At 28.1% G+C, this 127826-nt stretch overlaps 5 protein-coding genes across 5 annotated transcripts in view; 2 read left to right on the forward strand and 3 right to left on the reverse strand.

The window, feature by feature from the left end:
- The window catches only part of LOC100212689 (TBC domain-containing protein kinase-like protein), a 20047-nt gene extending 16806 nt beyond the window's left edge, over positions 1-3241 (reverse strand). Inside the window, exon 1 of the mRNA XM_065809806.1 lies at positions 3078-3241. The gene's annotated coding sequence lies outside the window, so the exon portion shown is untranslated. The remainder of the gene's footprint in view (positions 1-3077) is intronic.
- Positions 3242-35435: 32194 nt separating this feature from the next.
- Positions 35436-35927, reverse strand: LOC100210334 (uncharacterized). The gene has a single exon (XM_065809272.1). It carries the CDS (start codon positions 35925-35927, stop codon positions 35436-35438), a length of 492 nt encoding a protein of 163 aa, XP_065665344.1.
- A 27952-nt stretch (positions 35928-63879) lies between these two features.
- Positions 63880-74463, forward strand: LOC100206789 (ras-related protein Ral-A). The gene is made up of 2 exons (XM_065809807.1): positions 63880-64320; positions 73552-74463. Exons 1-2 carry the CDS (start codon positions 64219-64221, stop codon positions 74050-74052), a joined length of 603 nt encoding a protein of 200 aa, XP_065665879.1. The 5' UTR covers positions 63880-64218; the 3' UTR covers positions 74053-74463.
- A 5255-nt stretch (positions 74464-79718) lies between these two features.
- Positions 79719-108413, forward strand: LOC136087337 (zinc transporter ZIP4-like). The gene is made up of 10 exons (XM_065809808.1): positions 79719-80064; positions 80131-80421; positions 83196-83531; positions 95274-95436; positions 99092-99261; positions 101872-102189; positions 102485-102556; positions 102905-103178; positions 107161-107348; positions 108198-108413. Exons 1-10 carry the CDS (start codon positions 79849-79851, stop codon positions 108336-108338), a joined length of 2169 nt encoding a protein of 722 aa, XP_065665880.1. The 5' UTR covers positions 79719-79848; the 3' UTR covers positions 108339-108413.
- A 17998-nt stretch (positions 108414-126411) lies between these two features.
- On the reverse strand, positions 126412-127456 carry LOC136086783 (uncharacterized). The gene is made up of 2 exons (XM_065809273.1): positions 127363-127456; positions 126412-126905 (listed from the first exon to the last, which is right to left on the reverse strand). Exons 1-2 carry the CDS (start codon positions 127454-127456, stop codon positions 126412-126414), a joined length of 588 nt encoding a protein of 195 aa, XP_065665345.1.
- Between the last annotated feature and the right edge of the window lie 370 nt (positions 127457-127826).

Genomic DNA, 127826 nt, shown 5'->3' on the forward strand with positions numbered 1-127826 from the left:
CAATAGTTTCAATTCAGGTTTTGTTAATGAAGATAGACATAACATACCAAATATGCTGCAGAAGACTTAAATTATTCTAGAAGTAGATATAAACAATGCAATAACTCATCGTACTATTGAAAATACAACGCTGTTGGAGTAGATGGGATAAGCCCATATGTCTTAAGTAAATGACATAGTAATCTCTTTACTCCAATGATGTAAAATAATAAACATAATAAAAATCTGAATGATTTAATAAGGTTTCAAAATGATATAAATAATATAATGGTACGGTCATCTATCTGGCTCACAAAATTTAATTATGAAAAATGCAAAGTTATGCATATCAGGAGAAAAAAAATCCAAATGCTACATATATAATGACTGATATTGATTGCAATTAGAGTTTACATTATGTAACACAGAAGCTGAAGGTGATTTTGGTATAATGGTACGATCGGATCTAAAATGGCACTCACAAGTTGATTCAGTAACTAGCAAAGCAAACAGAATGTTAGTTATCAAAAAGAGAACATTTAAATATTTTGACGTAAACATAGTAAAAAAGATCTATACAACATTTATACATCCACATCTTGAGTTCTTATTATCTTATGAAGCTAGGTTAAATATTGTGCAATTAACAACACTAGAAGAATGTAGACTACATGGAGATCTTACTTAACATTTTAAAATTTAACATAGCCACGATAAAATTGGGTTACAAACAATTATCAAAATACATTTTTAAAAAGTCCGTATTTACAACAACACATATTTCAACTGAAAAAACCTTTTTGCAGAAATACCTTCAGATATCACTTTTTCCAAAATCAAGTTGTAAATGCATGGAACAACTTACCATCTGAAATAATAGAAACTGCTTCAATAAATAACTTCAAAAATAAACTAGATAAATCTGAATTTTGCAGAAACTATTTGTTAAAACATAAACAACAAACAAACTGAGCTGTTACAGTGCAATATCTATTGTTATTGCATTTTGTAACTGTTTACACCAGTTGTTACAACTAAACCTTGTTATTATATTATTGTTAAGTATGAAAGGTTTCTTTAGTTTACAGATCTAATTCCAGTTTATCAACTTTGTAGGTCACATTGGATTTATCAGCAATAATAAAAGTTTGCTTTAAAAATAACAGTGTAAAACTAGTTATCTAGTTTTGCAATATAAAAAACGGAAAACCGTTTCTTGAAATTTTCCAATATGCCAAGCCCTATTGCAAACATTATGTGTGGACATACAGTCCCATAGCAGTAAGCATCTATGTCGTTGGTGTGATGTTGACTCCTCAAAACTATTAACCTGTAGTCAGTTAGTGAAATAAAAAAACAGTACCAAAATTTCATAAGCTTTGGGGGAGACATCAGAAAGTCAAAAAACTTCAAGATATTATCTGTTTGCCATTGCTTGAGTTTCTTGACAACAAGATTGTGCTTAAAGCCATTCCACCCATGGAGCGACATTTGCTGCAACTCGTGTTTTAGGAATAATTTAGATCCTGATTTTGAAAAAAAGATTTTAATAAACTTTCTCAAACAAGCTATTTCAGTTACACTAAAGTACCTACTGTCTTTTATCATGTACCACAATTTATTGAAAGAAAATCAGCCTAGCTTTATTTAGTGAGCAAGCAACAAAGATTCTCCATTCAAATTTTAAACCACACTGGGAGGTATATAAAAAAAGACATACTTCTCATTTTGATTATTCAAAGTAGCTTCTTCATTGTGTCATTGATTTAAAAAAATACAGTTAATATTTTTGATTTCTATAATCAATTTTTGTTGTCTTTAATGTTGTTTATTATTACTGTTATTAATAAAAAACATTCGATATTTCTAATTTCTATAATAACTTTTGTTGTCATTACTATTGCTTATTGTTATTTTTATAAATATTTACATTACTCTTAATAACTACTTCTAACTATTATTACTAATAATAATAATATAATTATTATTATAATAGTTATTATTATTGTTATGATTAGCGTATTTTTGTTATAATAACAATAATTATTTTTATTACTTTCATTATTGTTGTTGTTATATTACTATTGTTATACTATTAAAGTGTAACTTTTTATAATTACTACTATTATTGATATCTATATTACACTTATTCTTGTTATTATCACTATTTTTATTATTACTGAATTTGAAAGGTGTTTACTTAATATTAGTACTCATTACGATTTGTAAATATCTTAGATGAAAGAACTTTTGTTCAGAAATATATTTGATTCGATTGATTTGATTTTGATTTGACTACAACAGCAAAAAAATTAATTTGCAACATTTGGTAGCAAAAACTGTTCATTTCACTATGTTTTTTCATTAGAATAGCATGAACTAGAAACAAAAGACTGGCTTCATTTGATTAGCTGTAGTTATTTTTTTTCCTTAACAACTATAAGGTTTCATTTAAATTCCAATAAATATTATTTTTAGATCAAGATTGTTCAGAGATTACTTGAAAAAAGTTTTTTAAGTAATGATTTGCGATGGTGCAAGCATTAGGGGCTTGGTGGGAAATGACATCATTAAACAATGAGATAACCCCTTAGATCTAAGGCTTTTCTATAGAAAGGCTCTTGAATTGAAAACTTCCAAGGAGTTATTATTATCTAAAATTTTATCTTTTGTTTTGTTGGTATTAAGTCCTAAATTTACTGAGTGTGTTTTAGATTTATAAATTTTTTTTTAACTACACTTATGGACCTTGTGCCTATTTATATTCACATGTTGTTTAAGACAAATATATCGTTAAAACAATTTTTAATATAAAGAAAAACACACACACACACACACACACACACACACACACACACACACACACACACACACACACACACACACAAAGAAAAACGTTCAGAAGAACTCTAAAGTAGAATATTTATATAATAATAGTTTATATAATAAGTAGAATAGTAAAGCGTTTTTAAACACAATGTTTGAACAAGAAATTGCAACAACAAAAAAAGAAAAGTTTTACTTCTTTAATAATAAACATTATAAGAAACTTTTTATGCAAAGTTATGAGTGTACTTTTTTTATTTTTAAATTATTACCTTTCAACTTTAATTTCCTTTTTTTAGTAACGGTATTTTTTACCGATAGAATCGCGTGTTTTTATTATTATTTTTGAATTATATCTGACCTTATAAATATGATTGCCAAAGTAAAAAATGAGAATGGTTCCAAAAAGCTATCAAGACAAAAGTAAAAATTAACATAAAAACTAAGAACTAAGAATTGCAAAAAATTATTTTTTAGTAGCTAAGCTCAAGCGTAAAATGCTTTTTTTGCCTTAAATATAAACAAAGTTTACTATCAACAGATAACGGAAACAAATATTCGTCTGCTCGTTTTAAAGACTTGGTCAAATTTTAAAGTAACCCGTTGCTTTTGTTTTAAATGTCCTTCAACAGAAACTGAACGAACTTGATAGTATCAGAATTAAACTAACTTAATCAGAACCAAACTAAATCAGAACTAACTTATCTTAATAGAAGAGGTGTTGAACAAAAATATTTACTTAAATAAAGAAGTATTGAAAAGAATCTAAAATTGCCATAAAATCTTCACACACAAATAGAAATGATCAAAATTTTGTTTTAAAGAATTTTTCCAGCATTAAAATCAAAATTCTTTATTATTTTTATTTTCTAATAAATGTTTTAAAAATCATCATTTAGATCCTTGTTAATTTTTTAAGTAAAAAAAAATTGGGTAGTATAAAAGCCCCGTTTCCTTTTTTAATAAAAGATGGCCGTTAATCTTTAAGAATCCTTATGAAATTTTAAAAGTTTTTAGATGTAAACTATTGCTTTTACTTTTACCCAAAAGACAAAAATTTTTACACCACACTGTGTAAGATTACAATAAAAAAAAGTTGTACATATTTTAGGGATATTGACAACCGTTAGAATCTTTTTAAAAATCAAAATCCTGTAGTTGAACGGACTTTCATCTGTTGAATTTTGAATCTCGTCTTTCTCAAAACGTTATCTTGTTCACACAATATTTCAAAATGATTTTTGTTTATTTTTTACCCTTTTTAATGACTCTTTTTGCTTATGCTTCATTGTGCTACTTTTTTGGTTATAGATATGTTCACAGTTTGTAAAATCAATACCGGTAAATAGTTCAATTGACGCCATTTTTATTTATCTTTCAATGCCTGAAGGTACACACACATATTAGCAAGCATCCGTGTGGAACCATGCGAAATATTTAAATGAAGAACTATATTAAATATTTGTATTTAAAATTTATTTAACGTTATTTTTTAAAAAATTACAAGTTGTATTACAACCTTCTTACGCTGCGGTTACAAAAAGATTATAGTAAGATGCTTAGAAATCAAAATTCAATGATTCAAACTCCCACGTTTTATTATCAAACTTATGTAGACTTAAAAACGCTAAACCAATTAATTATTTAAAGACTTCAGAGAATTATTCTGTTTTGCGTATAAAAGTACAAAATCATGCATTACCAACACTTGGTCAGTAAAGAATTGTTGCTAAGATCTTGTTGTTAACAATATTTTTTCAAACGTTTAAATATCCTGATTAAATAGTAATAATCTATCTTAACATTTTATTAAAGCTCGGCATAAAAATCTTATAAATAAGTTTTTATTCGCTTCAATAACTTTTTGTTTTGCAACTCCCCAAGCTCTTGTGTATTATGCGTTAGGAATTGCCGGTTACAGTATACGGTATACTAACTTTACGGTAAACTCTACCGTATATTTGATATACTAAATTTTAGTATACCATTTAGTATACCTATATACTTTTATATATGAATTATTTCTGGACTGACTTGATGATTTAATAATTATATTTTCATAATGTATTAAGTAGCTATACAATATTTATTGTATTATTATAATTAAAGTGCTTTTACCAATGCTTTTATTAACTCGTCGTCATTGTCTGTTTGTTTGTCTGTGAGCATCAAACCTTTGTCTGTTTGTTTGTCTGTGAGGATCAAATCTTGAAATCAGTTTTTGAGTCGTTTTCTGGTAATAGACTTTCTTCAAATTTTGCTTACATACTCTTGCTTGATGACAATACAATATTCAATAATTAGTTTTGTAATATTAATTTAATCAATTAATTTCATCAATTTTAATTAAGTTTATTTTTTATATGCAAAAAATAATAATTTTTTAAATAAGTATATTGATTGTAACATTTCTGACATGTGCGATTAGCATATTTAGATAAGGCATTGACTTCGTAATCTAAAGGTCTGTGGATCAAGGCCCCGCATCTTCCTCAATTTTTTTGTATTTTTACACACGCATTCAGCCAATTGTTAATAAAATAAAACAGTAATATCAGAAAAAATTAATTGCAAAGTATATATTATTAACCTTATGGGCATAAAACTGTTGCGCTGATCACTAAATCAAATAAAGATTAAAAAAACTGAAAAAATAGAATCAAATAACTTCAGAGTTACTCGAGCACAAATGAATCTCAAAAACTTAAAAATATATTTTTTTTTTATTTGAAACTTAAATAAACTTAATAACTTCGCCATACATTTAATTGCTTTTTGATTGATATTCCATATATTTGGATATGCAATGCTATATTCAGTATATTTATAACCGTTTTGAGGCAGTTTATATGTGTTACTTATTTGCTCTTAGATAATAGTTTTCATTTCTATTTATTTCAAACTTCCAAGGAAAAAAGTTCTATAGAATTTCTACAAACTTTTAAAACATATGGTCTATAGAAATTCTATAGAATTCTATAAAACTTCTACAGAATGTCTATTAATTTCTATAGAAATTGCTATAAAATTTTATTTTCTATAAAATAAAAAGTAGAAAAAAAAGTTCTATTGGAATTTCTATAGAAATTAACAGAGATTCTATAGAAATTTTATAGAATTCTATAGAATTTTTATAAAATTTCTAAAGACCATACGTTCCAAAAGTTTATAGAAATTTTATAAAACTTTTTTTCCTGGGTTGTTGTGAAGGTTTTCAGGAAATAGATTATTGTTTAATCGATACATAAAAATTAAATGCTGATAGATATTTATTTCAAAAATATCCAATATTTTCATATCATTTATTATAGGTTTAGCGTGTTCACGCTTACTTTTAGAGTAAATGATTTTGCACGCATGTTTTTGTAAGCTATAAATTTTTTTAAGTTTTGATGGTTGATTACTTGCTCATGATATATTTGCATAATTGATGAAGCAATGAATTAATCCAAAATATATTTGTTTGAGACTTTTTTTTATTAACATATGAACGAACTTGATACATCATACCAATTATATTGGTGATTTTAGATTTAATATATCTTATTTGAGGAAGCTAGAATAAATTCTCATCAGCAAAAATAAACTACTAACTCCAACAGCTTTAACAACAAAACTTTATTTAGGTGTGCGCTGCAAGATAAACAAAACTTTGTTTTAGGTGTGCGCTGCCAATAAATCATCCGATAAAAACTTTCATTTTGTCTTTGGGTCTTACCATAAAGACATTTTTTTAAGAGTCTTTTTTAAGATAAATTAATACATACATGCTGTACAGACTGTTGACTGAATTGGAAGGTCGGCACTTGGCTTCTAGGTAGACATAAAATTTGGTTCGTTCTGTTTATAACGATACCAACTATTGATATTTTTAATTATTTTTAGCTGATGATGCAACATGAAACATTGTTGCGAGTAAGGCCTTTTTCATTCTTTTTAAATTATTGCCATTTTGCATAACAGCAATTCCATAGCAGTTTTAAGACGGTCAATCATAATATGTTTTTAATTGCCTTCAATTCCTTTAAATGTTTTTTCCAGGATTCGTATCTACTATCAACACTTTTCTTTTTTATTGCTGTACACAATTTTAGTTTAAAACAGAGGACCTTGAAGCGTTTCCATGACTAAAACAACAATGATTTGGGAGGATTAGCTTCAGTTATGAGTTTTTTTATACTTTAAACTAAGATTCGTACATAAAATCTGCAAAGTTATTGCATATAACAAACCAAGTTGTTGAGTACGGTACCAAATAAAATCAATACGATTATTACATACATGTTCATCTGTCACTATATTTATTTACTTTGTGCTTGGCGTTTTTTCTTAATCAGCATAATATTTATTAAGAAAATTGGGCTTGACATTTCAATAACAAAAACTGTGTTTGAACCTTAATGGCATAGAAAGTTTTAAGTTAAAATGCTTCTTTCAAGTTAAGTTGATTCAATTGATCTGAACATTGGAGGTTCAACACTCTGTTTAATCTGTTGTTTTAAAGTTGTTGTTTTTTTGTTTTTTTTATTATTTCAGTTTACAAAGTCAGTCGTTATACAATAGAATAAAATATTAAAATATTTTGACAAATATATAAATATAGCAGACTAACAATATAAACTAGGTTTCCGAAAGAAGATCACAAGGATCTTGTCATCGGGACCTTATAAAATATAATAAAATATATAGTTTTTTACATCTTTTTTAATATTTTTTTATTTACAATAATTGTGAAGTGCAAGGTATTATGAAGAATACATATAAATTGATCTTTTACACGAGTTAAACTATAAATAATATAAACTAGCAAAATATTGTAAACAATATAAAATACAAAACGTGAGAAAAAATTAAAAAAAAGTTCACAAGTTAAGTTAAAATAACAAGAAATTAAATTTTTTCAAGTGATATTATTTTTTGTAGTAATATTGTAAAATGTTATTTTGAGAAAGAATAAAATTTTTTGCGTTGTTTTTAAAAAGATGAAGAGAATTAGTTAGATCAAAATCAAAATTTGGCAAAACAAGTTTATTCCACAGGTGTGGCGCACGATAGGCAAGATAGAATTGATTAAAATTTGTTTGACAAAAAGGTTTTTTTTAAAAATTTATATTTCTAAGTTTGTATTTCTTGGTTGGTTTTAAATTGAAGAGATCTTTAAAGACTGGAGGAGACAGATTGTTTTTCCACATGTAAACAAAACATAAAATTTTCAAGACGTTGAGTTCATATATTTTTAAAATTCTCATTTCAATAAAGTGAGGTTTACAATGAGAAAAACGATCAGCAAAGTTAATTATGTGAATTGCCCGTTTCTGACAGCGATAAAGACGTTGTAGTTTACTTTTTTCAGTACTTCCCCAGGCAATATTTGCATAGTTTAAGTAACAATGAATAAATGAGATATAGAGTTGTCTTAAATTTATCTTATTGAGATAATTTCGATCTTTGTATAAAACTTTAATGTTTTTAGAGACTTTAGAGCATATATAATTAATGTGTTAACTCCAAGTAATGTTCTGATCGAGATAAACACCTAGAAATTTGGTGACTGGATCTCTTTTAATTTCAATATTGTCAATAAAGATTTGAGGCAAGTTTGAGGGTAAGGAATTTTTTTTCTTAAGCGAATGAAAAAGTGTCCATTTAGTTTTTTCGGTGTTTAGTGTTAGTTTATTAGATTTGAACCAGTGGGATAAATGTTCAAGTTCTTTATTTGCTGTAGCAAAAAGTTCGTTAATATCATTCTTAGAGACAAATAAATTAGTATCATCTGCGAACATGATGCTCATCAGATTAGTTGCTTGATTTAGATCGTTTATATAGATTAAAAAAAGGAGTGGTCCAAGGATGGAACCTTGTGGAACCCCGGATGTTATATTTAGACAATTGTTTTGATAGCTGTCATTACCAATAACAAATTATTTTCTATTCGATAAGTAACTTTTGAACCACCTTAACACTTGTTTATTTATTCCATAGTATTTTAACTTTTCAATTAAAATGTGATGGTTGGCCGTATCGAAGGCTTTCGATAGGTCAATAAAAATACCTAAAGTATATTTTGATTGTTCAAAAGATTTTGAGATTTTATTTACAAACTGGATGATGGCATGCTCCGTTGAGATATCCTTTTTAAAACCAAACTGATTAGCGTATATTAAGTTATTTTTGACAATATGTTTGTATACTCTGTTACACATAATTCTTTCTAAAACTTTCGAAAATATAAAAAGCACAGAGATGGGGCGATAGTTTGTTATTTTAGATTGATCGCCCTCTTTATAAATAGGAGTACTTTAGCAATTTTTAATTGCTCTGGAAAAATTCCTTGTTTAATTGATTGATTTTTTTTTTTTTCTTTATAAAATAAATAAAATAGCAAATTTACTAAATATGGCAGTTACCATCGTAAAAATAAAAATTTGATCAAGGATATGCAGATGAATTTGAAAAAAAAAATGGAAGCGATAATGAAAAAACAAGAAATAAATTTTGTAAATATAAAGGCAATGGTAGTTCCGATATCTCAAATTATAGATCTATATCCGTATCATCCGTTTTCTCTAAAATATTTGAACACGTTATGTATAATATAGTTTATGACCATTTTGCAAAAAACAAACAGTTTGGTTTCCACAAAATTACTTTAACAGAGCATGCAATTGTAGAGTTGGCTGACGAAATAACCAACGGCTTAAAAAAATCAGTTCACACTTTGAATATTTATAGATTTGTCAAAAACATTTGACACAGTAGAGTACTCCATACTTTTAGAAAGGTTAAATTACTATGGTGTATCAAACAAAACATTAAGTTTTGTTTGAAACACCATAATAGTTTGACAATATTTATAATAGTTTATTATAAATATTTAGCTATATTTATAATAGTGAGAGTTTGAAATAGAATAGTGATATTAAAAATAATTTTAATCTGAGAAAAAGTTAAGAAAGAGCAAGTATTGGTAATAAACCAGCATTGAAATGAAGAAAGTAGTAAAAAAGAATTTTAAAAAAGATCAAGTTCTATAAACCAGCATTGAAGCAAATAGAGTCAAGATGGATGGTAGATAGTTGGAAGTAGGGTAGCATAGGAATTAGGAAGAATACTTGTTTAATAAAAAATTAAATAGACTGTTTTTTAATTTGGAAAATTTAGGGAGCTCTGAAAATGTATGTTCTGATATTTAATAGATTCATGGCCATAATAAATAGTTCTATGTTTAGGTACAAATAATTTGAAGCTTTAGCTGGTTGAAGTTGGTAACGAGTACTTTTTTTATCAGTAAAAAAATCAGTAAATGGAGGAGGTAAGGTTTTATGTTGCTATTTCCAAACAAACAAACAGTTGGTGTGTTGAATAACAATAAGGTCTTTTAACTTAAGTATCTTTGACATGTAGTAGAGGGTATTAGGCTCAGAGTTAAAATGCTGGAAATAGATTATTTTTAGGGCTTTATTTTGGAGGTGAGATAATCTTTTAAGTGATAGGGATTGGGCTAATCCCCATATTACAAGCATATCAAAGATGAGACTCAAAAACAACATGATATATGTTAAGAAGCGTTTCAAGATTAAGATAATGTTGAACTTTGGCCATCATACCGTTGGACCTGCTTAGTTTCAGTGCTAAGTCTTGAAGATGGGATGCAAAACTAAAGTTGGAATCAATTTTGAACCAAGATACTTGATAAAATTCACAGAATTCTTTGACCACTTAATCTGAAATTCAGGTGCTTTTTATTTTTTGTTTGACTGATTTGATTTAAAGGTAATAATTTCAGTTTTTTTGGAATTAAGTTATTGGATAGAAGCCACTGGAGTAGATTCGTTAAGTCATGGTTAATAATTTTGTTTATCTTTTTATGGGATTTGTTTATTAAAAGCAGATTGGTGTCATCAGCGAATTAGTAAGCAATGGAAAAGCAATGGTTTTAATACAGAGCCTTGTGGGAGACCATTTGTTAATTTAATTAATTCAGATTCCATCCCATTAATAGAAAGAAATTGTGTTCTATTTTGAAGATAAGAAGAAAACCATTGAAGTGTTGTGCCTCTGATACCGTAGTACTCCATCTTTCTCATTAGAATGAAATAATCAACTGTATCAAAGGCTTTCTGGAGATCAACAAAAACACAACATGTAAACAATTTATTTTCCCAAGCTGTTCTAATTTTTTCAGTTATATCAATTAGTGCATGAGTTGTTGAATGGTTGTTGCTAAACCCATACTGATTTTTTTAGAATTTCTCCTGAAAGTTGTAGAGCCTATTGTGCATAGTTTTCTCAAATGGTTTGCTTATATTTGAGAGAAGAGAGATTGGGCGATAATTAGAGTAATCAATTAGAGAACCTTTTTTATGTATTAGTGTCACTTTAGCTATCTTAAGGAGATCTGGGAAAATTCCATTTTAAATGAGTTATTCATCATTATAGATAGTGGCTTTGAGATTATGTTTGGAATAAGCTTAAGAATAAATGTGGGAAGGCTGTTTGGGCCCAGACTTTTTTTTTTTGAAGTTTCATTACGAGACTCGACGCCTCAACTTCAGTCACTGGCTCAAAGAAGAAAGAACTTTCATTAAGATTTTTAATTGGATTGTTTAAGTAAGCTGCTTCTTTTATTTCTATATAACTTATATTTATCAAAGAGTAAATTTCTTGTATTAATATTGTTTGATTTAACAAATTTTTTATAATTGACATTTTTGGTTGAGATGGATTTAAGAATACCAGAGGTTATCATTGGTTGAGATTTAAGTTTAAATTTTTTTTTTTGTTAAAACTTTGTAGGGAGCATGTCTGTCTAGAACATAATGTTTGGAGATAATTAGAAACAATAGAAGATTCTCTATAACTAATTAAGTCCATGTTGAAATCACCCATTAATATAATGTTGTTTTTTTCATAACTTAATTTCTCAAGTAAAGGAGTTGAATGGTTTGCGATAAATTTTCTTGGATTTAAAGTTGGGTGACAATATACACAGCCAATTAAAGTATTGGTTTTATTAGAGTTAATAGCTTCAATAAAAACTAATTTGAAAAATTTCGAGGCATAGATTCTAAGACCATCACGAACTACATAATAAGATTATAGCTTAGATACAGAAGAGCCCCACCTTTTTTTGACTCAGTCGGGAATTGTTCAGTGTTAAATCCATTTATGGTAATATCAGCTGTATTTGAGTCTCTCATATATATAAATTTGATTCAGTAAATCCTATCACCATAGGGAAAGAGTTAAGGGTACCAATAAGGCTACGGAGATCCTTGATATGTTGTGGTGAGGAAGCAATAATGAGATGAAGATATATCAGTATCAGGAATTAAAGAATTAATGAATTCAGTAATATCAAGATATTTACAATTAATAGTTGGATTATATACATTATTCATATCTCTATATAGACTTTTTAGGTGAGCAGGAGATTCAAGAGATTTTAATAACTTTAGTTGAAGATTCTTGCATGAAAGTGTAGCTTAAGTTCTTGATTGGAAAGGCTACTAAATGGTATATTTTTGGAAATACAGGCAGAGCAATACCATTCTAAAGAGTCATTCGAGATAATGTATGCTTATTGATTAGATTGCACTTTGTGTGAATTCAAAAAGAGTAGCAGTCACATTGGATGACTCTATGGTTTATGGAAACATTTTTTTTTTGCATAGTTTGTAGGAGTGTTTTAATATTATAAATAATATTTATAATATTAAAACACTCATATTTTATAAATTAATATTAACACACATATTTTATAAATTAATATTTATGGTTTACAAGTCTACTAGAAGTTTCTAAGCATATAGAGATTATGCAAACAAAATGATAAAGCAACAAATTGAAATGATAAAGCTAAACTGAAATTTTAAAGCAAAACGATATGATAAACCATAGGATTTAATGAACTAGGTTTGTAGTTGTAAGTCAATATATTTGTGTAATATACTATTAATGTATATAGTATGTAAAAATAATATCTTTTTATACGATCATTTTAAACAAAGTTATAAAGAGAAACGTTATATTATAGTCATAACTGAAAAATATAAGTTCAGATAACTAAGTAATTTTTTTTTTTTAAGTATATAGGGGTAATTAATCAATATAACAATAAAATATAAATTAACAATAAGAAATTTTATGATATTGATAAATACACTAATATTATTAAGTAATAATTTGTAAACTTTAAGTATAAGACTATCGAAACTTAGTAAACTTTAAGTATAACACAAAACAATAACTATTCTCTAAGATATAATGAAAGGTTCACATAGGCACTTCCTCAGTTAACTAAATGTAATGAGTACAGCATGATATACCGAGGGCCTAAGATATGAAACAGCTTTTAAAATAACCATTTTAATATGGTGAAATCAGTAAATTAATTTAAGTTTTACATAAAAAGAGAAATTTTGAAGTCAAAAAAAAGTTTTGAAAGTCGATATACAAACCTTTTTGATAAACTTTTTGTTAAACTTTATTTCTTATATTATCTTTTATTTTTCTATTTAACTTAATTTAGATTTATTCGAGATTATTCTATTGTCTTTTACTCTGCATATATAACGGAGAGGCTTGTTTTTTTATATTTTAACGGAGATTAATATAATTTTAAAACAATTTTATTTTACTTTAAGAATTATTATTAAATATTTCGCCAATAAAATAAAAAAAAGTTTAAATTAAACAGTACAAATATATAAGTACATGGCTGGGGCAAGAAGGAGACGCGTTTGGTCTTATCGCCAAGCCCCTTAAAAAGCCCCTGAAGTTATTAAGCCCCTGAAGTTATTAATGAAAAGAAACAGCAAATCAGCACTTCTGCCTACCATCGGACAGCAGAAGATATAAGGTCATTTCCAAAAGCGGGTGAAAGGGTGGCAAAGAGAATAAGTGCATAAAGAATATGTTCTAGGTCTCTGGTATTGACTGACACACCAACAAGAAATGAACTAGTTGAAAGTTTATCAGAATGTAAAAGAAAAAAAGAAGATAAAGATAAGAAAAAGAAAAAAAGTTACCCCCTCAGACATCAACGTAATTTTGACTCAATTTAAACATCAAGCAACCTGTTGAACCAAGTTACAAATGCATTTAGAATGGTATTTTATTTTTGTTAAACATAAATAAATTTTGTGTATTGTTATGTTTTATAAGGAGTAGAATAAACAATAAAAAAATGCCTAAAATTATTTGTTTCTATTTTTGTCCCATTTCACCCCAACCATTGTCCCATTTCACCCCAACATGGGGTGACATGGGACAAACAGTGTCACTTTAAAAAACCAAGCCCTTGAAATTAATTTGATGATTAAATAATGGGTTTTGCAATAATTTAACAAGACAATTCATTGGACTATAATTTTAAACCGATTTGTATGGTTTTTGTAGAAAATTTAAAGCGCAGCACGCAAGCAAATTTTTTTGTCCCATCTCACCCCGTTCTCCCCTACAATCTCTCTAATTCGAATCTCCTTAATTCGAAAACCTCTATAATTCGACTAAATGTAAAGTCACCGCGAAATGCGTTTCAGAAACTTTTTTGTTTAACTTTCTATAATTCGAACCTCTATTATTCGAAAACCTCTACAATTAGAATGGATTTTTCAGACCTGTCAGTAAGATTCTCTCTGTCAATCGAACTTTTTAAATTTTTGTCGTCTAAAAAGCTCGTTAACCATCGAACTCTTTTTTCAAATTTCGAATGTTTTGATTTTTTGTTAAACAATTAGCGTGACCTATTTCCTTCTGTTTAAAAAAAATCGTGGTATCAAAAAGATTGCATAAAGAAAACAATTTAACGCTGAAATACGAAGCTCTACTGGAATTGGAGAAAAGAAAAACAAATAAAGAGGTTTCGAAAATCTTTGATATTCCACCAAAAACTCTTTCAACCTGGAAAAAGAATAAAGATAAAATCCTTGACGCTTTTCGTCAAGGAAATTTGGCTAAACAGGTGAAAGTTGATACGTATTATCAAGTCAACAAAGCTGTACTTAAATGGTTTAAACGAATGAGAGCTGATAATGTCCCAATCAGTGATTTGCTGATAAACGAAAAAGTTTTATATTTTGCGAAAGAGTTAAGCTTCGAAAACTTTTAAGCTTCGGATGGATGGTTAGACAAATTTAAGAAAAAGTAAATTAATTTCTTATTTTATTCTCTCCAATTTTTATGATTAATGACTTTACAATATATGATTATTTTACAACTTTTTCGTTAATTGCTTTAAAAAATAAAGTAAATATTTTCCAGAATTAGACATTCTGGAAACTTGCAAAGACCTCGAAGTTAAATTCAAACGATGTATTACACGTATAAGTTACGTCAAAGCAATTATAATTTTTTTTTGTAGATATGGTATATCTTTTAAAACCATTTCTGGAGAGGCAAAGTCTGTTAACGATCAGATGATCACTCCATGGCTTGAAACCAAACTGTCTTCAATTCTCTCTCGATACCCTCTTGAAAATATTTTTAATGCCGATGAATTCGGTCTTTTCTACCAATGTTTGCCTGACAAAAGTTTACATTTAAAAAACGAAAAGTGCATAGGAGGCAAGCATAGTAAAGTTTGCCTGACTGGGATGGCCGCAGGTAATGTTAAAGGAGAAAGACTTTCAATGTTTGTAATTGGAAAATTGAAGTCTCCTAGATGTTTTAAAGGTGTGAAAAATATTCCTTGTCGCTATCGGGCCCAACCAAAAAGTTGGATGTTGGCAGAATTATTTAAGGAGCAGGTTAAAAAAATTGACCTAAAGTTTAGTTTTCAGAAAAGGAAAATTGCTTTAATTATAGATAATTGTTCTACCCATCCTAACGTACAGAAACTTGATTGGGTGGAGCTTATCTTTCTTCCACCGAATACATCTTCGATCACCTAACCTATAGATCAATCAGTTATCCAATCTCTTAAAGCCAAATATCGCTTACTTGCAGTGAAAAAGCAAATTGCTTTGAAAAAGAGAACAAGATGCTTAAGTTTTCTATCTTAACTGCTATGTTTATGCTAACAAAAGCGTGAAATTCCATTCCTGATCAAACCTTTATAAATTGTTTCAAAAAATCAGGATTATCATTAGAAGCAGTGGAAAAGCATGTAAATGATGATAACGACCTTTTCTGTGGCTTAGATGTAGACGAGACTGTAATGGAAAACTTAATAGATGATCTCGAATTGTTAGAAACAAAATTCGATTCAGATTTTAACTTCACGGCCGACGAGTTAGCAGACATAGATTTCGATGATTGCATTGCCAACAAATCATCAGATGAGGACATCATTGCAGAAGTTTCTGAACATGATGCTATTGAAACTGAAGAGGAATCCTATGATGAGTGCGTTGGTGTTTCTGACAATGTTACAAAACCAAGTCTGAACGAAGCGATGCATGCTGTCACTGTACTCGAGAATTACAGTCTTTATTCTAACTTTGGAGATGATTTGACGAAGGCTCTTAAAGATATAAATCGTGTCATTGAAATGTATTTAAAAGCCTCAAAAAGACAATCTACAATTACTGACTTTTTTTTGAAAATGTAAAAGTTTAAATGACATAATATATATTGCATTTAGGCCTAAGAATCACTATTTGTTTGTTTCATTTCTATTCGTTACTTTGACCAGAATATTTGAAAAAAGTGAACTTTCTATAATTCGAAAATCTCTCTAATTCGAACTTTTTTTTTTCCCCATTAAGTTCGAATGAGAGAGATTGTACTGTATTTTGATTAACTCGATGTTCACGTAATGAAATAGAGTAGGAATGCTTTTGTGTGACATAAATAAACTAGTGTCATCGGCAAACATAATTCATTAATATAAATAAGCAAAAGAAGAGGTCCTAATATGGATCCTTAAGGAACTCCACATGTAATATTTAACAAATTTGATGAAAATATTTCATCGGCGCAAACAAATTGTTTACAATTAGTTAGTTTACTTTTCAAACATTTTAAAGCATTGTCTGTTATACCATAATATTATAATAATTATTAGCAAGAGTTTTATGATCAATGATATCAAACGCTTTCGCTAAATCAATAAATATTCCCAATGTGAATTTAGAATTGTTAAATTCTAAATTCACATTGGTGAATTTAGAATTTAACAGTCAGGTCTGATATACTTCTTATAAGCTGAATAATAGCATGTTGTGTTAAATTATTATTTTTAAATCCATATTGCATGTTTTATAATAATTTGTTTGATAAAAGGTGATTGTATATTTTATTATACAAAATTTTTTCTAAAATTTTCTTAAAATTTGTATTAATAATGCTATTTTTAAATCATCAGGAAAAACTCCTTGATTAATAGAGCATTTAAAAATTTGGAAAAGTATGTCTTTTAAAACGTCAAAACAACAAATAATAAAATTCCCATTGACATCATCTGGACCAACTGCTTTATTTGACTTTAACAATTTAAAAGCACTTTCAAACTCTTCAAAAGACAAATCAAAAAAATTTAGATACGAGGTTAGAGGGTCATATGTTGCCTTTATTAATTTTTTAGGGTTTAAAATTTTTTGGCTAGGTTTGGTCCTACAGATACAAATTATTTATTAAGTTCGAAAACAAATATTTTTTTATCGAGAAAGAGATTATCATCTACTCTGGGGAAAAAGTTGCGACATTGTTACCAGTAGTTTCGTTTATTAGTTGCCAAGCGCGTTTTAAGTTTAATTTCTACTTTTTAAATTAATTAGTGTTGCCAATGCCTACTGTAATTATATGGCCTGATTTGTTGCATTTTCCGTAAAAAATTGAGGCCAGTTTTTTTACGGCTTATTTGTAAATTTTAAATTATGTATAAAAGGTTTTAACAACAACTACAATAACTATATATTTACCAGTGAATATTATACAAAGGTGTTGAATAAAATATTGAATTATAATATTGTAACAATTACTATATAAATATTTGCTTGCATGCATTGGTTTATGCTTTTATAGTCATTTAATATGTAATGTATTCTGAACTGATTAATATGTGAATGTATTCTGACTGATTGCCAGTTTCATTATATTCCATTAGAGAGTGGAATAATGAAAAAGACACACAGACAGTCTATTATTATTACTGTATATAGTCGAACTGCTTTTTTATGAGATGTTATTTAAGTGGAGATAATTCCAATAATAAATGTAAGTGAACTTTATATTTAAAAATAACTGTGTTACATTTTTTGATTTGTTTTAGTAATAAAATGGTTAATAAATGTGTTGTTACAAACTGTAAAACTGGTTACTCTAATGGTCCAAAAAAGTCAACATTTCATTTTCCTGAAGAACTTGATTTGCAAGAACGATGGATATACTTTGTTAATAGAAAAGAATGGGTTCCATCAAAATATTCAGCTATTTGCGTGAATCATATGATGACAAATTTATTAATTACGGAAAGATATGCACCTTTAAATGGAATCTTCTTCCAGTTCCAACTATTTAAACCAATGAAATAAGTGGATCATCGACTCTAAGGTTCCAAAGTTGCCCCGAATAACATTCTGCAGAGAATAACATTCTCTGCCAGGCTTTACATTTAAAAAAATTCATGATAGTGTGGTTTATTATAAACTATGTTTTGATGAAAAATCTGGCATACCAACTGTTTTTGAGTCAATAACTGTAAATAAAGATCTTTATGTTTCATTGTCATATAAAGGCTATCATATTTCTTTATCTGAATGGTTTCGTAGTGGTCATAATTGCAAATTAACAAACTGTAGTATGTTAGAAAATTTTCCTGTCTATGTTAGAAATAAAGCCAATGATATGAATTCAATTTTGACAGAGTTAAATGAAATTAGATACTATTCTCCTCAAGGCAGACCTCCATATTCTGCATTCCTTAACGCTATGCACTAGTTTTACGTCACACTTCAGCACAGTCTAATAAGTTATTGTTAGAACAACTACCTTTACCATCTTTTAGTTTATTTAGAAAAATCTAAAGTGATATAAATGCATATAAATGATATAAAGTGATATAAATGATATAATGTGATATAAATGATATAAAGTGATATAAAGTAATATAAAGTGATATAAATGCATATAAATGCATATAGATAATATAAAGTGATATAAATGCATATAAAGCTATAACAGTTTTGTTACAAAAACATTGTGTATCAAGTGATTGTGAGCTTCTTGTGGATGAAATGTATCTGCAAATAGCAGCCCAATATCAAAGTGGGAAATAAATTGGTGAAGATACAGAAAGTAGTCTTTATAAAGGTGTCGTTGTTTTTATGATTGTAGGGCTTCAAAAAGCTATTCCTTATATTGTGAGATCATCACCTGAAGTTTGCACAATAGGATCATGGTTGAAAAAAGAAATTTATGAGTGCATTACCTCATTCCTCACAATCAGGTTTTAAAGTCAGAGCTATTGTTACAGATAATCATTCTACCAATGTTAATGCATTTTCAGAGTTACATAAATCCTATACTGGAGGTGGAAAACTATTTATTTATCATCCAGCTTTTAATGAAGTTTTAAAAACATATCTATTATATGATATAATCCATTGAATAAAAAATGTTAGAAATAACTTGGAAAACATTATGCAAGATATTGCATTGTTGTCTTAGAGTGTCAGCTTTCTGAAGATAGCATGGAAGTTGCTGTTACTATAGCAGGCTACATTGCTGAAAAAATTGAAAAAAAGATTTAAATGTCTATCTTGTGGTCAAAAAATGATTTCTACAGACCAAGATGTTCTTAATAACGAATATCTGAAAATATTATCCAGAGGTGGACTTATATGTCCAAGTTAATCCTTGTCTGATTTTATTTGTCATCTTTTTAGTATTCTAGATATTATTTCTCCTATTCTAATCAAACATTGCAGTTATTCTTTATCACTTAAAAGTTTTGCAGAACAAATTTTTAAGATTTATTATAGCAGTGTTGATTTCACATGCGAGTATCACCAAGAATGGGGAATTAAATATGGATCTCGAATCGTTATTAATATTTTTTATAATAATTTACAAAAAGAAACTACAGATTCTGTAAGAAAAGATCAGGTAAAAGAGTTTAAAAAAAGATAAAGAACTGATAGCTAATGCTAATAAAAACAATTTTCTCAAATCCTTAATACATATAAAATTACAAACCTTTGTTTTTATTTCCTGATAAGAGTTGTAAGTAGTCTTTGCAATATGTAAGTTTGTTTTAGTAGCGTTTTGATACATAGCTATTTGAAAGCCTATTTCAGTATTTCATATGTTATTTTCATATATATATATGTTATTTTTTCGGAAAATGCAACAAATCAGGCGGTATAATAACAGTAGGCCATGGTGTTGCATTTTTTTTTTTGAATTTTTCCTTAGGCGTGCAAATAATCTTACGCAATTTTTATAAATGGTTTTACTCTCAGTTGTTTTTGATTTTAAATATTGAATAAAAAGTCTTTGTTTAATTTGAGAAGATTTTAGAATACACTTAGTTATCGATGGCGGTTTAATTTTTTTATGTTTGTAATTTACTTCTACTATGGGAAAACTGATGTCTAAATTTCATAAAAAATTAAAAAAAAAGATTTGTATATTAAATTAATGTATTCAGAAAAGTTAACAATGTCCCAATTAACTAAAAATAGTTAATAAGGTAAGTATGGGTATTAAGGCCCACCTAAAAAAATGAAAATGTAAAGAAATGCTGATTTTTTTTTGCTGCCAGTGATAAAACCAGATAACTCTAATATTTTAATGTCGAAAAAAAGTTTCACAATTTATTTTTTCCCTAAGTTTGGATTAGTGGGCCTATTACCCGCCGGGCCTTAATACCCACACTTACCTTATTTAAAAGATTCGAGGTTTTTTTTATGAAAAATCCGTCTTTTAAATGATTTTTTTTCATTACATAAAGTTTTCGCATAAATATCTATTGAAAAGAAAATAGGGAAAGGATCAGTTATGTCATTTTTAATAATGCCTTTTTTAAGCGAATTATTAAAAATATCGTTGGTTATAATGTTATCAATTAACAAAGTTGTTGTTTGAGTAATTCTATTTGGTTTATTTATTAGAGAAACTGCTTCATTTTCAAATAGGCCATTATAAAACCCATTAATGTCTTTTTCTTACTCAAAGCAATTTAAATTCAGATCACCTAATATGTAAAGTAATTTCTTTTCTTGGTTGCTTTTATTTATAACATCATCATGTAAAAATGTACTTAAAGTTTTTATTTCGCCAGTAGGTGGGCGATAACAACAGCTAATCACAATGTTTTTAGTTTTATTGATCAATATTTCAATCGTTAAAACCTCTTTATTGACGTTAAAAATTCTCATGTCATGACTAATACCGTAGGTTTTCTTTTACATAAATAATTTACCTCCGCCGCGTTTTTATTTGTTTTCCGTCCTAATGAAATCAAATTATGGCCCGGTATTATAAAATTATTATTTAAATCTGAGTCATCAGAACTACCCCAAGTTTCAGTTAAGCATATAACACTAAAAGTAGTTAGATTTTCCTCACAACGATTGCAAAGATTTTCAAACGTTTTTTTAAACTTCTTATATTTAAATGAATTGCGTTAAGGTGGTTCACCAGGAAATAAAGTTGATATTTTTAAAATTTTCCAAATTTTCAGTTTAAATTGTTTCAGGACAATTAATTAGCACTGAGTTCGTTTCTGAAATCTGTTTTTTAGTATATTAAACACAAAAGGTTTAATTTAAGACATATTTCGCATAGCAACGGCCCCTAACAACATACTTTTCTCTTCTGTTTTGGGCTTTGTATACTTCGGATATTTTTCAAAAACTTGAATTAAAGTATGATAGCCAAGTCTGTTTAATACCGTAGTTTGAAATAAAATAAGCAAGCTACTTTTACTTTTAGTGTTATATAAGAAACAAATAAGTGATAGAACTTTATATGTGAATATATCTTTATAAATGAAGGTCTTAATGGATTTTAGTTGTTTATTTATTCAATTTTAGCTAATTTAAAAAGTAACGGGATATGAAAAGAATCATGTAAGAAAAGTTAAGAAGTTTTTTGGGAACAAGTTCCAAAAAGCATGTGATATCGAAATGGTAGAAACAAATTTACTAAAAAAGCCATGTAGTGCTAAGAAGCTTAGCAAATTTAAATTGAATGAAAAATAGATTTCAGATGATTTTAATATGATTATGTATTTTCTTATTCTCAAAGAAATTTTGATGCAAGTTGGTAGCTGCCCAGATCGTCAAAATGGAGTAACTATAAAAAATGACGATTCAAAGGGAATGGGGTTTTCACATAGTTTGAAAATCAAATGTACATCTTGTTCTTATGAGCGGTGCACTTTTAGAAGTAATACTGCGGACAAAAACACACAAAATAAAGGCAGGAGTGCATTTGACATTAACTTAAGAATGATTGTTGCTTTTCGCGAGATTGGTCAAGAGCATGAACCGATGAGTCGTTTCGCTTATATAGCAAATATTAGTTACATGAATGAAAATGCTTTTCAACATAATCATAAATTGATCAAAGTTGCCTATGATTCTGCTAAAGTTTATATGAAGTTTGCTGCAAATGAAATTAAATCAAATTCTGTTGAGATATCCCCTACCGGTGTTACATCAGTTCAAGTTTCTATTGATGGTACTTGGCAGAAGTGAGGATATTCTTCTCTTAATAGTGTAGTTACTGCTATAAGTGGAAGCTGATGTGTTGATGCAAATGTATTAAGTAGGTATTTCAGAGGGTGTCATATTTGATTAAACAGAAAACAACATCCAGGTTATGAAAACTGGAAAACAAATCGCAATTGTTTTTTAAATCACACTAATTTATCAGGAGCTATGGAAAATATTGGTGCACTAAATATTTTTCAGCGTTCTTTGGAATTATATGGTTTTATATATAAATACTATTTTGGAGATGGGGACTCATCTTCTTTTAATTATATAGTAGAAATTGATCCTTATGCTGAGTATAATATCAAGCCAGAAAAGTTAGAGTGCATTGGGTACATTCAGAAGAGAATTGGGACCTGCCTCTATAATCGACGGAAAGAGAAACATGGAGGACTAAAATTAACCAGAAAAAACAATCTGACAGAAAGGGCAGTGAACTTAATCCAAAACTATTTTGGAATCGCCAAACTGCTAAAAATGGCAAGTTAGACGATGCACAAAAAGTATACCAGATGAAAAAGAACATCAAAGCAGTACTTTTTCATTGTACCAATTTCAACAGTTAATCGCGTCGTCATGGGTTATGTCCTATAGGATCTGAAAGTTGGTGTAAGTGGAAAAAAATGGAAGGTGACTAGGGAAATGACAACTATAAACCAAAAGTTAATCTACCGATATGGGTCCATGATATTATTTTAAGTGATTTCAACGATTTAAGCAATGACCAGTTATTGAAATAGTGTGTTCATGAAGAAACGCAATATTGTAATGAAGGGATCAATAATGTTATTTGGTCTATATGTCCTAAAAATGTATTTGTGAAGAAAGATACCCTCGAAATTGGAGTATATTCAGCTATATTGAGTTTTAGCGAAGGAACATCTGGTCTTAAACGTGTTTTTGAATATCTTAATATTGAACACAGTGGTAAGACTGTAACCGGTTCATCGAAAAAGGACATCCGTCGATGTAGTAATATGGAGAGAAAAGATAAAACTATCAATAAAAAAAGAAGAACTCAATTAAGAGGGTTTTATAAAGACTGGTTTGATAAAGAACGAGAACTTGAAGCTAAAAAATTATATGCTTCTGAAAGTTTTTAGACCATTTTTTATTTTTTAAATGCTATTTTCTCAATTTGTCATTTTCCACTATTTATGTTTACGTGGAACAAAATATTTTTACATTGGTTTGAGATACTGTGCTGAAATTTTCAGTACTTGCAGTAATCAATTTGATCTAGAGAATCAACTAAAATCAAGACATAAGGTGCTATATTTACAGTGTTATTGCTCATTGTTCATTATATTTTCATGCATACCCCCCGAAAAGTACTAATAGTGATAGTAAAATTTAAATTTTGACCTTTTTACCCAAGCAATGAGCTTCATTTTAGTTCAAGAACTAGATAATATTATCAAAAATACTTTCGCAAAGTTTTGTAGAAAAATATATTTTATCTTTGAGTTTTCTCGTTTCATCTATGTGTACCGTTTTTTTAGCTAAAATTTGATGTTTTTTAGAAAAAAAATTAAAGCTTCCTGTTTTTTTGATAACTAGTAACTAAAATTTTTTATTAAATTTAAAAAAAAAAAAATTAATTTAACAAAAAAATTTATTTCCTGGTGAACCACCTTAAATATATCACTGTTAAGAAATTCTTTTCTTGAGCGTTATAAATTTCAAATTTATAAAAATAGCGTTAGTTGCTTTGTGAAGCATCTGTTTCACTAAAACAACTTTAATCTGGATCGGACTCTTTGTTAAGTATAAAATCATTGAATTGAAAAATATCAAAATTCTTTGAGTGATTTGAATCCATTTTAGTATTTAAAAACAATAAAAATTAAAAAAAGTAATAATAAGATAAAAGAATTTCTTAAAAGTCGCGCGTTACAAGTTTATTTTATTCAACTTTTGCATATTTACCTTTGGCTCTCAAAAATCATTTGCTTCTTTAAATAACTGTTTTTGCAATTCCAAAGTCCTTTTGCTGTAGTCTTCGTTTACGTAAAATCTTTTGCTTCTTTAAATAACTGTTTACGCAATTCCGAAGTTCTTTCGCTGTAGTCTTCGTTTACGTAAAATAAAACGTTCCACAATTTTGACTGAACATTGTTATCTGAATTTTAACTGAACATAGTTTAAAAATTTAACTATTAAGGTTCTGTTGCACTTTTTTCCATCGCTACTTTTTGGAATATATTGATTTGATATACATTTAATGCTTTTAAAAGTGGCTTAGCATACGAGAGTCTATCCTTATGAAAAACTATTCTTGCAGCATGTTTTTGTTTTCGATATAGTGTGGTTAGTTTGGATTTATGAGTACTCGCCCATGCAACATTAGCGTATATGTAGTAGCTTTGTATGATTGAGAAGTATAGGAACTTTAAATTATCAGGAGACAGTATAGAACTATCTTTGTAGAGGATACCAATGTTTTTTGATATTTTATTATTTAATATATCTTTATGTGATTTCCATGAGAAGTTCTCATCAATAAGTATCCCTAGAAATTTAGTTGCTTCGGTTCTCTCTATTTCTTTAGTATCTATATTTAGCGAAAGGAAATTGGGTGGTATTTTTTTAAGGTTAGAATGAAAAAGAATGTATTTGGTTTTTTCAGTGTTTTTTACTTGTTAGATTTTAAGCAACTGTTTATTTTTCCAAATTTTTTTTTTTTTGTAGTTTCATAAAGTTCTGTAATTGATGAGGATGCATAAAATAAATTAGTGTCGTCTGCGAATATTATGACATCCAATTTACTTGAGGCTTTAGGAAGATCGTGTATGTATATTAAAAACAAAAGAGGTGCAAGAATGAAACCTTGGGGGACACCGGATTTTATTTTGAGTAATTTTGAAAATTTCTTTTCGTGAGCAATAACGCATTGTTTTCTGTCTAGTAAAAAATTTTTGAACCAGTTTAGTGCAACACCTTTTATTCCATACTTTTCTATTTTCCTAATTAAGATAACGTGATCTACTGTGTCAAACGCCTTAGATATATCAACAAAGACTCCAAGGATGTATTTTTTGTTTTCTAAGGAGTCTTATATTATTTATAAGATCAAGAATTGCTTGTTCGGTTGAATGTTGCTTTTGGAAACCAAACTGTTTTTCATTTAGGATTTTGTTATTTGTTAGATATTTATACAGTTTATTGTATATTACTCTCTCCAAAAGTTTTGAAAATACAGGAAGAACTGAGATAGGTCTGTAGTTATTTAATGAATCTCCGGTTTTTAATATTGGTATTACCTTAGCTATTTTTAATTTATTCGGTACAGATTCTGTAATAATTGAAGATTTATATATTTCATAGATTGGTTGTTTTATCACCGAAAACACATTTGCAACTATATAACTACAAATGTCGTCTATCCCAGGGGCCTTATTTGTCTTAAGCGAGTTTTTTGCAATTTCTAGTTCTTCATGGTTTAGTCCAGAGAAAATATTTATACAGAAATGTTGGTTTGTGATACAGGTTTCAAAGGAGATATCAGGGCATTGAATTTTTGAAGCCATGTTAGGGCCTATGTTTGCAAAAAAACTACTGAAGTTTTCAGCGATAGAAATTTTGTCGATATATTCAATTTCGTTAACGATAATTTTATCGGGTTAATTATTTGATTTTGTATGGTTTTTACCTATTATTTCTTTCAATATGTTCCAGGTTTTTTTAATATCACTTTTGCTTTTTTGTAGTTGTTTTGAGTGATATATTTTTTTTGAATTCTTTCTAATTTTTTCAAATAGATTTTTGTATTCTATGTATGTAGTTAAGTTAGTTTCGTTTCTGTTTTTTAAATACCAGATATTGAGTTTTTGCTTTGTTTTTGATGATTTTCTAATCCCCTTAGTTATCCATGGGCAGTTTAAATATTTTAGCTTTATTTCTTTCTCTACTACAGGGAAATGTTTATTGGAGATCTAGAAAAATGTTTATAAATAAACTGTATGCCGAATTTGTGTGACCAAGGTTACATTCTTGATATACTCCATCCCAATTTACTACCGATGGCGAGTCTTTAAAATTTTTAATAGAGAACTGATTTTTCTTTTATAAATTTTGGTTTTAGGATTGTTATAGGTTCTTAAATCTTGAGATAATGAAAAATAAATAGGAAAATGATCTGATATATCGGTTTTGATAATTCCTGCTTTTAAAGAGGTTTTTAGAAATGTATTTGTTAATATATTGTCTATAGCAGAGACGGAGGTTGGGGTTACTCAAGTAGGTTTGTTGATGATTGGAAGGATACACAATTGAAATAGATTATCAAAAAAGAGTTTTGTAACCGCATTTTCTTTGTGGTTTAGATTGTTAATATTTAAATTCCCTATTAAGAAAATATTTTTTCCCTCGTCAATTATTTTGAGAAAGATTTCATTTAAAAAATTTGAAAATTTAATTATATCGCCCTCTGGTGGTCTATGGCAAGTGGAAATTATAATATTTTTTGATTTATTACCCGTTATCTCAATAGAAAAGACTTCGCTATCAGTGTCAGAGATGGAGAGGTCTTGTCTTACTTTAAACACTTGATTATCTCGGATATACGTTGCGATCCTTATTTTTTAAAGTTTTAAGTTCAATTTTAAAAGTTTCTGTTTCAAAGTATTTCGAATTAAAATTATTTCTGTAAAAAATTTGCGCATCAGAATCGTAAAAACTATTTAGTAAAATATCATTAGCAGTTTCAAAATCTTTTTTTTGTTGTTTTTGTTTCGTTAGTCATTATGTAAAGTGCGGTTAATTAAAACGTGCTAGCATAATGAAAAATGTACAGAACTATTTCACAAATCTCGATTATGAACTTTGTTAAAATTAAAATTATTTACGAAAATCTCTGACGTATATTTTATCATATTTGATAATAGCAAACTTACCTTCCTTTCGAAATCTTTTAACATCTTCCCACAGCTTTTTTCTTATTTCCATCGTTTCGTTCGCGTAGTCTTCGTTAATGAATATTCCAGTTCCTTTGAGTTTTTTTGATAGCGTTAAGATTTTATTTTTATTTTGAAAGTCTAGTAGTTTAATAATTATTGATCTTGGAGATTTGTCTTTTTCCCAATGCGGTCAGCTCTTTCAATTATTACGTCTTCATAGATTCCCAGTTTGTTTCTAAATAGATCAATAACTTTATTTGCACAGTCTTTCCAAGATTCCATGCGCAGCTCAGTTAAGCCATCAATCTATAAGTTATTACGGCGTGAACGATTTTCAAGGTCAACATTTTTTTTTTAAATTGTTAATTTCCCTCAGACTGTTAGTTTTCGATATTTTTTTAAGTTTTATTTCCTGGAAGTTGATACTTTCTTTTACATCGTTGATGTCTTTTTCAATTATTATAACCTTCGATTTGCTTTTATTGAACTCGTTTTCAAGTTTGTCAACCCGATCTGTTATTATTTTTAGATTTGCACTTATGATATCGCTAAATATTTTTTCCTGTTTTTTCAAAAGGTTGATAGCTTCACTAAGAATACCTTTTTTTGTTTTTCCAGTTTGGTGGTTATTAGTTTTTCAATATTTATCATTGTAACTTCCATATTGTAAAACATTATTTGATAAACACGTCTTGCTCTTACAATGCCGCAGAGAGTTGAATTCTCGTCTTCTTAAATTCCCGTAAAGCTTAGGTTATTTCTTCTACTCCTGTCTTCCAACTCAACTAGTTTGTCTTTGACAACAACGTTTGTTATATCATTTTGGTTTGATGTTGAGTTTGGCTTTTTTTTATTTCAGACAGTTCTTGAACAATTGATTCATACTTCTCGCTAAGAAACTCCGCCAATATTCGTAATTCATTAGTTTCTTTTTTTAGTTTTGTATTCTTCTTGAAGATTTTATAGCATAATTTCCGTTTTATCAAACTTCTCTTTAAATTTTTTTAATAAAGTATTCTCATGAACATCTAATTGGTTTTTAATTTGAGAAATGGTAAATTTAGTCATTTTTAATTTAGTTTACAAAAGCACGACCGTTCATGTCAAAAGTTTTTGCGTAAATAGGATGTATAGCATAATATAATGTATAGCATGCCGGCAAATATTCATACTCCTGAAGCGTTTCTTTTACACCAGCTTATACCTTGAAATATCTGCCGAATTTTTACAAATTATAAGATTTATAAAAAAAACAATAGCAAGTGACATGATCCTTTCTAAGATCGCTAAGCCGACAATGACAAACCTCCAATTGTTGGGTAAGTTTATCAGTAAAAACTATTATTACTTCAGAAAAAGTTGAGCGCTATGTCATTCATCAGTAGTTTTTGCCTCAATTAGGTCTTGAACTCATTAAGCGTTTCAATTATTTTAAGTTCATTTGTTAATATTTTAATCCATAATTTTGGTTCTCAAGTAGAATTTAAAAAATTAGTCACCGCATAATAACTTTTGGATTGAATGTAACTGTTTTTTGAGAATCTGATTAGATATTTGATCTGATTTATTTTGAATTGCGGGTAAAATATTTCAGTATATATTTTATTAATATTGAACATAAATATAAGATGATAGATATTTATTTGCTAGGCATTCATAATATTTAACTTAACAGATAATGCTTGGAAATGTGTAATACTTTAAATAAAATAGGCGCATAATATCTATAGATTACTTTTAGATTACTCAATTCAGAATTTTAGATTACTCAATTCAGAACTCTGTTTATCGCTTGAAACGTTTCATGAAGTTGCCATTGATCAATACTAAAGTCTTTAGCATCCATGGTACGTGACAAATTTTGATTAGTTAAAAACTGACAATTGGTATTCAAGTCAAACTTCTAAAATAACTTTTGATTAGAGCACTAAATAAATTTAGCACACTTATAGATTCATGTAGGATCTTCAAGTGGGATAAATCTAGCCGATCCGAAGATGTCATGAAGGTAACTAATTCGTAAGTAGTAATCACACAAAGCAGGGCAGAGATTTATTGAAAAGAAGTTTGAGAAGTCGAAAAACACCATCAATATAGTGAGTGTTTAAACTCGTGCCTTAATATTTGATAGTAACAAATTAACAATTTGTATACTAAAGTGGTGCAAAGTTTATTTAAACATTTTGAATGTCTTGTGATGTTTTATCATGTCTCAGGTATAGAATCGTTCCTAGGAGGCACCTTAAACATAACTTCTTAGATAAATCGCATTTTTAACAGAGCACTTCTGATAACAATGATCAACTAAAGCACCATCTGACTGATTAAATTTCAAGAAAGAAGAAAAAATCCAATGCAGGGCCGAGACAAGTAGGTGTGAAATGGGGGGTGTCTGAGGGTTTTTACTGATAAAAAAAAAAACTTATTACCCAACTCAAATTTTGCCGACTGAATCTAAAAAAAAGTTACTATTTGCCGACTAAAGATACAAAAAATTCGACTAAAGGTATAAAAATGCATTAAAATAGAAGGGAGAGGTATTACACCCGCCCCAATCTTTCCTCGCGCCAGCTTTGGCAGCATTTTAATAAATAGCACTCACAGATAACAAAACTCAAAGTTGATAATTTTTTTTATATTAAAATCAATTTTTCGTTCTAAAATTTTCACTATCGATATTCACTTTTATATATTTTTTGTTAATCTTCTCTATATCACATTATACATCTTGTATAAAGAAACAAATGTTCAAATAAAATTAAAGAATTAAAACTTTTCATACTAAAATTAAATCAAAATTTCCTCACATTATTTTGAGAAAAATACTTACATATGTATATACATGTATGTATATATGTATATGTATATATGTATATATGTATATGTATATATATATATATATATATATTAGGGATATGACTTTTTTGCAACCTACTAGGCCTGTATCGTAATTCAATGAACTTTTATGTAAAAAGAACGAATAGATGTTTCATTTTGACATATTTTGAAAAAAGGTCACCCCAAAACCAAAAAATCGATTTTTCAATAGGTACACTTTTGTACAGTAAATGAATATTAAAGGCTGAAGATGTTGTAAGAGTCATACTCCTGTTGTTATTTTATTTATTTATGCAACATGTACTGTGATATAACAAAAAACATTATGTGATATATAATTATACAAGTATTACAAAATTAACAGTATCAAAGCGTCTAGTACAACAATATACATAACTGTCTGTGTCTATAGGCCTACTGTGTTTAGTACATGGGTCACATGATGCTCACGTCTCATAAAGAGTCTAGCGCTTATTACTTAGAATGAATCGAAGTTGCAGTTTGTCTTTCTTTCTGCAGGAAGCATACAGGTCTTGCATCACCTTGATTGCACGTTCAGCTATCTGATTACTTCGTGGTATGTCGATGACGGATGGCTCTTTCTTCCAGTGATTTTTGAATGACTGCAATGCCTTTTTGTAAGGCTTCAATACATCAGATAAATTCTTGAAGTCATTGTCATTGTACTTTTGACTACTAAACCAATGTTCTGCCCACTCATATGAAATGAACCTGCAAACCTTCTCCAAATTCTTTCTCGCTTCAGGCATAAGAATGAACGCCAGAATGGCGAGAATGGCTCTTGAGTTCCATCTGGCATTGCTCATATTAGGAATGTTCTGAAAGTGAATCAGAGGGAAGTTTCTTTGTTCTTCATAGAACCTAAACACTCTTGTTAAATGGTACAAAAACTTCATATCGTCTCTCCACCCTGATTTATCAAGAATTTCTACAGTTCCATTCACAAACTTATCCTTCAGTTCATCATACTTATTCAACAGTTCAGACACAAATGGGTATTCAATGTTTGGAGATTTGGTATCACCCCCAAGTTCTTCGTCCATCACCAGACGGAGAATCCTGTCTAGTACGTGATGCTGACAACCGATAAATTGTGGTATTGTGACACCCTTTAATTTAAACATACGTTGCAACTTCACAACAACTCCATTTCTCTTCCCAGTATTGACGTTTGTTGTATCAGTAATGATCATCTTAATTGAATTCCACAAATTGTATTCATCAATAAGTTTGGCAATTTTTTCAGCAACAGTTTCAGCTTTGCCATCTTTTAAACGCAGTGCATCAAGTTTCACGTCAGTTCTTTCATTCTGAAGTACAACTACCTGATATTCCTTATCATCTATTCGTTTGCCATCAAAGTGTAAGGACCACTGTTCCATTTTAAGTTGTTGTATCATTTCTTTTTTTAATTTACCTGCCTCTTTGAATATGGACTTGTAAATTGCTGATTGACTTGGAGTTGGAATATCAATACCTTGTTGTGATAATACATTGCATATTTTAGCAGCTTTCTTTGTGGAAACTCCACTTGATGTAACCATACTTACAGCAAATTTACTTTTGTAGTGCTTTCTAGTTTTTTTCTGAGTGTCCTCATCATCGTCTTTATCACCGTCGTCGTCTTCATCATCTTCACTCTTACTTTTGCAGTTTTCAGATTCAGTACCACTGTCTGTGGTAGACAGGACTTGTGATGTGGAAGGTATTGCTGTTCCAGACTGGACTTTCCTTCTCTTGAAAGGGTGAATGGTTTCTTTACTTGCCACTTGTCCTGTTGAGTACCCCACACCTGTCCTTTACTTTCTTTTTGTAGGTGGTATAGACGTTTATCTTCCGAGGATAACCACTGGCCATTCACTTTCGTGATGTCAAATAATGCATTGAGAACATCATATTTTCCACGCTTGACACATTCATCATAGACCTTCAGCACCTTCATAAGCTTTGCTCTTATCACTTGATCAGACACACGTGGAAAATTCAGTTTATTGTCCCACAATTTTGTAATTTCCTTAGAAATTTGGTCTATTCGTTCTTTTCTTCCTTTAACATATGCTCCGAGAAACTGGTATCTTCCTACGATCTGCAATTGAAGTGGTATTCTGGATTTTTCATCGAGTGAATGTTCTTCTACAGCCACGCTTCCTCTTCTTCTGTGTGACTCTTGAAATCTCACCAAATTTTTAGTCCAAGTCTTCTTGTTCTTTGTTACTGTGGTATGACTTTTCTTGTGAGACATCATATAATATTGTTACGACTTTACGGATAGCTGAGCGTAAATATCCGTTTAATAAAGTCGTTTAATTAATAAAATACTTTAACTGTATAGTAATCCAATTATAGTTCGATAATCCAGTCAATGTTGATAACAGTTCGATAATCCAGTCCGTATCCTAACGATAATGCTACAACTACTTATACTTCGTACACTTACAGCGTCTTTAGTTCGCTACAGTAGTTCCTTATTAGCTCAGTTACACGCAGAGTACTTCATAGAACTATTCACATTATCAACACTGAGCTCTGACAGCAGCTCGCTTATATAATTATTTAGAGCTTCCAGAATGTTCTACTAAGTTCTATAATCTTCTACAGTCTGTTACAGTCATCTATATCACCGTGGTAACACAATGACGTCATCACATAACAATTCCAAGTATTTGCCGGCACACGGCCGTTTCGTTGCCATGGTAACGTGTGGCGTTATATTTATAAATTCATAACAAAATAATGAAATAAATAGAATTAAGCTGAGAATTAAGCTTAAGATTAAAACATCGGTCAAAAATGAATGTATAAAAATGGTAAATCAAATTTTTATTTTGGGGGTGACCTTTTTTTGTTGCAGAAAGCTATTTGGGCCTTTTTTCATGATTTTAGGTAAAAGTTCATCGATTTATGATACAGGAAACATTTTATTTGAAAAAAAATTAAAAAGTCATATCCCTAATATATATATATATATATATATATATATATATATATATATATATATATATATATATATATATATATATATATATATATATATATATATATGTAATATAAATTAGTAGAAAATCACTTAAGAAAATTTTTCTTTCAACACTCATTTTCAAAAATTTTGTATATACACATATATACACACACACACACACACACACACACACACACACACACAGATATATATATATATATATATATATATATATATATATATATATATATATATATATATATATATATATATATATATATATATATATATATATATATATATATATATATATATATATACACATATATAACACAGGCCAACCAAAAAAAAAATTTTTTTCTGGTGCCAAGCAAACAATTTGTTTTTTGTATAGCATTTCTTATTTTGATTTCAAATATGCAACTCTTTTTTACCATCACGTCAAGTTGTAAAGATATTTAGGTTCAAATCTCAAGTATTTAGGGTAAAGCCCCTAATATTGTCGGAAAAAAATTATTCAAAAGTATGTCAACCTGGGTCTCAAAAGAAGCGTATTTTCATAGAGATTTTAGAAAACATAAATATTTTTCCTTAAAATTTATTGACAAAATAAATTATGTAAAAAACTGCTTAAGACTCTTAGAAAAATTTCAACAGAATGTTATTCAGCAATAATACAAAAAATACTTATTTTTATTACAAATGAATAACATTTTAAATTTTTTTGTTGACCTGTGTAATATACACACATATATAACAGAAATATAGGTTTGCAAACTATCAAAGAATTATATACTTTCTTCTTTAATAAGTATAATCCATTTACTTTAATAAAATTTCCTAGGTGATTAAAAAGAAAATAATGGAAAAGTAAGAAGAGCAGTCAAATTTTTACTTTTTTTTCAAGGGTATAAATGGATTTTTGAGGTTTTTTTTTAAAAGATAAAATATCCTTGAGAAAAAAGGTTCCCACTCCTCCTTAAAAAGTTTTCACAAAAAGTATATCAACTTCAAAATAGCCAGAACTTTATAAAGATTTTAATTTTTTTTATTAATAAAATTAATGCTATAAAGTTTCATTAAAAAATGCCAGTTTCAATTTTTGTTCAAAAAGGCTATTTTTAACTGTATAAAACTTATTTAGTTTTTCGTTAATTTCGAAAGGAGGTGAGTGACTTCTTTCAAAAAAGTGAATAAATACAATGAATTTTCAGTTACTTTCAAAACAATTTTTTTTAATACACTTTTTTACAGTCAAGAGTATTTTAAATATTGTGATTTACTCAATATATGACATACTGAGAAAAGGCTTCAGTACATATATCAACCAATTACCTAGATGGAACATACGATTGAGTGTTATTGCATCGACATAAAATTTGGGTTGGGGCAGCAACTTTCTATTCATTAATCTTTTGTTATTTTTTCCTTTTTACAAAAAAACAATGTGTATTTAAGTCAGAAAAAAAGTCAGCAAATGTATACTTATATATACTAAAAAGTGTGTGTGTGTGCATATGTGTGTGTATATATATATATATATATATATATATATATATATATATATATATATATATATGAATATATATATATATATATATATATATATATATATATGAATATATATATACTATATATATATATATATATATATATATATATATATATATATATATATATATATATCTATATATATATATATATATATATATATATATATATATATATATATATATATATATATATATATATATATATATATGAATATATATATATACATATATATATATATATATATATATATATATATATATAAAATATATATATATATATATATATATATATATATATATATATATATATATATATATATATATATATATATATACAGTTATACATGACATCATATTCAATTTTAGTCTTAATTCAGTAATAACTTTTAATCTTGTAAAGCAAAAGCTCAATAGTGATAAAAACAACAATTAAATTAAATATCCATATTTACAAAGACATAATGGTAAATAATGTGTGATAACAGCTTTATTAGTATATCTTTTAAAAGTTGTTTGATTAACATGCATAACAATTTATCCATCACAGTATATTAGAAAGTACATGTGTGTGTGTATATATATATATATATATATATATATATATATATATATATATATATATATATATATATATATATATATATATATATATATATATATATATATATATTTCAAAATTTCATGCTAACTTATATTTCTATTCATCTAATATGTGATTATTTCCACTACCACTACCACTGCCATAACTATTTGTGTATTGGTTGGCTTGTGTGTGAGTTACATTGTTATATTGCATTAACCTATCTAAAGGAACAAATTCAAGCATTCTCTGATGAGTTGCGGATAGGTTTAGTGGTGGTGCACACCCATTTTCCATTGCTTCTTTCCACCTTAATGCACACAAGCACCAACAGTTACCAGCAATTAATCCTGGAAAATTATAGTCAGGATTTGGTGTCGACAAATCATTGCCAACAGATTTTGAAAATTGCAAAAATCGATCAGTTACTGTTGCACAAACTACATGTTTTCCATGGTCTGAAGGACCAGTTGAACAGTACCCATTTCGATAAAAACCAGTTACAGGATCAGTGCAGCAAATTTCTAAAGAATTACCAAATACATTTTTATCATTTGAAGACGAAACACTTGCGACACTGACAACGCATAATGTTAAAATAACCAGCATTATTTTGATAAGTAAATTAGTTAAACTAAAGTAGTTGATATTAATGCAGTAATGACTTAACGCGAATAACAGACACCTTAAAATTATCAAAATATAACGCAACTAACCATGAAATTACATAACTTTATTTTATGTTATGTAATATTAAACCGAAATCAATACCGGTATAGCAGTCTAAAGTTAATCCCGTCAATAAACACTCCCGGAGTATTTATTTCCTAGGAAATATGTACTCCGGAAGTATTTTTATCCTAGGGGTCGTCCATAAAGTACGTACGCCAAAAATTTTGAAATTTGACCCCCCCTCCCCCCTGTTGCCATGCGTACTTTTATGTCCCCACCCCCCCTTAAAAGTACGTACGTTTCTCAAATACCCCCCCCCCCTCAAATATCCCCCCCCCATCCCTCCTGTTTTTTTTTTCTTAATTAAAAAGTTTAATTAAAAAAAATAAAGACGGAGGGTACCTTAGATACTTTATACTACCCCAAAGCTTTTTGCTTACGCATTTAAAAAACGTCTTTAAGTATAAATGCAAATAATAATTTAAATAAATTTAAATTTTGCACATGCAAGTGTGTATTTGGGCGAAAGGTTTATGCGGCGGCAATAGTCGTCGGAGATCGAGGTTCGATTCTCGGTGATATCTAGGAAAACTTTTTTTGTTTTTTTAACGAATCAAATGTAAATAAACTATACTTAAGGTGGACGTTTTTTTCAGGCACCCCTCTTTAGTAAGTAAAAAACGAGTCTAAGGTGAGATCAGTAATATTGAAAACAAAGGGTAAAACCCAGTGGGAGGGAGCAACAGCAAATTTTGTGCCCTTTTGCTATTTTAAGAAACTTTTTATTTTAGCAAAACCTAGCGGTCTTTGAGACGCCATTGACACGTTTTTTTTGGGGTGACTCCGTCCCATCAACCACGGCCCTCAGGTCTTACTCAGGGCCAGTAGATAAGGGCGGGCATGTGTGCATGGGCCCCCTCAGGATTTTTTGATGTTTTGATTTTTGATGATAGAACACTTTCACACAACGTGCAAACTTAAGTTTGTTAATATGCCAAATGAGGTGGCCTTGCAAAAAATTTGGATGGCGGAGGCCATCCAAATTTTTTTCCAAATCTAAAAGTTATAACCATGCAAAATTTACACCCCTCTCATTTTGGGGGTCGGGAGGGTAAGCGTTTTAAGGCTTTTTGTTCACAGGCCTCCGCCATCCCGATATTTTGCAAGGCCTCCTCATTTGGCATAGGTATAAACAAACTTAAGTTATGAGTTTGCACGATGTGTGAAAGTGTCCTATCTGGAACATCAAAAAATTCTGAGGGCGCCCATACATGTGTGTGCATAGAGGAAAACTATACCCTCTACTTCATATACCATACATCTTTTTATGTTGGCAAACTAGAATCTTTAGTCAGAATGTAACTTTTCTATTGATTAGCTGGTTAATTGTGATAAATTAGAAAATCGAAGTACGTACTTTTAAATTGAACCCCCCCCCCCCTCCCATACGCTTTCGTACGCTTTTTGAAGACCCCCCCCTCCCCCCTATGAGCGTACGTACTTTATGGACGACCCCCTAGGAAAAAATTACTCACGGGAGTAATTATTTCCTAGGATATAAATACTCCCTCAGGATATAAGTACTCCCTTAAAGTTGAATTTTGAAATATATAAATATAACACTGAATTTGAGGTGGCGCGTCGCATCTCTCTGATGCGTACTGATTAAATAATTTTAAGCGTAACAACATTGGTTAAAAAACAGATGTTTTTTACAGTATTTTTACATTGAAAAGAGGTTTCATCTTTTGTTATGTTACTTCCTTTAAAGTTTTCAAAAATATTACAAAAATACCGTGGCACCTCCAAATTTTATCAAGAGGATATTTTTTCTTTCTACTTGTACCGTTTTTTTTGGTAATCGGCTTTAAACGGCATTTTATTGGGTTTCCCATAGTTAATTTTTTATTTTTATTTTAAACACTTATATCTTGTAGTATTTAGAATCCTTGTGATTCCTAGGGATTATAATGAGAAAATCCCATATTAAAAATTTCTTCATAATATTTCTTTTCTTAAGAAATGCTAATACTGGAACCCAGAACTATTTTTGGCCTGCGGTTTTGGTACAAAAAAATAATCAATAGATAAAAGTAATTATTTACAGTTTATAAAGTTTTACAGTTGTAATTATTGTGTTTGAATACAATATTTATAAACAAAAATTTTTTTTTTAAGGGAAAGGTAAAAGATGCTGAGACTTTAAACATGATAACAAGTGTCCCCGCATTTTCAATACATCAAAGTTCGTTTCCATAGGTGATTTACCTGCTAATAATTCGGCTGCAAAGGCAACAGCAAACAACCCAAAACTAAAATCATCTGTTTGTTTTTGTACAGACAGAAAAGTTATAAGTAAGTCTTCATAACTATTAACATTGTTTTTATATAAAGACTGAACACATTTCAAAGAAACAGGATTCAGTGAATCATAAAGACTATTACAAATATTGACTCTTCCATTAAAACAAAATGTAAGAAACCAATTGCATGAACCATTATGCATAATTTGAATATGTTCAGTATTGACTGGCTGGTATGGATTATTTGAACATTTTCGAGAATTTAGTACAGATTGGAATTCTGCATTTGCCTAGCTGTTTACAAATAACCATTTGGGCAGCATCCATGATGTTGTCATTTAGCCACGAATTATGAGACAACAAAATCTGTTTATCTTCATTTTTAAGATGATAAAGATTTTGAAAATTTAACCATAGTTTTTGAGGTTTTAAAGCCTTTTTTGAGTCAACTGAATTGATTACTTGATGTGATTTCCAAAATGTTTGTTCAACTGTAAACCATGAATGTTTTTTTGCAAAAATGATAATCCATGCAGATTTCCATTTTTTATAATTGACAATATTGTTCAAGCAAGCTGCAACTCCACTAAAGGATCCAAATATTTTTAATAATTTTTGAATACTTACTTTTATTTTATTGTTCCGTTGCATTAAACTTGAGAGTTCGTTATCTTGAAATTTAAGGAAAATACGCGGAAGGACTTTTTTTTGTTGCAAATGTTTTTAAATCTCTTACAGGTATGATACAACAATTGATATGTTTCCGTAACAATAATGGATGTTTTCACTGCACTAATCAATATCATTTCAACAACTTCGTCAGGTAACATGCACCATAAACTTGTAACTTTTTCTTCAGTTTCAACACAAGAACTCAACATATCATTATATAATGACTTTTTATTTTTATCAATGTATGGCTTAAGTAAAGTAACGTTGTATTTTTTCTTTAGAGTAGTATTTTTTTGGTTAACCAAAGTGGACAATTTGTTTTTAGAAATTGAATGTACTGTATATGGACCAAGCCATTTAAATGAAAATTTTCCTCCTTTTCTATCTATCCTTTTTTGATTTTTTAAAAGAACTTTATCATTAATTCCAATCAAATGAGGTGCTTGATGGCGTTTATTATAATCTTTCTGCTGTTTATTTTGAGCAGTTTGAATGTTTTTGAATGCGGTATGGTAAACTTTTTCTCGTAAAGAAATAAAAGAAGTAAGAACTGCATCAAAAGTTTCTCTGTCAAAACTTTTAATGTCATGCTTTTTAATATCAACCATTCCGTATTTAACATCTACTAGTAAAGTAGGTTCTCGATTATATAATAAAAAAATGGTGAATATTTTGTTAAAGTGTGCTTGCTAACACGATGTGCAAATAATATTCCTTCAATAATGTAGGGCCATTCCACAGCTTTTTCATCAAGAACTTTAACTAATGCTTCTTTTATAGTTCTATTCTGGCGCTCACATAAGCCATTAGATTGGGGATGGTAAGCAGAAGTTACCCTTTGCTCAGTTCCTGTCATTGCATGCAATTTTTCGCTGACTTCATTTACAAACTCTCTTCCTTGATCATTAGTTTGTATTTTAATGCACCCGTGTCGACAGGTTACTTCATATAAAAAGAGTGCAATTGAATCAGCAGTTTTGTTTTTAAGAGGTTTAGCTTCTGGCCATTTTGTAAAATAGTCTATACAGACAACTAAATGTTTAAAACCATCAACCTCTGGCAAATTAAAAACATCAATTTCAACTTGTTCCATTACTTTACTTACAATTGGAATGGAATGCAGTTCTGTTGAAGAACTTATTATTCTACCATGTTTTTGACATTGATCACACTTTTGAATAAACTCTTCTACGTCGAATTTAATATTGTGCCAGTAAAACCTGCTAAAGACTTTGTGATGAGTTGCATTTCTTCCACGGTGCAAGGCCATTGCTTTTGCTTTAAAATTTTCACTAAGACCAAAATGAATGTCAGATATTATCTTTTGCTGTTGATCTTTAAAGCAACGACTAACTTTTTGCTACGGTATAATAATTGTCCAGATAAAATGCGAAAATTTTTGCAAGCTTTTCGAAAATTAGATTTCTTTCCTTTATCAGCTTTAATTTCTAGAGGATAAACTTTTTCTTTAAGGTACTTTTCAATTGCTACAAAATCAACATGTCTCGCCATTTTTTATTTTAAGAATGTGGAAAATTTACTTTCGATATTGAAGGAACAATTTTACGACAAGCGATGCATCGCGATGTCTTCAAATCCTTTTCAATGTCTTGAGCCTTGATATACTACTGAGTTCACTTGGTTTTTAATAAGTTTAAGAACTTAACTATAGCATAATACTGCTCAATTTACCACAAAACAGAATTTACAAATGTAAAATCAATCGTCATTACAAGATTGCTTTTCGAATTTAATTTAAATGGTAATAAGTACTCTCATTGGGAGTACTTATTTACTAAAGGGAGTATTTATTTACTAGCCTAAAATGACTGAGGGAGTACTTTTTGACTAGGAAATAAGTACTCCGGGAGTATTTATTTACAGGAAGTTATTTTAAGCTGCTACACCGGTGTTGTTTAAGATTTTTAGTCCCGGGCTTTTTTTTTTACTCTCCAGTAAAAATCTCATGTTAAATTTTTACTCCCCAGTAAAAATCGCCCAGTATAAATCTTATATTAAAATTTTACTCCCATAATGATATTTTTACTCCCATAAAATATTTAGCGGCAAAATGTATTTTACAACTTTGATGTATTTTGACAAAATTTTTAACGTTTTAAAGGTTGTTTTGAACAATCGTTGAAAAGCAGAAAAGAAGCAATTCTGTTTAATATGAACATATTTAAACTTTTATTGACAAAATCAATTGACAAAATGTTGTTTTAAATTGACAATTTTTTTGACAATTTAAATTGACATTTTTTTTGACAATTTAAATTGACAATTTTTTTGACAATTTTTTTTAACAAAATCAATTGACAAAATGTTATTTTAAAATGTTTGTTTTAAAATTCATAGAACTTATATATATAAACAAATATAACAAAACTATATAAACGGCTTCTTCAGACCAGTCTATTTTATCAAACTGGCAATAAAGATGAACACAAGTCAGTTTTGCTGAAATTCTCTAGGTGAGAGGGGAGCACATTAGGACACTTTTTTAAAAAGATATTACAGATTTCGTACAGCTTGACAAAAAAATTAATTTTTTGCTGAAAAAGGTAATTTAGGTATTCGTTCTTCAAAAAAAAGCAAAGTCGAGCTAGTTCAAATAAATTATGGTTGTTTTTTTTTCTTAAAATTGAAGCTACCAATAGTCCAAAACTACCCCACAAGAGGGGGTAGTTTAGGACAGTATTGGGGCAGTTTAGGAAATATAATAAAAAGACAAGAAATGTTTTTTAAAACCTAATTTTTTCGTTTAGCAGTAATTATTAAGAATAACAGAATCAACAGAATTATTAGGAGTAACATAATTATTCTTATTAAGATCTTAAACCGTTAATGAGTTTTTTTGTATATTCAAATAAACTAAAATGAAAATGCTATTCAATCACATATCACTCTTGTTAATAAAAAGATAATAAAAAAAACAAAAAGTTTCAATATAAAATGGATGTAGATAAACATAAAAATTTTCTTTTTGTTTGAATTGAGAGAATTCATAACATTCAACCAAGTTTAAATGTAGAAAAATCAAATTTGAATATAATACTAGAACCTCTTGAAAAGCTTCCTGCATTGTTTGGCATCGGAAGTTTTGCTAAGACTTCTGCAATTGGCACCGACCACTTATTTTGTATATCAGGAAAGTAAAATATATTAAATCCTACTTTTTTATTCAACAAATTAACAACCAAAATGTTTCCATTTATTTCTTCAATTCTGCAAACAAAAGCTAACGCTGGATTGTTAACTGTTGAAGCACATTGGACTAAACAAAAATCTCCATGATTTAATACTTCTGTTTTCAATTTTTCTGTGTATACAACAGGCTCATCTTTAAAATTTAAACTTGTTTTATTTTGCAAACAAGAATTACTTTTATTGTGCATACAGGTAGAGCTAAAGACTGTTGCATTAATTTTTTTTTTTTTTTTGGGGGGGGGGGGGGTTGATATGCTTGTTAAATATTTTCTGATTTGTGTAAGTTATAGATTCTGTTTTTGGTGGTCTTTCTGGCGTGTCTGTTAAAATTCTTGATCTTCATTTTTTTCTGCCTCTTCATGTTTTCTTTCTTGGAGGTGCTTTTGGGTATTGTCAAATCATTTCAGGAGATAAAACTGGTGCAGATGGCTGTGACGGCTCATCAGTTGAGTTTTTATATGCATTAAGTGACTCATTTTTTGGCACAGTAGCTTCAAATGTTTTTACTATAGAATGATCACTAACATTTAAAATTTTAAAATCTATGTAGCTTTTTTATTATTGTCATTATTACTAGATTGATAAGAGATGTAATTAAGGTTTTGGTTTGTTACCTCTGAACAGTCGAAATCTTCATTTGTGAATGCATTTCTTGAAAAAGGAAAAATACCACATTTTTTGAACCCTGCAGTAATATTATTTGGTGTAAATGAGCTATTATATGCAGGGGTTACTATACTGGCTAAATCATAAATTGTTATAGTTCTTCCTGGGTGATTTAACAACCAGTCATTTTGAGATACAGAAAGTTTTTGTTTAAAAGGACCCAATACTGAAACATCAAGAGGTTGAAGTCTATGTGTACAATGTGAAGGGTAGGAGCAACTTTTGATAGTAATCTTCCCAGTGATGTTGATATCGTTAAAGTAAACTGAATGTGAGCTCAACTTTAAGGCGATCCAAGGTTATTATGCAATATGATTTTAATATTACACTTTTTTTTAAATTTTCACTTAGTTACATAATGGTTCGTTACATTATGCATTTTACATTGTTACGTTATTGCAAAAAATAATATTTCTTTAACTTTCTTTGAGAGGGTCCTCTTAGTTCCTTAATCCAAACTTGATGTAAAACAATTTGTTGCAATTTGCAGACCTTACTAAGAAATTCCAAAACAAATTTTAAATATTGTAAAGAAATGTTTCTGTATTCTTTCTCTATTGTGCTATAATGTACTATTACTCGATTTTTCAATTTTATCTTCTAAAAGTAATTTATTTCTAGTGTGTTGATGTATTTAATGAAATTAACGGCCTTTGGAAATTTGAGTCCTAGTAACAAGTTGATCAAGATCCATTTTCACCACAGTTAGTGGAACAATTAAATATACGAAGCAGATACATAATCAGTTTATGCATTTTTGGATGGCATTTGTGAATATGGGGTAATTTCTTTTTTGTGTGTTATTTTTATTTACAATTTCTCTAAGAAGGCCATTGTATTACATTTTACATTGAATTATATTTTAGGCTGGATGGACTAACAATATTGTATCAACTAACTAACGCTTGAACCGATCGAAATATTGTTAACAATATGTTCGATCGATACAAGCGTATGCATAATGCAATATCATTTATGTCTAAATCTGTTTTTATTGATTGGTTTTTTAGATAGGCTTCTCACATGAGAATTGACTTTCGAGAGCAATGTACTATCTGCTGAAATAGTAATCATGTTTTAGCATGTGACGCAACAAAACCTGAAATTGGGTTTAAACAAACGTTTGAAAAAACTTTAGAAACTCCTGAGATTGAAAAAACTCCTGAAACAACATTCCGCAGGTTTGACCGTTGCTTTATTACTAACATCATAGAGAAAGACCCTAAAGATTTTGCAAAGAAAGTTATCCGCACTATTTATGAAATGACAAAGAATTGTAGTGATTGTCATAATGTATTATCTTTAGCAAATTCTATAGACTTTTTTTTTCCTCTCTATGCCAAGATTTTAACAGGATGATTATTGGGAAAGAGTGTTCTCAGCAAGAAAGAAGAGCACTAGCAGATTTCTTTTTGTTACTTGGTGCATCAACTGATGCATCAATGGATTCCTTATTTCCGTTTTGATTCTGTTTAGATTTATCATCTTTTATGATGTTGGTGCTGGAAAACACAGTTTCAATTTAGGAGCTGAATAGTTTTGTATTATATTACTGTCCATTATTGTCATACCTTGAGCTTACTTTTTTTAATAATATGTCTAACATAAAGCCACATTATGATGTAGGCATGCTCGTTGACTATAAAATTACAAAACTCTAAACAATTTAGTTTGCCTTAATATATCAAGTTTCTTTCAAATTACGCAAACTAAAATGTAAACTCGATGTCCGATGTCATTGCTTTATCGCGACTAAAATGCAGCAGCAGCTTGTAAAATTGCTCTTAGAAAAATTCACCGTCACTTTGTCGTTTGGAGAGTGAAATTAACGTCATAAATAGATAGAATTGATTCTTTACTAAAAGAGCGTATATTTTTATGTAGGTGTCTCATAACCGACAAGGACAATTTTTGATTAAGAAAATGTAAAAATAAAGAAAAATTATTAAAAAAATTTTAAGCAGATAATTAAATTTAAAAAGTTTTCTTGCCATATTAAAGAAGGACATAATTTTACATATTCTTATTTGTAGATTTATGAGAAAAATTTTAAAAGTATTATATTTTTAAAAGGATTTAAGGTTTATAAATAAATTTTATATTTGGACCGTAGAACTGTAAAAAGCGTGCAATTGGACAGAGGCAACAGAGTTTAACTTATTTTAATTAATTAATTATTAAGTTTAGCCTATCTTCTTGACTTGTTCTCATGACTACTAAACTAAAATTAAAAAGAAGTAGATAAACCAAAGTAGACAAACCAAAGTAGATATATATTCAATTTATAGTTAGTCAATGTATATTTTTGTGTAAGCCCTAAAATAAGGAGAAAAAATTTATAAAACACAATTTCTAAAAAATTAATTTTATAAAAAGCAGTATTTGATTATATTTATGTATTTTTTTCAACTCAATCTGGCCACCATTAAAATCTAAATGAAAAAATAAAAAATAAAAACTTTTTTATTAATGGATAAACAGAAGAAAAAAATAAAATAAAAGGGAAAAACAAAAAAAGGAAGACCTCTCACTTATTAAGACACTATCAGTAATTCACTGAAAAAAAAGTCTCATTACCTTACCTCTCACCATTTATTATTGGAAAGAGGAAATAAACTCATAGATACTTGATTATTTATAAATGGTCAATAATTAACAAAATAAGCGGGATATTACCATGTATAAGTTTATGTTGAACAACTTCCTTATTTTTTTAACATATTAAATAAAAGACCATTAGATTCAGAATAAAAAACTTAATTAGAAATTATTTTTAATTTGTTAAAAACTAGTTTATAATTTTAAGATAAATTTAATTTAGTATTTTTTTCAAGTTTTTTACCATCAAAAAGATGTCAAAAAAAATTTTCTTAACAGGTTTTGATAAAGAAAACTCTGTTTTACTTTATGAAATTTCTCAACATCTAAACAACACCAAAACAACAAAAAATTGAATGTAATATCTAGTACAAACAAATTTTGTAAAAAACTTAACTCATAAGCTTTAAAATAATTAATAGTCAAAAATAAATAAAAAGGATATAATATTTGAATAAATTATTAAAAAAAAAAAAAAAGAATCAAATATTATATATTATTTAAATATATTTTTGGGAAATATAATTAGTAAAAAAAAGTATGTTTTTTTTTTCACTAATTATATTTATCAAAGGAAGTTAAATAATATAAAATTTACTCAAAAAAATTATAAAAAAAAAATTTACTGAAAAATACTAATAAAAAACAAACTAAAATAAATTTACTAAATTAAATTTGCATTAAAAAATTTAACTTTAACTAATTAATAATTAAATTTACTTATAAATAAAGAGCTCCCACGCATAACCAGACAAATCCATATTTATTTTTATATTTTTAATTCTTTGATTTCTGTTGGCATTATTCTAACATAGAATACATTGTTGGCATTATTCTAACATAGAATACATTGACAAGGGTCATGCTTTACAGAACATAGAAAGTTTCCTTAGAAAAACTTTATTAGAGGTTTTTTATGAAGGGGTAAAATATACAGCATTGTTTACTATTGATATCACCATGTATTTAATTTTATTTCACCGCAGTGTACTTTTGACTATAATGACTGCTTATTGTTGTTGCACCAAGTCCACACCACTATATTAAACTTTTGTCAAACACACGCCACATCATCTTCGGTACACCAATTGTATTCATTTCAATTAGAGTATTTTGTATATATTTTTTGTCAATAATTTATATAATTTTACAATAAACTTTAAAAAAATATATATATTCTTTAAATTCTGACAGGAGCAAGACAATACATCTTATCAACTTGCTCCTTAAATAGCGAAATAGTTTACTTTAATTCCACCTTTAAATTTATAAAATATATAAGTATATTATTAGTTCTTACATATTTAAGAGTTAAACATTTACATATATATTAGTTAATATATAACAAGATAAATAAACACATAACAAAACGAGTTAAAAATACAAAAATTTAATTAAAAGTAAGTAACCTACTTATAAATAGAAAAAATGTTGGTATACTTTGTTTAACGTAAAATATGTTTATATACATAATGTCGGTAATTAATTCATAAATGTCCATCATATTCATGCTTTTCAATAAAGATTTATTTTTGTTTTGGTTTTTGCTGTAAATAAATATACAAACATGTCTCAGCCGGCATTTGGTCTGAAAAAAACGTCTTATGGACGTTCAAAAAATATTTAAAAGACGACTTTTTCAGACCAAATACCGGCTGGGAGAAACAAACTCCGACATAGAATCACCTGCCTTTGGGCTCTTGACTTAGTAAATGCTAGAAATGGTGTCTCAATAAAAATACTCATCTTGGGCAGATGTTAACTGCATCCAGTTCCTGTCTTATAGAAGGCCTCCTAAGCAAAGACTTTAGTTAGCTGGTTTAGTTAGCATCTGTTAGGCTGGCGTAGATGTAAACCTGTGTTACATTGTTTCCTGCCAACGATAATGAATGCTAAATCTTTTTGACTCTGATTTTTGCTTGTGATTCCTTGATAGTGGCTATGCAACTCTTCCAGTTATATCCTAATAAGGGTACAGCTCTAAAACTCAGTTTTATGGTTTTGAGGCCAGCTGTTCGTACGGTTTCCCAAACTCTGTGGTAGCTCTCAGAGAGGCTGATTCCATCAATAGCCGCAAAATATTAGAGTATTAACAGTGCCATGTTGCGCATGGATGGTGTTCCTGTTAATGCTTTTGTTGCGCGTTGTCGTGGCTACATAAGGAGCTATATGTCACAACTTAGGGTTAATTAACAAGACTATGAAAACTGCATAGCTCATTGCTTAGGAGGCTGTACTCTATTTATGAATGAGTCAAGTTCTCTTTAAACTTAAATCATGTTAAAAGTTACCCAAAGTATTAAACCTAAAAAACTATCCCACCATCTAACTGTTTTAAAATATCTTTTACTAATATTAGTTTTGTGAAGCAATCTTCCATCAGTTAAATCTTACGTCTTTCAAAATTTACCAGACTTGTTTGCTCTTAGTGAGACAATTTCTGCTATTCCTTTTTCTAATTTTAGTGTTGATGGGTACTATTCTTTAATTCACAAAGACTCGAATAGTCACATGCTTAGCTTGGGGTATACATACGCATCAATTCACCTTTCTTGACGTGAAATCAGGTTTAAATCTTTTTACCGTTCATTTATCGTTCTCCTTCTTCCTCTGGCTGCAATCTTTTAGATGCAATTTTTGATCAAATTGACCATGCCCTCTCTCTTAACCCCTATGCCAATATTGTTGTTATTGGTGCTTTAATGCTCATCACACTGAATGGCTTTAACGCCACTGACACTGCTGGCACTAAAGCTTATAACCTCTGCATTTCTCAATCTCTTACTCAGATAGTTAACTTAATGACTTGTTTTCATGACAGCCCTAATCATTTACCTTCGCTTCTTGATTTATGCCTGGTCTCTGATCCTTGTTTATGTTCAGTTTCTTCTTTTTTTCCCTTAGGTGGTTCTGACCATGCAATGATCTTGTTAAATCTCTCATTTCGTACTTCATTTTCGGACTCACCCTATCATCGTACTACTTACTACTGTTCTAAAGCTGATTGGGACTCTTTTTGTGATTTTCTTTGTGTCGGTCCTTGGGCTGATGTCTTTTCCTTCTCAGCTGAAAAATGCGCCTCCTACGTAACCTCCTGGATTCAAGCAGTAATGGAAGCTTTTATTCCTTCTCGTCGGTTCCAAGTCAATTCATTCTACTCTATGGTTTTCACTCTCTTGTGGAGCTGTTTTATCTAATCGTAATTATTTTTTTCTTCATTCTTAAAAGAACAACTCTCTTGAGAACAAACACCTATTTTTATTATTGCAAGAAATTGATGTAAAAAGGTGCTGTCAGATGATAAGCTTTACTCAGATGATAATTTTTGAGTCGTATAGCTATAGTTAAAAACTAAATTGACAGACCTTATTTTATTTTTGTTGAAAAATGTGAAATGAAATACCTTATTTTTGCTTTTTAATTTTAAAATGTGAATTAAAATTTAAAAATGTGAATTGAAATACCTTATTTTATTGATATTGAAAAAAAAATCTATTGACTTAGAGAATCGCTCGAGTCGAAACAACTTACGTATCGATGGCATAAAAGAAACCCCTGAAGAAAACTAAAGTGATTGTGAGAAGGCTGTAAAAGATATTTTAAAACAAAACTAAATATATTAAGTGTAGTAGTTGTGGAACGAGCGCACTGAGTCGGCGCAGTTAAAGATAAAAAAAACACCAAGATCAATCGTTTTCAAGCTTTTGAATTATCAAGATAAAAATAAAATATTAGGCTCAGTAAATAATCTCAAAGGAACCGGGATTTATATTAACTAGCAGCAAGCAACCCGTAATGCGGGTTATTAGTAATTAAATCATTAATAACAATAAAAATGCATTAATAACTTAATATAATATTTAAAAAAAAAAAATTAAATACAAATTTATCTATAAATAATATTTTAAATTCGGCTCTCTATCACCAATGTCATTGCTTACAGTTAACGACATAAAAAGTTTAACATCAGTTAAGTTCTTTTTAAAATCTATTAAAACACAGCAGGTACCAGAAAAGGAAAGTCAAGTAAAGCCTGCCAATGCCTTAAAAAAGAAATGAAAAAAAAATTACAGTTTTAATTACAAATGTATTATTTGCATTTTGTTGTCAGTAGAATTAGGATAATAAGGTAACAGAAAATATAAAGAATAAAAAAAAGCTACAACAGCTTAGCCCTATCAAACAAACACAGTAACAATAGCGTGTAGCGTATTTGTAAGAACACATTATAGGCATTACTGTGTGTGTCTCCAGAATAATTCAAAAAAAAAAGGTTAATAAAAAGGCTAGACAACACAACATAATAACATAAGCAATGAAACACCACAACTTAAAAAGATTTTTTATTAATTGAAATACTTGAACTAAAAAGATTTTATTTATTACAGTATTTGAACAATTGAGGGACAATTATATTTAAACAATTTGAACAATTATATCATAAAATAGCAAGCAACTCGTAAATATTTTTCTTATAGATGGTCATTATCAATTGTGGTATTAAGAAATACGTAAGAACTTGGTAATTACATAAGTTTTATTAATGCTCCCTGTACTTATTCTCGATTAACTCTCATCTAAGAAAGAGAGGGAGAAAAAGAAAATGTTTCCAAAGCAGCATATTAAAAAAAGAAAAAAAACACGCAATAAATAATAGTAAATGGTTTTATTATGTTACCAGTAAACAAAAATATTTTTACGTTTATTATGTAAAGTTCCAGCTTCTCTCTAACTGTTGACTAATGATTAATAGAGTAAAATTCACATCATATAAATTTACAAAGTTTAAACCATGTTTAACAGTTAGCAAACTAATTTAATGATGACAAAGGCAACTAAAAAAAAAGAACATAACAACTATGTTTGAATTTATAAAAAAATTTAATATCATTTAAATTTAAAACTGTTATTAATTGTTACTATAAATAGTAAAATTCATGCTTTGCTTTGTTATAAAGCGTCTTAAGTAAAATCAAATTAACCGACATAAACACTGTTGTTCGACGCATTTAAAAGCCATTTTGTTTTAATGTTTTTATTACTTATCAACAACCTCAACGTTTTTACAAAAAATTGTTCGCTATATATAGCATTTAAAAATACAACTTGTGAGCCAATCAATGTCGGTACCAATATGGGTAACCCGTTACTATCCCTGATGCAAATTTGGTTCAAATGGTAAAATTAAATATAATCCGGGATATTTACATGATTTAACCGTAAGATGCGTACATATAGATAAAAAACAATAGATTAAGCAGATTTTTTAATTGTTGTTTAAAAAAAATCAATAATAACATTACATAAATTTGACACTGTGTAACAAAAAAAGCATTCAACTCAGGTGAATTTTTGTTGTTGTTGTTATTCACCTCCTCACGGTTGGGGAGGCCACTACAGGTGAGGAGGCTATTTAATAGTGGTTATAGCTCTCTCTCAACTCTATAACTCCGAAACTCCGAAACTCCGAAATCTTGATGAACACGGCCGCTGTGCGGAGAAGTAAGTTGAGCGCGGTACTACTAGGGACGTGGTGGTGATCGAACTTGGAACCTCTCGCTTAAGCAGATTGAAATCGGCTGTCGTTTCCATGATCCAATGATTTCAAATACCATGACAAAACCTCCATTTCTAATTCGTTTTCAATTAGACCTTTGACAGCAAAATTTTCAAACTATTGATACCTTTAGGTTAATTATAATAAACGACCTAAAATTACATACAATTTGAAAGCATTCAACTTAAATCTAAATACATTCCCCTTATACTGGATGTACTATTGAGTTCCTTCGCAATTAAATAAATGAACAGAATTACAATAACAAATACTTAACTATACTTGCCTCTTTGGACTTTTCTGATTAAGATACAACTATATATAAATAATATAATGAAATAATAATTTACAATTTCATATATATATATTTTTATTCTCATTCACTCCTAACAAGGCTGCAAGCAACCACTATTAAGTTGAGAGTTACTAGAAAAAAAGAATAGAGTTATAGAGCAACGAAATGGCTGACAAAAGACTTTAAAAGTTATATAAGTCAGGAAAACGTGAAGATGGGAGAGAGCCTGTTCTAAGACTTTTTAGCAAGGTTGAAGTATAAAGTTGAGTTATCAGCAAAAAGAGCTACTATAGATGTATGGTTGATCATTAATGTAGATAAGAAACAAAATAGGATCAACGAATAAACTTCATGGGGTACTTGAGGTACCCCAGAAGTTACTAGATATAAAGAAGACTGTTGGCCTTCGAGAACGACTTTAATAAAGCAGTTAAAAAGAAACAATTTGATAATCTCAAAAACTTTCCCAGATACACCATATGAAACAAGCTTATGGAGACGACCAGCATGCCAAACTTTGTCAAAAGCTTTAGATATGTAAAGAACAATAGCCCTGGCAACTCTCCGCTTTCATCTAATGCACGATAAAATCTTTCAGTTACAGCATTTAGCAAGTCAGCCATAGAGTGAGAGGATCAAAAACTGTATTGATTGTCTGACAGCAAGTTATTTGATTCAAGATGAGACGTGAGAAATTTATAGATCAAAGACTCAAAAACCTTGTTAATAACAGAAAGAAGATTGATTGGACATTAATTGGAGGGTTCAGAATGTTTGCCAGAGTTTTTGAAAACTGGAAAAACAGATGCTATTTTCCAGCACGCAGGAAAACAAGATTCAGTCAATTACCTACAAAATAGTTTAGAGAAAGTTGAAGAGAGTTCTGGAAAACAATTTTGTAATACTGTTACAGGCATGTTTTTCGGACCACAAGCCGTAGAAAATTTTTATCGAAATATAACTTTAGCAACGGAAGATGGAGTGATTTGAATGTCTAACAATGGGTTAAGCTGTTTAATTGGAATGAAAGATAGAAAATGGTCATAAGGGGTTTAATTTTTTAAATGCAAACACACACGAAGCCAAATTTGGGGCAAATATAACAAAAATACAATTACAAAAAAAATTTTCCAAAAATATTGGCATTTACCTTGTGCTCAAGCGTCAAAATACCTTCAAAAAAGCCCCAAATAGTTCCCAAGTAACTTGGCTTTGAGTTTAAATTAAAAAAAGAACTTGCAAAAAAATACGCAAAATTATTATTTTTAACGTGCATTTAACTAAAGAATGCATAATAATTCTACACTTGTATGACTTATATATAATCACATTGTTCGACGTCTCAAAAAGAAATTTCTTTTTATTTTAATCTTTTTAGAAAATTTTTTAAAGCTGAATGAAACTTTTTTTATTTTTTGTAAATTATATCTTGTTTCGATTAATACTAAAATTCAATTTATCTTCTGTATTTTGGAGCATATGCTAAGTAATCCATCTTCTTTTCTTGCACAATACTTACTTAATTATTTTCTTGGTTGATAACAATTTGCTGTCTGATGCCTTAAGAATTGAAAGAACTTTGTCCACAGCAATAAGTCTATTTTGTGTTTCCTCATCATCTCTGTAGCGGTGAACAAAATGTTGCATCATTCCAATTGTCCTCTCAACGTGGTCATTTACACAAACAATACTTTTTGCAAAGTTTGGAAATGATCTATATGGAGATTGCGTGTGCCAATGCTGAGGTGGCAAGGTCAGCCAGTCTTCAATTCGTTGTTCATCTATTCCAATCATCTCAAAAATTAACCAGGATAATTCATCGACCAAAGAAGCTAAGCTAGGAGGTTGTTGATAAATGTTTAGTTTAAGTGTTAACACTTTTTAAAATCTTTATTCTGTTTATTTTTTGTTTTAAAACAGCATGAAGCTGGTTTTGGATATGATAATATTGCAGCAGCAATTTTTTTTTCCTCTTCTAGTGCAACGCCATCATCCTGTAAGGCTAAAGGAATCAAAGTTAGATCTAGATACCATGTATATTTGAATAAAGAATATAACACAGCATCTACGGCATCTGGTTTTGCACATTCTACTTTATCCTGATGCATTTGATAATGGCAGTAACAACCATATAAGGAGCTTTGATTGTATCATTTGATTGCAGATACCACTTTGCATGAAAGCAAGCTACAAATTCTGTTATCTACCTAATATACTCTTTGTTTTTTTGAAGAAAATCAATTCGATTTGAAAGAATTTGCATTTTTAAGTAGTATAGAGATTTCCTTAGAAATCTCGCACGATGAACAGCTCCAGTCTTTTCAATTTTAATGTTAGAAGCAGAAAGATAGCTGACTACTAGCTCTGCTAACTCTTTTCTATCTTGCCTGAAAATATCATTTCTTGTTAAGTAAGACCTACAAAAGTCAAGAAATTCTGTAGCAGCTTTTTCAACAACAGTTCCCTTAACTTCTTCTCAAGAAAACCTAACTAACAAGATGGCTTACACTTAAAATCTGCTGCTCGAACAAGTTTTTGAATTGTTTAAACAGAGGATTATCAGGGGCCATAGTTTTTTCATTCATTACAGCTTCACAGAAGTGTGTGATTCTCAACTCAGAAACGTGATGTCTGCAAGCCAAGAGTATTAGATGTTTATCTAGCGCAGTAGATATTCTTATTAGAGATTCTTTATGAATACCTGTATTGCTTGATGTTGTATTAAAACAAAGTTTTAATACAACATCAATATCCAATTTTCCAATCTCAAAGATCAAAATCTCAAGATTACACTCTTTTAGGAGTTTTATCACTTTAATATACTGATCTCCCCTTGATGAAGAGGCTAATGGTGTAACACCGAGAAAATGTTACTCCTTATCAGTAGTTGCCAGAACAGCTAGTCTGTCATGCTTTTTTTCCATTATTGATTTCGAAAAGTGTTTTTCCATCAAAATGATCAATGCATGGGTAAAGAGATGCTTGGATGCTAAATTCGACATCTTCTTTATCAATAACTGCCATTTCTTGAGCTGTATGTTTCATCTTTCTAGATGTTGTTGACCTGCTGCAACTTACACTTGTAAGATCAACACCAGAACTATTAAGGATTTCAGCAGTAACTTTTGTCAAAACATTGGGAGAAATATTAGTAATTGTAGCAATTAGGGCAACATTGACAGAAATAATATCCCTTGGAATCTCAGCTTTTATTGTACTATTAGACTCTGCAGAACGCCCATATCCTGCGTTAAAATCTGAATCAAACAATGAATCTTCACTCGTGTCCAGAGTAAACTCCAACTCTGAACTTAATTCCGCTAATTTTGCAGCATCTTTTCTAGATTTTTCTTAGATTTCTCCAAAATCTAAACAACAGGCACTATTATTATTATTTAATATCAATCTTTTCAAATTTCTTCATCAAAAGTTTGTCAAGTTAAAAAAGATAATAATGTAAAAAGTAATGAAGCAAAAATAAAAATCAATAATGGAAAAAGTGACGAAAGGTGAGTTTTTAAATTCTGTAAAAGGTTATGAAATGGATTACCTTCTTGCTGTATTTCTTGTCTTCTGGACCAAGAAATAACTTCCTGTTGTATTTTTGATCGTATATAAATTTTATGTCTTCTTTCTTATCTAGGTCGGTTCTATTTTTGTCCTTTTTTATCCAGTTTTGTAAGTCAGGTATTCCTGCCCAAAAGATTTTTCCCAGTTCTTTTCTAAAGTCTTGTTGCTTTTTTAATTCTAAAGACGACATCCTGTGCGTTTTTTTTTAAATTACAATATTGTTTGTTCAACTTATTCAGCTTTTGAATCAAGCTATTATCTGATTGAAGAGGAAATCCAGCTTTAAGCCACAAACCCTTTATTTGGCAAAGAGTACACTTACCATGCCATTCAACACACCTTTCATATTTTCTTTTTTTTTTCTACTGAACAAGCAATTATTAAAAACTTTTTTGATGTTTTAGGAAGCATGGAATAATTAAAAGTGTTGTGCAGTAAAATATCCAATCCAGTTAGCAGTTGATCAACTAAAAAAAAAAAAAAATTTAGTAAGGTTGCTTCTCTGCAACGTGAAATCTTATTGAAACAATATTTAAAACTGAAAAAGAATTCATAACAAATTCGTTACCTGGTATTGTTGGTTTGACTTTCTCAATAATAAAATGTGTCTTTTTCATTTTTCTATTTCACTTTTCTTTACCACTTTTTAAAAGTTTCTCACTACTATTTGCACTTACAACTATCATTTTTTGTGAATCTTGCTTATTTTCTATCAAACTTTCCATTATAATTTTAACAATATTTTGACACAATATGCAACACTATTTGAAAGAAATGATATTCACTTTGTTAAAAATATGGGATCAAACTAAAATGTTTACTGCAGAATTTTGCAATATACATTAATGTTAATTCACTGTTGTCAATTTTTTCTTTTAATGACTTTTAAAAAGGTTAAAATAAAACTCCTTTATTGCTTAAGGAAAATGAAAACAATAGAAAATTGCAACCAAGCAAACGAAAGTAGACTTTAAATGACATTTAAGTATCTTCACGCAGTTAACATTTTTTTTTTGTTATTCACCTCCTCAAGGCCAAGAAGGCTACTACAGATAAGGAGGCTACTTAATAGTGGTTATAACCCTCTCTCAACTCCAGAACTCCGAAACACGAACCTTGACGAACAAGGCCGCTGCGCGGAGAAACAAGTTGAGCGCGGTACTACCAGGGACGTGGTGGGGATCGAACTCGGAACATTAAATTAAAATTTATTTCCTTTGTTAAATGCGCGCTAAAAGTTTGTTTTTGCATATTTTTTTGCAAAATCTTTTTTTAATTTTAACAACAGTTATTAAAAAAACTAAGACACACAACAATCTAAAAAAAGATTAGACCATTATGAGCACATTAAAAAAAAAAATTACAAAGTATTGAGATTTTGCTTCTTGCGTATGGGCTTTTTAAAACTTTTGTTTTTTTGAACACTCTGATGGCCCTGACATTCAAGAGTCGAATTAAAAGGAAAATTTTTTGCAAATAGTTCTGCCTTGTCCTTGTAAGAGGTAATAAGATCAGTCCCATTAATGAGGGATGGAATGTTAGATCTACCTTTGTTACAATGCTGTTGAAGATTTTTTAAAAGTCTTTAGAACCTAACTTCTGAGCTAAAATACAAGATTTAATGAACTGAGAACAATAAAGCTTAGCATTTGACAGCACTTTTTTACATCGATTTCTTGCATAATAAATAGCTGTTTGTTTTCAAGAGAGTTGTTCTTTTAAAGATGATGAAAAAAAATAAATACGATTAGATAAAGCAGCTGCACAAGAGGGTGAAAACCATGGAGTAGAATGAGGCTTGACTTGGAACCGACAAGAAGAAATAAATGCTTCCATTCCTGCCTGAATCCAGGAGGTTACGTAGGAGGCGCATTTTTCAGCTGAGAGGGAAAAGATATCAGCCCAAGGACCGACACACAAAAAATCACAAAAAGAGTCCCAATCAGCTTTAGAATAGTAGTAAGTAGTGCGATGATAAGGTGAGTCCGAAAATGAAGTACAAGATAAGAGGTTTAACGAGATCATTGCATGGTCAGAAGGTAAAAAAGGAGTAACTGAACACAAGCTAGGATCAGGGACCAGACATAAACCAAGGAGCAAAGGTAAACGATTAGGGTTGTCAGAAAATCAAATTACAAAGTTAACTATCTAAGTAAGAGATTGAGAAATGCAGAAGTTATAGACTTTAATGCCAGCAGGGTCAGTAGCGTTAGAGTCAAGCCATTCAGTGTGATGAGCATTAAAGTCACCAATAACAACAATATTGGAAGAGAGGTAAAGAGAGAGCATGGTCAATTTGATCAGAAATTATATCTAAGAGAGTGCAGTCTTGGGAAGAAAAAGAACGATAAAAAGCAAAAAGAAAGGTGATAGAGCGAAGAGGTGCTAAGCGGAAGCACATAAAAGAATAGTTAAAGGATTCAAACTAGGTTTCACCAAAAATAGGTGAATTGATGCGTATGTATACCCCTAAGCCAAGCTTGTGACTATTAGAGTTTTTGCAAACCTAATGATAGTACCCATTAACACTGAGATCAAAAGAAGGAATAGCAGAATTTAGATTAATCTCACTGAGAGCAAGCAAGTCTGATGAATTTTGAGAGAGGTATGAATAAACTGATGGAAGTTTGCTTCGCAGACCACGAATATTAGTAAAATATATATTAAAACAGTTAGGTGATAGGGATAGTTTTTTATGTTTAATATTTTGATTCACCTTTAGCATATTTAAGTTTAAAGAGAACTTGACTCATTTATAGATAGAGCACGCCCTCCTAAGCAATGGGCTATGCAATTTTCTCAGTCCTGTTAATTAGAGCTAAGTTGTATCATAGGGCTCCTAATGTGGCCTCAACAATGCGCACCAAAAGCATTAACAGGAACACCATTCATGCGCAACATGGTACTGCTAATACTCTGATATTTTGCAGCTGTTGATGGAATCAGCCTCCCTGAGAGCTACCACAGAGTTAGGAAAACCTTACTACCAGCCGGCCTTAGAACCATTAAACTAAGTTTTAGAGCTGTACCCTCATTAAGAGATACAAGGAAGAGTTGCATTGCCACTATCAAGGAGGCACAAGTAAAAACCTATGAGAAAAGTTAAGAAAATCCAGCATTTATCATCCTAGGCAGGAAACAATGTAACAATATTTTAATTATAACAAAACATTGATCTCGTAACCACCCATATGTATTTTACAGAAAAATAATCACCAGATTAAATTAAGATTGTAAGCTTAATTTTTTTTTTTTTTTTACCTTAACAAATTAACGACTTAAGTTAATTTGTTGAAGCAAATTTAATTAAGCAGTGAATTGCTTGCTTTTTGATGCTTACTGCTATCAAAATTACAAATAAAAATTAAATTAAAATTACTTTCATCAGTTATGATGCATAATCCAAATATTTTTTGTAGAAAACTGAAATAAAACAAAATATACAAACTATAACCATGAAAATTTCATTTAAAATTGTGATGTATAATTTATAAATGTGAATACTTTTGAATAATTTTAATGCATTAAAACAAATAACACATATCGATAAGCAAGTAATCATATTGGGTCAGGGTAGTAACAACAGTTGTCTAGTAACATCTGTCCAACAACATATGAAACTGTATTGGTGTCTATTAACATCTGTGCAAAAATATATTAAGATTGCAGATATTACTTATATTAATAATTTTTAATAATATTGATATTAACTTATAATTACAGATATTAATTATATTAAGAATATTACAGATGTTAAGTATACTAATAACATATTAATAATATCAATAACAACATGAAAATAATAATAATTTCATTAATAATAAATACAGATATTAATACAATATTATAAATATTATACCTTTTCAATTTTTTTAGTATAACTACATCTGTGCAACTACATCTGGATATTTTATAAAATCTTTTTAGTTATCAAAATGTAATGCGATCAGTTCAGAAATTGATTTTAAGAAAACTTTTTAAACAAACAATAGCAGTTAAGAAAAAGTTTTTCTTTATAGAGGTAACTAATTAAAATATATAGGGTATTTGCGCTATTAATTGTAAACTGATGTAATTACATCTTGAAAAATATTAACTAATAATGTATAATTTTAGCCAGATGTTCCTACATTTACTATTTTTTGCAGATGTAATAACATCTGCAAAAAATATTAACTATTAATGAATTATTTTACCAAAATATAGTTATATATATAATTTTTTCAGATGTAATTACATCTCTAAAAAGATACTAAATAACAATGCATTATTTTAACCAGATGGAGTTGCATATATTTTCAGATGTTTTTTTTTTAAACACTTTCACTTCCGACAACGACAAAAGCAACAATTATTAGAGTTGGAAGTTACCGGAAGAGAAAAGATGAAGCTTATAAAACAAAATAATAATTACCAGACAACATAAAAAATTGCAAATTATATGAATCAGGAAAACAAGATGAAGGGAGCAAATTCCAAAGAACTAATGCTCGAGGAAAAAATAGATGAATAAGAATTTTCTTAGCACTTCGGAACAGTCACAGACAGAATCTTACCAGAAGAAAATTTATGAGGTTATCTCAAATACTTTGAACTTCAGAGATGATTGTGTGCTTTCTCAGGTTTGCATGACTTTTCGATTCAGGATCAATCAGCCAAGTGATAAAAATTTTTCAGGCCTGTTTAATTTTGACTTATTGTTGTAAAAACCATCACAAACCAAACAGCACAGTGTAATTGTTTAATCTGCAAAATTGACAAATCCAATGGAAAAGAGAAACACCCTCTACAATTTAATGAAGACCAAGCTAGGTTACAAACTCCTGCAGCTAAAAAAAGGTGCGCAACTTGCTTATCTGTGCTTGCTCATGGACATCCTTATCATTGTACACAAGGAAAACGCCATGTAGTAGTGTAGAGCAGATTGCATCCACTGTGATTTCAGATTAAGATGCATCATTAAGAGGAACAGTTTGGATCAGCCAATAACAAGAAATGCCTTTGGCTTTAACAAAAGGTAAATGTACAAAATATTTTTCCCAATTTTTATTATAATCTGATTGACATTACATAATGTAAATAATATAATTTTGATTTGTAATGTAATTTTTAGGGTCATCAGCTGCACACCAACTCTTTCCTGGTCCTTTGAGTGTTCAAAATATGGTTTCAAGCCAAGAGAATACAGGGCTTTCAAATACTGGAATGAGGAAACTTATGCTCTCAACCAGATTAGCCCAGTAAGGCTAGTTGAAACCAACTTTCAGCAAAAACTTGCTGACAATGGCACAGCATTAAGAGACTGCTTCACCATAAGCAAAAAAATTGCTGGCAGCTCATAAGATCACCAAGTAGTTCATTGCAAGGATCTGCATCAGCTCAAAGAAAAAATTGTATCATCAAGAGAACTTGAAAGCAAGGCTATTCTAAACCTTGGAATAGATGGTGGTGGTCCTTTCTTGATAGTGAGTTTATGCTTAATTGACTCAAAGTTCGATAAGCCTGAGTCCTCTTCCAAAGTCAAACTTTGGTCACAAGAGATTGAATACCATATTTGCTTGTTTGTTTTTTTAAGGTAAAACTAGGTATATATAGAAGGTAGAGCTACATATATTTTAAGTAAGAATAATGTATATTAAAGGCAATCTTACCGTTCAGAAATATTATATCCATGAATGTACTGCGAATACAATTCAATACAAATCAACCCTAACCCTGACGGATTTTAAAAACAAATAATAACTCAATCAAAAAATCAATGATGTATATGTGTTGCTGTTGTTTTTATTGCTATTGGAAAAAATTGTTCGGCAAAATATAAAGTATTTTTTATAGACTACCAAAGCATTTTACCATACGCTTTTTTGAGTACCCTCTACCACCCTAAAAGTACCAACGCTTTTAACCTACCAACCCAACGTTTTGTGATATTTTTTTAAATTTAGTGTCTCCATAATTTTTGATAGAAAAAGTTATTATGGCAGAAGCTTTAAACCTACCATTGTTACCTACCACTGATAACCGTATCAATGAAATAAATAACAGTCAAGAAGGAAGTTAGTTGTTGACGATATTCTACATCTTCCATTTCCTGAAGATTTAAAAAGTAACTGGCAAAATGGAAGTCAATATCTTCCTAGTGCGACCTTAGAAGTCATTAAAGAATATGCTACTAATAAGAGTGCAATGAAGGCGTTTAGAGAAGGAAAAAACTTGCAATATTCTGGGCATGTTAAAGATGTCACCTTTAATAAAATTGTTGACAGTATTCGGTATTGTTATGTTAGAGCTATTGTTGTTCCACAGAATAAACGAAAATCCATATTTAGTTTGGGTATGTTTTTATGGTTCAGAGTATGTTTTTACTGCTGAATGTTCGTGTATTGCAGGTTACAGTTCATCCTGTAGACATGTCTTCAGTTTATTGCATTATATTGAGAATGAAGTCAGGTTAGACCATAATAAAACATGTACTGGCAAATAACAACAATGGGATGTACGAGTTGAAAAGCGTCGAAAAATACACGAACCATGTGAGATAAGTTCAGTTAATTTTAGGCGACCACATCCTAAAAATGGACCGTTTTCGAGACCCGCCCGAGGCGGACAACCAATCACTGTTCTTTTTTCAGAAAAAATGAACATTGGTTGGTTGCCTCTCTCAAACTAGTCTCGGAAAGGATCTGGGGGTGCCGAGTTATGACCAGGGTTTCGCATGCTGCATAGATATTAAAATGCAAATGTAAATAAAAAATTAACCAAATTTCATAAAATAGTGCAATAATAACCAAAAATTAAAGAACAAACACAACAGCCTGCGGAATTCAGATCAAAATTTGACACACCCGAACCTTTTTTGGGACCCGCCTGAGGGGAGCAACTAGCCAGTGTTCCTTTTTGAGAAAAAATGAACAGTGGTTGGTTGCCTCTCTCAAAAGAGTGTTGAAACGAATCTAGGGAAAGATGACTAAAATTTTGCAGGCTGCAAAGATATTAAAATACAATTATAACAAAAATTAACCAAATTCCATAAATAGCAACCAAAAATTAAAGAGCAAACACAACAGCATGCAAAACCCAAGTTAAATTCAACAACCCTGGACCATTTTTGGGATCCGCCCAAGGGTAGCAACTGACCACTGTTCTTTTTTTCAGAAAAATAAACAGTGGTTGGTTGCCACTCTCGAACGGGTTTTGGAAAGGGTCCAACAAGCACTAAGTAACAACCATGATTTTGCAGGCTGCACACGGTACAACTAGTTCAAAAAACAGATTTAAAAAATAACACCAAAGAACAACAATTTGTACTGCTATTGCTTTTACTAGAGGTGGTTGCAGGTTAACAATGGCAGCAGCAATTATCCATATATCATCTATTAGAGGGACTAATGTAATAGGTAGAGTGTTCTTTAGAAGTTGAAATTCTTTCAGCCTTTCAATGACACGTTCATTGTGTATTCTTGCACGTGCTATGCGCTTGCAATCATACACTTCAGAGGGTGTAAACTGTCGCTTACTACGTAAAAATGGCGGAATTACAGCTTTTACCTGCCTTGATAGAAATAAATCTTAAACATTGAAATCTTTATCAAAAAGTGCAATAAAACCGGGAGTGAATCTTCTCGCAACATTGTTATCTTCAGTGATAAAACAATCTGAGGAAGATCCAGAGTAACCTTTAGAAACAAAAGAGATAGAGCCACCTTTAGTACAAAATATAAGTTTTTTTAATGTGTTTCTACTTTTATAAGAACTATATGCTTTATATTGAGCTTTATTATTGGCAGATTTTTGAATAGTTTGTTCGGTACAGTCACCAATATCTTCAACAAAAACAAAATCTCCAATAAAATGAGGATGTGTAAAACTTAATGTTTCTTCTGGAGTAGCCCAATATATTAATGGTTCAATTCTCGGGCTAATAAAATTATAAATGTAGTTAAAATCCTAGACGCGTGTCTTACTGAAATTTTAAAGCGAAATGCTAAATCTTGTAATGGTGAGTCAAGTCGAATACGCATTAAAGTAAGTAGCATTTCGTCTTCAACAAAAAGCTGTTGTTGAAGGTTTACTAGCAAGACTAAATTGATATTGCTTCGGTTCAAATGAACGTTTATGATCCATAAAGTAAAAAACTTTTTTATGTTTAGCTTGAACACGGCTAACAATATGTAAAAAAAATATTTTCAGTTGGACGCCCAGTATACAATTTTATGACTTTGGGTAAAGAAGGCACTGCCTCCCATGTTAAACTTTTATGACTACTTTGTTTATAAAGTGTTGTTGGTGTTAGATAAGTTGCTGGTGTGTTAGTAATTAAGTTGAGCTGTTGTGGAGAAAGTTGCTGATCAGATGCTGTTGATGATAGACATGGAGGAGATATTGACAGAGAAGGCTGTTTGGGGAATGTTGTCGTTATTGTTACTGCTACTAGTAGTGGTAGAGGTACTTGAAAAATGTTTTTTTTTTTTTTTTTTAGAAACTTTGATAGGTGTATATCGAGGCATCGGCAATTTTATTTTATTTTGAGGAGGAGATTTTCGTATCCTTTCAAATATAATCTTGGATGAGGGAATAGCTCAGTTGGCTTCCCGTATTCAAAATGATTTGCACATACTTTTGTATTCTCATTTATAGAATATAGGTTTCTTTTACTCCATGTGGAAAAATATTTCTCTTTACAAGTAAAAAATTTTAATTCGCTGAAACTAAATGTCTTCCAAATATGATCTTTCAAAACATACTTTTCTTTGTATCGGCGATCGTTGTTACAACCAGAAACTGCACAATAATCACTCCTACCCTTTAAAAAAAAGTGTTGCGAATAAAATAAAAAAATAGTTGTTAACCAAATAGATAATAATGGTCAACTTTTAAAAACTAATTAGAAAACAGCAGGATATTTACAAATTTGACTTTTGTTTGCTCCCAGGCAATCCCAAAATGCAATGCGTAGTTATACGACGTCATTATCTGGCAAAAAGTCTATTAAAACTACTTAAAACCGAAAGTGAAACTACGTCAAATGTTAAACATTGAATCTGGAAATGAAATTGAGATGAGACTTAGCCATGTTTTCAATTTATCTGGTCAACTTCATTACACGACAACTGAAAGCAAAATGACTCCTCCAGTTGAATTTATTGAAAGCATTAAAGAAAAAAGGCTAATTAATTTTCTCCATCAAAACATACTAATCCCTGTTCGTAAAGCTTGTATTTGTGGTCAGCAAAAGACTATTCAAATATTTGAGCGGTGTCAAATAAGTAATGTAAATATCATATTTAATCATAACATATTTCATGACATTATATCATAAATATCATATATTGAGTTGGTATTTAAATATCTTCGAAGATGCCACCTAAAGAAAAGACGGCTGGTGTCCATAAAATTATTATGGTTGGAAGTGGTGGTGTTGGTAAATCTGCATTAACACTCCAGTTCATGTATGAAGAGGTAATTCAATCGTTGATTTAGTTTCTTTTATTTTAGAAATATAATAGCTATTGCTTTAATATTTTGATACAAAATTTACAATGTCATTGTAAATTTTGTTCATTGTCAATGAACAAATTGTCAATGTCAAATTTTGTTCATTGTCAATTTTGCTCATTGTCAATGAGCAAACAATAAACAACTAATAATAATATACAATAATCACTATTATATATTTATACAGGGTTCTCACTTCTCCTTAAAAACCTTAAATATTCTTAAAAATTAAAACATCTTAAATGCCCTTAAATAACCTTATAGAAAAGTAAAATTTGACTGCTCTCCTTAATTTCTTATTATTATTTTTTTTAATCATCTGGGAAATTTCATTAAAGCAAATGGATTATACTTATTAATAAAAAAGAAAATATATTGCTCTTTAATAGTTCGCAAACTTTTTATTATATATGTGTTTATATATATATATATATATATATATATATATATATATATATATATATATATATATATATATATATATATATATATATATATATATATATATATATATATATATATATATATATATATGTAAATTATGTTAGTGTATTTTACAAATAGAGTGCTCAATGTTCTTAAAGAACAGAGCAATAATTAATTAGTAAAAAACACTTATCTAACTTTTATCTTCGACTTGAAGTTTCACCATTGCTGGATCATCAGGAAGAGTTCCTGAAAAACTTCAAGTTCCTGAAACTTCAAGTCGAAGATAAAAGTTAGATAAGTGTTTTTTACTAATTATATATATATATATATATATATATATATATATATATATATATATATATATTAATTTATAATAATTTCTCTGTTTATATTTAAAATTTATTAAAAAAATAAGATTCTGTGTTTAATGTGATCGTTTTCTCCTTAATTCTCCTTACTTTTTCTTTCAAAAAGTTGTCATTCACCTAATATTTAAGGAGATTAGTTGACCTAATCTCCTTAAATATTAGGAAAATATCTCCTTAAATTTCCTTAAAATCCTTACTTTTAGCATCAGTTTTAATAGTGGGCACCCTGTTATAGCATAACAAGAATCTTCTATTTATAAAAAACTGTGAAAAGTTGATCTTAAAAGTTTGTAAATTCAAGTTATATTTAGAGTTTTTGAAAAATTTCAAAAATTGATATTTGAATTTTAAAATTGTCTTATTAAACATAGACAAATACAATTATTAAACTTATTAAAAATCTACAAATTGATATCTCAGTAGTAACAACTGAGTTGTTCAAATCAAGCAATTGAGTTGTTCGATTGAGCATTTAGAGTCCTGTTATTCTTTATTTTTATTCCTTAACTGTTAGACCAAATTACATATTTTGTTGACTTTTGGTAGATGGTTTCATTCAAATGGTAATAAACATCAATTTAATTAATAAATTGTAGGTCTACAGAGTACGATATCATTATTACATATCATTTCAGAAATGATTCTTGTAATAAAAATGAAATGATCTTGTAATAAAAATAAAATTAGCTTCCTCAACTGTAGTAGCTCCTACTACAGTTGAGGAAGCTAATTTTATTTTTATTGTGGTTACAAACCTCTCCCAACATTTGATCTCTGAAACACAAACTTCAACAGATAAGGCTGCTACACGGAGGAATATGTTGAGTGCAGTAGTCCCAGTGATGTGGTGGAGATTAAACTTGGATTTTCATGTTTATGAAGTGAGCACTCTACCACTACAGTATTTTAAGTAGTAACTGCATTTTAAGTCGGAAAAAGTTATTTTTAAAGTCAAGAATAAATTTATGCATTAATGGTATTTTTTGTGTACCTGGGGAGGGCTCAAGGTTAGGTGGAGCACAATGAGGCATTTATCTGTTTAACATCACCACCACTTTTTTTTTTCTTCAATTAAATTAAAGAAAAGTAATAAAAATTTTAGTTTTTCTGTAGTTTATATTTTTAACTCTATGCATTGGAGAAAATAGAAACAGCCATTATTTTTTGTTCTAATTTAACAAAAAAAGTGAAACAGTTTTTTAAATCTACTTTATTTCTTATTATCTTTTATTGCAATTTAGAAATTAGTATGTTTGTTAGTAACAAATGGAGAAAAAAATAATTAAAAGTATTGAATTTGTGGAAAAAACAGAATTAGTCTCATGTACATTATATGCAAGAAAATACTGAAAATGTTTATTTTTTAAAAATTATCATAAAAAGTCAATAAATATATTAGGTCGACATTGCATTCAGCAATGCCGACCTAACTGCTGACCTAGAAGTGTTTATGGAAAAATCTTTATCATATTTCTTTTTGCCGATCTCTAACAGATTAAGGTGGGCAAATTATTCTCAATCTGATTTTTCCTAATTCCAAGAGCTGGTATTTGTAAAAGTTCCTTAAGTTTTTTATATTTTTTAATTATCTATTCTATTTTTTCTAGATGCATTTCTACTTCAATTAAATTTTAGGATTACTTATTTAAATCATTTTTTATTAATAAAACCCTGATCAAGTGTTTAAACAAACAATAAATTATAAATATATGTTATATAAATATATGCATTATAAAAGTAATAACTCAATTATAGTGTTATTACTTTAATAACACAGTAACTATAATGTTATTACTTTTGTAGTCGTGAGTTTATTGTTTTGTTTCTTATAAATTTTTTGCCAACAATTTTTAATTAATTTGCCCATGAAAACAAAGTAGACAGTTTTGCATAAACTAATGTTTTAAAGGTTAGATATTTTTCCAGGTATCTTTCCAGATAGTTCTAAAAACACTAACCAACGCTGAAAGGAAGCATGATGTAGTTGAGAAAGAAATGGCAGACCAGAAAACCAAAATATCAAAGCCAATGTCCTCTCTCAATGTTGCTTGACTTAAAATACCACTAAAACGTTTTGCAATACTCATTCCTAATTCTGTTATCCCACATATTTTACAATATTCGTTTCCAACTCTGCCATCATGGAGTAAAAAGAATGGTGCATTATTTCAAAACTCAAAACTCTACTCCACAGAATTTAAACTAACAAGCAAATGTACAACTTGCTACAAACTCAAACCCAACCCAAAAAAACCTAAATCCAAAAAAAATTGGAAAATTTTTGAGACATTTCTTTCTAACTGCTTTATTAAAGTTATGCTCTAAGATCAACGCTCGTTTTTATTTCTAGTAACTTTTGGGGTACCTCAAGGTTCTATCCTTGGTCCTAATTTGTTTCTTATCTATATCGATGATCTTCTCAACAACCTTACATCTAAAGTAGCTCTTTTTGCTAAAAGGATCAACTTTATACTCTTGTATTGACAAAAAGTCTTCTCTTTTCGATTGCTTAGAACAGGCAGCTGATCTTGAATCTGATCTCACTTCTGTAACAGATTGGGGCTTTCAGTGGCTTGTAAGTTTTAACTCAATTAACAAAACTCTATTATTTACTGCAAATTATTTCAGTTCTGAGTCACCTCTTCTTTATGTCTTCTTGAATTATCATTTACTACTGACCTTTCATAGAAACCATATATACAATCAATTTCTGAATTAGCATCTGCTAAGGTTGCTTCTCTTTATCTTGCTTGCCATTTTCTCGCTCCTGATTTCATTCTCTACCTCTACAAATCTCTTATACTCATTCTCGTTTGACTCGTCATTCATTAAAGTCTCATTTTCTTACTGTATCTGTACCTGCATGCTCCAAAATCTTTTATTGGTCTAGCTTTTTTACCCGCACTTCAATCCTTGGAAGTCTTTCCAATCTTCATGTTTTTTCTGACTCATACAACCTTTAACTTTGTTTGCCCTATAACTCTATTCTTTTTAAGTAACTCCCAACATTATAGTGGTTGCTTGCAGCCTTGTTTAGAGTGAATACAAATTAAAAAAATAGAAAAAAAAAAAGCACACCTTTTAGTTTTATACTGTAAATACTCTTGTGTACACTGTGTTTATATACAAAGTGGTATTTGTAAAATAATCTTTCAGTTTGAACTCCTTACACAGGGTTCCCACCAGTCCTGGAAAGTCCTGGAATTTGAAAGTGATCCTGGAAAGTCCTTGATTTTTCTTAATTATTTTGTAAAATCCTGGAATAGTCCTGGAAAATGGGATAATATTTTATATATTGTTGTTTGTTTTTAAATAAAGAAAAACAATACAACAACAATACTAAAATACTAATTATAGTAAATTATAGTAATATAATTGCTTTAATCTATAACTTTTATGGAAAATCTGATTCTTATATTGTTTTTGAAATTTATTCTTTAAAGATTCTTAAAAAAACTTACACATCCACAATAAGGCATAGTTAATTTGTTTTAAAAATATTAATTGAAAGATATCATCATAGAGGTTTCCATAAATCATATATAGACATATATAGACATAATCCATATATAGACAGTTTACATATATTTTTTTTATTGGAATTTAATTATTGCATTGTTGTATAGTTTTGAGTAATTTTTAAAAGTATGAAATGTTAAAGATTCTAAATTCTTTTTGGTTCCTAAAATATTTATGTTTTTTTGTTTTGTTTTTAGTTAAAATAGTTAAAAAATGCCTAAAAATAAATGTATTTTTCAAGTAAAATAAAAATAAGCTTGTTGAAGAAAAATATAAACATCGGTTATGTAAAAAAACAGAAACTGTTGTGATTTGCAGTTATTGTGCTCAAGACATATTGCTAGCATGGGAGAAGCTGCTTTAACTTCACACATGAAAGGTAAAATGCACTTAGAGATATCTCCTTCTGCTAATAATAGTCAAGTCAAGTCATTGATGCCAACAGCTCCCAACACTGTTCAAATTAATGTTTGATTTTATGTTGTTGTTTTTTTATCTGGATTTTTTTTTAATATTATCATGTCAGAATGCTCAAATAAAGCAGAACACAAAAAAGCAGTTAATAAAATTGACAAAAAAGCAATTAATAAGATTGGCACTTGACAGCACACAACGTTATGCAAACATTCCTAAACTGTATTTCTGATATAGATAAATCAAAGATTCTACAAGTGTCATCAGATGGGCCAAATGTAAATTTGATTTTTCTAGATAATTTAAAGGAACAGAGGAAAGAGGAAAAACTTGATCCTCTTATAGATATCGAAACTTGTGATCTCCATATCATTCATGGCAGTTTTAAAGCAGGAGCAAAAGCAAGTGGCTTGGAGCTTAATAATCTATTAAAAGAAAGGTGGTAATTTCTAGATGACTCTCCCAGTAGAAGAGCAACCAATAAAAATATCACATCAGATGGTGTGAAAATGAAAAATGTGCTTAAAAGGCTGAATCACTTCTTGATGGGTACAAAAAGTTTCTAATATATTTCAGTAGTCTTGAGAAAAGCAAACAACCTGATTCAAAAAATAAAAGCTGGCAGAGACTGAAACCCATGGTTCAGGATCCTCTTTTGCTAGCTAAACTTAAATTTTTTGAGATGGTTTCTGTAAAGTTAAATCGTTTTTTGAAATGCTTTTAAACAGACAAATCTATGTTTCCATTTATGGCTATTATACTTGGTGAAATAGTTGACAACTTTCTCAGGAGAATCATACTAAAAGATGTTTTAAATTAGTGTAGCAATTTAAACCAGCAGCTTCAAATAAATTTAATAATTAAAAATTTTAAAAAGTCTGAAAAATGAAATTGATATTGGTTTTGCTGCTCGGGTAAAAATTGATGAAGCTAATTTATGTTAAAGAGGCAGGCCAGTTTTCAGTTGGTCTGTTGACATCTTCTTGGGAAATTGATCAAATGGTCCCTTTTGAAGTTTGTCATTGTATTTACTGCAGTATTTATTAACCCAATTTTCATTTCAAATCTGAATAAAAAGAATACTTGTATCAATAATTTTTCAATTCTGTTGCAAAAGTTAGTTAAATATGGCTATTTGTCACCAAAGTCTGCCAAACTAGCGAAAAATCAATATTATAAGTTTTTAGAAATAGTAGACTCAACTCGAAAATCATTTTAAGATTTCGGTATTAAAAACGATAGTCTTGATCTTTTTTTCTCTGACTTTATCGGAGCAAATAAAGTTTATTAAGGCGTTTGGAGCATTTTTAAAATAGTTTTTGTGCTTTCATGTGGACAATCATTTATTAAGCGTGGCTTTAGTATTAATAAACAACCCGAAAATCTTAAAGAAAAATCCCTTATTGCCTTATGTCTTATTGAAGATCATTTGTTTTCCTTTGAAGAATCCCCTGATAATATCAAAATTAATAAAGAATTGCTGCAAAATCTAAAACAAGCAAATAGTCGATATAAAGAGTATTTGCAATCACAAAGAGAACAAAAAAAATGTAACGTAGGAATGGAATGTAGGAATTTAAAGCGAAAAATTTTGGATGATGAGAAAAAGGTAGTTAGAGCAGAATCTTGCAAAGTCAAATAACTATTTTGATAGAACAGTCTAATATGCTAGCCATTAATGCAGAAAAGCAAAGTAGTTTTGTTCTTATGAAAGAATCAAATGAAAAAAAGAAACTTTGTTTAGAAAAACAAAAGGAAATCAAGGATTTGTACAATATAGAAAAAAAGATGATTCATGAAAGTGATAAATTCACTTCTTAATTTTAAAAGCATATTTTTGTACACATTGAGTAAAGTTTTAGTTTTTGTTTTGTTGTTTTGCTAGAACAATATAATTGTAAATTTTTGAAATGGTTCTGATGTTTTTGAAATGGGTTGGGTTAAAAGTTTCCTTTCAAATAAAAATTAGTTCCTTGTCAAATATTTTTTGAATTTGCATTTAGTTATGTATCTGTAGTGATGTATCTATAAAAATATCCTGGAAAGTCCTGGAGTTTGTAACTTTTTTTTTTGTAAGTCCTTGAAAAATCCTGGAAATAATAAAGAAAATGTCTCGGAAAAATAAAAAAATTGTCCTGGAAAGTCTTGGATAGTCCTGGAATTTCAATTTTTTTATCTGTTGAGAACCCTGTTACAGAATAATCCAAAATCAGATAAATTATTTTTAATCAGATAATTTATTTTATTCAATCCTTGATTCCACGAGTTGTGTTCTACCTGATATAGCCAACAAACAGGTTGATCAATTGCTTGAAATTCGTATCACTCCAGCTTCTGTATCAAAAGTGATTTCCTACTTAGACTCTTCTACAGCTTGTGATCCAGACAACATACCTATTATAGTCTTGCAGAAGTGTTCTCTAGAGCTGTTGTCCATACTTTCAAAACTATTTAACAAGTGCTTATCAAAATCTTGTTTTCTAGCCTGCTGGAAAGCTGGATCTGTTATCCCTATTTTCAAAAATTCTGGAGAGCAATCTGACTCATTTAATCTTTTTCCCATCAGTCTTCTTCCTGTCATAAGCAAGGCTTTTGAATTTTTAATTAACAAACACTTAATCTCTCATCTTGAATCTAATAACTTACTTTCTGATTATCAATATGAATTTCGATTTCCTTGTTCTGCAGCTGATTTGCTAACAGTAATCAGCTGCAGTTCTATCCTTGGCCCTATACTCTTTTTAATTTACATTAACGATCTTCCAGATATTCTCACATCTAAGGTGGCATTGTTTGCTGATGATACTACCAGTTGTTTTTGTCATGATAAGAAGCCAACACTCTTTGATTGCTCGGAGGGTGCATTTGAGCTTGAAAATGATCTTGCTTCTGCGACAGCATAGAGCTCACAGTGGCTGGTGAACTTTAACTCAGAGAAAACTCAAGTTTTTTCAGCTAATCGTTATCACAATAATCTAGATCTTCCTATATTTATTAATGGTAATGAATTCAATGAGTCATCTACCTTTTATCTTCTAGGATTAACTTATATTTCCGATCTTTCTTGGAAACCATATATCAAATTGATTGCAAAATTAGCATCTGCTAAGGTTGCATATATTTATTGTGGTTGCCACTTTCTTACTTTCTTTCAGGATTCTTTTCTTTATTTTTATAAATCTCAAATCTATCTTCGTTTGGAATACTGTTGCAATATCTGGGGCGAATCTTCCAATGATACCCTTTCTCTTTTAGACAAGGTGCAAAAATGCATTGTAAACATTGTTGGACCTGCTCTTCCAGCCAACCTCCAATCATTATCACATTGTCGTAATGTTGCTTCTCTTTCTCTTTTCTACAAATACTATAATGGGCACTGCTCTGAAGAGCTAGTTTCTCTTGTATCTTCAACTAAAATTCATTCTTATGTTACTTGTCATTCAATAGTGTCTTCCTTTTTCTGTGACTTTTTCTAGGTGCTCCAAAAACTCTTCTTTATCTAATTTTTTTCCTTTAGCATCAGTTCTTCAGAATCCGCTTCTCTTATCTTGCTTTCCTGATTCGTATAACTAGCGAACTTTTAAGTCGTCTGTCAAGCGTTATCTTGGTTTATAAACTTCAACTTTTCTCTTTCAGTAACTTCCAACTCTAATAGTGGTTGCTTGCAGCTTTGTTGGAATTGAGGATGTTAAATGAAACGTTCTTAAATAACTCTTAAATAATTACAATAAACACGTTTCATTTAAATTATCAAAGTATATTATATATAATTTTATTTTATTTATATAAGTATTTATTTTATATAACAATTTAAATTATTTCAATGATTAAATTTATTAATATGACTTTTAACAACGATTGGATTTTATGAACGTAAGCAACAACAACGATGTCTTGAAAGCGAAAAACATTGGCCCGAAAACTTAAGTTACGTAGTTTAACTCTAATAAATTTACGTCATTGATTTCTGTTTTAAATGTAAGCATTTAAAAATCAATTAATTGTGTTTAATTCTTTAAAATCAACTTATTAAAAAAGTGCTTTTAAATCTAAAAAATCAAAAGTCAAAAATTCGGTTTTTATAATTCGAATATAGATATTTGATATTAGAACAAAATTCGGTTAGCCAAACAAATCACTATACATGATCATACATAAGAATTCTCTTTCAACGCTTTTCTTCTTTTTTGAAAAGATTTATACAGTTTACTTTAAAAGTTTGTAAAACACATTAAGATTGTACAAAACAAGTTTTTATTTTGTACAGTCCAATATTTTTTGCTTAAATCATTCAAGTTATTTGTTTACAAAGAAAAACTTTAACGGCGTTTTTAAAGTGGCATCAATTATATCTTTGTTGCCATAAGTTCTTAAATATTGTAATTCATAACTAATACTATATTTTATATTGTAGATATAATGCTGTATATACTTTAATAATCTATTTACATTTTGTGTTTTCCAGTTTGTAGAAGATTATGAGCCAACAAAAGCAGACAGTTATCGTAAAAAAGTGACGCTAAAGGGGGAAGAATGTCAGATTGATATACTTGATACTGCAGGACAAGAAGACTATGCTGCTATAAGAGACAATTACATTCGTAGTGGTGAAGGCTTTTTATGTGTGTATAGTGTTTGTGAACCTGAATCTTTTGCGAATGCTACAGATTTTCGTGAACAAATATTAAGAGTGAAAGGTGAAACAGAAAAACATATTCCATTTATCTTAGTTGCTAATAAGGTAGATTTAACTGACAAAAGGCAAGTTTCAAGTGAAGTAGGGAGGGCGAGAGCTAGAGAATGGAAAGTAGAGTATCTTGAAACTTCTGCTAAAACAAAAGAAAATGTGGACAAAGCATTTATGGATTTGGCTTTGGAAATACAATCTCGAAAGAACGAGAAAAACCAGCTACCTGTCAAACCTAAACCTGGACCTAATCCTCGCCCGAAATGCAAGTTGTTATAAATTTTTTCTCTACCTTTTGTTGTAAGTGATTTCAATTCCACAATTTACAAAGACATGATTTTTATGCACGTATTTCTTTTTGTTTCAAAATGAAATTCTAGATTGCTGCAAACGTGCATATTGGAGTGGCGTTTTTAATGCAGCTTGGTTTGCTTTCTAATTTATGTGTATATAAAATAAATTTAACTTCGTAAAACGATTGTTAATGTAACAATTGACAACATAACCGCGTTCAAAACTTTAAAATTGATTTTAAAAGAAATATAAAATATTATTTTGTATTAAATCTTTATTAAAAAGGCAATAATATGATTTATAACTTTTTTTAAAAAATATTATGTTTGAGTTGTTAAGTTTTATGTAATCCGTTCTAAAGAAGTTTCTCTCGATTATTTTTGCTATGGTGTTCCTTGATACATGTGCCATATGACAAAAACCCCTCTGTACAAAAACCCTACAAGAGCCACCCCTCTAATAATTTAAAAGTATTGACAAATATGATTTTATCATTGAGTGATACCATAAGCTTATAAGCTAAACCCCCATGCCAATTATTGTTTTTGGTTTTCAATATCAAAATAACTTTTCTTCTTGGTTCGTTGAATTTTCTTTCGTTCTCTAGCAGGTTGATAAGAATTGTGTTTTATATTGTCCCCTCAGTATTCTTTTGTTCTATCTACAAATGTAATAAATAAAATATTCTATATAATATATAAAATAGTTACAAAAAAAAAGTTATAAATAAATGCAATGTTTTATGTAATATATTATATTATATCAGGTAGAACATTATATTTTTTGTATTTATTTTATACATTAAATAAAACATTTTAATTATTACCTTTGAAGATAGAACAAGAAAATTCTGAGGGACGATATTTGTTGATTCGAATAATATCGCGCACCTGTTAGTTTTCATAGAAATAGTAAAACATGCTCATTTGAAAATTTTACATTAATTGCATTATTACACAGTCATTGCATTATTTTATTGTGAAATTCTAGAATAATAAATAATAGAAGTTGTAACCAAAATCTAAAGAAAAAGATGATTAACTATTACACATATTAGCAATTGCATAACAAAAAGTATGGAGTTTGTTACTAAAAAATTAATTTTTCTCGCTAGTTATATAACTGGTTAGTAACGCAGTATTATTGTATTACTAACCATACGTATGGTTAGTAATACAATAATATAGTACTATATAACTTATATATACATATGTCTAATATTTCAAATGAGTTTTAAGTTACATTGCAGCAATGCAACTTAAAACTAGCCTGAAATATTTGTTATTGTCTAATATTTACTCCAGCGACCACGTCATTCATACCTAAATATGGTACATCAACTATAAAGTTAAATATTAGGTCTTAAATTGTTTTTTCCCAAATTTTATTACAACTTATCGTGATTATTAGAATAAATTTTAATTGTTAACGATATCTCATAAATACTATAATATATATATACTTATAGAGCCGTAGCTCGGCTCCCTCACATCCCTTAATTAAGGGGTTGGGGGTCAGCGAATTTATGAAAAATTTTGGGGCCCTCTTTGCAAATATAAGAAGCATTTTTTGTTGTTGTTGTTAGTACTACCTATTGGAAAATTTTTTAAAAAAATTTGGGGCGCTTACGACAGGCTCGTATGAATTAGATTATGTTAAATAATTAAACGATTCTTGTTTTTTTATCTTAGTTTTTTAGTAAATACTAAAAAGGAATATGTGAATATGTTTGATGTTTTATTAAGCTTTCATTGAAGAAAAGAAAACAGGATGAGAAAACAACGTGACTACAAAAATAACATAAAAAAGGCAACAAAAGAAAACAAAAAACAACGCTAAGAGGCACAGTTGTTAACAAGGCCAAAAGTAGCAAGGCTACATGTTACGAGACCAAGACCAAGGCTAAGGGTTTTAAGGTTAAGGCCTTCGCAAACAATTTCAAGACCAAAAACTTAAATTTTGGCCTTACATTAAGGCCAATTATTAACAAAATTGTAAGTAGCAAGTGCCATGAAAATAACACCACATTTTGTAAAAATAGACCAAGGTTATGTGCCGAATTCAACGAAATCAGTAAAAAAAAATGTATTTTTATTTAAAGCCAAGGTCAAAACAATTAAGGTCAAGGCCAAGGCCAACAGTTTCAACGCCAATTTTTGGCCTTAGTGCAAGGCCAAGGACTAACAACTCTGCTAAGAGGCTCAAAAGCTAGAGAAAAAAAAAATTAAAAACAGAAATAAAAATCTATTAAAATTATTTGAAATGATTTTGTCTTTCTTATTTTTTTGGACTGTCTGTTTTAAAAAATTATTTTTACAATACTTTTCTAAGCAGTAAAAAGTAAAATTTAAATAATATAACAATTTTCTTATGCTATTAAAACAACTTTATCGCTAGCTTCTGCATCATCTTTATCACTAGCTTCTACAACAACTTTCTCCCAAGCTATTAAGGTGATGTGAATAACATCTGTAGATTACATCAGGTGATTTATCAGAAGAAAGAAGTGTTTTGTAAAAAAAAACATAATTTCAAAATGATTCAACAATCTTGTACTGTTGTTTATATTTTGCAATATTAGCAACAGCGCAACTTTTCTCCAATACACAAAAGAGTCCAAAAATACTCTTGATTCGTATTTTAGCCTTGCTCCGCAAGCACATTAATGCAAATTATATGCATTTTTCACAATGATCATGTGGAACAGCGTCAAAATATAAATAGTCTTTGTTAAAATAAAAATTGCTGTGAAACTTCAAAGATTTTTTCTTTAGAAGCGTATTTTAAGTGAAAAAAAAATTACATTTTTAAACTCCACATGAGTCACTAGAAATTCAAAGGCTTCTAACCAAGAATAGTACCGTTTTAAAACAGCGTTGTTAAAAGTTTCTGACTTTTTAAGTTAACTATAGAAAAAAATTGTCACGTCACAAATTTGCGAGGAGAAATTGTTAAAAATGTCACATATACAAAGAAGGGAGTCTAAAAGCAGCAAAAAAGTGTTTCGTATTATTTAAACGGCCCCATATAACATATACGTGCAATTACTTTTAAAAGCAATAGCATATATAGCATAAACATTCTTTCAATCTATTTTGAGTATCTATTTTGAGGACCTAACTAAAAATAACTAAAAATGGACCAAATAAGAGTCGGTTAGTTTTTTAATGAGATAATCATTATTTAAAATATGCTACACATCTAATATTTTAAATATAAACATTACAAGCACTCATTAAGAAATAATTGGGGCATATTTACTCAAATCCAAATGGGTAATATAAATTATATTATCCTGGACTTATATAAGATAATTATTCGGCTTCCTGTATGATGCCATCAGTGAATGCCCATTGGTTTTATTTAACTATAACACTAACCCTGCCGCGATATTTATTTGTAAACATTACTGGCTAAATAAACTAGCTAAAATGTACATAAAATTAGCAACTTTTTTTCTATTTTTAATATAAAAAGAAAAAGAAAAATAACATGAAGTTAATATTTTCAGGCATTTTTTTGGCGCCCATACCGGTCCTATAGTACTAAAAAGGGTCTGGATTCACCCCTGCTCAGATCATGCAACTTGTCTTGCATCGCTTCAGGAAGTTAAAACAAAATACTATAGTTTAGTATAAAATTTCACATTCATAAAATAATGGAAGTCCTAAACTAAAGTGTTTTGTTTTAACTTCTTGTTTTCATTCTTACTTCTCATACCCTAGGGTATAAGAAAACATCATGATAATTGTTAAATTTACTTTTCAGTGGTCTTATTTTATCACATAATTGACTTGAATCAAAAACACTTTTATTTGCAATAGGGAATGGCAGTTTCATTAAATAAAGAAATTGCTTCAATAAATTCAGGAAATACATTTGATTGCATTCTAGTTTATTTGAAACTATTTCTAAACAAAATTTCTATTGTCAAAAATATAACGAACATTTTGAAAACATAAGCAAAAGTTCAACAACTTTTCCATAATATATTATGAAAAATGTATTTTCCATAATATGTTATGGAAAAGTTGTATTTTTCATAATATGTTATACCGAGTAGACTAATACATTATTGTATTAGTCTAGTCGATATAAATCTACATTTGTAACTTCGATGCGTTTAATAAAAGTTGAGTTTGAATTAAAGCCCACTTGTTTTTTGTAAGTTTTTTTCAGTGATATTTCAGATTGAGAATTTATGGTACCATTTTTGCACGAATAAAAAAATGATTTTTATATTTGATGGAAAGAGTAAAGTTAATTCTGTGAATCAGGTATGTGCAGTATAAAAAAGTTTGACGCATTGACAGAGCAAGTATTGATTAAATCACAACAACAAGTATTGTAGTAGGTTTTCAAGACACCAAATATAGTACAATCTAATAGCTACAAATAGTGTGAACAATATGCTGTCATCTCAAGAGTTGTATCTAATCAATCAAGAGTTGTATCTAATATGCTGTTATCTCAAGAGTTGTATCTAAATTTTTGGTAAATATACTGCTAATGTTGTTGTTGTTAAAAAAAAAATTATAGTTATATTATTTAAATAAATAACTTAACGTATAGAATAATAAAATTAAGATAAAATTATATTTTATTGACAATAACAAACAAAATCTGAAATAAAAACGCCACTTTTAAATATTATTCGATGATTTGAAGTTACGCCAAACTCAAGTCAGAAAATAGCAGACGTAACTTTTCTTGCGTAAAATTTGCTGAGCACATTTTAGGAAAATATTGTGAATACCGTTTTTTATTCTTTTTGCGAACGTAACTTACGTCAAAACTTAAGAATTTCGTAAGTTTTTGTTTACGCAAGATTTGTGAATACCACTTTGCGTGACTTTGAACTTAAGCCAAAAAAACGCAAATTTTACGCAAATTTTGGACTTACGAAAGTGTTGTGAATCCGCACCCTGGCCATGTTTTACGAATTTGAGCTATATCTATACATTTTATTCCTGAAAACACATCTAGGAAAGTAGCTCGATATTAATTTAATTTATTTTTACATTTATGGAATAATACATTATGGAATAGTATTATGGAATAATATACTATGGAATAATATATTATCTTCTTTTCTTTTCAACTGTGTTTCACCTTTTCCGTATGGCAATACAAACCCACTAAATAGCAACTAAAAACATGTTTAATTTACTTTTTAAATGTGTTAATCAGTCTACAAATGAGAACTTTTTTTAATTACACGCGCGCATGGATATACACACAAACTATCACACATGTTTTTAATGTTATTATAAACTCTCTCTTTCCTCTTCGAAATTTTTTTTAATGTTAATCAAAAAAATTGATTTTTTTTTTAAAAAATTATAAAAAATATTTCAGGTAATCTAAATTAGGGTAATTTAAATTAAATTTGAAATCATAATTCATAAACACTCACATCTATGAAATGAGATTTGCTCTTCAAAAGATCCCAATGCCAGATGCATTGCAGTTTAAACAAAAATTGCAATAAAATGATGATGATTTATTTATTCAAGTTTGTAATAACAAATGATTGTAAACAAGGCAATTTATTACAGTAGAATGATAAATACTTTTTGTAGTTTTATTGCATAATTAGAATCCAGTTTACATATTCAATAATTTATGCAAAGCTAACTGCATAATTAACTGAGTACACATTTGTCTTTTACAAAGTAGTTATTTGGCTATTGAATAAGATTCAAATCGAGTGATTTGCGGTCGTGTGCAAAAGCTTATGCAATTTTTACTTATTTTATTTTTTTGTAGTTACGTTCGAAAATGGCCATATGGATATGGATTGCTTTAATCGTATCAACACACGCTAAATATCCTGAGAATCAAAAAAATGAACTAGAGATTTTTATTCAAGAGATTTCGATTGATTTAGCCGTTAATATAAAAGGCATTTTTACTCCTAAAGATGTCAGCAATCTTTTGACAAAACTTAACTTTAGAAATTGCAGCGAAAATGAAAAGTCTGAGTTTTGTAACTTGGTATGTATGAAATTTTATTTTTAAACTTTGGCTTCTTCAATTTTTATATAGTAACTTTTTTCATAGTGTTATACGTATGAAGATTTTATGCAGCTTTTTAATAAAAGTTATTATAATCAAAACTTGACTAATCCAGAATTCATGGAAGTTCTCAGCGCTTGCATTTATTTATTAACAACAGCTTCAAAAAGTAGTGTCGAGTGCAAAAACTTCCGTTCCGTTGTTTTAAATGTTTCGTCATCTTATGACAAGGAATTAAAAAAAAAGTATGGCGTTTATGTGATTAATAAATACTATATAAAAAATATCCTTTGGGACATCAATTCAACATTGGGGGTATATCTTAACAATAAAGAGGTAACTTTTCCTTATTACTCATTTACAGATGTTCTATGGTAGTTAAAACTTTTCTTTTTTTTTAATGTTTTTGTTAACAAATTTGATTATGAAAATATAGTAGTTAAAATTACTTTGCAGAATTACTTTTGTCTATGTTTTGTTTATCTATTATTTAAAAAGTATTGCATCATCAAACTTATTTTGCTATTCCAATCTTTGCTATTCAATATCTAATCATTATTCATAAATACTTAAAGCTATTAATTGATACAAAAACACTTTTTTTTTAATGTTAATATAAAAAATTTATATATAAAATATATATAAAATTATATATAAAAAATATATATATATATATATATATATATATATATATATATATATATATATATATATATATATATATATATATATATATGTATATATATCAGTGGTGTACACTGGATTTTTAGATGTTTGAGTTTTGACACTTACAGGCATTGTGCAGACTCCAAACTTTTGTATGTTTATGTTTATATCAAAAAATAATGTTTTGCAAAGAATCAGAGTGGTTGGAGCTTGGGAACAAAAAACCCTAATTTTTGGGCCCACCCAGCCCTTAATGTGGGAGCAACAAGTTTATAAAATATTTTCTTTACTATTTTTATCTAAGTTTACATTCATCAAGAAATTTCAAATTTCATGCAATAATCTCTTATTTTTCAAAAACCATGACCATATAAAGTTTTAGCCCCCCTCAATTTGAGGGGGCTGTAAACATTGCAGGGTCATTAAAACCTAACGCCAAGAGGTTATTGCATGAAACTTGAAATTTATTGATGAATATGAATTTAGATAAAAATAGTAAAGAAAATATTTTATAAACTCGTTGCTCCCACGTTAAGGGCTGTGTGGGCCCAAAAATTAGGGTTTTTTTGTTCCCAAGCTCCAATCACCCCAATTCTTTGCAAAACATTGTTTTTTGATGTAAGCATAAACATACAAAAGTTTGGAGTTTGCACAATGCCTGTAAGTGTCAAAACTCAAACAAGAAATCTCTCTCTTTATATATATATATATATATATATATATATATATATATATATATATATATATATATATATATATATATATATATATATATATATGTATAGTTCTATAGATTGTTGCATTTGGGAAGTACGGAAGGAAAAAAATGGTTCTTACGCCAACACATACATCACTTTTAATTACTTTTGACTTCCGTCCAACATTTGGGTGTTGTCAGAAAGTTAAAACCATTAATTTAATTACAAATTAATCGTTTTTTAAAAAAACCGCAAAAACGCAAATTTAATTGATTAGAATGTTTTTAAAAATATTCTGAATTAACAACATAAACAATGTTTTTATTTTAATTTTTTTTAATAAAATGTTTTTATTGTTTTTTTTACTGTAAATCATGCGTGGAGTGTTGCTACATCGACTATTTTATAGCCTGACTCGCAACAAAGTGCTGCTACATCGACTGACAAATAGCCTGACTCGCAACGGAGTGCTGCTATATCGACTGACAAATAGCCTGACTCGCAAGGAAGTGCTGCTACATCAACTGAGGGTTTGGTTGGGGCAGGCAGTCTATCAATTAATTAAAAAAAAATTCCGGTTTTGCATTTTAATTTTTACTTTTTGTCAACAAAATAAGGTAAAAACTTTCTGACAACATATAAGAGTTCTATATATATATATATATATATATATATATATATATATATATATATATATATATATATATATATATATATATATATATATATATATATATATATATATATATATATATATATATATATATATATATGTATATGTATATGTATATATATGTATATGTATGTATATGTATGTATATATATATATATATATATATATATATATATATATATATATATATATATATATATATATATATATAGACACACACACACACACACACACACACACACACACACACACACACACACACACACACACACACACACACACACACACACACACACACACACATACATATTAACATTTAAAAAGTTTTGTTTGGAAAGAGAGAATTTTTAATAACATTAAAAAAAATTTCAAAGATGAAATAGAGAAAAAGAAAAACTTTTTGTAATAAATCTCTCATGTGGTTTAATATTACCTGTCATACTTTAACCTTTCAGTTCATATATTTTTGTATTCTATTATGGTATAATATCATGCTTTTACCATGAAAATTATAAGGAGCAGAGGGGTTATTTTTGAAAAAAGGCAGTTCAGAATAGGAACTGAAAATCTTGCTAAATTTTACAATAAAATTTGCGGGAAATAAAGAGAATTTGGAAAAAAAGGCAGTTGATTGCACCCAACAACCCCCTCCCCCATGGTAATGGCATGAGTTCATCATTGACATTTTATGACTTTTTAATGAGAATCATCATTGACATTTTATGACTTTTGTATGTTCAATAAGGTATTATAATAATATATTTTACAAATATACCTTTTTTATTATTTTATAATCCTTATTATTTTTGAGGTAAGATAAACCTCTTGATTCTACCTAGCTTAAAATTATCTGCTTGATGATGTTTCTGATGATGATGATGATGATGATGATGATGATGATGATGATGATGATGATGATGATGATGATGATGATGATGATGATGATGATGATGATGATGATGATGATGATGATGATGATGATGATGATGATGATGATGATGATGATGATGATGATAATGATGATGATGATGATAATATTAAAAGTTTTAATAAATCTACTACTTTATTATTAGTGTTTTAATGACGAGGATATTTCAAAAGCTGCAAGTATTGCGAATATTGAGTTTGATAACTTTAGTTCCAATTTCGTCAATGTATTCATCATTCTGCAGCTGATAAAGAAAAAATGCATTAAAAATGTGTTCACACCACAGTTTTTTATAAATGAAATTTTTAGAGACTATGGAAATGAAACACATTTGACACTGGTAGGCTTGAGAAGTCTTTTGAAGAAATTAAAAATTGGAAAAGTAGCTGGTGTTGATGCACACCATAGAAAAAAGAGATCAATATCAAAAATATCTTTACCATTCAAAAATCGCGAAAGAAGGAGTTTGTCTTTTTCAAAAGTAAATTTAATTTTGTTAATTATAGTTAATAATTTTATAATAAATACAAGTTTAAAGTGATTATGGCTGGTTTCTTATGTTGAACAGAAATTTTTAATTATTTTTAATCCAGGGCTAGAAAAAACTCATCTTTTTGTTCTGGAAAATTTGTCTGACAAATACTTGGGTTTGGCTGACATGTCCAACAAAATCCAACAAAAAAATTTTTTTTTAAGATTAGGCATATCTTATTTTGTTTTGACTTAAGCATTCAAAAATGTGCTTAAAAAAATGAAATAATTAACTTATTTGAAAAAAAAGAAAAAACCTTAAAGAAACTTTTAAAAAACTAAAATTCAAAAAGAAAATAATTTTACATGGCTTGAAATAATGAACTTTTTTTAACCAGGCAATTTGTCTGATAAAGACTCAAGTTTGCCGGACATGTCCAATAAAAAGAAAATCTTTAAGCTCAAAAAAAAAAAATTTGAAAAGGAAAATATATTTATGTTTTTTAAAAATTACTATACTATGCAAAATGCTTTGTAAATTGTTAAATAAATAAATTACTATATATTTTATGTAATGATTAAATACATAATTAAATATGTGATAAAAATGTGTAATAAAAATACAAAATTATTAAATACTAGATAATTATTAAAATACTATTACTATTAATACTATTAAATTCTATTAAATTAGCTACTAATACTTAATACCATTAAATACTTTATAATACTTTATAATTAAATACTACTAATACTTAATACTATTAAATACTATTAAATACTATTAATACTATTAAATACTATTAAATACTATTAAATACTATTAAATACTATTAAATACTATTAAATACTATTAATACTATTAAAATACAAAATTATTAAATACTAAATAATAGAAAAAAATTATTAAATATTATTGAATAAAATTATTAAATGTAAATTAAATAAATTACTACGTAAATATATTAAATACATAAATTATTACGTAAATTCATAAATTATGTAATTATTAAATACATAATTAAATATGTGATAACAATGTATAATTATATTAAATACATAAATTACTTTGTAAATATATTAAAAAAATAAATTATTAAGTTTACTTATTACTTTTTTAAATAAAGTGATTTTTTAAACAAATTAAATATGGTTACAATAAACCCATTTTATTTAAATTATCAAAGAATATTATACATAGTTACGTTTATATATATATATATATATATATATATATATATATATATATATATATATATATATATATATATATATATATATATATATATATATATATATATTTATAAATCTTTTCAAACTTTTTCTTGAAATAATTTTATAAACATAACAAAAATTTGAAGCACAAAAAGAATTGTTACATAACAACTCAAATTTAATAGTGTAATAAAAATTACTGGTTTCTATAAGCATTAAAATAACTATCGCATTAAAATTTTTTATAAAATAAATTTAAAAGGGGTTTTAAAAGCTAAAATATTTGTTTAAAATTTATAAAAACCATTAGACAAAAAATAAAATAAATACTAAACTATAATTTTAAATTAATAACAAATTGCAACGTGTTAATATGTATGATAAAAACCAGGCTACTTGATTCAAAGAAATGTAATGGTTTGGCATCTTTTAAAAAATGAATTAACTCAAAAAAATGACGTATTTTATTAACGTAGGCGTGTGTTCAACTTTAATTTGGTTTTGTATAAAAAATAAAAAGTTCAAAAAATAAAGTTTATATACAATACTGAATTTATTAATAATTTTGGAACAACTAAAATGATTAGAAAATAAATGCACATAAAATATATGTTGAACAAAATGACCGATAGATGTTGTTTTTTACTGGACAAGTGCCAGATAATGTCCGATGTCTGCTGCTTATTTCAAGTCCTGATTTTATATTATGTACATAATATAAAATCAGGACTTGAAATAAGCAGCAGACATCGGACATTATCTTAACAAATTCTGAAAAACTTTTCTTCTTTTGTTTTCCTTGTGTAAACTAAAATAGCAAGGTAAAATAAAAAGTTCATTGATTCAAAAATTGAATTTGCGCGATAGTCATTAAGACTGAAATTTTTTACTTCTGTTCCTTTACTATTAAACCAGTTCACTCTTAATTGCCAACAAACAAAAGTTAACTTTACTCTAAATAGATATTTTAAAATCGTTCTACCTTTCGAAAAGACAAACTTTTTATACATTCCATTGTTATAAAATTTCAAAACAAATTTTTAAAATTAAGTTTTGTAATGACATTCATTTTTTAAAAACTAACATTCAGTTATCAATCAAAGGACAGTTGCATTACATAATTACATGAAAAAAGCAATTGCTTTTTAATTCATTTTATTGTCCTAAAGAAAATATGTTGGTGAATTAAACTGAAAATTATTTATATACTACTGCATTTAAAACCCAATAAAATTTTTCTATTTTTAGTAAAAAAGCAAAAGAAAAATTAAAAAATAAAATAATTTTTGGGCACTTTTTTTGGGCACCCATACTGCTCCAGCGGTACTACAACAGGTCTGAGTTCATCCCTGATATATATATATATATATATATATATATATATATATATATATATATATATTATATATATATATATATATAATGTGTCAATGTCATATCTTGTTGTACGTGCATATATAGCTATATATATATTTTTGAATATAAAGCATAAAAAACAGCTGCGTACAAACTAAATTTATTCTTCGTAATATTTCGATCTGCTTTTGCACAGATCGTCATCAGACGTAAAATATAATACAAAAAAAACCGTTACAAATATTACTTAAAAACGTCAAAGAAGACATTAAAAAGAAGCCATAAATGATTACATAATAACGTAAATATAAAACTAGCAAATATTATTTGACTCCTTTTTTTGGATAATTTTTTGAAACAGAGGTCTCCAACTGTTTGTAGAAATTTTAATGCCATTGTCACGGTTCAGAAGTATTGGAGCATTTTTTATTTCTTGGTATGTTGAGGCGTAATTAATTTCAAGTGATTCTCTAACTTTGCGTTGATCGTACTCTGATTTTATTGCTAGAGTTTTCGGATTTGACCAATCAAACATGCCATTACATTCTCGACCATGTTCGGTTGCACCAGATGCATCCCATTTACCTTTTAAATAGTTTTTTTGATGTTCAATGCATCTCGTTAAAATCTTCTTTTTTGTTTCGCCTATGTATACACTGCCACAAGAGCATGTGAGTTTGTAGACACCGGGATTGCTATTTGGAATTAACTTAGACTTGTTGTTGCATAAGATGTTTTTTAACGTAGGTGGTGTAGTAAATATTATTCTGACGTTGTAAGGTTTAAGTTCTTTTCTTAGTTTTGGACCTATTCTTGGGAGCCATGGAAGTTTAACTGTATATTTAAATGTTTCTGTTTTATTATAATTTATTTTAGAAAGGTTGATTCTTTTCTGAATATAGTTCTTAGCAGTTGTTTCAAGCTTTAATCTATCGTGTCCATTTTCTGCAAACATATTTATTAAAAACTGTATTTCATCATCAAGATATTTTTTGGAACAAATTTTAATGGCACGAGATAAAAAACCTTTAAAAACACCCATAACTATTTTTGGATTAATGTTTGATGTAGGTTTTATTTGTATATTAGTGATAGCCGACTTTCTATGGATTTTGAAGTTATAGTATGAGTTATTAGTATTGGTTACAGTTATATCCAAGAAGTTTAATTCCTTTTTATTGTTTTCTTTTTCTGAAGTATATTTTATTGCTGGATCTTGTTCATTTAACAACTCCAGAAACTTATCATGACTTTGTATTGAGTCGAATCTTGCATGACTGTCATCTACATACCTTCTGTAAGTCTTTGGCGAAAATTGACCAACCTCGTCAATAATAAGAGCTTTTGCTTCCAAATGCTGTAAAAACGCTTCGGCAACTACGACCATTAAGGACAAACCTATAGGTCCCGAATTTGGTATAGATCTTATCTCATTTTTGTATAAAAAATAACATTGGTTAAGGCAGAGTTCGATCATTTCATGTATATCACTAAGAGTTAGTTTGGTTCTTTTTTTAAGATTATCAATATCGTTGTTTAAAATATCGATAATCACAGGAATTGCTCTGTCAATTGGAATGGAGGGATATAACGCCACCACATCAAAAGAAACTTGAATTTCACTTGGATCAATTAACCAAGATTTTGCTTCGTTGACAAACGAGGAGGAGTTTAATAATCTTGTTTTGTTTTTGTTTAAGGTTGGTTGTATAATTTTTACAAGATGTTCTGATGATCCATATGGTGGGGTACCTATAGTAGAAACGACTGGCCGCATTGGATAGTTCTTTTCTGGCTTGTGAGCTTTTATGACCCCATATAAACGTGGAGGTACGCAGTCAGAAGGGTACATTTGAAAATAAGTCTTGTTATCTAACTTTTTTTGTTTTCGTAACCTGCATAATAGTTTCTGGAATTTAGTCATAAGGGTTTGAGTCGGGTCATAGTTGATAGTTACTGAGTGTTTAATTTCCTCTTCCAATTTATAAAATGCGTCCTCTTCGTTTATAAGTACAAATCCTGTTCCTTTATCAAATGGATAAACTGCTAAACCATTCATTTTTTCCCTCAAATTATTTAAAGATAATCTTTGTTCTTTTGATAAATTATCGGGTAATCTATGTTTGATATTTTTAATAAGAATTTTACTCACGTTTTGTCGAATCTTTTCTGCATCAGATTTTTTACATATATATATATATATATATATATATATATATATATATATATATATATATATATATATATATATATATATATATGTGTGTGTGTGTGTGTGTGTGTGTGTGTGTATATATATATATATAGGCTTGAGCAGGAATGGTGGCACGGGCAAAATAAAGTCTGTGCAAAATATAAATTTTTGGTAAAAATAAAGTTAAATATTTTTATGTTTTTATTTAGTTATTCTTTTAAAAACTTCTTAAATGATACAATTTTGTAAAACTGTTTGTTTTTCTAGTTAAAAAACAAACTATTTCATTCAGGATATGCTAAAAAAATTATGAAAAAAATTATTTTGAACTTTCTGATGTAAAAATAAGAAATAAAAATCGAAGAAGTTATTTCAATCAGCTATAACTGTTCCGTATAATTCTGTTTGCTGTTGAAAGATAAATAATTGGTATATTAAAAAGCAGGCAAAATATGCATGTGTTGCAAAAAAATTTAACATAATAGTCCGGGTTTTCAGTATTCATTGGAAATTTGTAAATTTATACAATAAAAACTGTTAGATACCAGACAATTTTTTTTTGTGTAATCACACATTTTGTTTAATTGATTGATAAACTAGTTTGTCAAATTTTAAAGTTGTTTAAAGTAGTGCATATTTCACTGTATACTTGTGCGTTAACTTCCTGGTTTTTTTTTGAAAAAGTTTATTTATTATGCTAATATTATGAAAGTGATACAAGTGAAAGTGAAGAAACTGCGTTCAATTTTAAAATTGAAGATATTTTGGACTAATTTATTTAAAATGAATATTTATAAATAATTTATAACTAAATATATTCCTTTTATATAATAATACTATATGATTTCTTCATATTTTAATTTTGTTTTTATACTTGCACTATATTTAATACATTTTAATATATATTTTACAGCAATAAACCTGATATATAAGATAATACTGAATTTAATACCCTTCTATTGGTTTTATTTGTTAAAAAAATGTAAAAAAGAATTATTTTTTTTTATTTGTTCATATAATGCTTTTTTATATACACGCCTATATTATATAAGAATATATTTAAGAAGTATATATACCAGAATCTTAAAAAATAGATTTGTACTAAGTATCTTAGAAATTAAAAATTAGATAACCTCAAGTTTTAACTTACATATCACATCAACATAACATATGTTTTCTCCTAATTTCCTAAAAGAATGTAAAATCAAATACAAGTTCATAATAGAGTATGATAGTAAATTAAATGGAAACGATAGTAATAATTAAAATTTTAGCCTAAACAGTTGAAAAACAATTGTAAAAGAATAGAACTCTTTTGGTTCTATTCTTTTACAATTGTCACTATATCTTTATAACTTAGAGATATCATGGTTAAATTTTTGAACTTTAATTTAATTTACAAAGCACAAGAAATATGAATCAACTAAAGAAGTGCGATAAAAAATGTTATATTTTATTCCATTATTTCAATAAGACAATATATTAATACTCAAATAGATCTTGCAAAATTGCTTATATCTATTGCTTATCAAATTTGATTATATCTGGAATAAAGTCAACAAAAATCCGATAATAAAACTGATAAAACTGGAGAATTTGTTTCATCAAAAAAATGAAAAAATCTTATTACAAACTTTAAACAACATTTATTTTTTTGAAAATTAAAAAAAAAACTTCTTTTATGGATATAACTCTCTACCTATAAAAAATTTTTTATAAAAGTTACAAAAGCTTTATATAATTAACAGATTGTTTCTAAAAAGTGAAAACAGAAATTTCCTTATAATTTGAAAAATTATTAAAAATTTTTTTTGAATAAAAATGTTATTTAGATAAAAAAAAAAAAATTTTCTCGATTTTTTTTTCCTCCTTTTCTATTTTTATAAAAAAATAAATTCCTTGTAAACATGTTATAACATATAACACTGCATCAAAAATTTTCATAAAATGTACAATTAACTTTTTTGTCGTAAGGCAAGTGATAGCACAATGGTATATAGTTTTTAATAAATTGTACTTGGAAAGTTTGATCTTTGTTTGTCACAAAAAACAAAGCACTGGTAAAGTAATTAACTTGAGTTTTTTTTGCAGCAGCAAGTAATATTTTTTGTTTGTTCATAACTTTTTAAAAGTAAAAAATCATTATTTGCAAAATTGCAATTTTAAGAAATAAAAAAAAAAAGGTATTTTAATTCATTTATACAAATGTCGAGAAAAGAAAGCAATTAATTTATATTAAATGATAATAAAAAATGTAATATTAAATTTAATTATTTAATATTAAAAAGCAAAACAAAACTTAAAACAAAATAGACATTCTACAATATGTATATTTAAAAAATAACATTTCTAGATTTGTTTTTCTTAATTAGTAAAATAAATTTATTTTGAGGTAATTTATTTTATTGCGGTAGTTAAAAAAGTTAATGTCCTTAAAATAAAATAAATAATAAAGATAAATTTATGACATAAATAAATCACAAGGAGCTACTGAGCATAGCTGTTTTTTTTTTTAAACATTGCCTCTATATATATATATATATATATATATATATATATATATATATATATATATATATATATATATATATATATATATATATATATATATATAAATTAGTAAAAAACACTTATCTAACTTTTTTCTTCAACTTTAAGTTTCAACATTGCTGGATCATCAAGAAGAGTACTCTTCCTGATGATCAAGTTGAAGATAAAAGTTAGATAAGTGTTTTTTACTAATTTATTATTGCTCTTTTCTTTAAGAACATTGAGCACTCTATTTGTAAAATACACTATCATAATTTACATATATATATATAAATATATATATATATATATATATATATATATATATATATATATATATATATATATATATATATATATATATACACACACACACAGGGCTTGTGATGAAGAAAATTGTCAAGTGTGTTATATCGCGCTCGTAAAATTAAAATATGTTTTCATCGAGCGTGATTATGCGCGCTCGAGATAACGTCGGCGAGTGCGATCATGAAAATTTATCTATTATATTTTTTTATAATTTATTTTATTAATTTATTTTTTATATCTTTTTTTATTTGTTACATAATTCTTTTGTCAAAAAATGTTTTAATTAGTATCACACTCATGAAACTACTTCAACAAAGTAGATTTTTATACTTCCAAACTTCTTGTATATTGTCAGATTGCGATTTTATTTTTAACTATTTATGTTATAAAAAAATAATATCAAACAAAAATGTAACTTCTTATTGATTTAGTATTGAAGAATAATTTAGTGACTTAGTTTTGCTTCGTTGTTTTGATATATGTATTTTAAAATGTTATGCTGTAAACTTAATTAACAGTTAATGGTTTTTATATTTCTTAATATTTTTTATTCAATTTTAATTATTTAATTTTTTTCTAAAATTTCTTTTTTAATTTACGTTTTTTTTTATCTTAGAAAAATAACACAAGAATAATTTGAAATAATAATAAATAAGAATAATAACTTTCCATTTAATAAATGTTGACATCATTACTTTTTTTCCTTTTCGAATGTGATTGCGAACATTCTAAACAACAGAATCGTTTTAAATTTGAGTTAAGATAAATAATAGTTAATAAAAAACCTATACTATGAACAAAAACTAATTTTAAAAATTACTCTATTATTAATATTTATTTTTATTATAAACGATGTGTGGAATATTACAAACAATAAATCAAATAAATCTTATAATAACAAGGTCAAAATGTAAAAAATAAAAAGTAAAAACGTTTTACAAAGATGTAGACCCATATATAAATAACAAACACCATAAAATAAAATCTGTTAATAATATAAAAATAAAATTTTCAGAAAAAAAAACAACTATAAAATAGTACTGAAAATCTACTATCAAACTTAATTTTCTATTTTTGAAAATGTTTAATAATAATTTTGTTTTTATGTTTGTCTTGTTTATTTTGTTGTGTTAACATGAGTAACTCATTTGTAATTATTTTTTTTATTTTTTTATCAAATTTTTTCAATAAATATTTTTTCGTAAATATTTTGTTTTTATATTGACATTTTCTTTTTAATAACAAACAGCCAAAAAAACCTCTGGCCCGCATTTTTGTCAAATCCAAATAAAATAAATTTTAAAATTGTTAGCATGAGGATATTCAGTAGGCTAGAGCTGGTCTAAAATATCTAAAACCTAAAATATTAGTGGCTGTACTTTATCACATTCGTACATCATATGGGAAGTATTTTCATTTTTTATTTTACTTTGTGGACAAAGTAAAATAAAAAATGAAAATACTTTCTTTTCTTAAAATCATACATCTTATTGTTGGTGGGCAATATAAAATGTGCTGTTTTAAAGTGAATATCGCTAGCTTTATTGTTGGTTTTTTTATAAAGATTTAAAAAAAAAAATTTCCAATTTTATTCATAAATTTTTCATGCTTTCAAAAGATGCTTCCCAATTATAAAACTTATTTTATGGTTTTTTGTTGGTTTATTTATAAGTTATATAAAGTTAAAACTGTTTGATTTTTATATTTGTACTTTGTTTTTCTTTTAATTAAATAATTATATCTTTGGAATTTCGTTGAAATTTGTAATATTTTCTAACTCATTTTCAGTCAGGTATGCTTTTATTGTGTAAAAAATCTGGCTGAAACAATGGCTACTATTACAATCTTGATTTTTATGTTTTGTTTGGAGTAAAAACTTTTTAGGGAACTTTTTAATCATTGTGTTAAAAAAAATGCTGGTTCAAAATTTCTATATTTATGTTTTATTTTTTGCCAATTGACTAATAGTAAGGGAGGTCCAAAATTTACTTTTTTCAGATTTTGTGTAGTTTAAGCTCTTTTTCTTTATTAATTTTTTATGCTGTTTTCAAATTACTTAATACTTTTTTTTCATTATAAATATTTGGTCTTCTACTTCAATTTCAATAAAAGTGATTATTTTGATAAAACAATCAATTGTTAAATTAAATGAAATCATTATAATTATCAAAGTAGAATCCATGGTAAATAATTTTCTTTTCATTTTATCAATAAAATACATACTCATTATGTGTAGTTATGAATACAACAAAAAATTAGGCATTATACATAATATTAGTCCATCTAAAGATGAATTTGTAACAATTACTAGTAAAAATGCAAAATAACTTCATAGCAGTGATTTGGTGTTCTTTCTCAAAATTAAGAGGTCTGAGGTTCGATGTAAGCTTTTACCAGATTAAAGACATTGGTAAGGAAGGAGGTTTAAACTTTCTAGTTAAATTGCTCTTCCACGATGCTTTGTGATAAGACCCTTAGTTCTTCTTGAACCTTAACAACTGAAAAAAAAAATCATAGGTGATTGTAAATTGTTGTGAGGACTTTTCAAGTAGAAACATATTTCCAGAAATATTTTTTAATTACCTAAATCTTGGTTTTACAATGTTTAGGATATTTAAGTATATTAAATCAAGGAATTTTTGTAATTATGCTATGTAATTAAGTTCAATGTTATTTGCAATTGTTTTATAAATTGCAAAAACCAGATTAAAAACGTACATTACTTATTTCATTATTGTATTTTTTTTTAAATCCATAATACTTTCTTATTTTCTGTTGATGCTAAATTTTGAAAGCTCAATTTAAAAAAAATAGATAGCTAAATTTTACTAAACTATTTGCAAGGGTGATACAATCAACCAAGTTTTTTGATGCATATATAAAAACTGCTTCTACGACTATTGAGCAGTCAAATTATTTAACGAAAATTTCAATCTTATTTAATGATAATTTATTGTTTGACTTCATTAAAAGCAAGTACAAAAACAACCCTGAGTAAATGAGCAACTTTGTATGATAAAATTCATCAACTACTGGGAGATTTCTAAAGAAGTTTTTTAATTTTGATTTATTTGTTTACTAGTTTATGATTTATTTAGTTTGTTATTGTTGCTACTACTTGTTACTACTTCTTGTTGCAATATTTTTCAATTTTAATTTTTTAGTTTTTATCAAAATTTTTATCTAAAAAGTTAATTTAACTTAAAAAATTAATAACAATGCATTTTCTAGTGAAGTAATTCAGAAGCAATTTTTACACCAGATAAGACTTATTTTTGTTTAAATGCAACATTTATTCATTTTAATTCAAAGTTATTCAATCAAAATTAAAATTGCATAAATTTGCGCCACTATTTTTTATTTTTTGTTGTGTTTTTGTTTTCTTAAGTTTACATATTTTACCTCCCCAATAAAAGTATTTTTGCTTCCATTTTGTTCAAAATTCCTTTGCTCTGTAGGGGTGTTATATTTTCCAATCTATATGCATTCTAATTTAAATTTTTTAATGCAATGCCAGTACCTGTCGCAGAAGGTAAAAGACCTTTAAGTAAACTGATTGTAGGGCCACTATAAAAAAGTTTTAAGAATGTCTATCTGACATACATGTTGAAAATGAATAGAATACAACTCTGTCGTAAAATGACTCAATAATAAAAATAAAATTTTTTGCTAGTAAAAATGCAAAAAAAAGTGTTCTTAATATTAAATTTTAAGAATCTGTCTATTAATCCTAATCAATAAATGTGTTGCAAAAGTTTTATTTAATCCAGATTAGATTCAGATTTTCCTAAAAATATGGATTTAAATTAGCAGTATTAGAAATAAAAACACAGTCTTTAACTTGTATAGTTGTACATGCTTTTTATTTAAAGATATGCATGCTTATAGGGGCGCCTAATTGCTACTATGCCCTGGTTGTCGTGAATGCTCTCAGTGGCCCTGATCATGCCTGTGTATTTTTCAGCTAACCAATCATTGACCTTTTTTAGAAGTGTTGTATTTGAAAAGTACTATTTTCAAAAACAAGCTTTATATATTTTCACACTTTTGTATTGTTTTATAGAATCTAAACATAACTTATGTACTACTTCATAATATATTAAAATTGTTATCAAGATCATGATATTTATTCTAATATTAAATTTACAGTGTTTCTCTGCAGAAGATGTTCTTGAAATTTTCAATGTTAATGAGGCTAGCATTTCAAAAGAAAGTTTTCAACAGATATGTCCATCATTGATTCAGCAAGTTGTTAGTGGATATTGTATGAATTCTATAGAAATATCAGACAAATCTGAAAGTACATGGAAATGTAGGTTCACTTTAATAAACTATTTATTTGTATTTATGCTATAACCAAAGTATTTGTTTGTTTCTCTTTTTCAAAATAATACGATTACTTTATTTATCAAAACAAGTAATACTATTTTATTATTTAATAAAACTCTTTAATTCTATCTTTATGTCACAACATGATATTTTTCTTATGTACTTATTAGTGAAATGATTTCCAGTGCTATGATTAGATAATAATTTCAGCCTTAGTTGGTGATATGCACTGAAACCCACCAACTGATGTCTTATATAGCAATTTTTAGGGCTTTAGTACACACAACAAGCCTTCCCAAGAAAGGCGTGCAGTCACAAAATCTTAACAAAATTTAAAAATTAAAATTAAATGTTAGGAAAATTAAATAATAAAAAAAAAAAAAAATTTGCTAAGTATTAATATTGTTTTTGTTTTCTTTTTTTAGGGTTGTTATTTTCAGCTACAAAATTTGATACAACTCAAGGAAAAAAGGCTATAGCCATAAAAATTTAACAACAATGAATGACTTGATACATAATTTATTCACTAATTTCATCAGTCAGTTCATTAAGAAACTAATACATTATTAATTCGAAATTTAGTCAAATTTTTTTTTTTTATATAGTTTTTGCATATGTTTTTGCTACATTTGGAGTTATTTCTCAATACTTAGTCAATTTACTTAGGCAAGGACAGAGCCAGACTATGTAGTAATTAGGGTATAGTGGGATTCAAGTTGTGGAACTGAATACCTGGGTACCCATACCATTTTTTTGAGATCTGTATCTGAATCTATTTGGTTAAGATATTCGCGATTTTTTTTAAATAAAATTACTTTTTATGTTGATGTTGGGTACCAGTATAACCTACACATAGTTTTATACTGTTGCTCATTAAAGCATTATAATATTTCAAAGCAATTTAGAAAAACAATTTTAAAATTTTTAAAATTTTCCAAGAATTTGAAAGCAATGGTACTATTTGGGAGCATTTATTAAAGTGCTATATAAACAAAGCTGCTTTATGCAAAACCTGTAATGTCATTGTAACAAATATAGGAGGCTGTGCATGTGTTATGTGAAAGCATCCAAAGATTAAGCGTAAAATAGAATTGCCATTATTTCATCCTACAAAAACAGTTTAAAGTTCATCCCAAAAAGATATCAGAAACTTTGTACAAGCAAAAGATACTATTGCCAATATACTAACCCTAAATAGAGAAATAACCCTAACCCTCAACCAAGTGCCCTAAGGCTGGGAGTTTTTAAGTCAGAGTTTGTTTCTCCTAGCCTTAAAAAGCACACCCTACAAGACAACAGGGCATGGGGCAAGTAGTCTGGGTTACATGATACCAGTAGCAGGTTGATTGTGATGATCCAGAACCTGACCTAACCTAGAGTAGTTAAAAGGAGTTACTTCCGGCAAACAGTACTTTAAAACACCAGGCATGACATTTTGGAAATGCATAAGGAAATACACTACATCTAACAAAATACTAGATACTTATGAACATAAGTTGTATAGTTAAAGTAATTAGTTAGTTACTGAGCTCACACTGCATCAAAGATTTAAACAGAACACAAACATAACGGGTGATGCGGAAGTTATCAGACAAATCCTAATTTCATTATTTGAGCATAATAATTAGTTTTTGTGGTTTTAAGGCATAAACGTTTTATAAAATATAAACTTTATAATTTGAAACACAATTATTTAAAATGAGGTTAAACGCAGCTGAACGAGAATCTTTTCGAAAGCGACTGAAAATGTTTTTTGTAAATAAACCTAATATAAAAAAATCGTAAATCATTTTGAAAAGGAAAGATTTGCTCGAAGTACAATATATGATAACCTAAAAAGACTTGAAACTGTTCAATTGTTTTCTGATAAAAAGCACCCTGGTCATCCGACATCCTGGACTAGAGAAAAGAAAGCCGAATTAATGAGACTTGTCAACAATCGAAAAGGGGTCAGTCAGAGAAAAATAGGTATTAAACTCGGTGTAAATCAATCGACAATTGGTAGTCAGTTAAAAAAAATGAATATTAAATATAGAAAACGTGAAAAGACTCAAAAATACACTATAGAACAACAAATAAAGGCAAAGAAAAGAAGCAGGAAACTAGTTAACCAACTCTATAACACAAAATCGCTTCTAGTCATCGATGGCGAAAAATACTTTTGTTTTGCAGGGGACAACATGCCTGGAAATTCTGGATACTACACAAACAACAAAAAGACATGCCCAGAAAGTGTTTGTTTTAAAGGAAAAGATAAATTTCCAAAAAAATTATTAATGTGGATAGCTATATCTGACCGTGGTATGCCCGAGCTATTGTTTCGCACTTCCAAGGCTGTAGCGATCAATTCATCAATCTATATTAATGAATGTTTAGAAAAATAACTTCTTCCATTTATTCACAAGTATCATGGAGACTTTAACTATTTATTTTGGCCAGATTTAGCAAGTTCTCATTATTCTAAAGATTCTCTAAATTGGATGGACCAATATGTCTATTACGTTGATAAAGAATCCAATCCACAAATGTGCCTCAAGCACGACCAATTGAAAATTTTTGAGGACATTTGCACAGAAGGTTTACGAGGGAAATTGGCAAGCTTCAACAGAGCAAGTTTTGATTGATCGTATTAAACTAAAACTACAAGAAATTGATTTTAACTTTTTATAGTCGGATATGAAAGGCGTCATAGCAAAATTGAGATCAATTGCAGATGGTGGTGTTTTTTCATATAAAAAATAATATATTTTTATTGAAAGATAAATGCTTTATTTAAAAAAAATATAATAGTAGCTTGTTTTTTTATTTATAAATAAGTTATTGGCGTTTTTATTTTGTCCGATAACTTCCGCCTCACCCGTTACATAAAGTAACTTACAAGTGAATAAGCACCGCGCCTGAGGTTCAGACAAAACACAAACATACACATATAAAGTAATTTACAGGTGAACCAACACGGTGCCAGAGGTTCAGCAGAACACAAACATACTTAAAGTAACTGACTGGTAAATGATCACCATGCTAGAGGTTCAGATAGAGCACAAACACACATAAAGTAACTTACAGGTGAGTGAACACTGCACCATTATTATTTCTAAATTATAAAAGTTTTATAATTATTTCTTAATTATGCGGTATATGCGGTATTGCGTAATATGTAGTAGTGGTGTAGTGGTAGAGCGCTCACTTCATAAGCGAGAGGTTCCAAGTTTAATTCCCACCACATCCCTGGTAGTACCACGCTCAACTTGTTTCTCTGCGCAGCGGCCTTGTTCATCAAGGTTCGTGTTTCGAAGTTATAGAGTTGAGAGAGTGTTATAACCACAAGTAGCCTCCTCATCTATAGTGGCCTTCTCAGCCTTGGGGAGATGAATTATAAAAAAAGTATATATAAATTTGTAATGAAAATATTAAGATTGATATTAGAAAATGTATTAAAAACAAATAAATGTATTCCAATTAATGTTTGATTTTTCTGGGTGTTTTATTTTCTTCTCAAATTTAAGAAAAAATAAGCTAATTTGTTGTTTATTGTTTTCAAATAAATTTTTTTTTTTAAGAAAATGCATGAAAGTAATATAGATGATAACTAAAATTTAAATAAGATTCTTGTAAGTTAGATCTGTATTTTTTTTTAGCGTGGGTTGCAACATTTGTAGCTATTTTTATCATTAATTTGGGGTCATTAATTGGTTTGTTTGCTGCACCTGTAATTAAAAAGAAGTGGTTTTCATTTATTCTTTTGTTTGTAATCAGTATGGCTGTGGGAGTGTTATCAGGTGATGCAATCCTTCATCTATTGCCTCATGTAAGCTATTTTTTATAAAATACCTTATTTTCGTTATTTGTTTGTTTAATTTTTTTAAATCTAATTATAACTAATCTAGTTTCATAGTAATCAACTACTTAGTTGGCAAGATTTAAAATATCTATGTTTATTTAAGACTTATGTTCAAAATGTAATATATGTGTTCAAATATAATACATTCAAAAATTAAATTGAAGTAACCACATACATGGATACATACATACATACATACATACATACATACATACATACATACATACATACATACATACATACATACAGCTCCAGTTACAACTCCAGTACTGTTACTAGAAGCACATGCGGTCACAGGCTTTGTCTGTCCACACATAAAATATTTTCTTTAGACAACATGACCAAGGCTGTTTGCATGTTTTAAAATATTAGGCGTTTCAAAATTTGGAAAAAAAAAATTAGGCTAAGTTCAACATTAAAAAATAAATATAACAATTAACTAAAGCGAAAAGAAAAAAAAAAAAACTTAATCAACTTAAATTGCAAGTTGATAAAAATAAAACCTAACTAAATTAAACTCGAAGTCTATGAGGAAATTGTTTTAAACGTTTTTAGTTTCTATTAGGAATAAGTAACTTCAAAACTTTGATTTTTTCTAACAATTTTATATTACGCTAAACTCTTTTAAATGAAGTAACAAATTACTTTTTGTCAATATTTTTTGTTTCATCAAAATATTTTTTTAAATTATCAAAGAATATTATTTTAAAAAATAACTTTTTTTTAATTAAAAAGTATGTATATTTTATGACAAATAACTTTTAGTTAAATGTTTTTGTATATTGCTTGAAACACTTTTAAGTAATAACAAATGAATTTCAACGTTTACAATAAACGCATTTTATTTAAATTATCCAAGAGTATTTTACATAATATATTTATGTATTTTTTCCAACATCATACAGTTAAATAATAACATTAAAGCTTTGTTTATACTCTTTTTTTTTTTTAAATCATTTTATTTTTTGTTTAGTAAAAAATAAAGAATAAAATAATTTTTAGTGCATTTTTAGTTATATTTAGTAATTTTTTTACTCTTTTTAAAGAAATGTTTACTCTTTATAATAAAGGTTTCTTTCTATTAAAAAAAAAGGAAAAAAATAATTAAACCTTAGAGTTTATAATAATGTTTAGAATACATTATGTTGACCTTTTCAAAAGTTTTTTTTTAAAGCTTTTAAATGACATAATTTTTTAGTTTTTTAAATTTAATTTTTTTTAATTTTCTCTCTTGATTAAATTTTGCTTGGGGCTGGATCTGGTGAGTAAGGCAGGTGTTTGGATGGTTCAAAACCATACTTTGTTGATTTTTGTCATAGCGACCTCTGAGAAGTAAAGGGTGGTTTAGATGCATTGTTTTGTTTTTATGCAGAAGTTGCAATTTTTCTGCAAGTTCTTCAGCTTGTCAAGTAATAATGCGTAGTATGCTCTTGTAATGGTTTTACCTTTTTGAAGAAAATCAATTATAATAAGTCTATAATAATCCCCCAAAAAAGTGGCAATCACTTGGTCATGTTTAAATTCAGCTGCCCAAAACATCACTAAATTATGGAGCTGAGTCTATCGGACAGAATCTAACTCATCTTTGATTTGCATAGGCATCTTGCCTTTCAAAAACAAATATTTAATGACAGCTTGATACTCAGTTTTGTCCATTTTCACAAATACACTCACATTAACTCACTTAAACGACTGTTACATAGCAACTGCACATTTAAATTTGATTTAAAAGCAAATAGATCTAATATGTGTATGTTTTATGTTCCAATGATTTTTATTTTTAAGATGAAATTGAATCATATAATTTTAAAATTAAAAAACTAAAATAAAAATAAAATTTTGAATACTTTTCTAAATAATTTTTTTAAATACGTTTTACATACTTCAAATATGTTTTATATACTTCTTTAAATTTGTGACAAATCATTAAAAATGTTATTGTACAATGTTATTTGTACTTCAAACCATGTTATTAGTACTTCAATAAATAATATAAAATTATTATATAAGAGGCCAAGATTTTATTTTGAAATTGACTATATTTAAATTAATGGAAGAATTAATTATTCAACTAAGTTTTGATATTTAATCTTTAATGAATAGTGACTTGTGGTATATGAACAGACCAGAAGACTAGTGATATATGTAATATATGAATAGTGACTAGTGGTTAATAAACCGACCAAAAAAATAGTGATAGAACACAACTAATAGAGTATAGATACAAGGTAGTGAAGTTTAAAACCCAAAACTTGTATAGGTACAAGTTTTGCATTTTGAAGTTTGCAATTAAATTAAAATTAAAAAAATCTATTTCAATCAACAATGGTGGCTCAGTGGTTTCTCAACAATAGTGGCTCAGGTGCCTTAAGGAGATAAGTTTAGTAAATAAATCTAAATCAGTAATACAAAAGCAGTTGCAGTTAAAAATGTGAATTAAATTTTGGTTAATTGCAATAATCTCTAATAACTCAAATGAATGATTTATTAATGCTTTCAACTTTAAAAATAAGTTTTTTAAATACTTTTTTTATTATTATTTTAAAAAATTATAAATTTTTTTTTCTTTTTCAATAGGCTTTAGGTTTTCATAAACATGATTCACATGATCATGAAGACGACCATAATATTTTTGCCAAAGACAGTTTTTTATGGAAGTGTTTGCTATTCTTGGCTGGAGTATATTTATTTTTTGTGTTTGAAATAATAATGCATGCATTTGGTGCTGGTCATTCACACGATGTTCTCTCCCATGGAGATAAACAGCCTTCAAATGGTCACTCACACAGTAATGGTCTAACTCAAAATGTTTACTCTTATTGTGAGGAAAACGACCCAAACAAAATAAAAAAACATGAAAAATATGTTATAAAAAATAATTATCAAGAATGTAGAGTAAGAAAGTATTTTTTCGATTAATTTCCACCTTTTGAAAAAATGTTTAGACTTTTCTCACTTTACTTACTACAAATATTTTACTACAAATGTCTTACTACCAATCTTTTACTTACTACAAATGATTTACTTACTACAGATATTTTGCTTGCTACAAATGCTTTTGCATTTAATTTACAAACATTAGTACTCATTGATATTATTTGTATTTAGTAAATATTTTAAAACTTTACAATTTTTTGATAAAAATTCAATTTTATTTATTTTTTTTAATCAATAAATCTTGTTTTCTCAGGACGATGGAGTCTTATACACCCCAACTGATGAGAAATTTCAACCTGATTCGAATCACAAAAATGAATTGAGTGTATGCGTTTTATAATTCTAATTATTTTCTCATTTTTTAATTTTATTAGTATTGAAAATATATTATGAAAAATACAATGCATAATAAAACTTGATTGAATGCTCTATGATATACTCTGATCATTATATTATACCATTATCATGATGTCATACCAAAATTACATGATATGAGGTCTTATGGTACTCTGAATATTTTATGATTCCTTAATCATGTTATCATGCCATGATTATGGCTTCACTATATAATCATGATATTAAATACTGATCATAGTATTGTGCCATGATCAGTTTTTTATGATTACTCTTGTTATGGCATTGTATCATAACAAGTTTTTGTCTTTTTAATTAGAATGAAATAAATTTTATTGAAGTTGAAAAAAGTTTCCAGAACAATGGTATTGATGAAATCAAAACACATTTGAAGAAAGATTTTTCTAAGAAAGTCCTACCGATCAAAAATTTTAAATCTGTGGTTTGGATGATATTTGTTGGTGATGCAATACATAACTTTATGGATGGTGTGGCTATAGGCACTGCATTTTCAGACACCTTTCCTGCAAGTCTAAATGGAGGTATAAGCACATCAATTGCAATTCTTCTGCATGAGTTGCCACACGAGCTAGGTATTAACTACTATTAAACTATTTGTTGTTGATGATTATAGTTGAAAAATGTTTAGTTTTTCTTAACCATGGAATATGGGTTATGGGTAGGGGAAAAGTGTTATTAAGCATTAGGGTCAGGGTTTGGATATCCTTTGCATAAATAAAAAATATTTTTTAGCTTTGTTGTCAGCCTCATCATTTTTTAATATACTAATATAATAAACATTCTCTTTTTTTCTTAGCATAAATATTAGGTGTTATTAACAATTGTTAATAATAATTGTTTATGTTGTGTTTTACATGATTTGATACATTTTTAAATTAGTGTTAACGTAAATGTTTTCACATGTTGAATAAAAATTTTTGGTATTTTGGTTTTTAGGGATATTAAAAAATTTATTGTTGTAAATAATACATACATAATTCAATGTACATCAAGTTTTTTTGTTTGAGAATTTCAAAACATTTAATTTAAAAACAGTAAATAAGTTGTTGTTTTTTTATATGATTACATATTTTAAAGTTTTTAATCAAAAATTGCAAATTTTTGTTAAATTATTATGAATAATTTTTTTTGCACAACCTCTATACTATTTTTTATACATTTTTTCATGATATTTTTATATATTTTTTCATTTTTCAGCATAAAATGCTGTGATACATGCACAAATTGTGTTTTCTATCTTTTTGCAAAAAACTAATTGAACTTCCTATAAGCTGATTGGTATTTTAAACATTGCAATCAATCAATTTAGTATTTTAGGCATTGCAACCAATCAGTTTGGTATTTTTGACATTGTAACCAAGCAATTTGGTGTGATTTTGTTGTGGAATCTGGAGAATTTGATATTGATAACAATAGATCAGATTATTTTGTAATAAAGTATGAATTGAAGTAAGGACCTCTTGTGGACACCTAATGCTATTATTTTAGACTCTTAGCATTGATGAAAGTCTATTCTTATTTAAAGATTGACTTCATCTTAAACAATTAATTGGGGTAAAAAAAAATTTGATTTTGAATAAATGCTTTTTTATTTAATTGTGATGTCTGGTATCACACTAAACCTACAAGTTTATTGTGGGAAGGAAATGTTCAGTTTCAGAAGTTCAGAAGATCTGAACAAAGACATCGCATTCTGCATTTGCAATAATTCAAAGTGCAATAAATATGAATCGTTAAATGTTAAAAAGGCGGAAGTCCAAAAATGTAAACTTTCAGAAAACTAAAAAAAACTGCATTTTCCCCCGTAGTAAATTTTTTTTAATGGTTTAATAATTATTTTTTTTGAAAAGAATAATGTTTTTCATCTTTAGTTTTCTGAAAGTTTACATTTTTTGACTTCCGCCCTTTTAACATTTAATGAATCATATGTACACATTACCAATTTTGTATACACTTCCCTTCGATGGTTGAAAATTGCATCTTGTCCAAAAATTCCTTCATTGAATTAATTAAAATTATGTATACTATAAAAAAATGTTATATAAACCATAAAATATTATATATAAAAACGTATACCATAAAAACAAAACATTATTTATGTAAACATTAAATAGTTAGTGTTTAAAGTTGAAAATATTAAATATATTTTAATATTAAAAATATTGTCCTTAAAAATGTAATAAAATGTTTTGATTTCTTAATTTTTCAGTCACATGATTTTTTTTTCTTAATTTTTAGTCACATGATTTCTTTTAATGATTTTAATTAGCTGAAACATTTATAAAAAAATTTTTTAATAGATTTGAACACATAAATTTTAAAAATAGATTTGAGCACATAAATTTTACTAAAAAAAAAAAGCTAAAAAAAGTTTTAAAAGAGTAAATTTAGTTTTTATAGTACTTTATAAATAAACTATTTTTTATATTTAAACTATTTATATTTAAACTATTTTTATTTATTTTTGTTGTTTTATTTTCTCAAGATATTGTTCTTAAAAAAACATTTCATCAATTTACTTGAAATAAAAGTTTTTATTTTGCTGAAAAAAATACAGGTTAAGGGTGCAAATTTCAACCACATAAAACTCAAATTATTAATTCAATTATTTAAATTTTTTAAAATTCTAAAATTCAGTGTAACTAACAATATTTTTTTAAAGGGCAAATTAGCTCTAAGATGTTTTGCGCAAATCCGCCCTTTTAAAAAACACTGATTCAATTATTGTCATTTTTCTTTATAATTTTGAAAAATATTTTAAATTCATGTTTATAATGACTTTAATTTAATTTTTTACTGATAGAAACCAGCACTTTTTATTATGCAATCATTACAGCAAATAATTGTAGTTTGGTTACCAGGTTATTAGTTACCAGGGCGTTAGTTTTTGCTCAAATATTTTTTTGACGTTTTGTTAAAGTGTAATTATCATTTTACTTTTTTTGAATTATTTTCTAATTTACTAATTTTAATTAATTAGTGAATAAGTTATTTATTTTTATTATATTAGTAAATTAAATTTTTATTTATTAAAAGTAATTTTATGCAAAAACTGCATCAAAAGAATATTTTTTGTTGCCCTTCAAGAAAATCGGTCGTCTTGTGCCATCGGTCATATCTGTACAACATTAGATAACTGTTACCTGACTATATTTGAGTGTGCCTAATCTAAATGTATATAGCAGATAACTCAAATAAAAATTTTTAATGGTCATTTTATATTTTTAAAATGGTCTAAACAAATTTTCTGTTGTGCTTACATGACTTATGTTTCATTAAAAATAGAGGTTCCTAATGCATAGCTTCAAATATTTTTTTTTCAAATGAAAAGGATGTTAAACTAAATATAAAGTATGATATTGGTCTCTCAAAAAACCATTTTGAAATGTAGACTAAAAGTTCCTTATTCGGAATCACATACTCAATTATAGGTTGTGTAGATGTGCTTTTTTATGTAGAATTCATAAAAAATTTTATGAATAATTCTAGTGGAAGAAAATGACTGAAACTTGATACCTGACCATTTTTGAACATGCTGAATACAAGAATGAAAAAAAAAGAAAAAAAATTTTGAATTTCGTTTTTTTTGAGCACAAAAAATTTGATCAAGTCAAATTTTTTGTGCTCAATCTTCATAGGTTCGGAATTTTTTTCATTTTAAGACGTTGATAATTTGAACCTTATCATTAAATCATTTCCTTTATCAACTTTAGAAACTAAACCAAAAAACCATAGAAACCATATCAAGCTAGTAAGGTTTGTGTTTGCACAATAGATGTTGCAATGTCATAACAGAATTGATCAAAGCAGTTTCATATTTTCATTTATTAAGAAAGTTAAATGTTACAGCAAAATGATCATTATTAAATAATGTTGAAAAAGATAATAAATGTATAAATAAATGGAAGCTTGTAACGAAATGAATGAAAGAATGTATAAATGAATGAAAATCTATCAACATTTTTATTACATACTAGCTTCATTTTTTCCGCAGGTATATACAGAAATACAATCCCACTGATTGAGTTTAACTGTATTCAAAAATACCTTAGCAGACAAACCTATGGTTGAACTCTGCATGCTAGTATTAGAAATAAACCTTTTTACAGTACTACCTATACCATTACAAGGCAGTTTGCCATATCTTTTTGCAAAGACATTTCAGATAATTTAGATGACTTGGTTGTGGTTTTTAAAGAAATAAAAAGAAAGAAAGGTTCCAACAAGACATTTCTAAGATGTAAAAGCATTAGCAATTACGATAATAAATTCTAAGGTTGGAAGTAAAAAGAAACAATTTAAAAAAATGATTTTTTAAATTGTTTCTTTTTACTTCCAACCACCTATTAAAGTAAAAAATGCTTTTAAAGTTTAGGCTGCATTTTTATTTACCAGTGTTATAAATATTTTAATAAATACATTTTTATCAGATCTTTCTATAAATTTATTAAATACACCTTACAGTTTTAATTTATAATACAATAGTTACAGTTGTTAGTTTTAATTGCAATTTTTTAGTGTTACAATGTTATATAATATTCAATTTTTTTTAAGGTGACTTTGCTGTTTTGTTAGCATCTGGGCTTTCAATTAAACAAGCTTGCATCATGCACTTTATTTCATCAATCACTGCATTTGTTGGTGGATCTTTTGGAGTTTCATTAGGAACTGAATGGAATTCTGGTTTTTGGATTTTATCACTTACTGCCGGCTTGTTTATTTATGTTGCTTTAGTTGATATGGTAATATGTTGAAACATCTCTAATATATTAAATTACATAATTAACTGGGTAATATAATAATATATTATACATACATAATTTGTTCCGTATTTGAAATATGAATCTTTTAAAATGGGGCATGCTGTTACATATTAAAAGCATGTGTTTTTATATGGGAAATCTTAGACCACACGCTCTGAGGATAAAACTTCAAGTTGAAATTATTAGAATATATGTATTGCGTTCACTGAGATGGCCACTCATCAAAAATTAATGCTTAGAAAATAATTTTTTGTATGAAGGAATATTTTTACAAAATTTTTGAATTATATATTTTTTTTGTTTTTTATAATATGATGATTGTTTTTGAAATTTTTAAATAGTTTAGTTTCTTTTCAAGTTTCGACATGATATTCTTTTTTTTTTCTCCTTTTTTTTTTTTTTTTTTTTTTTTTTTTTTTTTTGTTGATAATATTGGGTTCTTCATCTGATGTTTAAAGTTCTTGAGCTACCCTTAAAAAAACATTTAGCCCTTAAAAAAACATAATAAAATAATACTGGATTTACAAAATTTTGTAAATCCAGTATCATTCTATTATACAGAATTCATTTAGGGGTTAAGAGCAAACATTTTCAAAAAATGTTGTTTTAAGAAACACTCTAATATATATAAAATAAAGTTATTATCCATCAATAATTATAACTTAAAATTTTTAAGATCTGATGAAAAAAGAAAATCATAAGAGTTTACTTTTTTAAAACTGTAAAATTTTATTTCTGAAAATTAATAATTAAAGTTTCGAAAACTAATCGTCAATCGATTAATTTGAAATACCGATTGATCTAATTTAATTATATGTAATTTTTTAGTTGCCCGAAGTTCTGCATAACAAATTATTGAAAACGAGACCGCTGATTGCTTGTATTCTCAGTATGTTAGGAATGTTTATCGGTTTTGCAATCATGTTTTGTTTAGCTGCTTGGGAAGAAGAGTTGGAAAAAAGTTTATAGTCAATGAATATTTTTATTTTATATTAACAAGATCTTTTTTGATGATATACAATATTTTATATATTTTTTAATTAATATTTTCAATAGTTATTTTCTTTATGCGCGCACTTAATTAAAGATTTAATCATCTTAAACTCCTGTCTGGTACCGATACCTGGGGTGTAGTTTTAATTGAGGCGAAGAAATAAAGTTTTAGGTTGGCTCGGTTCTAATATATACATACTTTCTAGAGTAAATTACTTGAACGTATTGTAAATGATCAAATGAAACACACAAATTAGTTTAAAAAAAGTAAAATTATAAAGTAAAAAAAGAAAAAATGCTTACAAGGACAAATGCAATGTTTTCAAAGCACCGCCTTTTTTTAGGTTTGTTTAAAAAAAGTTGCACGAAAGCGCACAATGCATCGTTCTAATACAAAATGAGGAATTTGGCTTATTAATTTAATATAGTTTTTATACCTAACAAAAACTGTTAACTAAATAGTTTCTAATAAAACCCATTACAATCGAACTGATTTTATACCATATTACTACAGAGGTAGCCAGAATATTACTTCACTTATAAAAAGTCAATTTATTGCAGAAAATTTATAACAAATTATAACAAAAAATTATATAAAAACTGGCTACCTCTGTAGTAACATGTTCCAATTAATTAATCTTTACGAACACACAAAATCAATGATCCAAAAAAAAAATTTCTTTTATTTCATTAGTTTTTAATTTACAAAATTTATCTTTTATTTGATAAATAAAAAATAAATTTAAAATAATATGCAAAAAACTTGAAGAAATTTGAAAACTATCTTATGTAATATAAAGATTAATATATGAGGCTTTCAATAATTATTATTATTATAATACAAACAATCAATATAAAGACTTTCAAACAGAGGGATAAACAAGCTTGTTTCAACACTTAACAAAGTAGCTCTCCAGCGAGTAGTTAAAAAAAACTTCAGGGAAAGTTTGAGTTTCTTGGAACGCATTTTTCTGACTTGTTTGTCTGCAAACCTAGTCACATAGTGACTAGGTTTGCAGTCTCACTCAAGTGCTCAACCTTGTACCTGATGTGGCATTGAGTTATAGATTCTTCATCAGAGTGGTGAGCTCCAAACATTTGGCTCCATTCAAACTGATTATATAAATAGCCATATAAAAAGCCAGGAACTTTCAGAATGTTATGCATAAGCCAGTTATTAAGTTACCTGAAGGAACAATCGTCTTGGACTTCATTCCACCCATGGAACTTTACTTCCTTTTTGGTGATGTTAACCAATTCTTTAACAGCCTGTGTCTGCAGTAGAAAAATGCACCAGAGTGGCAAAAAATGATGAACATTCAACGTGAGCTTTTTCACGGAGGGCAAAATGCAAGCAATAAGTGCAGAGAGCTTTTACAAAACATTGACTTGTTTCAACAACTTGCGGAAAAGTATGCTTGCTTTTTAGCATTTTCATTCGTTGACATGTTCAGAATAATTGATGCAATTGTTCATGCTTGCTTTGGAAATGTTCTTCAAGACAACTATTGCATCCTTATTAAAGAATTCAAGGATTCCTACCTCAAGCTTTCAAACACCAGCGTCACTCCCAAACCGCATGCTGTCTTTTTCATATGATGCAGTTTATTGAACCCTCACTGGGTTGTGTCTATTCAGAGCAAGCAACAGAATCATTCCATCATGAATCATCACTGGCAATGGTTCAAAAAGCCCAGTAATCATCCGGACTACTGTAAAAATCTCCTAAACTGTTTGATTGATTACAACAGCAAGCATTCCTTTTAACTTCTTTGTTGAAAATACTGTATTATAATATATGATATGTAAAAGATTACTCTTCAACACCAATTTTTATGAACTATATTTAATGAGAGTAATCCTTTTTTTTAAGTAGTTTGATCTGAGAAGCTAGAATCTGATTTTTTTTTTAATTTTCTGGAGAAATTGAATGCTTTTTTGTTTGTTGTTGTTTCTAAGTTGTAAGTACACTGCTTATTTATAGAAATGTTCGAACAAGTTGTAAGTACACTGCTAATAAATTATATGTTAGAAGAAATATGTTAGAACAAGTTTTAAATGTTTTTAATAGAAAATGTAACTCATTTGTTTAGAGCAACAAATCCAAAGTTTTCAAATTGATTTTTCTTTTACGGACGATGATGAAAAATTTCAAAAATAACTCTAATGTATTCCTACATACTTGTATTATTGTACCCCTAAAAGTTTTTCTCGGTAAAAGAGGTTCGAATTAAAAGTCATTTCGTGACACAGTATAATATGATAAAAATCATTTTGAGATAATGAACTAATAAGTTTTTGCGTAGTAGATAAAATAATAAGTTTTTTTGTAATAGTTGAAATTAAAATTTTTAATAACTCATTAATAATTGATTTATTAAATATGTGTGGTATATTAAACGATAGAGAATTTAAAATACTAAATAGTGGTATAAATAATTCCATACTGCCAAAAATGGGCTGGGTGCATATCCCTTGTATACCGACGATATGTTGAAAGTGTAACCATTATTACTACCAACATAAATGTCAAGTTGTAACATAAATTAGTATGTTGAATATGTATTTTTTATACAGATTTAGCATTTATAATTTATACCTTTAGATTTCTATTAAAGCTTAGAAAAGTTTTTTTCAAGTGAATCTGTTGAAACCCAATATAATAAAACATTCCATTACTTAATAACGTTTCTAATGAACTAATTAATGAATGAATTAATTAAGCCATAGTAAGTATGTAGTATAGCATTCCTGATACCTTGTGCATGCTGTTTAACTCGTTTACCTTTAGGTTTAATAAAGTTTGACAGTTCAGCAGTATCTTGTAGCAGTTACAAATTTTGATCACCAATTGAGTGGATTTCTCTGTAAATTTCATTTCTAGACCATATGCCAGCACCAGATGTTTTCACACAAACATTATTCTAAAAAAAAATGATTTTTTAAATTAGTACCTTCAAATTAAATTAGTACTTTAGTTAAATTAAATTAGTACTTTACTTTAGTATTTTTTTAAATTAGTACCTTCAAATTAAATTAGTACTTTAGTTATCTTAAAGCAGTACCTTCAAAAGTTTTATTTTTAATCTATGGATGCGTTCTAATGGCAGCTTTTTCTTTGTAAAAAATACACAAACAAAAACTAACAGATTGACTCTATATTGGATTTGGATAAATTGATTTACCTGCAAGTTTAGAAAGTTTAAAAAGACTATTGCACTCGGTTTAAAAAAAATATATTTCCGAATCATTCCACTTATCCAAAGTCAGTGCTCCATATAAATGTCATAAAAAATTACAATTGTTTCAATGAAAAAAGTATATATATATTTATAATAGTACAATCCTTAATAAAGATTTAAGTCAGTATAAAATAAAACAAAATTTTAAAAACGATAAATTCTGCGAACGCAATTATAACGATACCAATTCTTGCTTTTTAAAAACCTCAAGACTTTTTGCGAACATTGTCTCGTTATTTAGAGTGTCCCAGAGCGAGGTGGTTCTATATAACGTATATGCTGTACATCAAAATATATGGAGCCTTTAGAAGGTAGAATCAGTTTTTTACAACAACGGAGTTTATACGTAAGATATTTTATAGTAAAAAGATTTTTCATAAATATTGGATTTAGGCAATTATTGGATTTAAAAATTTCTATCATGAGAAATCTTAAATTTCTTAGATAGATTCTTGGATTGTTACCAAAATTTAACAACTCATCCAGAGATAAATCAAATCATAATTAGTGTTACCATCCGCAAAATTACAAAGTTCTGTATCTTTAATGAATAAAAATAAATCCTTTATAAAGATATTGAAAAAAATGGGTCCCAGAATTGACAGGAGACCCTATTCTTACCCTTTGTTTACGACCACAAATATAAGATAGCAAATATAAGATAACAAATATAAGATAGCAAATATAGCAAGAGATTAAGACTTTCTTTAAAAAAACCATAGTCATCTAATTAAGCAATTAGTAAGTCATGCGGGAGAAACAAAGGATGAGTGGTTCAAATCCCTCCTCTGGGCAAGTTTTGCGACATCGTTTAGGAAGGAGTCGTGAACTTCCAATTAAATGCTCATCCACGGTGTGATAGGACCGTATGGACTTTTCATTTCAAACATATCAATAAGAAAAATTACATGCAAAGAAATCGTTAAAAATAAATAAATAAAAATAAAGAATAAAGATAAAGAACGCGGATACTCATAGAAGACCATACAGGTCTTGTCACCGAGAACCGCTGTTGAAGAACTTTGAACTTAGTAAATAAAAATAAAATAAATAAATACAAATTTTAAACTTTTCCTTTTCGTGATAAAAATTATTTACAAATATTACGAATTAAAAGAAAAATTAAAGTAAACAAGTAAATAATAAATGACTACTGTACAAATAATGTCAGTGCAACTTTTAACAAAATTCAAATAATGGTGTTTAAATAAAGTTTCTCACATAAATTTTAAATCAATATTGTATAAAAGTAAAATATAAACGAGTGATGACAAAACTGGGTAAAATTAAAAGTATATAAAAATATTTTCAATTGAGAAAATTACTTTTTTTAGTTTTCTTTTGAACATATAATAATTCCATTCATGAAAAAAATCAAAATTTTTTAAAATTATTTGGTTCCATAAAAAAGCTCCACGAAAAGAAATGCAAAATTTACCAAAGTTTAATAAAATTATCATTTCTTAAAGAATATTTATTTTTTTCTTTTAAAGAATATAAATCAAAAAAGGAAGCTGGAGATGAGTTGGTTTTACATTTAAACATAAAACAAAGAACATTATAAACATTTACTTGATATATATTAAAAACATTCATGTTAAATAAGAGTGGCCTTTAGTGAGTAAAACGATTTTTGAAATTTATAAGACGTGCAATATGCTTCTGCTGACAATAAAATGGCTTTAATTTACTTTTATGGGTACTACCCCATGCAATATTAACATAATTAATATGACAGTGTATAAAAGAGTAATATAGTTGAGTTAATGAATGTTTGTTTAAAACACTTCTTGCTTTATATAAAACTCCAATGCTTTTTGCAATTTTGTTGCATAAATGTCCGATGTGATTCTTCCATGATAGATTTTTATCTACAATGATACCTAAGAAATTTGTGAAAATTACTCTTTTTATTTGAATATTATCAATATGAAGAAGAGGCATGTTACTTGGAAGTAAATGTTTTTTAAATTGTTGATGAAAGAAAATCCATTTAGTTTTATCAACGTTGAGTGAAAGTTTATTTGACTTGAACCAGTCTGATATTTTTGATAGTTCAATGTTCATATCATAAAAAATTTCATTGATGTTATTATTAGATAGGAATAGGTTTGTATCATCAACAAACATTATAGTTGTTAATTTTGAGACTTCATGGAGATTGTTAACATAAATCAGAAATAATAAGGGCCCTAATATAGATCCCAGTGGAACACCACATGTTATATTAAGATAATCATGTGAAGAAGATCCGTCGACATAGACAAATTGTTTGCGATGTTTTAAATAGCTTTTTAGTAGTTTTAAAGCATTACCGGTGATACCATAATGTTCAAGTTTTTTAAACAGTATTTCAAGGTCAATTGTGTCGAAAGCCTTAGATAGGTCTATAAAGATGCCTAAAGTAAACTCTGACTTTTCGAATGAATCAGTTATACTACGAGTAAGAAGAATTATTGCATGTTCAGTAGAATTACTTCTTTTAAAACCGTATTGATTTTTGTAAAGTATATTATTAACAGCAAGATGGTTAGATATTTGGTTGAACAGAATTCTATCTAAAATTTTTGAAAAAACAGAGAGGATAGATATTGGTCGGTAATTACTGACATTTGATGGTTAACCTCCTTTAAATATAGGCTTTATTTTGGCTATTTTCAATTGATCGGGAAAAATTTCTTGATTTATAGAACATTTAAAAACTTTAAAAAGAATACGTTTTATGGTATCGCGTGAATCTATGACTATATTACAATTTATATCATCAAGACCAACTGCTTTATTAGTTTTAAGCATTTTAAAAGCACTTTCAAATTCTGAAGAAGATACTTCAAATTTATCTAAACTAGAGATTAATGGAAACACGTAATCATTTATTGGATTAATCATATTTGGAATATTTTGGGCTAAATTAGAGCCAACAGACACGAAATATTTATTTAATTCTCTTGCTATTTGTTTGGGTTCATATAAAAAAACGCCATCAACTTTTATAGTGTTAGGCACAGAGCATAATTTTAATTTACTATTTCCAGTAATTTGACTTATAATTTGCCATGTGCATTTTGAATTATGTTTATATTTTTCTAGTAAATCATAGTAATATCTTTTTTTAAATTTTTTTCTTTGACTTTCAAACATTTTAGCGTAATTTTTATAAATAACTTTATTTTCTGGTGTTGGTTTTTTTAAGTACTTTATATACAGTTTTTGCTTTATTTTTGAAGATTTCCTAAGATCTTTATTAACCCATGGTGACTTTAAACTTTTATTGGTTATAATAAATTCACGTTTTGGAAAATTTGCATCATATATTTCATAGAAAGTTTGAAAGAATGTATCGAATACTTCATTAGCTTCAAATGAACTGTTAATATGGTTCCAATTTATTAAAGATAATTGATCCTTAAACGATGCTAGATTTGCATCGGTGAAAAAATGTTTGACTTTTTTATGTTGTTGTATTAATTTGTTGTCAATATTAATAGACAAAAAAATAGGGAAGTGGTAAGAAACGTCACTTTTTATTATACCTTTTTTAAGAGTTTCATTAAAGATATCGGTTGTTATAATGTTGTCAATTAAGGTAGCTGAAGTTGACGTTACTCTAGTAGGTTTGTTAATTAGTGGAATTGCTCCATGTTTGAATAAGGCATCGTAAAATTTTTTAATGTTGTTATTAACGTGATATTCAAAACAATTTAAATTTACGTCACCAATTATATAATTTAGTTTCTTTTCCTTAAAACTATTTTTTTAAATATCATTACACAAAAATGCATTAAAACTTTCAATATGGCCAGATGGTGGGCGATAACAGCAGCTTATAAGTATGTTTTTAGAACTATTGGTTAAAAGTTCAATTGTTAAAATTTCTTTATTGTCATCAGAAATACTTATCTCAGGCCTAATAAAAAACTTCAAATTTTCCGTTATATAAAAAAGTACACCACCTCCGCGTTTATTTGCTTTACGCGCTAGTGGGATCATATTAAAACCTCGAATATCTCCATATTAGATTTAGATATCATAAATTAGATTTAGCATCATCAAATTCACACCACGTTTCAGTTAAGCAAATTATACTAAATGTATTTGAAGTTTCCTCAATTAAATTACACAAATTTTCAAAGTTTTTTTTAAGACTTCTAATGTTAAAATGAATAACATTTAAATGATCCCGAGAAAGAAATTCTTTTATTTCATTGTTATAGAAGTAGGAACAATTGTTTCGCAAAGCTCCTACATCACTAAAATAGTTTAGATCCGGATCTGAATTAGTGTCAAGCACCAAGTCGCTAAATTGAAAAAAGTTAAATGATAGCGATTCAAAATTGTTTTGATAATTAGAACCTATTTTTAAAAGTTAAATAACTAGAAATAAAAGAATTCATTTAAAAATTGCGCGTAATAAGTTTGTTGTAAATAACTTTAGCAAGTTTACCTTTGGCTCTTAATTCCTTTGCTTCTTTAAACAACTTTTTCCTAATTTCCGTTGTTCTTTCGCTAAAATCTTCATTAACATATAGTTTTTGGGCCTTTTAAATAAAAAAATAAAAAAATATATAGTTGTACGCTTTTGAGAGGTTCATTAATATTGTTCGAACAACACCTCCATTATTAATACATTCATGCCACTTATTAAGTAACGAAAAAAAGGCATGCTGAGTACTATAATCTCTTCGAAAACCACACAAAAACTTATCGAATCTAGGTTCAATAAATATCAAGATTTGTTCTTATAAAATAGTTTCAAAAACTTTAGAGAGGGCTGGTTGAACACTAATTAAACGGTAGTTTGACTAATCAGTTGGGTCATTCTTCTTAAAACATCAGGTATAACAGCCATTTTCAGAAATGACTGAAACTTACCAATGGATACTATTATTTATGCAATCTGTAAGACTGTTCCTAAAGTGAACAATGTAATATTTTAACATAAAAGTTAGTATTTCAATAGTCTTTTTCTTATTGCTTATTGACCCTATATATTTTGTAATATCATCAGATGTGATTTGACGGAACTGGAAACTATATGTAGACGTTTTAAATTTTTTTCTTTATGTTTATTATACTGAGATGATTAATATACTTTTTGATAGCTGCATTAACTGGGCCTATAGAGCAAGAAAATAGAGATGAATGTCTGAGGTCTGCACTACCAGATTGCACTGCAACGTTTATGATATAGTTATTAAAACGTTTAATATAGTTATTAAAACGTTTATGATATAGTTATTAAAAATATTAGTCAATAAAGAGTTGTCAGAGATGATGTTACCATTTTCAATTAAAGTGATATCTTCGTTAGAATTACCAGATTTATCTGAAAGAAAAGGTTTAGTAAACTTCCAGAGAGGATGTATCTGAAATCAAGAAAGTGATAATTTACCCAAAATAAATTTTCTTTAGTTTACAGTTTAAATTTACCACCTTATTTCTTTGTTTTTTGTACATTAGCGACGAAATATCAAATTGAGGAATTTTTTAAATTATGTAGAGCGGAGCATAATTGCTTAATTTTTTAAGTTTTATTTAAGTGCCACAGGAAGTTCTCACGGTCTTATAACAGAGCACAACGAAAGAGTAATAAACAGGAAGTTAGCGCCTCCATCCTAACCAATGTCGCAAAACTTGCCCAGAGGTGAGGTTCGAACTATGGATTCTTTGTTTCTTAGGCAAGTGCGCTACTACTGCGCCACGGCAAAATAATCGGAGGTAATAATAAAAAGTTTATTATTACCTTTGAGTATTTTGGAGCGGCTTACAAATCTAGAATTTCGCTGAATATCTCACTAAAAGCATCTATATCATAAAAAGAATTTAAGTTTTTATGAAGTTTTATTGCAAATTTGTCGCTTGAAAAAATTTTAAACGATCTGTTATTTTAGGTGGTAACATACAAAACGTAGATCTAAGCATTGACTATATTAGTTGATGATGATCACTCACACCCGTACAAAAGTTGTTCAAATGTTGAAAGCACTACTTTCTATTAGTAAGTATAAAATCTATACATGAAGGTTTATTAACTGATTTAAAACAAGTTGGTTGTTTAATTAAATCAGTACATTGATAAAGTTATTCCTTCATTATTTTATTCGAAGGTTGCATATTAAAATCACCAATAAGAATCTATCTATATATGATTATAAATAAAAGTCAAGCACTCCTTTTTGGTGAATGAAGAAATAGTCACAATTCTGTATTAGGTATACAGCTATCACCAGCCATTTCCACATTCTTAGTTTAGTTTCAAAAGTAATAATTTAAATATCATTAGGAAAATGGTTTATTGTTAACCTTTTAGAAGAAATACTATCATTAATGTACACAAGATTGCCTCCGCTTTATTGAGAAGTATCCAGATGTATTATAACCTGAATATAAGAACTGAGTTATTGGAAATGAGTCATTTAGATTAGTTTCACCAATGATGAGTGAAACAAGAGTTTTATTAGTAGAAATATAGGTTGTAATATCTGAAATTTTATTACGGATTGAAATAATATTTATAAACGCTAGACTGACATTTTTCGTATATTTGGCCAATATTTCATCCAAATCAAAATTAAGACTAAGATCTTCATTGATACTTGGTAGGTAAGTTTGGTGATCCAAAGTCACATGGGAATTTCTGTCAAATAGAATTCAAATATGTAATAAATTTCATGACTAATTTACCAGATCCTTGCGTATTAAGTTGAGACCACGTAGGCCTAGGTGTTCATTAGACAGATTTGAATTATCAATAATATTATAATTACTCAGTTTTAATTTATCGACTAAACGTAAGGGATTGTCCATAAACTACATATCGTCATTAGTCGAGCTCCGACAAATAGGTGTAGATACGGTTATTGAACAAGTTTTTTTTTTTTTTTTCCGTAAGTTTTTGTTTACATTTGACGTATTATATATAAATTACATATTTTTTTCAAATACAAACAAGGCTTCTAAAAGAAGATCAAATGATCTTATCGTCAGAAGCCTTTTACAAAACAGAGTACGTAAAGTATTATAAAAACGCCTTTTTACAATAAGAGAACGTAAAAAATTAACATAAAAATATTAAAATAACACTTAGATAAATAGAAACATATTGGCAACAAAATATATAAAATGTATAAAACAAAGATTGAACATACATTTCAAAATTATTATATATCATAAGACAAATTAAAAATATTCTAAGATATTTTCAATAGAGAGAATAAGATCTTTTAATTTAATTTTAAAAACAGAATAAGTTAGGGGTAAGCCGAAATTAGGCAAAATAATTTTGTTCCAGAGATGAGCTGCACGATAAGTGATACAGAATTGATTGAATTTTGTTCGACAGAGTGGTTCATTTAAATAGTTATTATTCCTCATGTTAAACTTGCTTAAACGTTTCAAAATAAAAAGGTCTTTAAAAATTAAAGGAGATAAATCATACTTCAACATATAAACAAAAGATAAATTTTTATATACGTTTAGTTTATAAATATCGAGGATTTTCATTTGATTGAAAAATATTGAGGAATTTGAGAACCGATCTGCAAAATTAATTACACGGATCGCATTTTTCTGACGGCGATGGAGACATTGTAACTTGCTTTGATCAGTACTACCCCAGGCAATAATTCCATAACTTATATAACTATGAATAAAAGAATAATAAAGTTTAGTTAAATTATTTTTATCTAAATGAGTGCCTTATATAGAATATGAGCGCCTTATATAGAATTCCAATACTTTTTGAAACTTTCGAGCAGACATAATTAATATGATGTTTCCATGTTCTCGTCAATGAAAACCCCCAGGTATTTAGTTACAGAATCTCTTTTTATTTCATTATGGTCAATAAAAATTTTTGGTAAATTTTGGGGTAGAGAACGTTTTTTGGAGAGCAGGTGGAAAAAAATCCATTTTGTTTTGTTTACATTTAATCTTAACTTGTTACTTTTAAACCATTTAGATATGTTTTGAAGTTCTTTGTTCATAACGGAGAATAGTAGGTAGATGTCACTGTTAGAGAGAAATAAGTTTGTGTCATCAGCAAACATAATACTTAGAAGATTTGATGCTTTATGCAAGTCGTTGATATATATTAAGAACAAAAGAGGGACTAAGATGGAACCTTGCGGAACACCACAGGAAACATTTAAAAACTGTGTATGATAAAGTTCATTATAAGATACAAATTGTTTTCTGTTGGATAAATAACTTTGAAACCATTTACTAACTCTTTCATTTATTCCGTAATAATTAAGTTTATAAAGCAAAATATAATGATCCACAGTATCAAATGCTTTTGAAAGATCGATAAAAATTCCTAATGTAAATTGAGATTTTTCAAAAGAATTGGAAATCTCACGTACCAACCGAATAATTGCATGCTCGGTTGAGTTATTCTCCTTAAAGCCAAACTGATTGTTCTATAATAAATTATTTAAACTAAAATAATTAAATACTCTATTGAACATGATTCTTTCTAATATTTTTGAAAATATAGATAAGATAGAGATAGGCCGGTAATTACTAATGTCAGATTTGTCACCACCTTTAAATAGTGGAATAACTTTAGCAATTTTCAATTGATCAGGAAAGACTCCTTGTTCGATTGATGATTTAAAGACTTTAAAAAGAATATATTTTAATTGTTCAAAGCAATCTAAAATTATGTTACCGTTGATTTCGTCCGGTCCAACTGCTTTATTTTTTTTTAGTGTTTTAAAGGCTTTTTCGAACTCATCAAACAGTAACTCTTTAGATAACTCATCCGAGTGAATGCAATTATCCATTGGTACTAGAAAATCTTTAAATGATGCTTCAGTGTTAGGAATTAATTTAGATAGTTTAGGGCCAATTTCAACAAAGAATTTGTTAAATTCGTGAGCTATTGTTTGAGAATTAATTATATTATTGTTATCTACTTTGATCATGTGTTGCAGGGAGCATGGCTTTGATTTACCGATAATTTCTTTTATTATTTCCCAGGAGCGTTTTCAAGTATTTTTGGCTTTATTGAGAATTTTAGAATAGTAATGTTTTTTAAGTTTTTTCGAACTTTTTCAAAAAGATTTTTGTAGTCTTTGTATATTTTCTCATTGTCGAATGATTTGTTTTTTAGATATTTTATGTATAATTTCTGCTTAACTTTTGATGATTTTTTTAAACCTTTGGTAATCCAGGGAGAATTAATGTTTTTTTGATTTAATGTTTTTTCATGTAAAGGAAAATTGGCATCATAAACTGAGTAAAATGTATTAAAAAAATCATCGTAAATTTTGTTTGCGTTATCACTAAAGTCGATGTTCTTTCAATGAAGTAATGATAAATGTGTTTTAAATTGCTCAACATTTTTTTGGTTATAGTTGCGTAATTTAACTTTTATGTTAGTTTTGGTCATAATTTTAGAGTCAGATATGTCTGTTTTTAAGATACCTTTATTTAAGTCACTGTTAAAAATATCAGTTGTTAGAATGTTATCAATTAGAGTAGCCGATTTAGGAGTTACTCTGGTAGAGCGATTTATTAAAGGAATGGCTCCCATTTCAAAAATAGGATCATAAAAATTTTTAACTTTAACGTCCGTAAAGTAATGAAAGCAATTCATATTGAAATCCCCTACAATAAAATTCTTTTTTTTTTCAAGAATGCCTATTTTAAAAAGGTTATAGCAACAGCTCAGTAAAATGTTTTGTGATTGATTGATTGTTTAGAATTTCAATAGTTAAAATTTCTTTGTCGCCGTCAGAAACACTTAAATCATTCCTAATATAATGCGCAATATTTTTCTTTACATAAATAAGAACTCCTCCACCGCGTTTATTGATAAGTCTCTCTTGAGAAATTAAATCAAAGTAGGGAAGATTAAAATTTGAAGTAGTATTTAAATCTTTTTCAGTTATCCAGCTTTCGGATAAACAAATTATATTAAAAAAATTGTTGGTTTCTTGTAACAAATTGAGAAGATTTTCAAAATTGCGGTTTAGGCTTCTAATATTTATATGAAGAATTCTTAGTTGATCTAAATTATTGTTTTTTGTATATTTATAAAAAAATTCTTCTAATTTGTTAGGATAGTAATAAGAACAATCCGTAATAATATCATTGAAATAATTAATATCTGGATCAAATTTTTCATCAGATGCGAATGTCTCATTTCTGAAAAATTACAACTAAACGATTTAAAATTATTTGTTACAGACATTTTGATTGCGTTATAAATTAGAAGAACTTTCTTTAACACTGTAAGCAAAAAAAAATTAAAAAAAAAAATTATTTTTTATAATCTTTACAAAAAATAGAATCGAACTTGAGAATTGCGTATTTACCTTCTTTTCTCAATTTAATCACTTCATCCCAGAGTTTTTTCGCTTTTCCATTGTTTCCTTTGCAAAGTCTTCGTTAACAAACACACTTGTTCCGCGTAGTTTTTTTGAGTTTAGCAGAATTAACTTTATATCGTTGAAATTTAAAAGTTTTAAAACAATTGATCGCTCTTTTCCTGGCTTTATTGGTCCTGATCTGTGCGCTCTTTCGATTATAATTTCTTTATTAATTTGGAGTTTTTCAGAAAATATTTTTTTAACAATTTCTGTACTATCTTCCCAAGATTCATCAGGTAGTTCTTTAACACCATCTATTCGCAAATTGTTTCTTCGGGATCGGTTTTCGAGATCTACTAACTTTTTTTTTATATCTTTCAAAAAATTTGATTCGTTATTCGAATCAAGAAGTGTTTTTTCATTGTATAATTTTTTAACTTCTTCTATGCGTTTGTTAGTTTCTGATATCCTTTTCATTGAAATCTCCTCTTGGAAATCAATACTCTCTTTTAATTCACTGATATCTTTTAACATACCTTTTATTTTTATTTTGTCGTTGTTCAAATCGCTTTTAATTTTTTCTTGTCTTTCTGTTATTATTTTCATATTTGCACAAGTGATTTTTGCAAAGTTACTTTCTTGTTCTTTAAGAAGTTTTTTTTTTCCTTTAAAATAGACTTTCTCTGTTCCTCTAACATGCTTTTCATTAGTTGTTCGATGTTTTTTATAGAAACTTCCATAGTAATTGGTCTGATGTAAATAGTATAAACAGTGAAATTGAATAGTAACTGCGATTTTAAAAAATAATTAAATACTAAAAACTTAAAACTTTTTTTTTTTTTTTTTTTTTTTATAACTAGTTAGGTTCGATTTTAAAATGAATGAAACAAGATCTTTTATTTTTTCCATGGCCATTTCAGACAAATTGTTTATACAATTATTCGTTCCAATATGCAGAATAATTTTAGCAGGTTCTTTTTCTGAAAAAGGAGTTTTATTAAAATGCATGTCTTCTATGGTAACACCATGGAAGACATGCATTTTCTCTCTCATTTGGCACTTTGCAAGGCACATTTGACTGCATTCAAAAATGTGGCTAAAGTAGTGAAGTCGGCAATATTGAATTACGAGGACAAACTTGTGAAAGAATCAAAAACCAGCTCAAAGCTTCTTCATGCTCACGTAAGAAACAAGCAACGCGTTCAAGATTTTAACAAGTGGCTAAAAATGATAGACGGATCTACTACAACTGAAAACACTGTTATATGCAAAATATTGAACAACTTTTTTCAGTCGGTATTGGAAGTTAAACCTGAAAGTCCTATGCCATAATTTGACAAGCAAACAGAATCCAAATGTACTCTTCTTGAAAGCGACATATCCGTCAAAGAGGTTGAAACATGGCTTAAAGATCTAGTTGAAACTAAATCAATAGGGTACAACGGTGTTCATCCACGCATCTTGAAAATTTGTGCAGCTGCCTTTGCCCCTCCAATAACGCTTGTTATAAATATATAATAAGCGTTATTGGAGGCTATATAAATCAAATACAATGCCGATTTATAAAAAAGGAAGCAAAATTGACGCTTCGAACTACAGGACGGTATCTCTAACTTCAATCGTCTGCAAAAGTGCTTTCAAAAGCCGAGCATGGCTTTGTACGCAAACGAGGCTACACAATCAATTTCCTGAAGGTACATAACAACCTGACACAGGCCATTCACCTAGGTTACGCTGCTAACGTCATTTATACGGACTTCGCCAAAGCATTTGATAAAGTTCCTCACCAACGCTTGCTACATAAGCTGAGCCCGCTTGGTATATGTGGCGCATTGTTGAATTGGATTGAAGCGTAGCTTATAGATTGCAAACAACGTGTAGTCATGAAAGGACATATACTAAATTGGATGCCTGTTTCAAGTGGAGTCCCACAATCGGTTTTAGGACCATTATTGTTTGTCTTTTTTTATCAACAATCTTCCAAACAACATTGCGCATCACATCAAATTATATACAAATGATAGCAAAATCATTGGTATCATCAAATCTTAAGTAGACGTATCAATTTTACAAGATGACATAGATAAAACCGTGGAGTAGTCCAAAATTGGGCACATGCCTTTCAACGTGACAAAATTCAAGATAATGCACATAGGCCGTGGAACCAAAAGGTCAACACAACATTATTCAATGTGCAGCGACGACGGATCTCGAATACAACTTGCAATTACCAAGAATTAAAGAGACCTTTGCGTCATGGTCTCAGACAACTTAATATTAAAAAATCAAGTTGAGCAACCTCAACAGCTAATCAAGTACTTGGTAGGCTGAAAAAAGCATTCCGCAGTCGGTGTATCGTTGTCTGGCGAATATTGTATATAGCTTATATTCGACCATATCTCCAGTTTGCTGTACCAGCCTGGTTGCCGTTTCTAAAACATGACATTGAAACGCTAGAAAAAGTGAAGAAGCGTGCGGCGAAAACGGTTGTACTAATAACGTACTTACCATACGCTCAAAGACTGCAAATATTGGGTTTAACGACTGTTGAAGACCACAAAACGCAAGGCAACCTAACTAAACAATTCAAAATCACTCAAAACATTGACTAGGTCCATTTTCACGTGCCACAGACACAACACTTAACTAAATTGATTTATAATCTTCGAGGTCACAGTTAGTGCATTGATAAACAAAGAGTATATAATTGTATTGAAAGGGAACAGTTTTTTACAAACCAAATTGTACGTCATTGGAACGCTTCCCCGCAAAAGACCATCGATGCGCAAAGTGTCAACTCCTTCAAAAACTTTTTTATTTAACTATAGCTGCTTTGTATGCAGCACAAGACTGTCAGAACTGAGGGGTCTGGTGCATCGTTCATTTTATTTTTATTTTTAGCCTTAATTATTTGTTGTAATTTTTTGATCGATTACTGAATAATATAAACTAAAAACTAAATTTGTTTATTTTCCTTAAATCATTTTTCCTTGGGCCGTACACTCATCTCTCCGTTAAACTTAACGTTAGTCAAAAACTTATTATTAACTACATAAATAAAAAAGTTCTTTAAAAATATAATTTTTTAAACATAAATGTTTTATTTTGGTTTTAGTTTTATTTAAACGAATTTATAGAAATTTTCGTCGTTTCTTTATTAAAAAATATGGTAATGAAATTTTAGACAAAAGCTCCGTTAAGCTTAACGGAGAGATGTGAATACGGCTGCTGGAGGCGTGAACTTCTAGTTAAATGCTCTCCCACGGTGCTCTGTGATAAGACCGTAAGGACTTCTGGTAGCGCCTAAAAAATGATATATATATATATATATATATATATATATATATATATATATATATATAATATATATATATATATATATATATATATATATATATATATATATATATATATATATATATATATATATATATATATATATATATATATATATGTAAAAATTTTAATAAAAATCACAATTTTTTTTATTCTTGACATGTTTCGTAGTCTTACTACACTTTCAAAAGATTTAATTTACAATTAAAACTCTGGTAAATAAATTTAAAAACTGAAGACAAGTTTATTTGTCCATTAATTTTTCTCTGTATTGTCTTAAGTTTTTAAATTTATTTACCAAAGTTTTAATTGTAAATTAAATCTTTTGAAAATGTAGTAAGATTGCGAAACATGTCAAGAATAAAAAATATTGTAAAATTTTTACAAATTTATTGCTAATGCGATGTTCGAAATATATTATATATATATATATATATATATATATATATATATATATATATATATATATATATATATATATATATATGTATATATATATATATATATATATATATGTATATATATATATATATATATATATATATATATATATATATATATATATATATATATATATATATATATATATATATATATATATATATATATATATATTGTTTCAATGTCATATCTTGTTGTACGTGAATATATGCAGATTCGAAACGAGCTTTGGGCATCATGAACCTTCCAGGGCATCATTTTGGGCATCATGAACCTTCCAGAGCATCAAAGCTCGAAATGAGCTTTGGGCATCATGAACCTTCCAGGTTCGAAACGAGCTTTGGGCATATTTTCGCGTCACGGTAAGGAAGGAGGCGTGAACTTCCTGGTTAAATGCACTTCCGCGGTGCTCTGTGACAAGACCGTTAGGACTTCTTGGGGCACCTAAAATAAAAAAATAAAAAATAAAAAATAAAAAAATATATATATATATATTTTTGAATATAAACCATAAAACAACAGCTGCGTACAAACTAAATTTATTTTTCGTAATATTTCGATCTGCCTTTGTACAAATCGTCATCAGACGTAAGATACAAAAAAACCGTTACAAATATTACATAAAAACGTCAAAGACATTAATAAGAAGCCGTAAATGATTACATAATAACGTAAATATAAAATTAGCAAATATTATTTGATTCCTTTTTTTTTTTAGATAATTTTTTTAAGCAGAGGTCTCCAACTGTTTGTAGAAATTTTAATGCCATTGTCACGGTTGAGAAGTATTGGAGCATGTTTTATTTCTTGGTATGTTGAGGCGTAATTAATTTCAAGTGATTCTCTAACTTTACGTTCATCGTACTCTGATTTTATTGCTAGAGTTTTTGGATTTGACCAATCAAACATACCATTACATTTCCTACCATGTTCGGTTGCACCAGATCTATCCCATTTACCTTTTAAATAGTTTTTTTGATGTTCAATGCATCTCGTTAAAATTTTCTTTTTTGTTTCACTAATGTATATACTGCCACAAGAGCATGTGAGTTTATAGACACCGGGATTGCTATTTGAAACTAACTTAGACTTGTTGTTGCATAAGATGTTTTTTAACGTAGGTGGTGTAGTAAATATTATTCTGACGTTGTAAGGTTTAAGTTCTTTTCTTAGTTTTGGACCTAATCTTGGGAGCCATGGAAGTTTAACTGTATATTTAAATGTTTCTGCTTTATTATAATTTATTTAGAAAGGTTGATTCTTTTCTGAAAATAGTTCTTAGCAGTTGTTTCAAGCTTTAATCTATCGTGTCCATTTTCTGCAAACATGTTCACTAAAAACTGTATTTTATCATTAAGATATTTTTTGGAATAAATTTTAACGACACGAGATACAAAACCATTAAAAACACCCATAACTATTTTTGGATTAACGTTTGATGTAGGTTTTATTTGTATATTAGTGATAGCCGATTTTCGATGGATTTTGAAGTTATAGTATGAGTTATTAGTATTGGTTACAGTTATATCCAAGAAGTTTAATTCTTTTTTATTGTTTTCTTTTTCCGAAGTATATTTTATTGCTGGATCTTGTTCATTTAACAACTCCAGAAACTTATCATGATTTTGTATTGAGTCGAACCTTGCTTGACTGTCATCTACATACCTTCTGTAAGTCTTTGGCGAAAATGACCAACCTCAGCAATAATAAGAGCTTTTGTTTCCAAATGCTGTAAAAACGCTTCGGCAACTACGACCATTAAGGACAGACCTATAGGTCCCGAATTCGGTATAGATCTTATCTAATTTTTGTATAAGAAATAACATTGGTTAAGGCAGAGTTCGATCATTTCATGTACATCACTAAAAGTTAGTTTTGTTCTTCTTTTAAGATTATCAATATCGTTGTTTAATATGTTAAATATCGATAACCACAGGAATTGCTCTGTCAATTGGAATGGAGGGATATAACGCTACCACATCAAAAGAGACTTGAATTTCACTAGGATCAATTAACCAAGATTTCGCTTCGTTAACAAACGAGGAGGAGTTTAATAATCTTGTTTTGTTTTTGTTTAAGGTTGGTTGTATAATTTTTACAAGATGCTCTGATGATCCATATGGTGGGGT

The sequence above is a fragment of the Hydra vulgaris genome, chromosome 11, assembly GCF_038396675.1.
Source record: "Hydra vulgaris chromosome 11, alternate assembly HydraT2T_AEP".
Taxonomy (NCBI): domain Eukaryota; kingdom Metazoa; phylum Cnidaria; class Hydrozoa; order Anthoathecata; family Hydridae; genus Hydra; species Hydra vulgaris.

What these genes read in the sequence shown, in the direction of transcription:
- LOC136087337 (XM_065809808.1), top strand. Translation starts at nt 79,849, where the DNA reads ATGGCCATATGGATATGGATTGCTTTAATCGTATCAACACACGCTAAA. An exon ending in ATAATTATCAAGAATGTAGA is followed by an intron (nt 102,190 to 102,484) that starts GTAAGAAAGTAT and finishes TTGTTTTCTCAG; the next exon opens with GACGATGGAGTCTTATACAC. An exon ending in ATCACAAAAATGAATTGAGT is followed by an intron (nt 102,557 to 102,904) that starts GTATGCGTTTTA and finishes CTTTTTAATTAG; the next exon opens with AATGAAATAAATTTTATTGA.
- LOC100206789 (XM_065809807.1), top strand. Translation starts at nt 64,219, where the DNA reads ATGCCACCTAAAGAAAAGACGGCTGGTGTCCATAAAATTATTATGGTT. An exon ending in TCCAGTTCATGTATGAAGAG is followed by an intron (nt 64,321 to 73,551) that starts GTAATTCAATCG and finishes TGTGTTTTCCAG; the next exon opens with TTTGTAGAAGATTATGAGCC.
- LOC100210334 (XM_065809272.1), bottom strand. Translation starts at nt 35,927, where the DNA reads ATGCTGGTTATTTTAACATTATGCGTTGTCAGTGTCGCAAGTGTTTCG.
- LOC136086783 (XM_065809273.1), bottom strand. Translation starts at nt 127,456, where the DNA reads ATGGTCGTAGTTGCCGAAGCGTTTTTACAGCATTTGGAAACAAAAGCT. An exon ending in TCGCCAAAGACTTACAGAAG is followed by an intron (nt 126,906 to 127,362) that starts GTATGTAGATGA and finishes TTAAATATACAG; the next exon opens with TTAAACTTCCATGGCTCCCA.